The 123,214-nt window shown below is 32.0% G+C and overlaps 10 protein-coding genes and 1 pseudogene across 19 annotated transcripts; 5 read left to right on the forward strand and 6 right to left on the reverse strand.

Annotated features, from left to right (window-relative positions):
- On the reverse strand, nucleotides 13,412–16,411 carry LOC109333688 (coiled-coil domain-containing protein 158). 3 transcript variants are annotated; one of them, XM_019569233.1, is made up of 5 exons: nucleotides 16,100–16,411; nucleotides 15,835–15,946; nucleotides 15,152–15,225; nucleotides 14,443–15,057; nucleotides 13,412–13,799 (listed from the first exon to the last, which is right to left on the reverse strand). In XM_019569233.1, exons 1-5 carry the CDS (start codon nucleotides 16,256–16,258, stop codon nucleotides 13,683–13,685), a joined length of 1,077 nt encoding a protein of 358 aa, XP_019424778.1. In that variant the 5' UTR covers nucleotides 16,259–16,411; the 3' UTR covers nucleotides 13,412–13,682. The 3 variants fall into 3 exon arrangements, with proteins under 3 accessions (XP_019424778.1, XP_019424777.1, XP_019424779.1); XM_019569232.1 differs by having other exon boundaries at nucleotides 16,055–16,411; XM_019569234.1 differs by lacking the exon at nucleotides 13,412–13,799 and having other exon boundaries at nucleotides 14,441–14,506; nucleotides 14,553–15,057; nucleotides 16,055–16,411.
- On the reverse strand, nucleotides 18,023–24,675 carry LOC109333650 (ent-kaurenoic acid oxidase 1-like). The gene is made up of 8 exons (XM_019569182.1): nucleotides 24,263–24,675; nucleotides 20,353–20,830; nucleotides 19,998–20,261; nucleotides 19,738–19,827; nucleotides 19,577–19,655; nucleotides 18,729–18,835; nucleotides 18,496–18,614; nucleotides 18,023–18,366 (listed from the first exon to the last, which is right to left on the reverse strand). Exons 1-8 carry the CDS (start codon nucleotides 24,502–24,504, stop codon nucleotides 18,261–18,263), a joined length of 1,485 nt encoding a protein of 494 aa, XP_019424727.1. The 5' UTR covers nucleotides 24,505–24,675; the 3' UTR covers nucleotides 18,023–18,260.
- LOC109334012 lies at nucleotides 28,280–36,494 on the reverse strand (annotated as a pseudogene).
- Nucleotides 45,681–49,719, reverse strand: LOC109333821 (probable WRKY transcription factor 35). Its single transcript, XM_019569398.1, has 3 exons — nucleotides 48,609–49,719; nucleotides 47,425–47,565; nucleotides 45,681–46,569 (listed from the first exon to the last, which is right to left on the reverse strand). The coding sequence occupies exons 1-3, from the start codon at nucleotides 49,307–49,309 to the stop codon at nucleotides 45,966–45,968; spliced, it is 1,446 nt and encodes a 481-aa protein (XP_019424943.1). The 5' UTR covers nucleotides 49,310–49,719; the 3' UTR covers nucleotides 45,681–45,965.
- LOC109334861 (cell division control protein 2 homolog) lies at nucleotides 61,597–64,857 on the forward strand. Its single transcript, XM_019570847.1, has 8 exons — nucleotides 61,597–61,718; nucleotides 61,813–61,997; nucleotides 62,487–62,607; nucleotides 62,889–63,062; nucleotides 63,245–63,408; nucleotides 63,997–64,084; nucleotides 64,172–64,225; nucleotides 64,498–64,857. The coding sequence occupies exons 1-8, from the start codon at nucleotides 61,710–61,712 to the stop codon at nucleotides 64,585–64,587; spliced, it is 885 nt and encodes a 294-aa protein (XP_019426392.1). The 5' UTR covers nucleotides 61,597–61,709; the 3' UTR covers nucleotides 64,588–64,857.
- On the reverse strand, nucleotides 67,774–73,711 carry LOC109334496. Of its 2 annotated transcripts, XR_002106105.1 has the most exons (6): nucleotides 73,599–73,711; nucleotides 71,607–72,696; nucleotides 71,130–71,279; nucleotides 70,509–70,694; nucleotides 67,955–68,233; nucleotides 67,774–67,890 (listed from the first exon to the last, which is right to left on the reverse strand). XR_002106105.1 is itself a non-coding variant. In XM_019570312.1 (5 exons), exons 2-5 carry the CDS (start codon nucleotides 72,654–72,656, stop codon nucleotides 68,153–68,155), a joined length of 1,467 nt encoding a protein of 488 aa, XP_019425857.1. In that variant the 5' UTR covers nucleotides 72,657–72,696; nucleotides 73,599–73,711; the 3' UTR covers nucleotides 67,774–68,152. The 2 variants fall into 2 exon arrangements, 1 of the variants encoding a protein (XP_019425857.1); XM_019570312.1 differs by having other exon boundaries at nucleotides 67,774–68,233.
- LOC109334918 (UDP-arabinose 4-epimerase 1-like) lies at nucleotides 78,703–82,811 on the forward strand. Of its 2 annotated transcripts, none has more exons than XM_019570922.1 (11): nucleotides 78,703–78,937; nucleotides 79,781–79,929; nucleotides 80,213–80,337; nucleotides 80,431–80,544; nucleotides 80,626–80,733; nucleotides 80,850–80,941; nucleotides 81,120–81,261; nucleotides 81,387–81,481; nucleotides 81,673–81,802; nucleotides 82,159–82,303; nucleotides 82,385–82,811. In XM_019570922.1, exons 2-11 carry the CDS (start codon nucleotides 79,869–79,871, stop codon nucleotides 82,618–82,620), a joined length of 1,248 nt encoding a protein of 415 aa, XP_019426467.1. In that variant the 5' UTR covers nucleotides 78,703–78,937; nucleotides 79,781–79,868; the 3' UTR covers nucleotides 82,621–82,811. The 2 variants fall into 2 exon arrangements, with proteins under 2 accessions (XP_019426467.1, XP_019426468.1); XM_019570923.1 differs by lacking the exon at nucleotides 78,703–78,937 and adding an exon at nucleotides 78,964–79,056.
- LOC109334618 (coatomer subunit epsilon-1-like) lies at nucleotides 84,313–87,835 on the reverse strand. Its single transcript, XM_019570493.1, has 6 exons — nucleotides 87,518–87,835; nucleotides 87,277–87,428; nucleotides 87,049–87,184; nucleotides 86,387–86,542; nucleotides 86,032–86,111; nucleotides 84,313–84,655 (listed from the first exon to the last, which is right to left on the reverse strand). The coding sequence occupies exons 1-6, from the start codon at nucleotides 87,767–87,769 to the stop codon at nucleotides 84,562–84,564; spliced, it is 870 nt and encodes a 289-aa protein (XP_019426038.1). The 5' UTR covers nucleotides 87,770–87,835; the 3' UTR covers nucleotides 84,313–84,561.
- LOC109334317 (DEAD-box ATP-dependent RNA helicase 46-like) lies at nucleotides 93,682–101,533 on the forward strand. 3 transcript variants are annotated; one of them, XM_019570021.1, is made up of 9 exons: nucleotides 93,682–93,773; nucleotides 93,994–95,262; nucleotides 97,046–97,258; nucleotides 97,627–97,695; nucleotides 98,234–98,503; nucleotides 98,630–98,980; nucleotides 99,708–99,985; nucleotides 100,135–101,330; nucleotides 101,383–101,533. In XM_019570021.1, exons 2-8 carry the CDS (start codon nucleotides 94,009–94,011, stop codon nucleotides 101,306–101,308), a joined length of 3,609 nt encoding a protein of 1,202 aa, XP_019425566.1. In that variant the 5' UTR covers nucleotides 93,682–93,773; nucleotides 93,994–94,008; the 3' UTR covers nucleotides 101,309–101,330; nucleotides 101,383–101,533. The 3 variants fall into 3 exon arrangements, with proteins under 3 accessions (XP_019425566.1, XP_019425567.1, XP_019425565.1); XM_019570022.1 differs by having other exon boundaries at nucleotides 93,994–95,263; nucleotides 97,077–97,258; nucleotides 100,135–101,533; XM_019570020.1 differs by having other exon boundaries at nucleotides 100,135–101,533.
- LOC109334318 lies at nucleotides 104,520–108,659 on the forward strand. Of its 2 annotated transcripts, XM_019570023.1 has the most exons (8): nucleotides 104,520–104,737; nucleotides 105,166–105,229; nucleotides 105,386–105,530; nucleotides 105,631–105,704; nucleotides 105,780–106,244; nucleotides 106,553–107,086; nucleotides 107,195–107,407; nucleotides 107,656–108,659. In XM_019570023.1, the coding sequence occupies exons 2-8, from the start codon at nucleotides 105,182–105,184 to the stop codon at nucleotides 108,241–108,243; spliced, it is 2,067 nt and encodes a 688-aa protein (XP_019425568.1). In that variant the 5' UTR covers nucleotides 104,520–104,737; nucleotides 105,166–105,181; the 3' UTR covers nucleotides 108,244–108,659. The 2 variants fall into 2 exon arrangements, with proteins under 2 accessions (XP_019425568.1, XP_019425569.1); XM_019570024.1 differs by lacking the exon at nucleotides 105,166–105,229.
- Nucleotides 113,351–118,765, forward strand: LOC109334709 (probable boron transporter 2). Of its 3 annotated transcripts, none has more exons than XM_019570614.1 (13): nucleotides 113,351–113,865; nucleotides 114,081–114,206; nucleotides 114,352–114,434; nucleotides 114,616–114,808; nucleotides 114,951–115,089; nucleotides 115,246–115,411; nucleotides 116,001–116,167; nucleotides 116,298–116,471; nucleotides 116,662–116,757; nucleotides 116,921–117,058; nucleotides 117,312–117,631; nucleotides 117,726–117,990; nucleotides 118,192–118,765. In XM_019570614.1, exons 2-13 carry the CDS (start codon nucleotides 114,103–114,105, stop codon nucleotides 118,402–118,404), a joined length of 2,058 nt encoding a protein of 685 aa, XP_019426159.1. In that variant the 5' UTR covers nucleotides 113,351–113,865; nucleotides 114,081–114,102; the 3' UTR covers nucleotides 118,405–118,765. The 3 variants fall into 3 exon arrangements, with proteins under 3 accessions (XP_019426159.1, XP_019426158.1, XP_019426160.1); XM_019570613.1 differs by lacking the exon at nucleotides 113,351–113,865 and adding an exon at nucleotides 113,889–114,014 and having other exon boundaries at nucleotides 114,065–114,206; XM_019570615.1 differs by lacking the exons at nucleotides 113,351–113,865; nucleotides 114,352–114,434 and having other exon boundaries at nucleotides 114,101–114,206.

The raw sequence follows: 123,214 nt of genomic DNA on the forward strand, positions 1-123,214 counted from the left end.
TTTGCTTCTAATATCGTAATGTTACTTTTACAATATTAAGATAGTAATAATGAGATGTATAACATAAATAGAATATGTTAGGTATCAATGGCCTAGGCACACCTAGAAGGGGGTTGAATAGGTGTAGCGGTTATCAATCACGCTTCTCGCACCAAAACCCAGTTCTAGAAACAGCCTAGTTAATCGATTAACCAGTGGGCTTAATCGATTAACACACACACAGAACAAAATGATCAAAGTAGCTAATTGCACAGTTATTTATAACCAGATAAGCAGAGATAAAACAAATATTTTTAGGCAATATTAACAAGTATATGGCAGGGTACAATCATGCAAAATATCAGCTTCTAACTCACATTAAAACAACAAGAAATGTAAAGAAGATTAAGAGAAAACAGCGTGCAAAGATGATTTTTTATCCTGGTTCGTTTGCAGTCCACTGCAAACTACATTCAGGCCTCCCCTTCTGATCTTGGAAGATTTTCTTCTTCACTCTATTGAATACAAGTATAATCACATACACCAATTCAATTTACAAAACATAGGATGCTTCTTTCTTGAAATCTAGAACATCTATTCCTTGGTTTGACTCTATCTATCGCCTGAGAAAACCTTTCTCGCAAACTAGCCCCAGCCAAGATTCTCGTTCTCAAATCAAGATCTCATAGTCTTGGTGAAGAATCACTTTCGATCCAACTTACACCCAGCGAAGTCAGAATCAGAGTAACCTACCAAGGATAAAGATGCATCCCTAGGATACCATAATCACATATTTATTGTTCCTTTTAAATATATCATGATACCTTTTAAAACAATATAATGTGATTCTTTTGGCAAAGCTTGAAATCTAGCACACATACAAACGCTAAACATAATATCGGGGCGGCTAGCGGTCAAATACAATAAAGAGCCGATAATCTCACGATATTATGTTACCTCAATACTTTTTCCCTTTTCGTCTTTATCAAGATAACATGCGAGCGTCATAGGTGTGGATACATCTTTACATTGCTCCATATCGAACTTCTTTAGTAATTCATTTCAGTATTTCGATTGATGAATGAAAATGCCACTTTCCATTTGTTTAATTTGAAGCCCAAGGAAGAAAGTCAACTCACCCATCATCGACATCTCAAACTTGTCCTGCATCAACTCAGAAAATTCCTTACGAAGGATGTCATTAGAAGATCCGAAGATAATATCATCAACATATATTTGAACAAGTAAAACATGATTATCTAATCTACAAATAAAGAGAGTGGTGTCGACCAAACCTCTTTCGAACCCTTTTTCTAATAGGAACGAACTCAATCTATCATACCAGGCTCTAGGAGCCTGTTTTTGGCCATGGAGTGTCTTCTTGACTTTATACACATGGTTCAGGTATTTGAAGTTTTCAAACCCTGGTGGTTGGTCTATGTACACCTCCTCTTGAATATAGACATTTAAAAATACGCTCTTAACATCCATTTGGAAGAGCATCCTAATGGCCACAAGTCTGGCTACAGAAGTGTAAGTCTCATCATAATCAATGCCCTCCTCCTAGTTGTAGCCTTTGGCCACTAAGCGAGCCTTATTTCTAATTATCAAGCCATATTCATCTAGCATGTTACGAAAGACCCATGTGGTGCCAATTACAAGATGTTCTTTTGGTTTGGGGACCAAGTCCCACACATTATTGCGCTCACACTGGTTTAGCTATTCTCGCATAGCTATACCCCAGTGTACATCCTCGATGGCTTCATCGATGGTCTTTGGCTCTATTTGAGATACAAATGCAACAAAATTATAGAAATTATGTAAAGAACTATGGGTTACCACCCCCGTAGATATTTCACTTAACACCTTATCGAGTGGATGATCCTTTTAGGTTTTCCATGCAATAGGCATGTCCTGATGTTCTTCTTATACTGTTTTTTCAACATCTTCTTGTTGGATTTGGTTCATGTCCTCTGAATGACTTCTTCTAGTGTACCTGAAGTGTCATCAGAAAATACCTTTCTCTATTCTTTTGGAGAAGATTTGTCAAAGTGAGCATGAATAGATTCTTCTACTTGCATGGTATATTTATTAAACACACGAAAAGCCTTACTATGTAAAGAATAAGCCCTCATCAGCCTTCGAGTCAAATTTTACTAAAGATCTTTCTCCATTAGTTAAAATAAAACATTTGCACCCGAATGCATGAAGATGAGCAATATTCGGTTTTCGACCTTTAAAATTTTCATAAGGTGTTTTCGAAAAAGTAGGTCTAAGTAGTATTCGATTCATTACATAACAGATAGTGTGAACTGCATCAGCCCAGAAATATTTTGGGGCCTTACTCTCATTTAGCATGGTCCTCGCGAGTTCCTCTAGAACTCTATTTTTCCTCTCAACAACTCCATTTTGTTGAGGGGTACATGGAGCTGAGAACTGATGCATGATGTCATGCTTATTACAAAACTTATTAAATTTATGATTTTCAAATTCTCCGCCATGGTCGGATCGTATGTAAATAATTTTAAGGTTAGACTGGTTTTAAATTTGTTTGGCTAGACATTTAAAAGATTTATATGCATCGCTCTTTGATGCTAAAAACAAAGTCCATGTGAATATAGAAAAATCATCAATAATTACTAAAGCGTAATGACTTCCACCAAAACTCATAATTTGCAACGGTCCAAACAATTCCAAATGGAGAAGCTCCAAAGGTCTAGTAATGGATATCGCATTCTTTTTATTAAAGAAATTCTTTACTTGTTTACATTTTTGACACATGTCACAAGAATCCTGAGTTTTAAAATCGAGTTTTGGTAGACCGATAACCAAATTATTTTTAGATAATTTTTCTAGATGCTTCACATGAATGTGAGCGACTCGTCTATGCCAAAGCCAGATGTCATCTTCTTTTGAAATAAAACATTTTGAAAATAAGGAAGTGAAATCTTCTAGATCAACCATGTAAATATTATTTACACGATATCCGACAAACTTTATATTATTAGATAATACGTCACGAATTATACAACAATCAAAATCAAACACACACGATTACCTTTGTCGCATAGTTGGTTGATGCTCAACAAATTATGTTCCAAACCTTCTACATATAGAACATTCTCGGTTATAGCATGGGTTGAGTTGCCAATCTTTAGTAGTATCATTTGTACTACCTGATCCGCAAGCCACATCTGTTATGGTCATTAGGCACAGCTTGACGGTCTCCTCTTCATCCAAGATGTTTGATGTCGTTTCTTCCTCCAGTACATCCCAAACAATGTATGCCTTTTTCAATTTGAAGTCCAGGGGAGTGCTCTTTTCTGAATCAACTTTCTTCAAGGAAGGGGGGCACTGGAATTTCATGTGACTCAGCTTACCACATTCATGGCAAGTGAACCGCTCCTTATTCTTGCCTTTCTTAGTTGATTCTCGCGCCTCTTTCTTTTGAAATCGCTTGAAACCTCCTTTCTTCTTTAGAAATTTCCCAAACTTTCGCAAGAGAAGGTTTAGCATTTCTTCATCAATGTGTGAGTCAGAGTCGTCATTGTCCATCTCTTCATTGGGTTGTGATGTTGTAGCTTTAAGAGATATTCCTTTCTTTTTTCGATCAAACTCATCATGCATGGTCAAACGTCTAAGCTCCATCTCATGCTCTTGAAGCTTTCCGAATAGTGTTGCCAAAGGCATGGAATCTAGATCCTTGGACTCCATGATTTACGTCACTTTGGGTTACCATCTCCTGTCAAGACAACGTAAAACTTTATTAGTGAGTTCTCCTCTGGTAAAATTTTTATCTAGAGCAATAAGATGATTAATAATATGAGTGAATCGCTTTTGCATGTCGCCAATTGATTCACTTGGTAACATACAAAATAATTCGTATTCATGTGTCAGCGCATTCAGCCTGGCGCGCTTGACCTCGCTAGTGCCCTCGTGACTCACTTGTAAAGTGTCCCACATTTCATTGGCACTTTCACATTGAGATACCCAAAAGAATTCATCGTAGGATAGGGTCGATGTAATTATGTTTTTGGCGCGAAGGTTATACTGAACCTTCTTGCGCTCCTCATCGGTCCATAAGCTTTTGGGATTTTCTTTCGGTTCGCCATCCACTAAGTGAAATGGGACGAATGGTCCACTGATCATAGATTCCCAAATGTTCGGATCAATGGCCTCTATAAAAATCTTCATTCGGACTTTCTAGTAGGCGTATCCCTCGCCACTGAATACGGGAGAGCGGTTAATGGATGCGCCATCACCGCCATAGGGGTTGGTGGAACCCATTTAAATTCCCTAAGGATCACACGGATACGGTTGAGCTAGCACGTCGTACTAGCTCTGATACCACTTGTTAGGTATTAGTGGCCTAGGCACACCTAGAAGGGGGGTTGAATAGGTGTAACGGTTATCAATCACCGCTTCTCGCACTAAAACCCAGTATTGGAAATAGCCCAGTTAATTGATTAACCAGTGGGCATAATCGATTAACACACACACATAATAGAATGATCAGAGCAGCTAATTGCACAATTATTTATAACCAGATAAGCAGAGATAAAGCATATATTTTTAGGCAATATTAACAAGTATATGGCAGGGTACAATTATGCAAAATATCAGCTTCTAACTCGCATTAAAACATCAAGAAATGTAAAGAAGATTAAGAAAGAACAACGTGCAAAGATGAATTTTTATTTTGGTTCGTTTGCGGTCCACTCCAAACTACATCCAGACCTCCCCTTATAATCTTGGGAGATTTTATTCTTCACTATATTGAACACAAGTATAATCACATACACCAATTCAATTTAAAAAACAAAGAACGCTTCTTTCTTGAAATCTAGAACATCTAATCCTTGGTTTGACTCTACCTATCGCCTGAGAAAACCTTTCTCACAAACCAGCCCCAGCCAAGATTCTCGTTCTCAAATCAAGATCACCTAGTCTTGGTGAAGAATCACTTATCTCTCTGGTGGTAAGACACCAAGAGAGCAATCCAATACTCGCAAAAACATATTACAAAAGCAAGGTATTATAAGCATAATAATGCTCGAAATATAACAATGAAAGACCTTAAGACTAACTCACTCACAATTCACTCAAGTCATCATATACATGTGAGTTAATAAAAAAAAACAGTAATCACAAGATATCTCTACAAGAATCTTTATCAATAATGCATGAACATGTGAGCAAGATAAGGATAAGACTAAGCATATGAAAAACAGTATGCAAATAACAAAGAATCAATATTCAACATGGCATGTTAGTCTTTCTTCCTCACACATGCAATTCTCTTTGCAAAACAGAATGTAAAACACGAAATATGCTCTCTAAACCAGTCCTATACAATAGAATGCAATGCTACACTTCTCTGGAAATTGTCTAAACTTATACAAAGCAGTTTTGACAGTTCAAACCGTTGCAATCAGTTAAGCATTTAAAACAGAAAACAATTATAACACAAAATAGACCTATTAATCGATTAAGGTACCACGTTAATTGATTAACCAGTGCAACATGATTAAAATAGAAACCAGTTGTAACAGAAAAACTGATATAACAGAAAAATAGTTGAGTTAATCGATTAACATATGAGTATAACATATGAATATATATAAGTATAACATATGAAAATATAAAAAATGAGAATTTTCAAAATATTTAATTACTATCATTATATTATTTAATTAAAAGATAACAATGGTAGATATATTCATGGAAAATATTAGTATTTTAATAAGGAATATTTAAAAATAACAAATCAATTATGAGAACATTATTATTATTTTGATTAAAATTACTAGGAAAAAATATTCTGTCAAATCCTAACTTAATGTGTTTTTCAAATAGATTAGAAATATGATCTCATCCTAATATAGCTCATCAAATCCTTCTCTATAACAAAATTAGATAAAATAATACTATAAAATTAATAATCAAGGATTTAAAACATTATTAGTATATTTCAAACTACAAATTAATACAGGTACACGTAAGATCATTTATAAAATCAAAAATTTGTATATAAATCGAAGACTATAAAATATTATGAGCCACGATACGAAATTAATATAATAATAGTCTTATTTTTATTAAAATTACTGAAAAAATATATCCTTGATTTGATTTTATTATGATTATGTAATTGATTCTTCTACCTCTATTTTATTAAAAGCAATCATAAGATATACAATGTTGTATGTATTACAACACAATTTTTATTTATATTAAGTTTGAATTATTTTTATTCTTTAATTTTATGCAACACTCATTATAGATATATTTTATTTGGGGTTTAGTGTTTGCTTCTAATATTGCAATGTTATTATTACAATATTAAAATAGTAATAATATGAAGTATAACATAAATAGAATATTAAATAGACTATATTAAGAAGATTAAAAACTATAACAACTATTGATTATATATTAGTATAAGAGATGAGAATATAACGAATGAAAATTGGCATAATATTTAATTACTATCATTATATTATTTAATTAAAAGTTAACATGTTAGATATATTAATCGAAAATATAAGTATTTTTATTATGAATATATAAAAATAACAAATCAATTATGATAATCTTCTTTTTATTAGAATTGTTTATCTTTGGTATGTTCAAATACCACCAAAATCAGGGCATCTTGAAATGATATTGATGGACAGCAACGTTCCATTTTTATATTTTATATGATGTCAAATAAAACATTTAATTCATACAATTTATTTTATAATAATATATTTTTTTATGTATTGTAGGGTAGTAAGATACAAATTACTGTTAGGAAAGATGAATTCAATGAATATAGTCATAAATTGCATTTTATAGTAAGATACAAGTTACTATATGATGCAACTTATTGTTGGTACAACACTACGAATATTATTTCAAAACTTTTGCGGACATACTAGCTGAGAATTTTCACATGGATTTATTAGTAGATTAAATCAAAATACTTCTTTATATTTTGTTTGAATTATTTTTTATACTTTAATTATTTTCAACCTTAATAACACTTTTTTTATTGACCCAAATAGATATTATTGGAGTTGTTGATGAACTAATATTCTCTAGACAGAGACAAACTTAAAAATATCATCAATAATATTGCTTTATTTATTTATATAAATGTTTCTAATTTTCCTAACTTAATTTTAAAATTTTAAGCGGCGGTGATGTCATTAGTTGTACTCATTGGAAATATCATGCAACAAAATTTATTAACCACTTCAATAACATATAAATAGATACATCCTTGATTATTATCCTAACACATGCAAGAATTAAAGAACCACAAAATCATAATAATTTTTAAAACTTGCATGTCTTAATAAAATATCCTCTGTTTCCCTTGCCTATCTTGCTTATTTACATTATTATTTTATCCTTTGTTAGATAAATACTCACCATCTCTTTCTAATTCATGGCATGGTTCAAAATTGCTGATAAATGAGTAAATTTGAAACATAAATAAGTTGATAAGTAGATACTATTTATTTACGAACAAATATTTTTAAAATTAGCCAAAATACATAAGTTTCTCATGTTCCATAGTGCATAAGTAGTTTCAGCTATAGCAATTTTCAATAGCTTGCTTCCCGTGGTCTTTCTCTACGTGTATTTCTAAATCCATGTCATCTCATTTTTCCAATCTCCATGCCTATGATTAATATTCATCCACTTGAGCATTGATGTCCATATAGCAGCTGATTTTGGGCACATGAAAAAAAAGGTGGTCTTGTGATTCCAGATTATCTCAAAATACACATTTTCCATTTGTTTCAATACCAAGTTTTTGCAGTCTATCTTTTGTAGGAAATCTGCATTGGAAAACAAGCCATAAAGTAAAGAGAGATCTAGGTCTTACATTATTACCATAGAAAAGTTTCCTCCAACTTACTTGTTGTTTCTTCCCCTGAGGTCTTGGTACATTTTTGTAGTATTAAAATTGCCTGTGAAATTGGCCTCTGCCGAGCTCGAGCTAGCCATAGTTGTTTCTCTGAGTTTGAGTAGAGATTTTAGGAACCAAGAGCATGTGGAGGAAGGATGGTATTCTGTGATACTTTTACCTTTCAGAATATAGGTATGGATCCACTTAACCCAAAGCTTGTCTGATTTGATAGCCAAATTCCACAAGAGTTTAGACATGGTAGCCTAATTTCAATTCGTGAGAGCTAGCCATTTTCACATTTAGGATGGAAGTTAAAATTTGGATTTGAATGCAGTTCCTGTAGGATCCTGTGTAGGTACTCCATGACCAAGACAAAAAGTAGAGGGGATAAGGGATCCCCTTGTCTTATTCCCATATTTGCCTATAGAGTTGTGGAAGGCACACCATTTACTAAGTATTTGTAGGACATGATGGACACACAGATCATAACCCATCTAACAAATTGATCGGGGAATCCCAGTTCTATCATTATGTTTCTCAGAGCATCCTAATCCACCATATCACAAGCCTTCCGGATGTCCATTTGTATCATGCATCTCGGTGAAATCCCCTGTCTACCATAGCCTCTAACCAATTCTTGTGCTAGGATTATGTTATCATGAATTACCTTGCCAGGAACAAAAGCTTATTGGTTTTTATCAACCATATGATTGATAACTTGGCTTAGTCTGTTTGTGAGTATCTTGGATATTAGTTTGTAGATGGTTGTGCAGCAAGATATAGGTCTCATATCCTTCATAGTTGTTGCCTCATTTGTTTTTGGAAGGAGTGTCACCATTGTGCAGTTCACTGCAGGGTACATCTTTTCCTCCTCAAAGAATTCATTGATAGCATTCCAGAACTTCTTGTAGAATGCCAGAACTTCTTGCATTATTGCCTCCTGAGTGAAAACAATGATGTCATCAGCTCTTGCATTATGGTTTTATCTTTGACAATAGCAAGAAAAAAGGAGTTATTTGCATCACCCAACTGAAGCCAATTGATCTTGGATTTCTGTTTGAGCATATCCTCTACAGTCTTGTGCAGGCTTATCAAGTTTTTTGTGCAAGTCTTTACATTATGCAATAAATTGGGGTTGAACTTGTCTACTTGAAGGTGTTTTTATGCCTCATATAAGTTGTGTCTTGCTAATTAGATTTGATCCGAAATAGCAGAGTATGTCTTTCCCAAGATCTTCAGTCTTGTTTTTAATCTCTTTAGCTTCATCCATAAGTAATACATTGGGCTACCTGTCACCCTTACCTCCCAACTATTGTTCACACAGGTTAGGAATTCTGGCTCTTTAGTGAGACAGTTTTAGGAACCTTAATAGGCTAGGTTGTTTGCTTTTTTCCTTGGCCAGATTTCTAACTAGTAGAGGGGCATGGTCTGAAATACCTTCTAGGAGGACCTCCACCACCATATCTTGGTATTGTTGGAACCATGTGACACTGCAAATGGCCCTATCAATTCTAGAGTATATTATATATTCAAGATCTTCATGCTCATGAGGTTGCATCCTAGATCCACTGCTTCTATCCTTAGTACTTAGCACATTAGATTTGAATGCAGTTCCTGTAGGATCCTGTGTAGGTACTCCATGACCAAGACAAAAAGTAGAGGGGATAAGGGATCCCCTTGTCTTATTCCCATATTTGCCTATAGAGTTGTGGAAGGCACACCATTTACTAAGTATTTGTAGGACATGATGGACACACAGATCATAACCCATCTAACAAATTGATCGGGGAATCCCAGTTCTATCATTATGTTTCTCAGAGCATCCTAATCCACCATATCACAAGCCTTCCGGATGTCCATTTGTATCATGCATCTCGGTGAAATCCCCTGTCTACCATAGCCTCTAACCAATTCTTGTGCTAGGATTATGTTATCATGAATTACCTTGCCAGGAACAAAAGCTTATTGGTTTTTATCAACCATATGATTGATAACTTGGCTTAGTCTGTTTGTGAGTATCTTGGATATTAGTTTGTAGATGGTTGTGCAGCAAGATATAGGTCTCATATCCTTCATAGTTGTTGCCTCATTTGTTTTTGGAAGGAGTGTCACCATTGTGCAGTTCACTGCAGGGTACATCTTTTCCTCCTCAAAGAATTCATTGATAGCATTCCAGAACTTCTTGTAGAATGCCAGAACTTCTTGCATTATTGCCTCCTGAGTGAAAACAATGATGTCATCAGCTCTTGCATTATGGTTTTATCTTTGACAATAGCAAGAAAAAAGGAGTTATTTGCATCACCCAACTGAAGCCAATTGATCTTGGATTTCTGTTTGAGCATATCCTCTACAGTCTTGTGCAGGCTTATCAAGTTTTTTGTGCAAGTCTTTACATTATGCAATAAATTGGGGTTGAACTTGTCTACTTGAAGGTGTTTTTATGCCTCATATAAGTTGTGTCTTGCTAATTAGATTTGATCCGAAATAGCAGAGTATGTCTTTCCCAAGATCTTCAGTCTTGTTTTTAATCTCTTTAGCTTCATCCATAAGTAATACATTGGGCTACCTGTCACCCTTACCTCCCAACTATTGTTCACACAGGTTAGGAATTCTGGCTCTTTAGTGAGACAGTTTTAGGAACCTTAATAGGCTAGGTTGTTTGCTTTTTTCCTTGGCCAGATTTCTAACTAGTAGAGGGGCATGGTCTGAAATACCTTCTAGGAGGACCTCCACCACCATATCTTGGTATTGTTGGAACCATGTGACACTGCAAATGGCCCTATCAATTCTAGAGTATATTATATATTCAAGATCTTCATGCTCATGAGGTTGCATCCTAGATCCACTGCTTCTATCCTTAGTACTTAGCACATTATTGAAGTCTCCAATTGTGATCCAAGGGCCAACCAGGCCATGAGAGATTTGAGTGATGTCCTTCCAAAGCTTCTTTCTTTTTTCTAGTTGGTTATGTGCATATATTATATTGTTAACCAGTAGTGAAAGCTCTCATCTAGGCCAAATATACTAAGGTGCATTAGTTGCTCAGTGGATTGGATTAGAGTCACCTTCACCTTCCTCTAATCTCATAGGCCAAATTTACTCTTTATTATTAGCTATAATTAATGTTTTGGTAACTTACAGTATTCTATCAATATTAGGATATTAATTTCATATGTTATTTATTCCTTTGAAAATATGATTCTTATATAAGAAAATTTTAAAATCCCTTTTAAGAATACTTCATTCAAACTATCTAGTGCACAAATTAATTTATTTTTAAGGTACATATATATTAAGTTATTATTGAGTGAAAATAGAAACATGAGATCCTATGTAATTAGAAATATAACTGAAGGAAGTATTGATAACCCAAATTGCCTATTTATATTAATATTTTTTATTTTAGTTTTTAATTTTATAAAAATGTAATTGATGAATGTATAGTATAAATAGATGTTTGAGAGTATTAATAATCATCCACTTATTTTGGGTTATTATTTAGATTAACTAATAATTAATATGAATTTTTTAAAAGGATCGTGTAAAAAATAAACAGAGGTGAATGTTCTTAAAAAAATTGCACTCTTTTTGTAGAAAATGTGTAATTCTATCTTTTATTTCAAAAAAATTTAATCAAAAAACAATCCGGAACAACCCATGCAATTAAACAGATATACAACTAGTTAATTAATAGAATATATTGTTATTATTATATTTTTATTGTTAACGTTTTACTGTTATTATTTATGTTATTTTTATTTATTATTATTACTAACTAAAAAGAAACACCAAATAAGCAAATACATGCAGCAGGTGCGATGTGCTCGTGTCTAGCTGGCACCTGGACGCGACAGCATGTGCAGCACTGGATTGCACGCGTATTGTCCACACGTTGGATATTGAGGGCAGAAGATTATGTCTGATGGCCAAAGAAAAATATATTATATATACTGACACAAATTGTAAGATAACAGATAAACTTCTGTTTGATAACAACATATGTGCTAATTTTTTTTTAGTACCTTTGGGTTTTTGGTGGTATTTTCTTATTAATGTGAGTTTTTGAACTGAGAACGGATGTGTCTATTTATAGCTGGACTGTGAGCCTTTATGATAAGGAATGTGCTTTTTTTTAAGGTTTGTTTTAAAAGAAAATATTGTCCAATTATCCTTTTATCTTCCATGTTTATCTTCATATATTTTTTTTGTTTTCTGTATTATTGTGTTTGATTTCTCTGGGCCATGGGACCTATAGTGACTTTGATGAGTTTTCATTAGCGTATAAAAATTCAGTTCGATTCAGTTTTTGATACATTTTAGTAACCGATAAAAAACATGTGGTTTAGTTATTTGATTTGACATGCTTTTGCAATGCATGATATATGAATATAAGTGTGTGACTAACGGGCGATACATCTAGTAAAGGGTCGCGTATGGGCCCATGATCATGTGGCTGCCAGTGATAGGCATTAGTATTTTTCACATACATTCTAGAAACTATTTAGGTGCTTTTAGGATTATATATTGATTTTGGATATAGGACTATATACATGTGTTTTGTGAACTTATGTGTGCTTTATTCATACTTGAGGCCTTGTGTTATGTTTTGCAATTTTATTCTCTAATAATATATTGATAATCATTCAATACTCATATAGATGTATGTATAATCGATTGAATCGCATTATACTAATTCCTTACTGCGATAAGCATGGATTACTACTGCGATAAGCATGGATTAGCTCCTTATCGATTGAATCACATTATCCTTAAATAAAGTGATTTCTTCTTCTTCTACTTATCATTTACCACTGGTTACTAACACAAATAGTTAGATGTATTTCCATTTTCATACATTTTTATTGTGTATAGAATACCTTCTTACAAATAAATCTTATAATAATATATAAAATGATAAACCACATAGAACCGAGTAACAAACAGTACGAGTTAGCAATCATGCACAAAAAAATAAAGATTAGATAATAAAACAAACAAACACTGATGAATTTCAAACACTTTTCCCAGTACTGATCTCTCAAGTACCGGGGAGGATATCTATTCGTGGCCGAGGCAAAACACACAAATTGATAGGCATGTAGGAGAAAAGTGCATCACAACCCTACACTTTCAGTTTACTGCAATAAGTAGTTAAGCAATTGAATGGGTTCATATTCCATTCATAGTAGTAAAATTAAATAATAAATTAATCACAACCCTACACTTTAAGTGGGAGCGTGGATAGACAAACACACAAATCTTGAATAAAAAAACATATAATAGACTCACCCTATTTGAGAAACATTTTAGACCCTCTTATGTAAAATGAGAAAATACAACAACAAAAGTTAAATCCAAACAATTTTTCACCCAATAAGTCATTATAAAGAAGTTTTATAACAGCATGTATACAATAATATTTTTGATAAAACAACATTAACACTTATAATTTCACGTTTCATATACCTAAATAATACTTTTCCTTAAGTTGAAAAATTATGAAGAGTTGTAGTTTAAGAGCCACATTAAAAAAAAAGAAATGTAGTTTAGACTGAAAATGAAAACTTGATCAGTTTGATATCTCTACAGAAAGCTGATACATAATACATAATTTACCTAAAAATTGGCATCTGAATTCTGATGCAAACTCACTCCAAACATGCTCATTAGAAGAACTATGAACTAATCTATAAACCTATTTCAAACAGATAGCTCATACATAATTTACAAAAGAAATCCTTCATACAAGAACCATATACAACACTATCATCTCCTCATTGGTTAAAGGATGTGTCATTTGTCATCTGATCCTTAAAGAGGACTTCAGTTTTGGGACCTTGAAGCTGGAAGAAAACAGTTTTGGAGTTTCAGAGATAGGAACAGCTGGGCTTTCTTTCCTCTTCAGACCTTTATTTCTCTGAACATAACATTAATGGAAGGGAAACAAAGAAAACAGTAAGGAACATGTTAGTTACCCGATTATTAAATGAAATTCAAATTAGTAATACAGTATATTGAACCTTTATCTAAACTTTCACCCACCTTCGCAGAAGTGACATTAGAATAACCGCCTTGAATACTCGAATATGATAAATTACTAAAGCTATATTTATAGATACCCAATATAATACAGCTCAATAAGCAATATATATATGTGAAATGCATGAGGATGCAGACGTCGCTACTGGATTGCAAATGCTGCACAGCAGAAGACATTACTTGCTGACAATCAGCAAATCATGGATAGTTGTAATCCAGTAGGCATGGCTGACACTAAGTTAAATTTGTCATCCAATGAATTGAAAATGCACTACAACAATCAATTTTTTTAAGAAGATGTCGAGCACATTGTTTTATGTGATTGAGGACTACAATAGCATGTTTTCGTTAAATTTCATCTCAAACATTGTTTGCTCTGGCAGCGGGCAAAAAATAAAGGAGAAACTAGGAGAGAAACGTCGATTAAATGACACTACAAGCAAACAGGCATGACAGATGTGAAGCATAAGTTAAACTGGGCAACATGGCAAGATTAGTAATCAGCAAAGCATGTGCTATACCTTTTCAGACAAATTTGCAGGAACAAGGGCATCAGGAGTTGATATTTCTTTCTTCAAGCTGATACTTCTTCTACTGCCGCTCTTACTGACTCCAGAATCAGAAGTTATAGTTCCTTCTGCGCAACGATTTAAAACAGGTGTACCTCGGTTGTTCCTGGACTTTCTTAAATAATCCAACTCCACAGAGAGTCCTGATATTTCTTCTTTCAATCTTGTTTTCTCAACCTCCATATCAGCCACTTTACTTTCCAACTGTGCAATTGTACTATCCTTTTTGTTATTTTCTGACTGTAGTTGCTCCATGCTAGAAACAAGTATCTTTATCTTTTCAGATGACTTTTCTACCTCAGCTTGTTTAGTCCTTAATTTATTAGTGTAATCATTCTCCATTATATTATATTGATTCCATACAAATTTCTTTTCTGCTAAGACAGCCTGTACCTCGGAACTTTTTTCCAGAGAAATCTTCTCACATTCAGCTCTTAACCTTCTCAACTCATCTTTGATTATCTTGGAACACTTCTCTTCTTCTGCATCACTCCAAGTGGACTTGCTCTCACTACCTGTGATTCCTTTCTTCCTCTTGTCAGAACCCTTAGACACAGTTTCTTGGTCCTGTTATAAAGTGATTTCTCAGCATGATGAAATGCATAAAAAACATCAGAAAACTTAACAACAAAAAAACATGCAACGCTGAGAGCTAACATACTTCTCCATTAGAGGATTTACTAGAGAGACATCCAAAGCAGGCTTTAAAATCCGCTAACTCATCTTCTGCTTGCTCTGTAATTAAAAGATAAATAAGAAAGTCAAGAATTGAGATTAGAATCATTTCATATTTATAGATAGTTTAAACCCTATATAAATTTCAACAATCAACACAACTTTTCAGTTAAGGTACAAAAACTAAGCATAACTTTGTAGTTAAGCTTTGGCAGAAGAATTATACTTGGTGGATATGAGAAATTCACTTCTTAGGCAAAGCCTTCCAGTCACTGGTCACATAAACTTTCTCAAGTTTCAGAAATTATAAGTTCAACTATGCTACAACGCCAATAACCCCGGTCTTCAGTTAGACGACATGCATGTCTACCTTTATGTACTCCCTCACAACTCAAACCACTCAGGGTATAACAAGAGAAAAAGAAACATGCATTCTTCATATTTTAACTGAAGAAACTAACTTTCTACTCTTAAGGACAGAGAACTTTGACGAATAGAACATCAAATTCTGAATCTAACACCAAGAAAAGAAGAGACAAGTAAACAACCATATTCCTTGCTACATCCACCAAAATCCAAACTTGTTATAATTTTCAAGCCCCCAAAAAGAAAAAGGAGCAAAATTTATTCTAAGGAATTAATAAAAACATGAAAGGTAAAAACACATACCCAAAACCCATTTCAGAACAGAAGCCTCTTTGTGTTTGTAACCCATCACCATATCTGACTTTGCAGCCTCAACCAACCGTTTCTTCTCCTCAAACATCAAAAATCCATTCATCTACACGGGAATTACAAATAAAATTAAACAAATAAGAAAGAAAAAGGAACATTTTTATTTAATTTTTAGAGAGAGAAAAACCCTAAAAGAGAAAAATTGACAAATTACCATGGAGATTTGGGCGTTGTGAGAGCGAATATCAGATGCCCAAGCCTCGTGCTGCATTTTGAAGCGATCTTCAAGAAACTTGTGCTGAGTAGCGAGGGATTGAAGCTGATTTTGTTGTTTGCGAACAATCTGAACCAGCAAGTTGAAAACGTTGTCCCAGTTTCGACGCTCCGAAGAAGAAGGTTTCGTTTTTCTTGTGGGCATTGCAATAAAAGAAGAAGAAAGTGAAGATTATAGATTGTTGTTTTTGGTTATTGTATCAGAAAATTCAGAAGAACTGAAGTTGGAGAAGAAATCAGATCGCAACGGTCGATTTTTGCGTAGAGAGAGGAGAGAAAGAGAGAGAGAGTTTTCAATTCAAAAATTGTGTTTTGCAATGACTCAAATAATGGATTGGGTTTGTAAGCCCAAAATGAAGTTTTAAATATTCAACTGATTTAAAAGGCATTGACTTCATATTGGTTAATTGTATAGTGATATAAGACATTGCTAAATCTCATGTAAATTAAAAGGTTAAGAATATAATATATGGGAGTAATATTTGTTGAAAAAAAAATATATATATATATATACCAAAATGTATTAATTTCTTATTTATATGATGATGGAATACTCTTTATTATACCAAAAAATATTTGACTAATTGGTATGGTTATTCTTTTTTTAAGATTATAAATCAACTATAAACTTGAATTTTTTTGGGAAATTGCGTATCTTCACATCTAAAATTTACTTTGTTACCACTAAACAAATAGCATAAAGAAAGAAAAAACAAGCACAAATAAATAGTAGATAAAATGTCAATGTATTCATTGATAATGGACCAATGAGGTTTCAATAAAATATGTGAATTAAGTTGTTAAAATCTGATCTTTGAAGCAATAAGACATTGGTCTAGTGTTGTAAGGTCTCACTAGATCTCCAAGGTCGAGGGTTTGATTCTTGAGAGCGACACTTATTGAGAGACAATCACGAATCTAGAAAATGTAAGAAATATCCTTAATAGTACCCAAAAAAATATCAATCTTTGAATCAAAATTATAATTTTGTACTCTGTTCTTTGAAGTGTGATCCCCACGTTAACTAAATCTAGAACTTTGAGGAATAAATCTTTATGCATTTGGTGACATTCCAATTGGCTGCTAAATGATTCTCTGATGCCTATATTAAGTAAATGTATGTTTACTTTAATTATTTGTGTTTTTAAATGTGTAGATGATCCCTGAGTATTAGAGTCTATCTATGTACCATTTGTAGAAAGTGGATATTTAGATGAATGGGAATATGTTCAAATTTCTTCAAAAACATAGAGTTATGTTCATTTCGATATAAATGTCATTTAAGGTAAAGACAAGGCTGCAATAGAAGTCTCTTTATATTATTAGAAGCGACCTTTGTTAGAATGGATCATATATTCTGAAATGAATTAATTTCTTATACATTTGATAAACTTGTTTGACATCCATTAACAATTGTAAATTTTGTGGACTAATGATAATGATTATTTAGTAAATTTATCTTCATTACCTTAACAATTATAAATTTGGATGGACTAAGGATTGAAACTCCCAAACAATCATTTTCGATCTCTTATGCTTCAAAACTCAGCTCGCACACTATCCTAAATCGTCAATGTTCTATATAAGAGATTCCAATAAATGATTTCTCTCCAATTAGTTCAATGGCAGAATAGAACAATGCCAATCAGGTGTGAATTTATCATCATCTATCAAAACTTTCTTGCATGCTTGGTGTTGTCACAATTTTGTAACATAATTTCAAACTACTAATGTTCACTTCTTTTTTTCTTGTTTCAATATCCCTTTTGTATGCCTTAACTGTTTACATATTGATAACTCTTATTTAATATTTTAATGTTTGATTGGATAGTGTAAATTGTTTGCAACATACAGTAGTTATTTAACATTTCCAACATTAAAAAAATAATAAAAAGTTCAAAATTACTTCTATAAGATTGGGTCAAACCAGATTTTTTGTTTAATATAATTGAACAACAATTACCTTTGTCCATTTTTCAGAACAATTATAGTCACCCAGATATATGCATAATAATCAGTATAAATTAAACTTCCTATTTATTTTTCCTTTGCTATAACAACATAGCTCAAAGTAGATATGGGGTTCTATGTTTATCTTAGAACAAACATGAAAATGGACTCTTAGAGTATAAAAAAGATGAACATTTTTACATTGATGTAGATGAACATTTTTTTACCCTTCCCAAGCAATTGTCTATAGGCCTTGTATGTGGTAAATATCTCACAGGACAATTAGGATTAATCTGTTCAAGTCTGTGACATAAACAAAATACACATAGAACATTGTCAAATACCATTAAATTTTCACTAGAAAAAGCATTATTATACACTAATATTTTTCACTTAACTCACTATAGTAACCATGTATTTAAGGTTACTTACTGGTAATTTAGAAGGAAATGATGAAGAAAAACTGCTATCTCCATCTTCGCGAGATCGTTCCCCGGGCATAATCTAGTTCCTGCTCCAAAGGGAAGGAACTCTCCAGCCTTGTGTTCCTTCTAAAATAGCATGAAGTTATCAAATTGAGAATTATAACATATAGAAGAGTAGAATATATTAAGTAACTTATTCATTCAATTCAAATGAGTTAAAAATGAACCTTCGCAACTTACATCCCATCTATGAGGGTTGAACTCCTTCGGATTAGGATATATTTTAGGATTAAGGTGAACCGATCTGAACCAAACAAGAGCTTTCCAACCTTTCGGAATGGTGTAACCTGTATTATTCATATGCAGTTAATACTTTGCTATGTTTATAAGATATTATACTAATATGCTGCATCTTTATGCCTTCTTCATGCCACATTGTGATCTAAGAATATTTTGTGTGATGAATAAGAACCATATTAGGCCATTAGTAAATCCTTCTGTACCACATGAAACAGAAACTAGATTCTGTCCTTTGCATGAGTAGCCAATGAAACAAAAGTTACTTTCCTTCACTTTTCAGAACATTTGGAGTCACAGTGAAGGATCACTTTGGTAATATGAATAAAAAGTTAAACCGAGGGTAAGTTTGGCGCAATAGTGAGGTTGTCGCTTAGTAATTATGAAGTTACTGGTTTAAATCTAAGAAACAATCTCTCCGGTTGTGGGAGTAAAGTTGCGTACATCTACCCTCCCCAGATCTCACTAAATAGGAGTCTCATGCACTGGACCACCATTTACTTCATACTTCCTCTTTGCATCTACTTCATTGCACATTAGGACGTTCTTAAATCATTTATGTAATGAACAACATTGACAATTTGACACTAGCCATCATTAGTAATTTTACCCCACACTAAATTATGTTCAAAGGGAAATGGAGAAAGGGATGGCTCTATTCATTTCAATTTCATATCTACCAAGCAAGCCAAAAGTGATTACAAAGTTGTGAAGTCTTTATCTTAATGCATCTTGTAAATATAATATTCTGATATTGACACAAGATATAAATAAGCATAACATGGACTAACCATTGATATTGACATCAAATTTTGCCTCCCTAAAAACCACCAATGAAAATGTAATCACACGCATTGTTTCATCAATCACCTATGGAATGTAGAAAAATGAAAACAAATATAACCATAACTTAATCCATCATCAATTGATACAACAATAACTAGAGATTTACCTTATAAAGAAAATCCATTTGTCTAATTTCCTTAAGTGTCAACCCTTTTTGTGTTGAAGGCCTTTTCCTTATTATTTCTTCTTGTTCCTCCTATTCAAGGAATACACAATATTTGGAAGTAGAAGTTAAAACTTTGAGGTTAAGAGGTAAGACATGGAAATATCTTCAAATTAATGTTATAAATGCACTTTTTTTAGTGTCCTTTAGCTATTGTAAATTTATATGGACTAATGATATTTAACTAACTTGATAGTTGATACCTTAGCCTTTTGGTGATATTGTGGATGTTTTTGCAGAAAATAAGTTGCCCACATTGTAATATGCCCTGAAGATTCATGACCTGCATTCAAGTACATCAACATGATATCGATGATTTCCTCATCGTCCAATTTTCTCCCATTTTCATCTTCAACATCGATCAGGGCGTCCATCATATCTTTAGATTTTTTCGGTATATATCCATTCCTCAACTTTTTTCTCTCATCCACAATAGATTGAAAGATATTCACTAGATTTTTCCTAGCCTGAAAAACAACCTCATCAAGGTTTTCATAGGTTACATTATGTTCCTCACTATTATACTAAACAACATTCGCAATAAGATGATATTTTTACCTTAAACGCCTTATGATAAGCGAACCCCGGAACATTAATTCGCATGGCTCGAACTCCGTAATTAAGTGTTGTGTACTCTCTTTCTAGAGCCTCCATGACATGCTCACTTTCCGAGCTAAGGAAAATATGCATGATGATCTTGAAAGTAAGCTTCCTAATATGAGTTAAGAACTCAATTTCTCCCATATTGGACCATTTCTCTAATGAACTTATCACATTTTCTTCAATATATGTCAAGTACAAAGATAATGATTCCATGCCATTGATTGATGAAGATGTTAAACGCCTAAGACGCTTATGTTCTTCATAAGACATTGCAATAAATGACTTTTTTCCAATGAGTTCTATTGTAGAGATAGGCCAACCTGGTGTGAAATTATCATCATCTGTCAAAACTTTCTTGCATGTTTCAGGTGTTGTCACAATTACACTTGGGTTTCCAAACATTAAGGCTTTATATATTCCACTATCTCCATATCTGTATAAGTTTATTGAACCAAAACATTAGCATCATCATTATATATTCAAGTTTGAGAATTTAAATATTTATTGGTACAGCAATAATTGTTATTCACATTAACTATGTAATAGAATGATACACACAATTAACCAAATATATACTTCATTTATTTAAAAATGTGAAAGTAGTGCATAGGAAAATAAATGTAGTGCATAAAAATAAAATAATGTACAAGGATCAGTTTCTATCAAGTATGATTTCAGTTTGTTTTATTTGAACTTTTAGTTGAAGTTGAGATCCTCTCCAACCTGCTATAAAAGATTTGTAATTTTTGCAATTATTTAATTAAAAATAATTAAAATATGTACTCTTAAAATTGTAGAATAAATATTCATTTTAGTCTAAGGATGATAATGGGTTGGACGGGTTTGAGTAGTGCATTATCCGAACTTGCCCCGTTGCTTCATTTTAGACTCAGATCCTTGCTGATATGCATTGGGTATGCTACCCATGAGTCCTTGGGTACCCAACAAATTTGCGCATATCGATAATTTCAAAAACATTAAAAATAATTGCGAATAATTTATGTAATTGTGTGTTTGTTTCTTTAAATCTTATATGTTATTTAGATAATCAACAAGAAAAAAACTATAAAATGTACTTAAAGTTTTAAATACATTTTAAATTGACTATTTCAACATTATGTTGTAAACTTGATTTAATAAGATTTGTTCAATCAATAAAGTATTGGATTATACATATAAATTAACAACATAACATCACATTACTACTTAACAATATAATATCGATGTTTAACGATATAACAATCACATTTATGAATTAACAATATAACATTATTAATTAATATATATATACACATATATTTAGGAAGGAATAGCGGGTCCGAGTACTCATGGGTCTAGGTACCTTATTTCCCGGACTCAGACACATCTAATAGTGGGTCTTAAAAGTTCGGGTCTCAATTACCCGTGGGTCCAAAAATATGGATCCAGACCCGATCCGTTTCGGGAATTTTTGCTTGTACCACGGGTCTGGGTACAATTTACCATCACTATTTTAGTCTCTCATATTTTTTGACCTTATTAATTTGGTCTTTCAAAAATTGAAAAACCCAAAAAATGGTTCCAATTTTTTTAAATATAAATCAAATTAGTCATTTTTTGGTCAAATTATTCTCTATCAGATATTGTAAAACATTATAATAATAAATAATTTGACTCACATTTGAAATTTTGTAAATAATATTGAGTTTTTTAATTTTTGAAAAACCAAAATACTAATATAAAAAAACATTAGCGATTAAATTGCATATTTACTCAAAAATTTATTTATATTACGTGTCAATATCTCTACTTAGCTCTTAATTCTTTGTTATCGTGGGTGTCACATCACTTATTTTTAGGGAAAGAGTTTTTTATTATTGTGATATGATATCTTATAAAATTAAACTAAAAATGACAAAAAAGATTGTCTTGTTGTTAAATGACATTATAAAAGGTACAGCTACTACGGAATCAATTATTTAAATTTGTTAAATGACATAAGTGTCTCCATCTTGTAGTCTTCTACCAACAGGCCAAAAAAGAAAGTGTACTCCTTCCACTCAAATTTTGTTCTTTTAATATTACAATTGAAAAAAGTGTAAATAAAGATCTAAAAGGATCAAAAATTATATTCAGATTTTAAGCTTAGAGTCAAATATGTGATGCAGCCCAAAAAAAGGAGTCAAAATTAAGATGATGTAGATTTGCTAAATCTTTATGAATAGTGTGTGTCACTGTGAGTGAAATGCTCTATTATATTTCGAATATTTCATAGATAAACTCGTTCACTTTATTCCTGTAATATGAGCCAACAATATGCGACAATTTTATGCCATATAAGACACCCTGACCTATGTGTCTAAACTACAAAATTGTTGTTATTAATTCATTGCCTGTTTGGAAATAGGTAAGACCAATTTACTAATTAAACACATAGTATAAATTATATATATTATAATATTAATGTTAAAAAAACATAAAAAATTGATAAATATTTTTGTTATACCGTTAGTTCAAACAAAATATGGGACTTGAAATAGACCATATTTTAAAAGTATAAACATTGATAGTGATAGTATGTTTGATCTCTTACAATATTATTTGTGAAAAAGATGTTGAGCTTTTCGCACTGTTATTGCATTATTTATTATTTATTTTTAATTATTATTGACTCTTAAAAAAAGTAATACAAATAAATAGTGGATGATGCATTGATGGTATATAAATTTTTACGTTGTCAGTGCATAAATATTACACTCATATTATTTTCATAAAAAATTGTAATTTTAAATGAAATCGGTTGACTTGACTCATACGATTTAAATGAAAACTAATCAGTATAACCAATTTTAACCAATATAATATCATAATCGATATAACTACCATACCATATTACTATGAAACTAATCCATCAATTTTTAGTTCAATCAGTTGCTACGGTTTTGTTTACATAACCATGAAAACTAAAAAAGGACAACTTTTTAATGTATAATAATAGTTTGCATGCATTGTACTATATGATTAACTGTTACCTATAAAAAATATTATGGAACAAATAGAAGAAATAATTTATCGCGTACTAAATTTTTTAACAAGGGGTTTTTTTACATGTCAAAAACTTTGTTGTTTACTTTTTAAAAATATTCAATTAATTAAAACTTCAAAAAAATTTGAAATTTGGAGTATCATGTTGTCCACAAATGGTGGCTTCTGCTGTGCCATATCATAGAAGAAAACTTAAGATAGTGTGTGAGAGAGATTGGAGTTAAGTGGCAGTGAAAATGACAAATAAGCACAGCTCTTGTTAAATGAAAATAATATATTTTGATTTATCAAAAAATAACTTTAAATAACCTATAATAGTTATATTATATTACTAATTTTGATAAAATAAAATAATTAATTATACTAAGGTTTAACTCAAAATGAAATGGAAAGCTTATTACCAAAATTTTCAAAAACCAAACCCAATTTATGCAGTCATTAAGAACAAAAAGTTGATAAGCTAATTGAATCTATGAGGAAATGTCAAAACTTAAACTCTAGAAACTACGAAGTTAGCATTATGTTAATTTCACATAGGCCAAGCTTTTATGCTAAACTAGAAATAAAGTAGAAAAGTGGTTTCTTTCCATTTTCATGACCACTAGCAAAAGCAACTTTGGTGAGTGAGAAAAATGTGGGTGTGGTTTCAGGTAAGGATCCTTGGTTGGAACCATTAGGACATGTAGCAAAGGTTTTAAATAAAGATGGTGATTTCGGAAACTCTCAAATCTTTGATGTTTCAAACAATTGATTTATATGTAGTTAATACATCAATAATTGTGGTCATAATATAGTTTCGAAAACATGTATAAAGTTCGTGGACTCGGGTTTAAAACCTTACCTGGAGAAAAAGGATGAGAGGAAAGAATCAGGGTCACTAGACTTGAAAGCTCTAAGGAAGGACCACATGTTACCAATGAAGGGCCATCCCATATCACCTGGTGGCAGAGAATACTGCTTCACACCTAATTTGGATTCATACAACCACCAATTTACATTCTTAAGCAAGTATCTTAGGACCAAAAGAGCACCACCAAGAACCACAAGGACCACCCATATGGAACCCATCACTATTGTTATCATCACTTTAACTTCAAGTGAAAACTACAAAACCAAAGTTACTCAAAATACCAACTCAACTTAGACAAATCTTTCACCCTTTTTCTCTATATTTATAGGGAATACTTAGTATATGGTGTGAGAGAGAGAGGGGAGAATTTATAGGAACATAAGGAAAGGAAATTCATGATAGTAGTGGGTGGCTAAAATGAATTTCTGAAAAGTTAAACATAGAGATAAAGGTGGCAGGTCTTGTTTAGCCAACTTTTTGTTTTGTCCTCACCCTATTTACGAAGACAAGGGATCTATTTACATCCAATTTAAGTTATACTAATTATACTCAATTTCAATTTTAGTCATTTGTTTTCTTAAATCCAACATACCAAATGAGTGAAATTTAAAAGTTATTTAAGATTTCTCTTTTTCTCTCTCATCATTTATTTTACTTACTCATTTGATCAGTTGGATTTAAGAAAACAAATTGACTAAAATTGAGTATAATTAGTGTAACTTAAATTGAATGTAAACGGATCTTTCCTCGTTTAGGAATAGAGGCATACTTGCAAAAAGATATTCTCAAATATTGGAGAAAGAAATTTTTGACTTACTTTGAAAGATAAAAATATTATTTTTATTATAAATAAAAGAATAAAAAAGTCATGATATCTTCCCCTTTGTATTTTATAGGACTTATTGTTAACATTAATTTATGACAAATCCTTTGAGGTGTTGGCGAAAAGTGATGTATTAGTCAGTAATGAGTTATTTAAAGGGGAATCTATAGATTTAATATCTTAAGATTTTCCTAATATCATTTCCAATTATTATGATTCTTCTTTAATTTGACTCATTATTTGGAAATCTCTTAATATTTTGATCTCATCCCCTCCTAATACTCACAATATGAAATTATTGCTTATGAAAATTAATGAAGGGTGTCATGGAGAGTCATCAAGATCTCTGGTTTTATTAGTTGGCACTCGAAGATAATTTTGAACTTAATTATATAGCACTATACGAACTATATTATTTTAAATATTTTATTATTATTGATATTAATTATATATATGAAATAAGAAATTTCTAACATGTTACATATGAAAGACATTCAGTAATTTTATCATTGCCTAAAATTTGAGACCACCATTGGCACTTTTTATCATGGTTATTCACATGTTTCCAAATATTTCAGTTTTGGGTTAGGAATCCAACTTCAAAATTTAGCTCAAAGAAAAACGTGCCAGAAATTATGGTCTAGACATATTAAGAAATTCATCTATCCCATTACTCCAACAATTGTTCTGTGTGGACAAGAAAAGGACATCATTGATAAATATGTATGTAGGTACACTTTATATCTTCTTTGTTGGATTCCTCAATTGCACTACTTGACTCTGTTATAGACATATAATGAAAGTTATTTATCTCTTATAATACCTTAAAAAAATTAAATAATTGATCCATATGATATCAAAGTTTATTCCAATTTGATGTTTTTATCAGATATTCGAATTTGATGTTATCATGCACACTACTCAATTATGTCTTATATTACAAACTGTGCATTTATATTTTTACTTTATTGCTTTTCTAGATTCAGTACATAATAGTGTGGATTATCTTGATGTTTCAGAGAAAGTGGAGAAAGTATTTACCATGATGCTGAGCTCAAAACGAAAACATTGAATTGAGTTCAAATCAGATCAGTAATTTGTTAAAAATATTTGTTATGTTAATAATTAGTGACTGATTTGCAAGAGGGGATTTTTTTTTGTACTACCAAAAATACTCTTTTACCCATTTTGGTTAAGAAAATAATCTCTTTCGAGGACACGTGGTTATCCTCTCAACAAGTATCACTCCAAAAAATGAAATAATTGACATTTTTTATCATTCTAAAATCTAGTAGAGTCTTACATAATAAGACTAACATATCTGTCAAATGTTCATTTCTTTATATACATTTTTAGTAAGAAATTAAGAAAAACTTGAAGTTTTTTTATAATAAAAGTAAATTGAATTATGGGCCTAAAGCATGATCATCACTTGCTTTGTCCTTGGATTATCACTGTGTTAGGCTCATATAACTATATAACCATTATTATTACTGGCATCTTAATATTATTTCATTTTTACCTTCAACCATACACCTTATATAACAATAATACAAAATTTTGTGCAATCCCATTGATGCTAAGTGCTAACAGATTGTGAAGTTGATTTAGGCTCTTAAAACTGACAATTATATATGTTAATTTTTTCATTACCTGATGTCATCTCTTAGGTCAGTGCATGCGTGCTAGAAAATAGAAAGATCTGAAAACTTCACTCTCTTTGATCTATACACTATTCAAAAATCTTAGGATAGGAACATATTGGCAGAATATCAAGGAATAAGTGTTTAATTTATTCTTCAAAATACCAAAATGGAATCTACCAAAAAAGTTCCAAAATATATATATGTTTGGTCATTTGTTAAACTCCAAGTTATTATACTTTAGAGAGCAATATAATGCATCTCATTTGCTCCATCTGTCATTATATTAATATTCAAAAACTATGGTCTTATAAAATATTTGACACCTTAATTCCCCTTTTCACTAATTCAACAATGAATTCTTCAAATTAAACAAATAGTAATATTTGACTACAAAATCGACATTTATATACATAAATATGTACATCAAATCATATATAACACATGCTCATTATTCTCTCACCATAAGAAAGAATTTAGTACATATTCACCGTGATATAAATATATGACTATCTTGTAGACAAAAAATTCAATCCATTGTGTATGAGTATAGAAAATGTTTTAATAGAAACATAACTCATTCCAATATTCTATGTAGCTTAATAAAGACAAAGATTAATCTTTAGCTATTAATCTAAAAACATCCTTAATCTTAAAAATACATGACATCTATACACAGAATAGTTGAACAAAGTAATATAAAGAACAATTTTCTTATAGTAGATAAGTCAAACTTGTTGAATACCCAATAAATGTTGGACACAAGACAAAAATGTTGGCCCTTGCAAGCTGTCTCTTCAGTCACTTAAAATGTTGACCTTCGAAAAAGCAACATTATAGAATGCCCAATAAAAACAGCAATCATACAGAATTTGATATTTCTTTGGAAAATAATACTAAATATTAGATGCAGTGATTAAATTCAGTGGGGTTCATATCCACGTATGAGGCATCAATACACTTTACACATGTGACTCGTCATGGACTTCAAGAAAGAAACATAGAAAAGGCAAATCAGCCATGTAACCTGTTTATTATTTTCAATTTCGTCTTTTTTCTCTTTATAATTTTCTCAATAATCAATTAAATTTCAGTGTTATTAAGTCTAAAATATAAAGATCTACAAAATTAATTTACTACTTTCGCACTTTATCATTAAAAATAGATTTTTAAGCTATTGATTGTTATGTATTTCTGACTTGTCCGTTTCACCGTCTTGGACATTTTGACTCCTACCTTTATACAGAATTACATCCCAAAATTTGTATCATTCTATATATATTATAATTTGTTAGAAAAATAATTAATTATTAAACTTTTAACTTAGATACATTTTTCTTAACTAATCATAACAAATGACACATGAAATAATATACTTTTGGGAAAAAAGGTTTACAAAGCCCTTATTTAATTACATAGAGTTTGTTCCTGAAACGTAACTGAGGCAAGTAGCTTGGAAAAGTGTTGCATGGGTTGCCAATGAGAGTAAATCTGATTAAACTGCAAATACATGAACCATCAAGGGTGATGTTGTAATCTAAGTTAAACTAAATTGTTTCCTAACAATGCAAGAAGAAAAGTCTTGTAATCTTCTGAAGTAACCCTAGCCACAGAATCATCAAGTGTGACATTGTTTCTCTTGAAATAAAGATCCTTGATATCACTTAAATCCTTCTATCCACGAGTGATGATAACACGGCTTAGAGCATGCTCTTCAGTTATCAAATCACCATTCATGGCATGCCGTAATAATAATCAAATCAAGCTATAGAGTAAAACATTATAGAATATAGAATAGTTACTAACATAATTTTGGGTGCACATTCGTTGTGGTTAAAGTGAGTCACTTGGATGAAAAAATATATTTATATTAAAATTTTAATAATATTTTCTAATCAATCTGGCATATGAAATGATACTTGTTGAAATAGAAGATATGCTAGGCATAATTTCGTAGCTTTTGTTACCTTGGCAAAGTATCTTTGGGGATATTTAATGCAACGAATAGCAGTACGTAGTGATCCTAAGTATTCACCATCAATTGGATTGGCTAATAATACCTAAAATCATCAAAGTATACGGATGGTTATATAGCGAGCAAAAGTGTAGAGAGGAAATATATAATGTAAAAGATTTAATTTTATTTTATCAACAAGATACATGACTTATACATCATGGAAAAGAAAACTGATGTAAAAAAATAAATTCCTACATGAATACTATAATGAGTCATATAAGTACTCTAACATTATAGGTGAAATATTCATAACAATCATATTGATTTTTTATTTCCTAATGAATGTTTCTTATTGCCTAATGAATATTCCTCTTTATTGTCTAATGACTAGTCCTCCTTATTGTCTAATGAATAGTCATATTTCTTGCCTAATGAATATTCCTAACAGATTCTGAGTCATATTAATCAACACTTCTCCTTGACTCTGAAGCTGTAAATTTCAAGTGTTTGCCATGTACTTATTCTCAGAACTGTAAAGATTGAACTTGGTTATGTAAGTCCGTTTGACTCCTATACCCTTCTTGTCTTTAGGCATCTCTACCAACTTCCATGTCTCATTTTTTTCAATGACCATGAGCTCCTCCTTTGTTGCATCTATCAATTTTTGGTTACTTCCAGCTTCTTCATATTTTGCAACAGATGGTATACTCATAGGTTCTCCAATATTTGTATGTACCAGTTGCAGCTTCTATGTAGCCTTCCATGTCCTTTTTTGCAGAAAAAGAAGTCTTGTATGCTTTCCATATCGGCAGACAATGCATGTAGGAGACTTGTTTCTATTTGTTCTTTGTGTACTATAACTTTTGCTCATCTTTCATCAAATCCAAGACAAAACTTTTACCTTTCATTTGAACTTTGAACACCTCTCTACCTTTTGAATATGTAATCAGCAGTTTTTGTCTTCAAACAAGACTTTATAGTCTTTCTCCATCAAGTGAGGAACACTTAACAAATTTGATTAATTTCAGGAATATCTAAAACATCATGAACTAATTTCAAGTTTTTATTTTTTAATTGCAATTGTTCCTTTGCCTTTTGTTACAATATAAGTCATGTGGTTTATACAATCACTATCAATGAGCCAACTTTCTGTAGACCTGTTCGTGTCAAAACAAGATACTGCGAACAGTTGCTCTTCTGGTTGATCATCAACAATATTAACATTTGTTTTGTGGATTGATTAGTTTTTTTGCAGTAGGAACAAGGTGGAAAGATTTCATTGTTGCTACTTTGATTATTGTATTTGTTGTTTGTAGAACCTGCAGTTTTGTAGTTGTTATTTTGTCTCTTGTTTTTGTCATTCCAACCATTGTTACTTTGTAATTTGGTTTGGAAAGCACTCTCCACTTATCAGTCATGCCTCATAAGTCTCCTTTGTTCTTGTGTCTGTAATGCATTCAACACTTCTATCAATGTGATGTTTGACATATCCTTAGACATTTCTAGAGATGACATTGTAGCTTCATATTTTTCAGGAAGTGTAACTAGAATCTTTTGAACTATTCTAGAATCAGAAAATTCAGTACCAAGAAGTCTTACATTGTTGGCAATGGCTATAAGTTTATTAGAGTATTCCTTGATTGTTTCTGAATCTCTCATCCTTTACATTTCCAATTCTCGGATCAAATTCATAACTTGTATCCCTTTGACCCTTTCATCTCCCTCATATTCTTGCTTCAAAAAATTCCAGATTTCACAGCATATTTTCAGTGTCATTATTCTCTTAAAAATTCTAGGTGAAACAACTGCATATAGACATGCTCTTGCCTTCGACTTTCTTTGTTTCATCTCCTTCTCATTTTTAATTTGTGCAACAGTTGGATGTGTGGAAGAGTTGGAATGACATAATTTTATTCAATGACATTGATAGAGCTAATAGCAAGTGCATGATTATATTGTCAAGTAATAAAATATCGATCTCACAAGGAGTGAAAAATGCCTTTAATTATAACAATTAATTTATACTTAACTGAAATAAGGAAATAAAATTGAATTTAGAACGATTGAGAAATTAACAAGAATAATTATGAAAGTACTAAAAAGGATTGAAATCTAATTTAATGAGAGTTCCCAGGATAAGGGTTGCCGCCTTTACATTCACAAATCCTTGTTTTGCTCATTTTCATGAACTTGAAGTTGTAAGGGTGAATTGTTCTTCGAGTTGCGACACATGTACTCAATGGAAGTTGCACATACTCTCGTGATACGATTATCAATCAAATCATTTATTTAGATCTTTCTATCCAATCGCTTCGTAGAAACCCAAGGTGAATTCCATAAACCCCCGAGAATCCTAAGACCACTCTCATGAATTAGGATTCTAGTTTGAATAAATCAATGACCAGATAGTTGGGTTCACCTCTTGGTACTTCCCCAATGTATCTAAGAGGTGTAATTTGTTGGTCAAACAACTCTCACGAATAAAACTCAGTTTAATTATTCAAATCACAACACTTAATGAAATAGAAGTAAGAACAAATGTTTATTGAATGTAAAAGAGCATAGCCCCAATCCTAGAAATAAAACAAATTACTCACTCATGATGGAGAAGAGAATATCAAATTCTAAGTTAGAGAATTGCAATGTAAAGTGTTTTCATCCTTGAGAGAGAACCATCATTTATCCTAATTATAAAATATTGGGCTAAGCCCAACAAAACAAATCTAAAAAATAGGAATATAATATAACATCTATGACTTCTTTTGGCTATTCAATTGGTCTCTATATAGCCTCAACGCTGAACTCCATCTTTTTGCATCCAATCTCTACTCTTTTTTGCTTTAATTCACAACATAGCCAAAAACACCCGCTCAACCTGAACAAAGAGAAATAAAAGCTAAAAACAATTCTAAAGTCTTAATTATGTTCTAAAATGTAAGTTAAATGCAATGCAAATGTAGCTTAATTTCACACTCATCAGGCATCCCACAGATCAGTAGCATCTAAGAAAGCTTTCATTCTAACAGCTCATACATGATAATTCTTTCCAATAAACACTGAAGGTGAAAATGCAACAGACACTACTTCTGAACTCATTTTGACAATTTTAGGCAATAGAAGATAATAGAGAAAGTGTTTTGGTTGTGTTTGTACTCACATATCCCTCAAGACATAGTTCTAGATACAAATTTGTTGGTTATGTAGCAAGCAAAAGTGTAGAGAGAAAATATGTGATGTAAAAGGCTTAATCTTATATCATCAACAAGACACGTGATTTATATACCATGGGAAAAAAAACTGATGCAGAAAAATAAATTCCTATATGAATAGCATAATGAGGCACATAAGTGCTCTAACATTATAGGTGAAATATTCCTGACAGTCATATTGGTTTTTTATTTCCTAATTAATGCTCCTTATTGCCTAATGAATACTCTTTGCCTAATGATTAGTCCTCCTTATTGTCTAATGAATAGTTCTTTTTATTGTCTAATGAATATTCCTAACAGAGTCATATTAATCCAAAGATACCAATGCTTTATTTTTATGTAACATTAGTTTGGTGGTGGATATTCACAACTTTAATTATTTCCAAAGTGAAAAAGAATGAAACATTCATATATATCTTTCTCATGGAAGCAGATCTTAAAAGTTGAAACTGTTTTATACATACTTTAGGATCAAAATAATGGAACAAACATGGGGCCAATGATAATTGATAATGACGCTAAACATGATATTTTCACAAACAATATCATGTACTATTTAACTCATTTCCTACAATAAATCTAAAGTCATCTCTCACGTTGGTGACTATATTGAATTTGGGATCCTTATCCATAGGTTACAATCTATATTTTTATTAGTTGTATTGCCACAACAATCTTTAAAAAATGTACTTAACACCACATCTATTTTTAGATCATAACTTCATTAGATTTTATGAACTCACTTGTAATTGGAAAATGTTACAATCACTGTTTAGCACATTAATTTATGATATTACCTTAGTAATTGTTGTGCCATATATGTTTCTAAAGGCATTGAATGTCACATTTAACTGCTTCTTGCTTCTTGTGCTCAAAATTCTAATGATTTCATCATGGCTAAAGACCTTGTTTTCAATTGCTTGGTGAAGAATATTTGCTTCTGAATGAGCCACACCCTCATCAAATTCATCTCCATCATACCTATAGGTACTTATAATTGCAACCAACAACTACAAGAAGAAAAAAAATTACCTGTTTATTATTCTTAATCCTAAACAAATAGAAATACTTAGCCATAAAAAAATGACATAATAGGTTAAGAACCCACATACTTTGCGAAAATCACCATTTGTTTTGGACGCTACATCTTCTTCTGAAGTTCTAGTGCAAGCAATCTCAATAAGTACTTTGTAATCTGGTTTTGCTTTCTTCAATGCATCATTAGCAAAAGTAGCATCTCTTTGAGCTGGATCCATTGTCCAGTAGCATATAACTCTCTGGTTCGTATGGTTGTAATAATCATATTTAATTTGGCAATGAGAATGATATTCATGCAAAAATGTATATACATGCATATATCCATAATACTTTATGAATTAAAGTAATATACTAATTTGTATTGTGAATGTAAAAGTTTTGTATTTACCTTCACTAACATTTTGATGTCAGTTTTCATTGAGGGTGCATAGCAATTAAACTCATGTTTATTGCAATAGAAATTGAAACATCATGTTTTCAAATCCTATTATCCTAGGGACAAGGTTCTGCTCGCATATCCCTGGACCAATCACAATCTTATGGACATACTTAAGAACAACATATTATTGTCCCCTATATTAGTATCTTAGTTGGTAAGGATGAGAGAAATGTAGTGAGAGCCTAACAATACTTTCTATCTAGGTGACTTATTTTGGATGCACTCAAGATTTTGCTAAGTCCCTCAAAATATTGAATATGGATTATGTTTGTCCTGTCTTTGAGATTAATATGATATATATCTGGATGTATCTGGAATGCTATGTTAGTCTCAGCAAAAAACGTACTGTCCATTTGATATTTTCAGGAACTGGATTGATGACAGATCTTTGGGACTAAGTTAAAGGTGGATGAAAATAATATTTTACTCTTTTTTTTTAAATTATTTAAGTTAAATTATCATATGAAGTGGGTTAGCATGGACGGAATATGATTGTGATCACCAACATAGCAATGTTTTTTTTTTATAAAGAAAAATTGTATTAAAGGAGCATAAAGGATGCTCGCCCAATACAAAAAAGGAAACAAATCACAACTTTGTCGCACTTAGTGTTATACAAAGTTTAGGATCCATATATCAATTAGCAAATGACAAAGATTTATGAGGAACAAAAGAGATAAACCAAATTCATTATCTAGTTTGAATCAAATCAAATAAATGCACATAGCTCTGGGTCTTTTCCTAAAAAGTAACTTCATTTCTCATAATCCACACTGACCAAACCACCGCGAACCATAGCATTCTCCACAACTTTACACATCTACCGCTTCTAAAAGTAACGAAGCTTGAAAAAATCCATAATTGTTGAAGGGATTGTGATAGGAACTTGAAGCCAAGTGTAAAAACCTTTCCAAACACTTGTAATAAAGTCATAAGATATAAACAAGTGATCAATAGTTTCAATATGATTATTGCAAAAAGTACAAACCATATCATCCACGCTCACAATAACATTCTTCTTAAGGAGTTTCCAGACAAAACAACAAACATTTGAAGGTAAACAATTATCAAACAATTTTTTAGCGCAATACCTAAAGAAGATTGTTGTTGGTTCATCTGAACCAAGTAAGATGTTTTCACCACATAGTCGCTCGATCCGTCAAGCCTCCATCTCCATGTGTCACTTGAATCCAGCTTACACAAATGGTGATTAATCAGATCATAAAGATTCTTAGCTATAGATATGTCTCTACCAAACAGGTCTCTCTTCCAAGGAATTTCCCAATACTAGACACCATCCTTCCAATAACTATTGTCCCCCACCCAATTGCCATGATTAGAAGCTAGAGTGAATAATCTAGGGAAAAAACACTTTGACACTCTGATTAACAACCCAAATATCATGCCAAAAGAGAGTTTGATGACCATTGTCAATATCTCTCCAAACATTATTCACAAACCATCCCATGAATCCTCAAAAGGAGAGCCCACTTTTCCCAAGTCTTTCCAACACCTCCGGATGAGATTGCTACTCTAGACCATACTTTAAGTTGATTACCTTCACCCAAAAAACTTCCTTATCTTGCAGCCTACGTCATCTCCATTTACTCAACAGAGCAAGATTAAAGCGAGAAAGATCCCTCACACCTAGGCCTCCTTACTTCTTAGATTTACAAACCACGTCCTAAGCCGCCCACGCAATATCTTTGCCACCCTACTTGTTACCCCACAAGAAGCTTTTTTGTAAGTTAACAATTTTATCTAAAACCTTCTTAGGCGCTTTATCTAAAACCTTCTTAGATTTATCTAACATTCCAACAGCGCAATGCTGTGCACAGAATAATGGTATGATTTGTAATAATTTTACCTCAAAGCTTCTTGAAAGTACAGATTTAAGTTGCTCAATAAGATCCTCATGATAAATTTCTTGGTAAGCCTGCCTAACAAGTTTCCTTTTAGCTTCATTTCTATGTGCTAGAATGGATATCATAGCTTTCTCATCTGTCCCCAATCCTGTAGATCATACACACTTGTATCACAACTGTAATGAAATAAAGCACATACTCTAACAAGATAAAAGAAATAAAAACTAAAATAAGATTCATTTCTATTTCTTTTATACTAATAAACATATTGTACAAACACCAAAAAAAAATCAACTTATAAGCTCAAGCTTCTTTGAGGAGGAATACTCCTGCTCAAAGATTGAGCTATATTTAAGATAGAATATCATTACCAGGAACATTTTTTGTAGTAGAACCTTCTTCATATATGGTTATATATATATATATATATATAATAGTTATATGCACTGGCAGATCTTGAACAAAATTTTAGAGGGGGCAATAATATTTAATTACAATTAATTAAATAAATAGAAAAAATTTCAAATTTAAATGGCTAACGATACCAAAAATAAAATATTGTCATTGACATATTAACCTAATCTTATTGCTCATTGAAAGTCACACGATAGAAATTTTGGACAATATATATATATATTTTACCAATGCATACATAATCTTTTTCATCAAGTGTAAAATCATTATGAAGTCATATTATTATGAGCATCCACCAACATCTAAACATGCAAGGGAACTTGATTAAATATATATAATTTTTTGAATGACTACACAAGTTGCACTATATTTATTTATTTAGCCACAAATTAAAGAAATATATGAGCTCTCACTAATATTTCGATAAAGACATCATTTGGGTGTAGGTAAAAAAAAAGTATATCCGCTCCAAAAAGTTTGTATTTCAATGTGTCACATTTTATAATTTGAAAGTTTAATAATGAAATATCTTTTTGGTGAAACGTACTAAGTAACACATGAAATAACACATTATGTAAGACAACAAATATATTTTAATAGAGTAAAAAGTAAAAAAAATATTTTAAGAAAAATAAATAAAAAAAATCCAGGGAGGGCAGTTGCCCCCACCTGTCCCTTCCATGCTCCGCCCCTGGTTATATGTATAGTTATTGTGCAACATAAAAGATATGTAGAAAGGACACAAAATTGCAAAGAGATAACCTTGACATGTTCTTTTGATAGTTTTAGCGTCATCAATTGGAGAAGAATCTCTTCTAGCAATAAAAGTAGCCATTTTGGTTACTCTCTTATTTTTAGTTAAATTTCAATTAAGATTTGTATACTGGTTTTCCATTTTATAGATGAGAAACCTAAAATAACGATTTCATAAATTAAACTGGCATAATTCCTAATATAGCCTATTCTAACAGACATTTTTTCCACCAATATAATCATAAAATATAATAACTGGACCATGTATGTTATTCTATTTTTTAGAATTAATAACTTACTAAGCATTACATATATCAACACAAGACTGCAAGAGTATATTAATATCCACATAAAAGTTCATAATTCCAAATTAAATCATAACGAACCTAATGGAATTGTCCTCATTAATGATGACTCGTTTATTTTATAATTTATCAAATTTGTTCATTCATTTTTTATGTTTGCATTTTTGTTGAATTTTTAGGCTTATATTTTCTCCTATTATCTCCTATATCTTAGCTGTAAGGAAATAACTAGCAAGTTACCCGTGCATCAGCACGAGGCAATACTTCTCTTTGCTGCAAGATTAATAACACATATTACATATACATTTATATGGTTAAGAAACACATGTCATTCGTGCATTCGTATTGTTAAGAACACACATGTGACCCGTACATTCGCATGGCTAAAAACACACATGTTATCTGTACATTCGCATTTAAGAAAACACATGTTACTCATGCGATCACATAGTTAAGACACACATATTACTCATACATTTACATTATTAAGAATACATATCTTACCTATATATTTCCATGTTCAAGCACATAAAGAAAATAAATGACAATTTTTAATTTGAATTTTCTAATGGAAATAGCAAACTGAAAGTCTGAAACACGATACCATATTATTTTTATTAAAATAAATATTTTAAAATTTATAGAAAATGAAATGATTTTTTTAATTTTAAATACAATTTTTTTAATGAAAAAATGGAAATCAAATCGTTATACTATATGAGTTTTTTTATTCTGAATATATTTTAAAAGTTATAAAAAACTTCAATTTGGAATTTGATTTTTTTTTAATTTTAATAGAGAAAATTTAAAATTGAAAGAATTTAAAATATTAAAGTTCAGTGCGAAAAGTGTCACAAAACTTTGATGAGGTGAAAAATACAATTATTCTTAGATTAATGGTAGACATATACATGGATTAATGTAAAGAAATAGTTTGGATGTGAAAAATGATTTCAATCTCATCTAATGTTCAGTATCTATTGCATTTTAACATAACAAAATCCAAACGCTAATTAGTATTAAATTATTAACATATAAAATATATAAAAAGTAAGGATAATGTGAGAAGATCATAGTAATAACATAGAATATTTTAGGAGGTAAAAAATGTGAGAATGAAGTGACATGTGGCATGAAAGGAAAAATGTGAGGAGGAAGTGACATGTGACATGAATGAGTTTTTTTTTATTTTTTAATTAATAACATAGAACATTTCAGGAGGGGAAAATGTAAGGAGGATGTGACATGTGGCATGAAAGAAAAAATGTGAGGAGAATGTGACATGTGGCATGAATGAGTTTTTTTTATTATATTGTTAATAGATGTGTAATATCTCCACCATCAGGGGCGGAGCATGGAAGGGACAGGTGGGGGCAACTGCCCTCCCTGGATTTTATTTATTTATTTTTCTTAAAATATTTTTATTACTTTTTACTCTATTAAAATATATTTGTTGTCCTACATAATGTGTAATTGCATGTGTCACTTAGTACGTTTGACCAAAAAGATATTTCATTATTAAACTTTCAAATTATAAAATGTGACACATTGAAATACAAACTTTTTGGAGCAGATATACTTTTTTTTTTTACCTACACCCAAATGATGTCTTTATCGAGATACCGAGATTATGTATGCATTGATAATATATATATATATTGTCCAAAATTTCTATCGTGTGACTTTCAATGAGCAATAAGATTAGGTTAATATGTCAATGACAATATTTTATTTTTGGTATCGTTAGCCATTTAAATTTGAAATTTTTTCTATTTATTTAATTAATTGTAATTAAATATTATTGCCCCCTCTAAAATTTTGTTCAAGATCCACCACTGTCCACCATGATGTAGCTAGTTTAAAATCTACATATCATGAGTGTAAAGTTGTTTATACTATCAACATATTATTCATCATTAATTTATATTATTTTTGTTTGAAAGTCAATAATGGTTAGCATATGAATGATGGATATATAAATTAAATTCTGGTCTAATTACTTTGATGGTTGTTTATGAATTTTATTCACTAACACTTTAATATAAACTTCTAGTTATAAAACTCAGTTGGACTGATTCAATTGTGAATCGAAGATTTGATTGGTCTGATCCTCTCATCTAATCGAATTTACATTAAAGTTTGATTGATTTAAGCCTAAAATTGGTTATTCGGATGGTTGGACCGCCCAAGTCAATCAAAAAATATTTTTTATAAAAAAACAAAATTGTTTTATTTGTCATTTGTTAACTTATATTATAGCAAAAAATTTGTTGTTTAATTAAATTTTGAATATGTGTGCGTTTTTCTTGCAATTAAAGTATAATACATATATTGTTTGACAATGTTCTCAACTTGTTTATGACATTTTATAGTAGTAAAATACTATTTATTGGTTATTTAATTAGGTATATTAATATTTTTAAATATGAAATTAGAGTTATTAAATAAGTTAGTTAATATTATGTTTTTTTTAGAATTTTTAATGTAAATCGGTCCAACCATTGACCCACTGAGCCAACTAGTGACTCATTAAATCAATGTCCTGATTGAGTCATTGATCGGTCTGAGTTTAATAACATTGTTTACGTTACACATAAATTTACTAGTTTAAATTTTCAAGTCTCAGTCATAGGAAAATGTATATTCCTATTTATGACCAGTTTCAAATTCAACTCTATGTTAAAAAATTGGATAGTAGGGAGATATTTGTGGTTAAAAAATTATATTAACACTCATATGTTGATGAATAACCTCTTGAAATAATAAAGTGTTTGTGTATAAAAATCAATTGAAATTAGAAAATGAAAGTTTAATAAAAATGGACTTAGTGTGCTAGCCCATCTAACTGTGAACTGATGCGAACCTCCAGAGGATGGTTTGCTTTGTTTGTCGATCGTTCTTACTTGAAATAAAATTTGACTCGTGGAATAACACTTTTATATAAATGTCCACGTTTTTTGCATGATTATAGGTGAAATGCGTATGGAATTAGTGTTTGGACTGAATTGGTGTTTATTTTTTGTTTATGAGTTTTTATGTGTTTGTGTTGGATAAAAGAAAATGGAAAAGAATGAAGGGGGAAGGCGTTACAAGCAAAGTAGCTTGATAAGTCAATGAGGTTCGCCACAATGAATGATCATTGATAAGAACAATGTTAACGCGCCACACCAATGGTGATAAGCCTATGAAGGCCACAAAGATGGATCCTTGATAAGTTCTGAGTTAGGAGCAAAACTCAACAAAAAAGGAATTAATCCAAACAAAATTTAACTTGTTATTTCATGAGAAATGACTTATTACATATAGTTTTGTAGCTGGCTATATGGTTCTACGAAAATTGCACAAAATAAACATAATTTAATGGCATAATTAAGACAATAAAAACTAACTAATTGTTGATTGTAATCAACCCCCAACCCCATACAAAATTCCCTTACAAAGTGTTATTATTTTGAATTCAAAAACTACCTATAGAATAAAACAAATAAAATATTCTTAACTACAATCATAATTCTCTTGGATTTGAACTTGAATGGTTTGATGATGAGTCATGCAGTCAAGGATGTCCAAGTTCAATGTATTTCCTAAAAAGGGAAACAAAATCACACTCTTAACTTTATGGTAGTCATGTAAGGAAATTGTTTAACACAACTATAACTTCTTTGGCATATAAAGTAACTTCTAGTGTGCCCCATAATGATGATTGTGCATGTCATAAGTGTTGTGATTCGAATTCAAATGTTTCCCTCCTATAAGGCAACATTTGAACACACATACCAATAAGGAAAATCTTTAATTGGTGAATTAACTTATGATTTTCTATGCATTGGACGTGGGATTACTTGAATGAAATGATGGCATTGTATCTTTGCAAATCTGATTTGAAATGTTGGAGATTCACACACCTACTTGGATGAACCTTGATGACTTGTCTTTCTTGAATGAGTCTTGTCTTGACTACCTTGAATTACATGTCCAACCCTCATATTACATGATTTAAATAAAATACTTAACAATAATTTAAAATACTCCTAAGATTGAAATAAATTCTAAGACTACCCATGAGAATATAAAATCTCAATTTATCGAAAATAATAACTAAACTATCATAATTTCCTTCCAAGAATGTAAACTCTAAGTGGCTTGCCTGCTTGTAAGATTGTCCTCCACAAATTAAAAGTTGCTCCCTTTAGTTTACATCATAAACTTAGACAGTATTCGGCTTAAATTTTAAAAATTCAACTTGTACTTTATATCAGCTTAAGTCCTTAGCAAATGAGTCATTGGTCAGGACCCATTTGAACACTGCTGTTATGAACTAGGAACTCTCAACCATGAATTATGATTGGGCTCAAAATTCATTTCTCAAGTACACTCGATTTTGGGATTGAAAATGTGTACACTCGATTTAAATAATGGAACAAATATTTTAAAATTGTATCTAAAATTACCAGAAAACTGAAAACAAAACCAAAATCTTTATAGACATAACTAATCATTAATTCCCAATCATGGGTCGAATAGAATCCTATACATAAATTAGTCAATAAAAGAATCAAAATTTTTGTTATTGTATCAGTTAAGTTATATAAGAATTTTTTAACCTAATAATTCAGAATGATGAGTTATTGATTACTTAGAATAGAATAACCACTTAGAATAACGAAACAAATTATATTTGTCGAGAAGTACAAAATTGTATGGATACGATCTTCATTGTGTCTCTTGATTATATAAGTTATTATTTTTCTGGAGCTGATCCACTTACTTTCGAAGTAAGTTAAAAAATACATTTCACATTTTAATTATCTATTTTATGAAAATCTAATTGTTCATATTTATTGACTAATTCAAATCATGAGTCATTAGATTTTTATATAATAAACGATAAAGATATAGAGTATGGTGTTTTAACTTATTCTATCTCCTATCATTATTTTTAATCGCGTGGCATTATTATTAGATTCTAATGTGAAATTCGTTTTTATTGTTAATATAGTTAAGGAAGAAAATGTAACAGGTTCATTCAATCAAACCCATTACTTGAAAACTCTCGAATCATTTACAAGACATTCCAACATTATCATTTTTGTAATTAGTTGGAACCTAACTAAGAACTTAAATTGTAGGGGTAAATTTAAAAGCTCTTAAAGTACACATCTAAGGACTTTAGAGTAAATTATGAAGAGTTTCTAGTAATCTAAACATTTTTTACTATATATAGAAACTATAACGTAATTTAACCTCTTTATTTTTTATTTTTCAGATGAATTTCTTCTTATTTTTGTTTGTTTCTGTTTATTTTAGTTCTGAAGTTCTAACAGTATATAGGTTTAAGTTACTTGTATGTACTTTCTTATAATACTCACATGTTTCAACACGCGCCGAAGAAGGAAAAAAAGTGAAGAAAGAGTCTAGTATTTGGAAAATAAATTACTTTTTAACATTTTCTTTTAAAATAATGTATCAAGGAATATTTTAGGTTGAGAAAGAACTAATCAAAGCCTAGAAGCATTTCCTCCCATCAAAGATACAAATCACAGCACAATTATGATTCATGTTTGACGAAATTGCTTTAAAAAAAGTGATGTTATATATGCAAACCATAACATGATTGATTTAGAAAATAAAGTTTATTCATTATTCATTAAGATAAAAGGAATTATGACCCAATAATTTTTCTTAAAAAAGATTGTAGAATTATGGAACTTTACGTGTGTCATGAACTGAGATGAATCCCATATTTTCTTCAAAATCATCAACTACAGTTACACCCACAAGGTCACTTGCATCTTTATTCCTTCAAATACATAAAGACTCTTATCCCCATCAATCAACTTTTTTTATGATAAAAAAGTTTATAAAGGGTAGTCAAGCGCTGATATGTTTACATGAGTTATGATCTTTTTTATAATGGAGAGATAAATGCTTCAAAAATTAAAGGGATAAACAAACATTTATCTCTCTATTAATGGAGAGAATTCTTATTCTGCTTACATATATAATAAAGAAGAGAAAATACACGTTATTTGACTCATACACCAATTAAAAATGAAACATGTCCTTTTTATAAGCAAATAATTAAAAAGTACAAGTAGTGTCAACTCAAACTCAATTACAGGTTATAGGATAGTTTAATACAAGTGATAGGATCAATACATCATTGTGCGAAAGAGTAAGAATTAGAAACAATATTACTTGAGAACCATAACTAAGACCTAATTTGAATCAAATCCATAATATGGATAAAACTATAATTTCCCCCTAAAAATTACATAATTTCTAATATTACGCATAGGCTAAATCACAATAAACTACAACATTCTCCAAATGAAACTGTAAGAGATCAACAATAGAGTTAGGAATAAGAACCTGGATTTCAAGCCATGCATAAAAATCTTGCCAAAGCTGAGAAAGTGCAAGAAAGAAATAAGTGATCAAGATTTTCGTCATTCAACAAACATAAACTACACTTAAGGTCACCATCTCCCGAAATATTTCTTTTGAAAAACTTTGTCTCATCTTATTAGCAACTCTACCTCTAATAACTTTCCAAATGAGACAACATACATTTGACGAAACACACTTAATCCAACTCAAGTAAAGAATATTACCTGTGATTCAGGGAACATGCTTCACTTGAGCAAGATAAGCAGTTCTCACAATATAACAACCAAATTTATTAAGATTCTACTTCCATTTGTCACTGATTCTACCTTTACAGGAATGTTGTTGAATAAGATCATATAGTCTATTAATCGACTCTTTCTCCCAATCAAGTAGAGATCTCCTTCACTAAATATTCGAGATCTGATTCACGTTAGATGACATATCACAATCATCCACATAGAAGCCAAATAGACATACCACAATCCTTACATTAATCTAATCTAATAATAACAACATAAAATAAGATTTTTGTCATCAAATATTATCGAATTAAGAAGCCAAATAGACCATACAATTACTATCAAATTATAAGTCATGTGTAAAACTGATGAGAGTATAAGTTATGGAAAGATTCAACCTTAATAGGATAAACTTTCAACCATTGAAAAATCCTTGTCCAAAAAGTATACTAGTTACAGGACAAGAAATTAATATATGTAAAACTGATTCTTCAATCTCTAAGACAAAGTGAGGCATACCCCATCAATCAACTAGGATGGGAGAAAAAAGCATTAAGCATTTCACCTATATATACTGTTGTTTTATCTACCCATTCATTCATGAAATGACTTCATTTTGTAAGGAGGGGTGAGAATAGATTTCACTAAAGTTTATGGATTTGACAAGACAAAAGCCAATAAACTTAGGTTGAGCAAAATGCAAGTTGTCTCCATTATGAAGGAGATATGTGGCTCGGAGCTGTTGAGGCCAAAACGTCATATCTTCTACATAGAAGATAAGCATACTAAGATGATAAATATCTTATGCTAATTATAACATGCATTTGACATTAACATGCACAAGATTGACCTATTAAATTATTGAAAATTTAAGTGTAAGTTTCTTATGTATTGGTGATGAGGGATTATTAGTTGCCTAATTCGTACAAGAATTTTGATTTTACTATATAAATTGCTCTTTGATTATATGTGTTCTCCTCTAGGGTTTTGATCAAGGTTGTTTGTTTATTGTAAATGCAGTTGTAATAATATTTCAAAAATTATAAAAAAATTCCTTAATAAAATTTTACTTATAAAAAATACAAAGATTATAAAAATTATTAATTATGTTGTGATCTTAATTGCAATATTTTTATAAGTATCAACTATACAGTTACAGTGCAACTATCAACTATACAGTTTTTATAACTTTATGGATATCAGTGACTGTTAAAAAAAATTTATTGATAATCTGTTTTTTCATGGTTACACAAGCAAAATTACACAATATATTAATCAAAACTATATGACAGAAACATAAAGTTAAGGAAGAATAAACACTACAGGCTCTTAGTTGTTATAAAATAAATTTTTTACTAATACTAGGTTTAGGTTATCTCCAACATTTACATCCTTATTCATGTTGTCAATGAGCTCAACCATATTTTTGTTAAATATAAACATTAAAAACAAATATAGCTGTATAATTATTATATACTTGTTTGTTGTCTCGAAACTCATTATTATATTTATTTAAACTGATCGAGGAATATATAAATATAAAGATAGTAACATACTTGCACAAATAGGGAAGCATGCACATGCAAAGTGATTAAATGCCAACCTCGTTTTGCTGGACTTTGTTATCTAAACACCAGAAACTACCATTCATACCAAATAGATATATCACCAAATAATAATCATAAAACAATGGAATTACAATGCAAGAACTAGTATAAGAAAGAAAAAAATAAAAGTAATCATTCAAAACAATGAACACAAGTTGGTGGATAATAATAAAAGAAGAAAAAGAAAACAGAAAGCTGAGGAACCAAAGCATGCATTTCCTTTCCCCTCATCTCACAAATCCCTAGAGATAACTGATATGAAAAGTCAAGCTTTATTTTATGGTATGTATATATAATATAATATAACTTTTGAAGCCCTATATATTCTTTTGTCTTCTTCTTTCATAAAAAATTTCTCTCTCAAGTCTCAAGAAGCAAATCTCCAAACCCATTCTTCCTTTATGGAAATAAACCCCACATGACAATACTTTTTCTACCACTTGAAATGAAAAGATGAAAGAGCTATAGTCCCATCCCTTTTTATCATCAATCTACTCACTAAGCTTTTTTTTAGGCATGTTTCTATAGTGAAATGTACTTGTTTTAATTAACTGTTGCAACCTTCTGTTCCTCAGCTTTCTGTCCCATCCACTAATATTCCCAAATGGAATGTGAAACTCCTTTGTTTTTGTTTCAAATCAAGCAGAACTCACTCCTTTGTTCACTCTTAATAATTTATCTCCCTCACTTTTCTGGTAAATACCAAGATAAAAAATAAAAATGAACAAATCACAACAAACAAATCTTTTCAATAAATATATGATCCAGAATGCATCCTCATGGTTAATTTAAAATCAATAATAAAAATGCATTATGAACCATGTATTTATTATAATTCATGATCAAGAAATAATAGTTTCTCTCCCACTTGGCATACATCCAACCAAACCATGTCATGAGAATTAGCATAGCATGATCTTGAATAATATTGCACCAAGCACCACCAAATAAAAGTTGAATGAAGATTACTATAAAGGGTCTTTGTGAGGGTCTTAAATTTTTCAAAGACTTGTTATAACCCTCTCTTACTATTGGGTTCTTCAAATGAGTTGTTGTGGTTGTTGGTTCCTGCTCCTAACCAATCAAAGAGATGGAATGGATCTAAGGCCTTAGATTCCTTCTGATCATGAAAACCTTGAGTAAACAATAGGTTTAGTGGATCAGTTTCTATTTCACCCAACTCTGCAAAGAAGTCCTCATGAGATTGATTATTATTATTATGGCTAGTAATATTTTCCAACATGCATGGCTTGTAAGAGATTCCATCACTTAATTCTCCATCATCCATCTCAAGTTGTTTCTCTATGTCTTTCATTTCTATCTCTTCCTTCACAGACACATTCCCTTCACTATTGTTGCTCTCTTGTTTCTCTTCTTTTGGCTTTGTTATTGTTATGGCTTTGTGAGAAGTTTCTGAATTCTTTGAAGTTGAAGCATTGTTGGTGTTCTTGGATGGTTGTGATCTTGATGAACCAGCTAAAGCATTTCTTTGAGTTGGCCATGGATGATTGTGCTCTGAAGTGTAAGTAATAACTAACATGTTTGGGTCTGTTCTACTCCTTTCAACTTGTTTCCTTGCAGAACAACCCTTTGAGCTACTGCATCTATAATAGCCCCTGATTGTATAGCAAAAGTGAGGGATAAGAATCACTCTAAATGATAATGGCAAAGAATATCAACACCTTCAATTGCATAATTTACTAAAATTAATTTCTATATAACTTGATCACCATGAAATTCTTCAATTAAAACAAATAGAAAAAGAAAGAATGGTAAAACTTTTAGCTAATATTTTAAATTGTACTCCATAAACTCATTGTGTTCACGATATTGTGATTTTGGAGTATCTGCAACGACATTATGACCAAATCAACTATATTTTCCCACAATTTTTTGCAATTATGGTAACGTAGCATAATCCCAATCCCAAATTAGAATCTTGCTTTTAGCCTAATTGTTTTCTGAAGTATTTGACTGGGTATTTCACTGACATAGCCTTATGATTAATGGCAGAGGGTGATGATTTAGTAAAAGTGTAAAACTAAGCCAAAATGGCAACTCCACAAATGAACCCTAACCTCATAGTCATAGGTATAAATAATCACGTTTTCATCACTAACACTTATCACTTTTACTTGTGTGACAATTAATGATGTGTATGCAAAGTTGCAAACAATCAGTTAATTTAATAATAATCAAATTGTGAAACTGAAAAACTATATACAAATAAATGAGGTCAAGTGTATAAATGTTTAATCCTTCAAGTATGACGTATGAATATTCAATGGTCAAGAAACAGTGAGGAAACACAGTAGTACACTACAAGTTATTGAATATAGTTAAAAGTCAGCAAGGAAGTTATTACAATATATATTATTTTGCAGTGTTACCAATAACTTTATATTCTTAAAAAATATATTATCTCTTACCGAGAATAATAATGTACCTAAAGTATAAACTAACTAACTTACCTTGGATAAGGTGAACCTTTGATGGGTTTCTGACCATATTTTCTCCAAGCCCACAAATCTGAAGGCACCACTTCTCCAGTTTGTCTGCTATTTGCAGCTGCTGGTGCAGGAATACAAACCACCTTTTTTGCCTGATTCTTCCTGCCATTATACCAAAGCTACTTAAATCAACTTAATTTACAATTAGTTTTAACCAGACAAGGCATGATACAAGAAAAAATCTGTTAAAGATTACACTAAGATACTAGTTAAGGAATACAAAAATATGATTGTTTTCAAAAGGAGTGGAATATTATCCATTATCAGTGTAAAGATTTATAAAAAAGTTGTTGCGTTATCTATTATTCATTTGTATTACTTTTATTTTGAAGAGTCGATGATCATTAAATATGAACGGTGGATAATACAGTGACAATGTATAAAACTTTTATACTGTCAATGTATACATTTTTTTCTCTTTCAAAAACTCAGTCCAACAGTTTTTTATATGATCAGTTTATCAATTGCTTTTAATTTCCCAATGCAAAATTACCCTTTTTTTCTTTTTTAAACCAATGTTCAAAATAAGGATATGATAAAGATTGAAGAGATACAGAATGTTTAATAATAACTACTAAATCAGGCTCTTTAGTAATTAACCTATTTGATTGATTTTCATTGAAATAGTGACATTTTTCGGCTATGCACATGAACATGGGTTAATTTCTGTATGATGAGAGACGAATATGACTTTTCATGTGTATATCATATATGGAAGAAAAGTAGTTTATGATAAACTGCTTGAAAGTGAAAGCTAATTCTGTGACTATGATTGTGTGTAGTGAGACACTAACAACTAAGTCTATATAGTTTTTAGGTTGTTGATTAAAGCCTATGAAAAGCCTCAATGAAACAATGTTTAACCTAATAAGTCAAAGGTATTATTACATATTTGGAAATTTAAAGCATAAGAAAATAAAACAAGTACCTAACTCATGCCAAACCCTACTTTTTCTACAGTTTCCACCTCACAAAATTTCAAGTCCCCAAAAAACGTATGACAGTTTATGAGATTCATTTCCTTATTCCTTTTACAAAATTTATGATGAACCACCATGAAATTAATATCAAGAAGCATAACTTTTATTCGCTGCACCTGGCTATGTATTAATTAAATTAATAATATACATATACTTATCTCTTACCTTCTCTTAAGACCCGGATTCCGTGGAGATGAGATCTGAACTCCTGTGTTGCCAACAAGGAAATCATTTGTTGCATTAATCATGTTGCCTGAAACTACAGCAGAAGGTTGAATTGTTCTTGGAGAAGCTCCCATAACAGGAGAAGTAGAATTGTATTTTGTAGCATTGGGAGAGATCTGAATCATGTTTGAGAATATGTTCTTAGTATTATGACTTGATGAACTCATGATGCTGTTATCTTCAAGAATCTTGTGTCCAAAAACAGTAGTAGCAGTAGAAGTATTAGTATTTGAACCAAAACAAGGTGCTGCATCTTCCAAAGCCCCACAAGAAGTTCTTATAATTTCAGCAGAAGATGTTGTCGTTGTTGTTATGGTGTTGTTGAAGTAGGGTGAAGAATTATTCCCTGAACTAGGCATAATATCAAGGTCATATAAGATAGGATCTCTCATGTTTGAGAATGGATCACCAAAGTTAGTGCCTCCTTCCATAAAAGAAGAGAAATAATTAATAGGGTCAGAAAAAAAGTTTTGCTGCCAATAATGATGATGAGAAAAGTGATTATTTGTTGCAGCTTGTGATGATGAAGAAGTTGTGGTGCTGCTTTCCATGTTGCTATATGCTCCACCACTACTAGCACGAACTATATCAGTTAAATCACCTTGATAACTCTCCATGATTTGAACAAAGATGCTGCACATGCTTTTCTTTTCCCTTATAAGTAGTAGTAAGAAGAAGAAGAAGGGTGTATCATGTTTTGCAGCATAGATATATAGATATATATATATAGATAGATATATATATCTTGCTCTCTAATTTGAAAGACAAAGAATGAAAGACGTGGAATACATGCAATTTCTCTTCTAGGAATGAACTTTGTTGATTATAGAATATAAAATTTCTTGTGTGGAGATGGGTTTTATTTTTTGTTCTGATAAGAAGCAAGAAAAAGCAAATTAAGGAACATGTTGATATTGATTGTTTGTTCCTTCTAAATAACAAACAAAAGAGAAAATAATGGGTTTAGATAGAGAGGCTGACTTTTCACACAAAAAAGCTTCATTCCATACGCAACATGAAGAGAGAGGAATGAAGAAAGAAGGGATGAAAGTGGCCAAAAGAGAGAATAAGGTATGAAATTAACAAGATACAATGGTTGAGTTTTTCTCTATTATGTTTTGTTGAAGAAAGAGTATTCGCTCTCTCCAATAATGTCACAAATTATCTCTTATTATAATTATATTATGTCAATTAAAAAGTTAAAAAAAATTTGTTTTATTGTCATTAGTGTGTGAGGAAATTTAGAACATCATTTAGTATATCAAATTTTTGTTTGTGTTGTTTTGTTTACCCTCACATAATTGTGATCCTAATATTTTAATTAGGGATGATAATTAAAACCAAATTTATAGATACTTGCTTGAACCCAACTCGAATTTAACGATAAAAACTCAATAAGATTAGATTTGGGTTCGGGTTTTACCTAAGTTCAAATTTTGGATTTTATACAATTAATACCTACCCTAAACCCGATTAATATATATAAAATTACGTATAAATACATATATAAATTTAATATATATATATATAAATCAACCCGCTTAATTTGAGTTAGAGTTTTGGATTTAGATAAATTTGAGGTTGGCTAAGCACATGTACGCTCACCATCACCCCCAATATCCTTCATATTTTGAATTATACATAATAATTAAATGAAATCATTTTTCACTTTAGAATTTAGAATTTCAACACAAGGTGAGAGATGACAATGTAACGGAATAAATAAGGATATTTGTCCTAAGCTATATCTCAAATTATGTTTTACACTAATGAAAGAAAAAGTAATAATTATTTAATTTATATGACATTTTCATTGTTTTATGACAATATTTGAAACATACTTTAAGACAATATATTATGTTTCCCTATAATATCAAAATCCACTTTTGCTGCTACAAACTATCTTGAAATGAATTTAGTACTTTTTAGGTGTATACACCATTATAGTACTATAAGTTGATAATCAAAAACAAATAATTTTATGCCATGAATATATTTTGTCTTCTCAACAAAATATTTTATATAGAAGAATTGAACTTCTAATGACACCTTATTGTTGGTGAGTTGAATTTTTAGAGTACACAAAATAATATTCTATTTATTTGATTAATGCAATAGATTGTGAAATCATTCATGAATATTGAATATGGACTATAACAACAATGGAATTATATATCATGGGTGATCAAAGTTTTTTCAATCAAATATTTAACACAACTATATTTTCTTAAATTCAAACTCTAGACTTGTTAAAATAGCATGGTTACAATATTAATTAATTATGCCGCTGAATTGAGTATAGTCTTTTTTTTATCAGAAAAATAGTTTAGTAAAGGGTGGGTACCAACGGAACACCTCAATTACAAGAGATACGTGTCTAATATACCACAGTAAGCTATATATACAAAAGATTTGAGTATAGCCTTATGCGGATTTTGCTAGGGTATATATATGATGTCCTACAAATTATACTAATATATATACCACCAGATATGATTGTTCAGAAAAATTATTGACATTTTAATTTAAAAATATTTTTCCAATTAATCATAGGTTGATGATACATACAGTAATATAAATTGTGGAACAACGAATGTGCTTTTATTTTACTTATAAAATAAAGCTTCAGTTTTCCCATTTTATCTCAAATATTTTTTGGCACTACCAATTATTAAGAGTAACATTTTATTCTTGGTTCGTTCCAATAACTAACTATTACTTGTAGAAATCAAATTCTTAATATTTTTAGTTATTATTAAAATCTAGAAGAGTTTTCCCCTAATAGATCAACGAGATGGCGAGGTGGTTTGCTTGGAGATTTATAAAGTGTGCCTAGTGTTCTGTTGATAATTTGTTATTGTTATTACTATCTGTGTGGCAAGTTAAAAAAACAAAGTTGATGGTAGAATGGTCATTTCATTATACAAGACAAGTGACAGGTAAACAAAAGAGGCGGCAAGTAGCCGCATTTTTCGGAGAAACGTTTCGAGCCTTCCAATCTCACTCTCCCGTTTCTTTGCATAAACAAAGAAATAATGTTTTGATTAGCATGGAACCTTTCTATATGTCTAGGGCTTCTTCAAAACAATCACATTTGATACCGTTAAACAAATAATTAATCAAAACTTGTTTGAGAAGAAGAAAAAAAACACCATTGGCATGGCAACACTTTTTTTAACTAAATATTTTTGGATTATGTTTTAATTAGTTTTAAACTTTTAATTAACATTCACCCTTTATCATTTTTGTTATCATTTTCACCAAAATAATATTGTTACCATTATTATCGATCTATCATAAGAGTTGTCATTCTTTTCACCGTCCTCCATCCATCATTAGTAAATGATGATGTTAAGTACTAACATTTGATTTCATTTTCATTTATACCAAATGAGATCAATGTCACTTTTCATCATCTTCTCACGTCATAACTTAAAAATAATGATTGGTTAAATTAGAAATGATCAAACCTCAAAGCATAATTATGATGAGGTTGTGGGATGTAATTAACTAGGAACTAATATAGTTTGTCGGAATAATAAACAACAATATTACAAAATGACAAAAGCCTAATCCAAGTTATATAAATATAAATTAAGCTTAGTATCTTGGTGTAAAGGGTCATATCAACATCTATGCCGTTTGTTTTGTCCCAAAAGTTAAATCTCGGTGATGCGTGTGGTGTTGAGAACCCATTCAAAGATGTTGCTCGAAGAATATTCATTTTGTGTTTATAAAATGATGATAAAAGCATGATAAGGCACTTTTGAAGGCTCTAATAAATTTTTTACTTTGGACAAAATTGTTTTCTAAACGTTTTCTTCCACAGGATGTGGGCATGTGGGGACAAAGGGGTGCCTTAATTTTTTTTGTTTAAAATTTGAAGGGTTCAAGTTTTCAATAGGCCAATGATCATAGAGAGAATTCACCTATCTCTTAAGTTTGATGAGAGATATTGAGATACTATTATCCATAAAAAAAATGTATGCACTAATAATGTAAGTTTTTTTATACATTGTCACTTTATCATCTCCTATTCATTTAGTTATTATTCACTCTTCAAAAATTTATACAAATGAATAATGTAATAATTGTATATAAATATTTACACTAAGAGTGCATATATCAATGTTATATTAGACTCAGGTTCTTTGTTATTATGTGCATCAGATATAACCACTAAGTAGAAACATCTTATGAGCGCTTGGGTCTATAGGTGTGGTAGGAGTTATTATATTTATTCTCTAATAATATATTGGTTATCGCTCAGCACTCTTGGAGATGTAGGCGTGGCCGAAACCACATTACCAAATTATTTTGTTTATTCTCTTCTATTTATTCTATGACTTTATTTGATTGTTTGTGGTCAACGCTGCGTGACGGTCACTTCCGCTGCACCAACAATTTCCTCTCTCTATTCTCACGGGTCTCTTGTCCCTATGAGTTTTTATTTACCTAAAAAAAAAACCATATCAGTCAATATGAGAGCTTAAAAATCATGGACTATCATGAACAAAGTTTTACCATAAAAAAAGAAGAGAACAACAAATTTGCTTATCTATACTATATATCTATACTATATATAAAGCCAAAACTTGAAATAACTTCCTTCATGGTGTAATTTTCATTTCCTATATTGCCCTTAACATTATTTAATTTTTACAAAAAAATTATAAATAATAAACAACTACCACCAATACATTAATTAACCACATATCTCACCTTAAATTAAATATTATCATAAACAAAAAATATATAATATATAAAAATTGAATATATTGTATCACACAATATTCGCTGGCAGGCACGAAGTGCCTGTACACACTAATAATAATAAAGATATAGAGTATTTCCTCTCATAAATAATCTCTCAAATGGAAAAAAGAACTCTTACCAAAATAAATTTTCTCAATGTTCACAAGGGCTGGAAATAATCTCTCAAATCTCACTATTTTTAAGAAAAAACACTCTAGTATCAATATCTCTCATATTTTATTATAATACTTAGTTACAGAATTTTAAAGATGCCCGTTATTCATATGCACGTTATGTACACTATTCATACAAACTTAAATGACATTATAACTAAGGCAGAATAAAATAATGAACTTTAACCCTGAGCACTCAAAGGCTCAAACTAGTACCGCTGAATTAATTAAAATCTTAAACCATGCATCTTACCCATTCACTAAGATATAAAGCATTCATTTCAACATGACACAAAATATTTATTGAAGCTGGCCAATTGTTGCAAAGAACCAATTTTATAGGATACATGAAACCAGGGAGCAATGATATTTATATAGTGGTGCATCCCACAAAACAAGAACTAGCTAACATAATTAGTGGTATCTTGTTAAATCATTATTATGGATTAGAGTTTCAACAAACACTTGCCTCACGTTCTTGCATGACAGGCCAATCACATATCTCACAAAGGAACAAAATTGAATTGGGATCCTTTCCCTATTTATCTTCCCACTAAGAATCATAATCTGTATCCTACCATGTGAAGCAGGCCTCTAATTTAATCATACATTTAAATAAAAAACTATATCATAAAAATTCATGGACAAACAATATATCTAACCGGCAAGGTGTTGGTCTATAGCTGTAAGGTTCTGCTAGATTTTCGGGATGACTAAAATGTTAAAAGATCGATTCTTGGGAATGACACTTGTTGGGAATAGTCATGAACCCTGAAAGAGATTAGTTCTTTAACCATAAGTAAGAAGATATCATTAGTACAAACAAAATAATATAACTAAACAATGACCCATAGGGCACTTAAGATACCAACCCTTCACACTCGCTGATCAATGACACCTCCCAATTAAATTAATGAAATGTTTAAGACCCAAATGCACTAAAATAATTTATTTGGGGATGGTTGTGACAACATTGTTCATGGGCACGCTGGACACTTACAAAAGATTCATATTCTTTCTAGCATTAGAAGAGTTCAGTAGTTGAATATGAATAAAAATGATATTTTGTTAATTTTAAAAATTATTTTAATGAAAAATAATTTAAAATCATACTTGTTAAAAGTTTAATTATGTGAGGTAATAGAATTTTCATTTATTATTAGGCTCTCATGTATCAGATAATTTAGTTTCTTTACAAAGGCAGTGCAGGGTGGAGAAGTCACTCCCATACATATATTGGTGAATATCTTTTATCCCAAAAAGTATATGATTACATGTGTCATTGCTTGTGTTTGGTCAGAAAAATATTTAATTATTAAATTTTTAACTTAAATATATTTTTTCAATGCTCCCATGAATATCATACCCATGGAGGGCTAAGTTCATGCATTCCACTTGTTAGGGGTTTTGAAGTTGTGATTAGCACATTCTAGTGAACCCTTAAACTATATGTTAAAGTACATTGTTTAGTTTGAACATCTATCAACACACCCATCAATTATAATTGAAAATAATCCTTCTCAGCATTATCCTTAAGTAACTCAATTATTTTTCATCTTGTTTATTAATATCAAGAATGTTTCCACATGAAGATTAAACCATTTTGAGGCATAATATAAAAATAAATATAGTAGATTTTACCTTTAATAATAAAGTTTTTTCAATATATATAAAGGAGTGATCTGTTTTTACCCAAATTAAGTTACACTAATTACATTTAATTTTATTTATTTATTTTTTAAAATCTAACGAATGAATTGGTGAGTGAAATAAGTGATGAGAGAGAAAAAGTTACACAATTACCATAATGGGCCACTTGAAGAACGTTTTTTTTGTAAAATCCATGCCACATATAAAATGGTCAAAGCTTGAGGAGTCATGAGTGTATTGAGGTCTCATATGGGATAGGCAGCTATTAAATATAATTCTTATAGGGCATGCACATTTAATAGCCCTTGAGCTAAATTTTCAAATAAAGTTCAACCAAATTATTCTAATACACAAGCAAAAATAATTCTAAGTATCTCACTTGAAGCAAAAATAATTTGCACTTTTTATGTGGATTTTTTTGTATATTTGTAGATAGTTCAAGATATAGATTATAGCTAGGGCCATGTTTGGTTAATCCTAATTTGTACTTTAGAATTAGTCAGCTGCATTTTTAATACTAAGAAACATAGCATTAGGAAGAAGACAAAGTAATTATATCTCTTAGGGTGGGGTTCAATTGCACCCTACAAGTCTACAACCAAGCCACCAACAACTTTGAATAGTACTACTAAAATTATTACATTATCAATGGTCTCAATCATAACATCATCATTAATTTGGAATACACTTATTTAATTTTAAGTTATTAATACATTATCAATTGTGAGAATTTGAATTTTTGTGTATTAACCAAAGATATCTCTTATCTTTTAAGTAAAGAATTTATCATTTTCGAAGTGTGGGAATTTGATTGAGAATATTAATCATTAACCATTAAATCAACATTTTGTGAGAATTTGATTGAGAATATTAATATTAGACTATAATAATTTCTCGAAAGACTTTTAAGCGTAGAGTTTTATATAGGCAATGGAACATCACCACCCACACGTACGTTAATTTCAGCATTAGAAAAATTAACAAGTGTATATAGTACGGTATAGCATAGTTGTACATATCTATAATAATACTTGTGATCACAATTATGTATACATATTTTTATTGTAGAGATATTGCAACCATATTTTTTGTGGAGATATTTCATCATCCAATAGTCACATTCCACAAACTCAGGCTAATTTAAGTCGAGTGGTAAAGTTTTTAAAGGTAAACTCATCTAGACTCTTCCTTTTTATTATTCACAAAACTTGAATTTGATATTTTATACAGAGGAATCTGATGACAACCTTTAGGGGTGTCTTTGTTTTAGGATCGTTTTTAGCTTGAATTTATAAGTTTTAGAAACTGTAATTCGGTTTTGTTCTCAATAGGGATTTTTGGCCAATTTGTGTTTGATTTGTTTGCAGTAAATAGGTTAGGGTTAAGGGGAATTGAGGAAATATGGTCAGGGTCTCGGTTTGGGGTATGTGTTTAGGGTTTTTGGGTGTTGTATGGTGGAAAGGCCTTAGCTTGGTAGGGTAATATAGGGTTTGGGATGTTTGGGTGTAAAGGTATTGACTTTATGTGTGTAGAGTAGGATCAGTGATTTTTTAGTTTGGGGAATGTGTATAGGGTTGGTTTAAGGTTGGGATATATAGTTTAGGGCTTGGTTTGACTCGGTTTGGATGTATAGTTTGAAGGTTGATCTCAATTGGAAGTTTATGGGAAGATTGTGTATGATGATGATGATGAAGAAGGTGGAATAGATATGGGAGGGGAAAATGCCACAAGCAAGACATGTTTGGTAAGTTAGAGTAGTCTGTCACAAGCAAGGATGATTGATAAGAACAAAGGAGTTGGCCATGACCAAGATAGGGTTTAGGAGAATTCTCAACTAAACAAAAACACAAGGTTTTACTCAAATTAAACTTGTTTTTCATTAATGAATAATGGCAAACATAAATAGCAAATTTGGTTGCCTTTGGGCTACCAAGGAAAAGACTAAGTCTAAAATCCTAAATTACAATTAAATTTGAAAAAGAAATCCTAAATACTCATGTAACTTAATTTTGGTTGGGATTTGGGTTGTTGGCTGATTTCACTTGCTTTTAGCCTTGACTTGAACTTGGACTTCAAAACTTCACTTGTTCAAATTAGCCTTGACTTGTGTTGAGGTGATTCAACCATGTGGTCAAATAAATTCATATTTGAATTTGTCAAAAAAATTGAGTTTTTTTGTGGGACAAAGTTGTTGGCTAAATTGGTGATCATATCCCTTCCATGCTATCTTTGATTTGAATTGCCTTGAGTTGAAATTGACCACCTTATCAATTAAATGTTGCTAGAAGTCCACCCTAGCTTCATTCTTATCTTCTCCTTGATTTGTGCCTTGCCTTATCTTGAAGATTTAACAATGTGTTGATTTGAATCCAAACTGATTTGGCAAGGAAAACTAATAAATCTTCATCATTATCTTCAAGGAAAATAGAAATGAAACTCCCTAAATCAAGTCGGTTGATCCTCCTAGTTTGTAGTTGTGTTGTCTCCATGCCACCTCTTGTGTGAATGTCCAATTCCTTACATTTCCTTACATCTTCTAATCTTCATGTCATCTTGTCTTTAAACATGTCATGTCTAAACAAAATACTTGTCCACTATTAGACCATGTTACAAGAAGTTAGTAATTAAATTCACAACCCTCATAATACATGAATTTAATTGAAACTAAATAAAATACTTTAACAAATAATTAAATTCCTAGGACTAAAAATAAATTATAAGACTGCCCATGAGAATTAAATTCTCATTTATTAAACTTAAACAAATATATTAACTAAAAAACTATCATAATTTTCTTTCAAGAATATGGACTCCAAATAGCTTTCTTACTTATAAGCTTATCCTCCACAAATCATAGATTACCTTTATTGGTTTACATTAGAATCAAAGTACTTACCTTACGATGAAAGTCTATCCATATTTTGCTTTATGATACTTTTTGCTTGAATGCATTTGTGGTCCTACAAGTTTTTCATGTGTGAAATCCATCCTCTCCTTTTTTGGGCAATTTTGGTTATATAAAGTTTTTAATTATGTAACTATAACTCACTTGTTATGTCCAAAAGCTAATATAAATTAGATAATAATAAGAGTTATAAAATGATGAGATGGTGAGAGTGGAAGATTTAAAAAAAATGATAAGAAATATTAAATATTTGAGTCTCACTCAATACGATATTTAGTTACAGAAAAAAAAGAAGGTAAAAATGGTTGTCATGTAAGCTATTCCTATTAGTTTTTGGATGAAATTTGATAATGAGACTAAAGTTGTAAAATTAAAAAAATTGAAGACCAAAATCCTCCAGAAAAACAATCATGGGAAAAACTTTGAAATTAAGGATCCAAATTATATTTAAGCCTATTTTTATGACATCTATTTTTTAATTATTACAATTATAATGTAGTCATATAAGTAGAAGATATTATATTATATTTCCTTCACCCGCATCTAATTTCAGATCATACATGAAAGACTAAAGGGGAAAATAAACCAAGCAAATAAGAAAAGACCCGTTTCTACCGGGAAACGTGGGCATGTTCAAGTTATGAAGCTGGTAAGGCTATTCTTAATTCATATAATACTTATATACTAATTACAAACATTGAGAGTTGAAAATAAATATCATATCCACTTGTGGGTAATCCTTCACTTTTTATTATCTAATCTCTTGATCCATGGTTTTAATATTTTAATATGTATTTCCAATTTCAAAATGATTATGTCCCAATTAATCATTTTTTTAAGTAATATAAAATTATTCTTTTGTGTTTTTAGAATTTTTCTTTTTAATTAAGTGATAGGAATAAAATTAATATCATATCCACTAGTGGTCCTTTCCCATGTGATATAAATGGCTTTAGTTCTAATGGCTGGTTCTAACATTTTGAAGGTGGGAGAAAAAATGGATCTCTAATTTAACTATTATGAAGTTAATATTCTAAAATTAAATATACTAAAAGACATAGTGCTGGTTCTAACACTCCATTTTATTACAACAAATAGGCCTACAATTTAAGTATATGAAGCTAATAGAAAGTTTGATTTATAAATACAAAATGTTATAACAAGGACTATTTTTATACAGTGTCCTTTGTATGATTTGGATGAAAATTGTTGGAACAAAGGGAACAATTTGGTGTAAAATGAAAAAACATGTCCCACATTGGGTAGTGGAAGCATTTAAAAAATGTTTATAAGCATTTATTACATTTATGGGTATGTCCAAAATGATACAAGGATTTTGTGGTGGGAGATGACACACAACCTCTACACACATGCATCGGTCGATTTTGCTATCGATCGATTTGGGTTGGGGCTTGGATTTAGGATAAGGAGAGACTCGGTTACAAGTGCACATGGCCCATAAACCATTCGAAGCAATAAAAATACAAAATAGAAAACTGAAATAATGTATCTTGTGGATAAATGTAGTTGATAGTCCACTTATATATTTTCGACAGTATCACAAAATGTCTTAAAAAACGATATAATCATTACTAAGACCGTAATTGATCTTGGATGTCATAATTAATAATTGTTACAAACCTCTTTCCAACAGAAAAAAATGTTCCACTCATAACATTCATCCTTATTGTGGTAGTAAATGTGTAGTCATTGGTAATTGTGTTACTCTTTATATCTCTCACACCAGTGATGCTATTATTCCACTATCATCCGACATTTGATTATCCTTGCACTTAAGAAATTTCTTCGTTTGATTTTGTGATTAAGGATACGAATAAGAGGACATTTTTTGTGAAACATAGGACGAGAGTGGAGATTTTCTTTACTCAATCAACCAACTCGTGAAAGGATTATTCAAGTCTCCAATAGCCAAATTTTGAATTTATTTGTGAAAGTTTTAATTTGGCTTTGGCTACTCAATTACCATTTGTTTCAATTTTATGTCTGGCACTTACAAGTAAAATTTAATACTTGGGAAATATAAAAATTAGGTATTAAAATGCATATAGTCATTTCTAGTATTGGCCTCTCGAACTGAAATATGATAATTGAGTTTAACAATTTTAAAATATTATTTTATTAAAAAATAAATAAAATCTAGACCATTTAAAAATCATTTGTGCCACGTGCAGCCACATATATCTAGTACTATATTCTCAAATATTTGAGAGGATAACTATTTATGTATATCCTATTATATCTCATCATAATTTTACATTTTATACATGTTTTATTAAATGTTATAACACTCATTTTAGACTATTAAAGGTCTTTTCAAAACATCATATCATCTTTATAAAATATGCAACATCATATTGATACATTTGTCATATAGTAAATCATGTAATTACTTTGCTTCAAATGACACATGATTATAAGTTTTGCGTTTGTTTATTTTAAAACAAAATAGTGTTATAAAAAAGAAACAATTTTGTCTCAATATGACAATCGCAAGCGAAATACAACCTATATATTGTCCACAAGCCTTTCTCAAAATAATACATTTACCATCAATAATAAGGGAGTTCCAAAAAAACATTTTATCCCTTGCATAATCAAAATCCTCATTATTCTTGTTTGAGGATTTTTTGCACTCATAGTTCTCCACTACCATCTTGCACACTTGATAAACTTTATCCCAAATCTCTTCCATGTATAATTTTGGGCTACAATGAGAAACCCAAAGGATACAAGTGCTTAAATCTTAATCTTACCTCGAGTAAGGTTGCCATATCCTATAATGTTTTCTTTGATGAACTCATGTTCCCTTACAAGCACATGGCCCATCAACTTAATCTTACTATTTCCATTATACTCATAACCATTAACCTTACTTCACCATTCAACAAGTACAACCCAAGACAAAAGTCTACATACACTTTTATCTCTTCAAGAAATAGAAGTACATCAAAAACAAAAGAAAAAATAAGTTACATTTTTATTTCTTTATATATATATAATACATAATTTATCTCATTTTAATAGATTATAGTTGAAAGTAAAAGCAACAACTTCTTTTTGATTCTTCTGATACATAATCTATCTTCATTGTTAGACCATACTGCAACTGGGGAGCCTCCAACTACAAGTGAAACACCATGTCTTGAACCAAAAACTTTAAGGCATTAGTTCCATGGGTCTTTTCTTCTTATAAACTCTTTCACTCCTCCCGCATATCCAATGTAGGAGATAAACCCAACATCCATATTCCATCCTCTCAATTATATCTTACAACTTGATTTTATACAGTTAGTACATATAATTATCAATGATTATTAAACAACATGAATGATCAATAGATGATACAGATAAAGTGATAATTTATAAAACTTTTACGATGTGTATGCATACTTAGAATAAATATAAAAAAAAATAAGAATGAAAAGTGAAAGGGGTATAAATGAGAAGGGACAAAGAGAAAAGACCATAGTCTTCTTTTTCTCTTATAAAGAAGAAACGTAGTCACTGCACAGTTCACACACTCAGATCTTCAATTCCATGGAACAGGTGAGTAGTGATATATCCATAACTGCTTTTCTTTTCAATTCACTCATTCTATTTGTTTTTTTTCTTTCTGAATTTTGTTCTTTACTCTGTTCAGTACGAAAAGGTTGAGAAAATCGGTGAAGGAACATACGGTGTCGTTTACAAGGCTCGTGATCGCGTTACGAACGAAACCATCGCTCTCAAGAAAATTCGTCTCGATCAGGAAGATGAAGGTGTTCCTAGCACCGCCATTCGTGAGATTTCGCTTTTGAAAGAAATGCACCATAGGAACATTGTTAGGTATTGCAGTTATAGAATTTGTACATTATTTGATGAAAAATGCAATTGCAGTTGTGAACAGTATTTTAAAAGTGTGTTTGATTCGTGTTGTTCATGATTATGGCTTAATCTTTATGTTTTTGTTAGTGGTAATGTTGTAGATTGTTATTGTAGGCGGTGTTTACAAAATGCATCAACAGTTATATGAATGTTTTCATTTTCAAGTCTTTGTTTAGGTGTCACCAATTTCATATATCTAATGTTTGAATGGTTTTATATCTTTCAGCTGTTATGAGAGCTTTACTTAAGACATGATTGTGGAATGTTATGTTTTTTATGCTAAAAAAAGATAGGATCGTATGTGATCATGAAAATCTTGTTGACTCTGACATTCATTGGGTATTTAAATTCCTTTAAACTATGTTGATTCTCTATGCTGCTATTCTAAATCATATTCTGCCTCTTTAGTCTTTAATCATTTCCTTATCTAGTTGATTGTGGATCCCACAGGTTGCAGGATGTAGTGCACTGTGAAAGGCGATTGTATCTGGTTTTTGAGTATCTGGACTTGGATCTTAAGAAGCATATGGATTCGTCTCCGGAGTTTGTGAAAGATCCACGTCAAGTAAAAGTGAGTCACTTAGCAATACAGATGCTGTACTGTACTGTCATGCAGCTATTATTTTCAGCTTCACTTCTTGCTGACCGAGCGAGCTATCTGAGCGTGAATAGTTTTCCCATTTCCTTCCCTTCCTATTGTTTGTAATTTTGGTCATTTTGGTCATGGTTAAATATTTCACCTTACCTTGCATTATTAATACAAAAGCTATTTTGTTGTGGAATCAAAAAGAGATTTTGGTGAAAAGTGCCCGTTAATTTGGAATTTAAATTATTTAATGATCCTTTCTGCAGATGTTCCTTTATCAAATTCTCTGTGGCATTGCTTACTGTCATTCACATAGAGTTCTTCATCGAGACTTGAAACCACAGAATTTGTTGATAGATCGCCGCACTAATTCACTAAAGCTTGCAGATTTTGGATTGGCTAGGGCATTTGGCATTCCTGTCAGGACATTTACTCATGAGGTTTGTGTGCTACCTTATATTTCAATATAAATTTTGGATCAAAACTTGAAATACATGGCCTTTTTTACACGAAAATGAATATATGTACTTTGCTGTATCCTCTGGAACTCCTAACATGGTTGAAAATTTTACTTCCGTGTAGTTCTAAAGCTTGACTTATAGTCGTTATTTATTGCTCGTAGGTGGTGACGCTGTGGTATAGAGCTCCAGAAATATTGCTTGGATCTCGGAATTATTCCACCCCAGTTGATGTTTGGTCAGTGGGGTGTATATTTGCAGAGATGGTAAACCGACGACCTCTATTCCCTGGTGACTCTGAGATTGATGAAATATTTAAAATATTCAGGTTAATGTCTTTATTTCTCTAAGTTACGTTTCTTGGTAAATCATATTAATATCTCTTGACTTAAATGATTGGTTAAAGAAACTGAATAATATATGATAATGGACAGTTTGTCCTCACAATCTCACATACAAAGACTAATGTATACACGCATACACATTCCTGTTTGTATGTCTAGTTTAAATGGTCTTTGATATGTTGAAATTTTGACGGTCGAAGTTCTTTGCAAGTTAGTTTTCAGTTTTAATGTTTAATTGAATTATTGAGCAAATTGTCTACTTGGATTCTTATTCTTGCTTTTGTGTGTCTGATTTCCCTTCTATTTCTCATTCTGGCCTTAAAATGCTGCCCCTGCCTATAGTGAATGAATAATCTATAGACAAATATAAGGAAACATAAGTATATCATGTCTCACTTGGATATTTAGTTTTCCATGACCTCAAGGGAATATTCTTTAAATTTATGCCATATTATGCCCATTTAAAAGATGCCAAAAATAGGTTATAATTTTTTGCTTCCAAACAAACAAGAATAAATAATCAAAGCTGCATAAATATGCTTATATATTTACATTGTGTTCCTTATATGAAGAATCATGGGTACGCCAAATGAAGAAATATGGCCTGGAGTAACTTCATTGCCTGATTTTAAGTCAACCTTTCCCAAGTGGCCAGCCAAGGTAATCAAATGGCTGTTTGTCTTTAACCAGGATTGATTGTTGGGTTCTTCATTATAGTAATTATTAACCTTATCTTGTATTATGCAGGACCTAGCAACTGTGGTTTCAAATCTTGATCCAGCTGGTCTTCATCTTCTTTCAGTAAGTGCAACATCTCAACGTATTCTTTTTCTTTGCCATCATCCTCTACTAGGCTTGTTAGGAAAGGAACCCAAGAGAACTGAGATGTTAGATGTTAGTCTTTATCACAAGGTTTTGCTTGCATGAACCAATATTTGGCACAATAAGGACTGATTGTAGTTCATCAAAATTTCCTTAGTTATTGCTAGTTGTATAACATTTCACTAGTAATAGGATTCTACTATTGAATTATATGTGTTGGTGCTTACTAAAGTATGTTTTTTGTATTCCAGAGTATGCTATGCTTGGATCCCAGCAAAAGAATTACCGCCAGGAGCGCGGTCGAGCATGAATACTTCAAAGACATTAAATTTGTGCCCTGATTAATGGCAAGAGTGTGCATAGCAATATATGTAGAATTTATGTGTATTGTTTCTGTGAGATATGTGTGCTATATTTTGCCTTATGTTTTTTCGATGACTTCAGGACCCTGTCATATCTTTTTTGTGTCCGTACATTTCTGATTCAGCTTCTTGAGTGCGATCGTGTCTAAGTCTCTGATACAAAAAAACATTGTGCTAAGTTACAGGACCTTATTCTCTCTTATTTTCTAAGTCTCTTATACAATGCTTTGTGCAAATTGATCTGTGATATTACTGAACAAACCGGTGCTACTTAATCATTAGGAAATTTCACAATTTTATTATAACATTACGCAAGATTACATTTATTAATTGAAAGATATCACTATCTTATCAGATGGAACAATTCTAGAAGTTCAGTTCGAATTAGCAAAAACGCAGTTTTCAGTGCACAAAAAAAGAGAAAACGTTTGAAAACTGGTAGAGAATATTGCTCAGTTTCTTAAGAATTTAATTTTGCATTGAAGCTATGGAAGAATTATCATCATAAAGAAAATTGGAGGCTTGTGTAGGAAAGTGGTAGCTTTTGAGTTAAAAGATTATTGAAAGTTGGAAAGTTGAGATGTTAAGAGAGAAATGGCAGTGATAACAGAAAGTTATTAATATCATACTAGTTATCAAACTCTCACGATATTAATAGAATGATATAACAATTCAATAGATGGTTCACTAATTAAATCACATACTGGTGAAATTAGATATACATATATAATATATTAATATTAATGTTTAAAAATCAATAAAAAGACCAATATTTTTTTTTTATTTTCATTAAAAATATAATTTTAAATAAAAATCAACCGATATAACTGGTACTGTTCAATTGAAAATCGGCCGATATAATCAGTTTTGACCGATTTTGATTGGTATGATTGCATGACCAGTATAATTGTTGCATCATATCAGTATTAGGAACGGTTTACCGGTTGAACTAGTCGACATGAACCAATTTATATACAACGAGTAGAACAACAATAATCACATGTCCCAAACAATTATTGTGCTCAAGTAATATAAAAAAAATTATTTTCTATTTTTATGATATTTTCTTTTTGATTATATGACCTTTACTTGAATTGGGATATCATTGATACATAAGTTAAAATAGTATACTATTGTATAACTTTTACACTTTCCCCTAAGTTAAAATGTGAATTAATTTTTCACTTCATTTGTGAACTATTATTTGCTCTTAAATAGACTTTACAATATACCTTGTACTTTTATATTTATAATAATTATATAAGAATGCCTCTAGCTCATTGCAAGAACAATTCTTATAGGTTAAGAATAGCTCCAAGCACAATCATTATACTTAGCTCCCATATTTTCTTAATCATAATATCGAAGTTAATCTTTTTCATTTATGAGACTAATATTACTGCTAAAGTCAAAATTACATCTCTACAAAACATCTTTCATTGTATTACGTTATGATATATAATATATCATATATTATGCTAGTATTATAAAAATCGTTTTTGTGTCGGTCAGTTTCACTAGTAAATCGGTGAACCAGTCCTCATACTGGTATGGTATAATAATTATACCAATCATACAATCGTATTGGTCAAAACTGGCCAAAACTGAAAAAATTGGTCAATTGAACTATGTCGGTCATACGGACCAGTTTTTATTTAAAATTAATTTTTTTAATAAAAAAATATTAGTTTATTATTGGTGTTTTAACATCAATGTTAATATTATATATATATATATATATATATATATATATATATTTAATTTCGTCAGTATAGAGTTTATTTAGTGAACCACCAGTTGAACTGTTATATCACTATATCAGTATTTTAACCGGTTTGATAACTTGTACGATATTAATAACATTGTATTATACTATCTAATTCTGAACAAAACTATTGTACTACAAAAAAATAACGATAAAGATCAATTCAATGTTGTGAAACTCGAGTCGGATCGGAAGAGGTCTCATATTAGGTTTAACCATGTTAAACAGTTAAACATTCCGGTCAGACTAGATGATTTCAAATATATTTATCATTTTTATGTATAAATATATAATTGTATGTAAATACAAAATTTTATATAATTAACAATTATATATAATTATATTGAAATAACATATTTCTTTTGTTGGATTGGAGTGAAACAAAACATTAGAGTAGTGTTTTATTTTTTAAAATTGTAAGTGAACCTTCACTTCCGGGTTATTGCAGTTCAACCATGTTCGACATGGTCGGACCGGAATTTCTCCCATTCAAAGCGGCTCAACCCCTCACTCAGTTAAAACTACAAACCAGAGTCGTTTTCAAGTTCAGTCAGTGATCAAACTGGTCAGACTGTTCGATCCAGTTATCACAATACTGGATCAATTAACATTAATATAAAAATAATTATTTTAATCTTATACAATTTTTCCAGTGCATGTTCATAGGAGTTTGTCTTTTTGCTTCACAACGTCTGAAGAGAATATGAAAGCCCACTAGACCATAGTTATCACGAGAAAACTAGTGAACAGGTCACTATATCAATACAGTATGATAATAATACCAAACATGCAGATAAACTAGCCAATAGCAGAAAATACTGGACAAAATTGGTCAAACCATATTGTATTGATAATGAAAAATTAGTCATTGAACTATTTTGATGGTTGAGTTATATGAATAATATTATGTTATCATTCATATAAACTAATGAATAAAAAAGGATATTAGAGGCTAAGAGTGAAGGTAGATCGCAGTTATTTCAGAAAACATACGAAGATGTAAAAGAAATGAAGTTAGAGAATTGACCTTGCTCATTAATTTTTATTTTAAATGATAATGTATACTCATTTTAAATAAAAAATAAATATATGAACCTTACCAATCATACCTAGTACATATACAAATACAAACATTGCACTTATATGCTTATTTGGTGAATGAAAACAAGAATTTGTTTAGAGCTGTCAACTTTTTACAACCTTGTGAAAACTGAAAAGTGGTAAAGAGTATAACTTCTGGACCATATATACAAGCTATTAGGGAAATAAACTTAGGAATTTGCATTAAGAATAAAAGTATTTAAGATATTAAATTTTAAAAATGAATTTTCAATACAAACTCTCTTTATCTTGATTCATTATAAAACAAAAAGGTAGAGTGGAAGAAAAGAGAAGAAGCATTAGTGAAGCAGCACAAACAGATATTACAGTGAGATCCAAGCTTTGGGCCTTGTACTGTTTTACAAAACTCACCACTCTCATAAAAAACATTCACTTTGGTGCTTCAAGGAGTGTTCCTTTGAGTATATTGTAAACTCAATCACAGATAGTAAATATCAATAATGATTTAATGACAAGAACAAGTACCAAACTAAAATGAAAAGTAATTACAAAGTAATGACTGCAATAATAATTGCATGCAAAGATGCTACAAGATAACTATCATTCTGAGTTTATAGCATTTATTTGAAGTTAAAATCAGAATCAAAATGAAAGCAGGTCCTAAAAAGATGGACATTGTGTACCAACCATGTTTAAGCTTGAAAGGCATAGCATGTCTCATTTGTAATGTTGAGATACCTCAGAAACTAGCTTATGCATGAAATGGTATTTCTTGTCAAATCCCCACCCTGGGTTGCTCTGCATCATATTACAAACCAACCATAAATATACTATAATTTGCAGAATAATTGTTCCACATATAGTTTTCTGAATCAGATTCTCATATTTGATTTAAATAAATGAAAGTAAAAAGCAGAAGAATCAAAATGAAGGAATAGTATATGCAATATTGCCAATTCATCATTGCAAGCATATAATTTACTGTCTTGTAGATTTATGTATTTACAGAAAGAATTGCATCATATATAATACATAAGAATCCAAAAACAAGCAAAATCTTGAATGCCACTGTTTAACCATCTGGATTCCAGTGTTGTTCACAAACACTAAAAGAAAAGAAAATCCCATTATCTACCATTAAATTCAATCATTGAGCTAAATTTTAATACTTTTCTACTGTGTGTTTTTTTGTTGGTTGCCACTTTTAAGCTAGCAAATTGTTGATCTATTCCAAAGAAAGTGACACCATAGAAACCTCTGCTACAAAATTTGAAAAAATACCAGCATCATAATAGCATGTTTTGTATGTAGCACACTTGGAAACAAAAATAACAAGAAAACTAAATGAAATTTAAAAACACCTTTTTAAGTGAAGAAACCAGTTAGCAAACTTTATATGCCTGTAATCTCTAAAGATAAAATAGTAGCGAAAATCATGTTTATGCAGTTTCACGAAAGGATTAAAGAGACAGGAGGATTATATGAGTCCGCCTCAGGATGAGCAAATCTTTCATATATACACAATTTTTTTCAGAATTAAGATTTGTAACTATGAATGGAATAATTTCATTAAAAAAACTTCTAAAAACAGTATATAATGATGAAATCACAAGTTTCTCAATATCTCTTTTGATGTACATATTTACTTATTCTGCATGGCAGCAAATTGCTTTAGGTCTAGAACACTACTGTATGTCAAGGAACCTGCAGGGATTTCAATGATGTATTGAGTAGTAATTATGCTATTCTATCACAATCATTTACCTAAAAATCGTAAAGTCTGACAGCTCACGATCTTAATTCGTTTTTCTCAATGTTTGATGACAGATTCTAACAAGTACCAGTTATTTTGCAGCCTGAGGATTGACTGTGCCTTGGGTGATAAATTTTCATCTTAGGTACAACATCAACCTTTTATTGGTTTCAAAAATAGAAGACACTTCATTTCAACTTGTCTGTCTTGATACTTTTTTAGATTTATTTTATCAACAAGCATCTAGATTCTGGCAAATTCGTGGTGAGATCTCAATTAAATATACAACTCGTGTAGCTAGAAAGATTCTTTTATCAGCATCTTACAACATCTGCCATGGCCATGCTCAAAAATAAATTACTAATAACAAACTACAATAATCATACAAAGGAATGGGGTTCCTTTAAAACCAAACTGCATGACCAAGCAAATGAACATCAACAGGACACTATCATGGGATTACTAACTTAAGAGAGAAGTGACTATAGAAATCAAAGAGGTTGTAAAATTATCCACAATCCATCTAAATATAGGAAAATCAAATCCATCCAAATTCATTCATTAAAGTTAATGGATTTAAATAGACATACCAATGGATATCTATTGGGTATAATGGATGGATTTGAATCCATCCATTATAAAAAACAATTCGTCCAAAAAACAAACATTCACAAAAGTTGTTCTTTACTTTTCAATTTCCTTCACTATTTCAACTCTCACTTTCTTGTACATACTTCTCATTCTCGCTCTCACCCTCACTTTGATTTTTTTATTATTATTTAATTTTCGTACTGACCTATATTCTTAGTAACATTTGCTCAAATGATAGTGAGATCAATAGTAGGACATGTGGATGTGGTTAATAGTATAAATATGTTCATAAATACATAGCATATCTAAATAACTGTACAAAAAACTTGTACATGTAGAACCTTAAACGTCACATTCTTGTAAATTGTTGCAAAAAAAAATATTTCTTAAAAAGTGTTTGTTAAAAAAATTAAAAAGCTCTTTTTAAAAGGATGAATTTTTTTCAAAAGTGTTTTTAGTTCTAATTAAAAAATCAAATGAATTTGGATATCCATCCAATCCATTAAAATGGACTCATGGATGGATTGAAATCCATCCATTAAGTTTGCATATGGATGGATTGGATAATTTAAAATAAGATTTAATGGATTTACATATTGGTGGATGGCTTTCCATCCATCCATTAGGATACAAATCCAAATCCATTCGATCCATCCATCTACCACCCATAAAATCAAAGTCGTTCTAACACAACTGTAACCTAACAGTTCAATATTTACAGTTTCAAACCTGGAGAGAGGTAAGAGCACGGTTAGTGAATTGCTTGACAGAAGATGGTGCACTTTGAGGAAGGGTTTTAGCAATTCTTTCTAATTCTACTTGTTGCTTCTTTGCACTTATCCTATCTGGTCCGCTGTAGTGATCAACAATCTTTTGCAACAATGGAACTCGAGCCATTGTATCTTCCATTATTTCCTAGTACGATATTGAATGTTAGAAAAGAAGACATAAAAATAAGAAAATCCCACACACATGACCAGCCATAAAGTAGACAAATACTACAAAACCCTTTCCTACTCTCACCCATAAGGTAGACAGCTAAAGGGACGCACAATATTCGAGGCTCCCACCAATGGGATCTAGAGAGGGTAGATGAACACAGCCTTACTTTCGCAAGCGAAGAAGCTATTTCCAGGATTTGAACTCATGACCTCCAGGTCACAAGGCAAGCAGCCTTACGGTTGCGCTTAGGCTCACCCATAAGGTAGACAACTATTCAAAAAAATGGGGTGATCTTTATCAATGAAGAACAGAAGATAGTAGTGAACTAATGCCCTAAACCTTTGCATGGTTTTATTAGATATTGACCCTTAATCCTCAATCACGGATGAGAGTTGCAATAGAATGTACCTCCCACTCTGCTTGACTTTGGATCCCCTCATATGCCATCAAGAATGGTTTCATCTTCTCAAGTGCATCCCGAAGTGGAATTGGTTCTTTCTCATCAATATCTGGATTCCTTTCAAAGTCACCCATCAAATATTCTGGCTCAAATTCTATCTGCAGTAATCAGCCAAGAAACAGAAAAATGTCAGAAACAAACAAACCTTATAATATACTTAATAAATAGATAACTGAAGGTTGACTAAAAAATCACAAATAAAAATGGTGTCCTTAAATCTTCAGAGTCCACACAGGCAACCCTAATGAGGTTAGAGCAATTCAATTAAGTGAATACCCTTTTTATGTTTTGCCTGAAAAACTGGAAAGTTTTATTTGTACACAGATAAACTACAAATGAAAAAAAAAATTAAAAAAAAAATTATATGTCTACTAATTTTGATCATTTCCAAATAAATACACAGATATCTGAATCAAATCACGTACTGCATAGTTATAGTCAAGTGCTTCCAGGTATTCATCCTCCAATGGTGAGGGTAAAACATTACTAGCTGCCTCCTCAAATCCTTCAGTCAACTGTTTCATTATCTCAGGCCCAACCTTCTTAGCTAACTTCTCACCATCTACATCATCTCCAGTAAAAAGCCCTGCACCATCCTCTGCATCCTGAAACCGACCAGCCCTTTCATCATTGTCCCTCACAAACCCTCCTCTTCCACGACCCCGGCCTCGCCCTCGACCTCGACCAAACCCACCTCTCTCTGTTAGTCCTCTTCCAGTACCACTTCCATCACCCTCAGCTTGTGACAAAATTTTCCGTGCATTAATGATTGCATCTTCCCGGCTTTGTAAAGGCTTTCTATCAGGCACAGCAGTCTCAGATGCAGAGGGAGCAGCTGGAACTCGCCGAGTGCGACGGTGCCTATTCTCTTCCGTGACTTTAGCCTCTGGATCTGCCTGCTTGAGAGGCTTTCCCCTCCCAAGTCCAGAGAGCACACCTATTATGCTCCCTGGAAGGCTATTATCATTCTCATCGTTACTGATTCTAGCTGTCGGGCTAACAACATCTTCACTTTTAGTGAAAATTTGTTTTTTGGGTGGCAAAGAATCCTGTGTGGCTGTTAGAGAGACACCATCCTCTCCTTTACTGGAAACAGATTTTTCAGGTCTTGAAGCTGGTGGTTGTGAATCAAGCTCAGGCTTAGATGCTACTGGACCAGTACCTTGGCCACGGCCAATGGAAGATATAAATGATGAGAAGGAAGGAAGACCTGATGGAGGAAGAATTGGACTGCCACGGCCATGACCACGACCAGAACCAGGAGCAACGGGTGAGTCTGGTGTGCCAGATTTGGAGTCACTGGAATTAGGTTTACCCGGAGCTCTTTCATTGAAGTTGAATGGGCCCGAGCCAGAGGGAGGGCCTCCACGGCCACGACCACCACCAGAGCTTGAAGTAGAGAACGGAACTAGAGTTCTTCTGGTAGCATTGGATATAGCTGTATTTTGGAGCCTTATTCCAATGGTTCCCCTCATTGGCAAGATGGAACAAAATCTTTATTAATAACCAGTGCACCTGTTAACAAATAAAATAACTGTTAACATAATTTTTAATAGTATAAAATAGAATCATCATAAGGTTGTAATAGGGTAATGATTCACATTTAGATTTATCGACAATTAAACATAAATGAATGCCATATGCTTGCAAGTTAAACACTAGTTCACATTCACAATCATATTCTAATTTAACAAATGCCAGCACTTCACCAAAGAAAACATAATAGACTGAATCGTGGTCTGGAACTTGGAAGTACCCAGCACTTCCAGCACCAAAAAAAAGGTGTCTCAGTGCACAAGGCTACCACTTAATGGAGTCTAGAGAGGGTATATGTACGCAGCCTTACCCCGCAAGTGAAGAGACTGTTTTCAGGATTTGAACATGTGACCTCATGGTCACAAAGCAAAGCAACAACCTTATCGTGATGTCAAATTCACCATCTTTTTTCCGGCCCCAATATCATACAAAAATCTTATACACCCTCTACTCATATTCCCACTCTCTTTGATCAACCGAACCAGCACCTTCCACAATAACTAGTATCCATGGATAGATAGGTGATGATAATAATTAAAAATGAAACTAAATTCAAAATCTCGTCCAAATCAAATTGCTAAGCCAGCACAACAATAAACCATATCTACAAATCCTATGAGAATTCAGAGAGCAACTTAGTTATAAAAAAAACAGCTAAACAGAAACAAGTAAATCTAGTAAACATTAGAGGAAGTAAATAAAAACCCTGAACTTGAAAGTTCAAACTATGTTAACAGAAAGTAATGTGGACCCAAAAATACTCCAATCTTATCCAATTTCAAACCCAAAGCTTCTTTTTTTAAAATTTAATCATAAAAAAGGTACCCAGAATTCTAAAACAAAATCGTTGGAAAGAGAGAGCACAGAAGAAATGAAAATACCTACGGTATTGGGTTATCGCCGGAATAGAGTTCGCCGGGGAAAGTAGTGATCTGATAATGAGATTGAGAGATAAAAACCCAATCTGAAAGTGAAACAGATTAGGGTTTTGTGACAAACAGATTTTCGGCCCAAACTGTATAAAACAAGACCCAATTTTGCTGATTTTCATTGGCAGACTTAGGTAGAGCTATGCCCAACATTGCTTTGATCTCAGCCATTGGATCAAGCTACCTGTGGATACCTACATGTAAAACCCATACGCGTGCGAGCCACAAACGGATACCTGCAAGTATTATAAACAGTTTTTTAAAAATACTCGTAATAATACGGTCGGGTAGGAGTATTATGGTACTCGTATGTGCAGGTACTCATTATTTATATGATTAATATATTATATTTAATTAAAATAAAAAGTACATTATTCAAACATTCATTATATTGTGTACATTTTTCTTTTTACTTTGTTTACATATTTTATTGAGTTTAATGGTAAGACACCCTACAAATATTATTATATGTGTAAATATATATTTTTTGTTAAAAAAACGAGAACAAAAAATCACACAAATAGAAACATCACGAATTTAGCATTTTTGCCAAATATTTAATCAAAAGGTACAAAAATAATTAAATTCATATCATTTGATACATAGTAGAAATAAAAAATTCATTTATAAATAGGAAACTCGCTAGTACATGTTATACTCATGGGTACTAAGAAATACTCGCGAATACCTACATACGGTACTCGTACAGGCGGGTATGGATAATGCTATCCTATTTTAAAATAGGTAGCATGTAGCTACTACTCGTTCCCACCCGTACCATCCCTAAAGCTAACGCTCCAATTATGACATGTGGCAAATAAGTTGTCGACGGAGTGAGTTTCGAAGAGAACAAATATGCACCAACAGGGCTAAGAGTTATATCATCTGATGTCCGTTCATATCTTAAATTATTAACTATAAATATAAATAATATTTATGAACAACGGTAAAAAAAAACTTTACATTAATATTAATAGTAAATAAATATTGAATTTATCTACCAACTAAATATGGGACTATCTGACTGGATAAGGATCTGTTGTCCCAAACCCTATCTCAGACTAATTTTATTATGACATGTCAGTTAAAAAAATTAAATATTCATAACTTTATCAATTTTGTTTTATTGTGATTAATCAGGGACGTGGTTGGGGACATGGTTGGGGACAACAGATCCTCATCCCCATGTGACTAACAAGAAACAGGCCAAAAGTTCTCCCACCCATTTTAAAGTAGGCATTATTTGAAGAGAACAATGTATCTCCTTATATAAGGAGATAACTTATCTCCTCTAACCAATAAAAATGTGACATGTGTGCTATTTTGTTCATTTTTAAAAATATTTTTTATAGAAAATGGTGAAACATGACACATGTCATGATTTCGATTTCACTTGCAGGAGAAGATAACTTATCTCCTTATATAAGGAGATACTCCATTCCTTTATCCGAATATGGATAAGATAAGCCCAAATTGTTAATATTAGTATTATCCTTTATATTTTAAAGTTAAAATGAAAATTAAAATTGACCATTGGCTTGATCCAACGGCTCACATCCATGTAATATTATAGAGAAATAGATTTTGCTCCCATCATTTCCTTAAAAATAGTATTTAAAACATAAATAAATAAGAGAGGCCCTATTCTCACTTCAAAAGGTTGAGTTCTTTTTTATGAAGTGGTGCTTAATTTTTAAACTTTGGGTTGAGATGTCTGTATTTTTTCTTCTCATTTCTAAATGTCTACCATAATCTAAAGATGCATCAAACCATACATAAAAGTTAGAAATATTTTTATCTTCAGAGTGAATTTTCATCACTTCTCACTTGTTTCTTTGCTTTTTTTCTTCCTGTTATAAGACTTCTTATTAGCATTCTTCTCCTCATAACCATAATTAAAGGTATTCTTACTAAAAATCAAATTCAGTGGGTAAATAATATTAAATGTGACAAAACGAGTGTAAAGATTTATACATAGTCATTATATCATCCGACGTTTATTTGTATTACTTTTATTTAAGAGTTAATTATGATAAAAAATGAATGGTATATGATATAGTAACAATGTGAAAAACTCTTACACTATTATTACATACATATTTTTCTCATAATATTATATTTAACTTGTCTCATTAAAATTGATAATATTCTTGGTGTGGCCTAATTCGGCCTCTTGCTCAATCGGAATGGACCAAAATACTTTATGCTTATGCTAGGAAAAATACGGTTGCCTAAGCCTTATATTTAGATATTTTTAATTTATCGATCATAGGTTAGTATAGTGACATAAAATTTTATTAGATCTCTAGACATATCAAAAGTTAATTTTCTATAAGCAATATTTGTCGAGAATGTAATCATGCACACGAAAGATATTAATTCACCAATCATATGGTGATGAGATAGTTATATAAAAAATATATCATTTTTAATGTGGTTACCAAGTTCCCAAAACATCTCGACTTACAGGAATCTACATTTTATTGCCTAGACCTATTGTTTATCGTACTTATATTGGGCTAGTTGTTGTGTGAGCTCCTACAATTTAAATATCTTTTAATGGGTCCTTGTTTAGTGCCTTTTGTTATGTAAAGTAAAAGAAAAAAGGTGTATCAAATTTTTACTTAGTTAAAGTGAATCTACATCTTAACCAACTAATATAAATTATCTAATGTGGGAAACATTTACCACCTATTTGATGATTAAGATAGGATAGAGTGGAAGTTAAAAATACCATATGATAAACTCTTATATGGGATAAAAATATAATGTGCTAATATGATAGGGTAGGACAATATCTATATCTCACTCTTTCACCGATCAATAAAATATTATAATAATATTTATCTCTCTTATCCACCAGTTAAGTGATTACTTTCTCAAACTTGTTTTAAATGGTTTACACATTTTAGACATTATTTTCCTTATGAAACTTAACAACAAAATTTTAGGAAAATATATTGTATATATTAGTCATTCATTCTAAGGAAATTCAACAGTTTGAATTAATAAATAAATCTTAAACATTAAATTTCTATACAATAATGTCTAAAATGTGAAGTAAGTGTTGGATTCCACTTAAATTATAAAACTAAAATAAGTCTTTTTTTCCTAGAATTGTTAAAAGACTTGGTATTTGTTACCTAGGTGATGTGATTTTGAGGCTATCTTCCCACCAATTTGGTTCCTTCCTACCCCAATCAATCACTAGCCTAGTCAATGAAGTTAGGCATTGAAAACTCAAACTCCACCTAATTGGCTAATTTCATAATCTATATACATATATAATCTCATTAACCAAAAAAATTATTGATATAGTGATGTAAAGTCAAATTTGATTCACATATAGATCAAAAAATCAAATGTTCGATTCATATAAGTGATATTTATTGAGAGAATCACACAACCCAAAAGAAATTAGTTCATTATCAATATGATGAAGGAATATCATTTGGTTATACAAAAAATAAATCTCATTATAATTACACATTAATTATTTTATTTAAATTAATAGTCATTTGTATATATAACTTATTGCAAGGTTTCTTATTTCTGTTTGTGAGTTCAAATTTTGAAAATAATGTTTTTGATTGTTAAAATAAGACAATGTTTACCTTCTTTAGCGTGAAATGGGTGACATGCATAAGCTCTTTTCCATTATATTTTGGCAAGTTAATTAGGTTTTGAACTTAGATAATGACTTCATTCTAAGGTGGATAAAGGATAATCATGTTCTCATGGGTTGAAACCAGCTTGCAATTATTTATATTTAACTTATTCTATTTTGTAGGGTATGATGCTTTGGGTTCATCACTTTATTTGTCATTATGATATACTGAAACTTAAATAAAATAATCATTATTATGTATAAATATAATATATATATATTGCTTTGTATTATTTTGCTGAACAAATTTAAGTCTTTAATGGGCATCTGATTTGAGCAATTTAATACATTCAAGGATGGAAAGTGGTGCCTATGAAACTATGCGCATAATTATTGTTTTTAATTCAAATATTGGATAAAGTCTTACTCAAATTGTCTCTTAGATTTTATGACTTATTAAATGAAAACAATGTAGTTATAATAAAGATTGGTTCATACCTATATACTTATAAAATTTGTACATAGTTATTATATTATTTATTTTTTTGCCATCAGTCCTTTGAGGAAATGCATTTAAGTTTAAAATATACTTATAAAATATTTTTTTAATCAATCTAAACTCATAATACATTGAGGGGTATTGTTTGTATGATAGAAGATGTGCTATGAAGAAATAGACACTTACTAAATTATAAAAGGTTAACAACATCAATATTTGAGTGTGTTTTCAATGCAATTTTTTTATGTTATATTCACTGGTCATTTTTTGTCATCAATCCGTTTGAGTTAAGTAATAATAACATTTTTTGTAACTATTATGCAATGATAATAAAAATAGGAAAATTAATATGTTCCACAGTAAATGATGATTAAATACCATTCATTTTTTAGATTACTTTTTTAAAAGTGCATAATGATTAAATATAAATGATAGATGATACAATAACATCAATGTTATGAAATCCGAGCCGAATGTCAAACTAGAAGAGATATTGTATTAGGTTAAACACTTAAACCGTTCGGTCTGACCAGATCATTTTATACATGAATTAATACTTTTATCTATAGATATACAATTATATGTAAATATAAATTTTTTTATATAATTAATAATTATGTATAAATATATTGAAGTAACATATCTTCATCTATTTTGGACAAGAGTAATACAAAAATAAAATATTTGAATGATATTCCGTTTTTTTAATTTTTTAATGAACCGTCTGATTTACTTTCCGGATTAATACAGTTAAACTTAGTTTATCATGGAATTTCCCTAATTTAAAGTGGTTCAATCATATTTCGGTTAAGACTGCAAACTAAAATTGTTTTTAAATTTAGTAAGCGGTCAGACCAGTTGCACCATCCGGTCGTGTTTCTTTCTCTAAAAAATAAACATATTATTATTATATGTTGTTGATTATATGTTTCTTTGTTTGCACATAATGCATTGACAACATGGATGCAGAAGTCTTCACTTATTACAATCTGCCACCTTTCTTCTTCTTTCAATCCTTTCTCTCAATTTCCACAACACCAATTCTTCAATTTCTCTTTTTCTCTTTTACCCAATCTCTCCCTTTTTACTTTTTCTTTCTCTTTTAATTTCCTACTAACTTGGGACCATTAAAGTTCTACCTTTTTTCATTCTAAGTTATTATGCTCTTCTGGGCAACTCTATAAGGTCTCCTTTTTACTTTTCTTAATTTCAATAGTTTTTTCATTCTATGTATCTTTCTTAGCTTATGCTTGTTTCTAAAGTTGTTTTCAAGTTGGTGATGCTGCAGAAGCAAAAGGGTTTTTGTATGTTGTTGAATTTGAATTGTTTGTTCAACATTGATGATATTTTTGTTGTTTTTGTTTGCCTGTCATGTGTTTGATATTGAAACTGTGAGGTGTTTTGAATTTTTTTGCTCCAACTTCCAACTATTGGGTAAAGTTCGAAAATTTGAAGGTGTTTTCTCAATCTCGTAGGTTGTCTACATTATTTGATGTCCTTTTTTTGAACACATGTAATGTCAAGGGGTGGAAAGTGATACTTTTTTCCCTTGTGTTTTTCTGCCTGATATACCCTGACACATAATTCATGTGCATGTCTATTACCAATGTTGTGAAATTTGTTGCATAGGGTGTCTTCTTTTTTCTAGCTATTCTGAAATATGTTGCATGTCTTTTGTTTGCTTTCCTTATCACATGATCTTCATCTTTTGGGGTTCTCTGGATCTTGCAATTCTAGATATGTTCTCTTTCATCAGTTTTGTAGTTTTGAATTTATTAGTGAATTGGCACGCTTTTTTGCTAAAGTTTTACTGTATTTAGTAACTGAGTTTTTCAATTCCATTTTTTTTTTACTTTTCAATGTGGCCTATACAATTGGAGTTCTGTATTCCTGGTTTAGTTTTTTCCTTTTTTTTGTTTTTCTTCCAAGTCAAATCCTTTACTATTGATTTTTCATTTTGAACTTATTCAGTGTAGTAATCATTCCAGAGCAGGAAAAATAACTTATTTGGACTGGTTGTGACTGCAGTATATCACTCAAGAGTCAAGTTCCTTCCGGAGAGTGGAGCTTGTTGTGATCACTGATCTCGGGGAATAATACCGTATTGATTTTTCAAATGTTTAATTTTGGTAGGTCCAGAACTCAGCCCAGGGCAACCAGGTCTATGTCAATGGGAGGTAAGGTTATGTTTTCCAAATTCGAACTGAAATGGCAATTTAATCAATTCTCGGTTTATATCACATGAAGCTTGTTTACCTAAAGTACTGTCAATTAACAAATAAGAATTAAAAGCTGTCTTTTGTAGCACTTGAGTTAGATTATAGCTGTATAGGATAGGTTGGATGCAAGTATATGGCATGAAGTGTTTGTAAAATCATTAATTTCAATGTCTGTGATGTATTTCATGTTGCTTTGTTGTTTACTAATTATGTATATCATTATAATTGAATTCTCTTTTAGGGATGGATTACGTTGATCCAAAAAGGAAGGGCAACTTTTTTGTAAAAGTTTTTCTTGCTGCAGTGTTGACAATATTATGCATCTTCTTGATCAAAAGATCTCCATCTTTGAATTCCCCGAGTCCCGTAATCCCTATATCCCATGATTTCTTGTCATTTCTAAATCTGTAGCTCTTTTTACCATTTTGTTGTTTATTTTTTGCTCTTTTTTTTTTTCAGTTTTCCGTCCATGAACCAGGGGTCACTCATGTTTTAGTAACAGGAGGTGCAGGCTATATTGGCTCACATGCTACCCTACGACTTTTGAAGGACTCTTATCGTGTCACCATAGTCGTATGTCTATTCATAATATGAAAATTTTCGTTGGTTAAGTCAAATACACTGTAAGGACAAAACAATTTTTCTTCATGGCAGGATAATTTGTCTCGGGGAAATTTGGGTGCCGTTAGGGTTCTTCAGAACTTATTTCCAGAACCTGGAAGGCTTCAATTTATATATGCTGATTTGGGAGATGCAAAATCTGTATCCTTATAATCTTCCTTGTTACAAGAAATATTTTGAAGTTTTAAATTTAAACTTCCATTGAAGCATACGTTGGAGAAAATGCCAAAAAAATTGTCTACTTAACTGGTTATCAGGTTTATAAAATATTTTCCGAGAATAAATTTGATGCTGTGATGCATTTTGCTGCTGTTGCTTATGTGGGAGAAAGCACACTGGACCCACTTAAGTAAGTACTTTTAGCTTTTATCAGGGACATTCCTAGTTGAACAAGTTGTGGAAAGTAGCATACGTGTTCAGTTTCCGAATTTTACGTTCTACTTATGTAGTAGTATGGATAACAAATTGTCTTTTTAGATACAAAATACATTCTCAATATTATATGAAATATGTTACTTGTTTGTCAGGTATTATCACAATATTACATCAAATACATTGTTGGTATTGGAGTCTATGGCTAAATTTGGTGTGAAGACATTGATATATTCTAGTACATGCGCAACATATGGGGAGCCAGAAAAGATGCCTATTACAGAAGTAACAGAACAGGTGAAAAGTCTAAGAGTACTTGAACTTGTGGAGTTTGGTTAAGAACTATTTTTCTTCATTGCATCCTGCAATGGCTTTGATGCATATGAGAATCTAATGCTAAAGTTGACGATCTTTCGTTTCAGAAACCAATTAATCCATATGGAAAAGCCAAGAAGATGGCAGAGGATATGATACTTGATTTTTCCAAAAATTCTAACATGGCAGTGATGATTCTGAGGTTTGTATTGTATAATTACATTTCTGACTTCTCCCTTATTTAAGTACCTCATAAGATGTGTGACTTTGGACTATTGATACATGGTTTAAGGTCTGACTTCAGATGAAAGATAACTAATCGATAGAACTTGACTTCAATATAGTAGTTCAGAATCAGCTGTAGTGGTAATTAGTTTTTTTGGGAACATACAGATACTTCAATGTGATTGGATCAGATCCTGAGGGCAGATTAGGTGAGGCTCCAAGACCTGAACTGCGAGAGCATGGTCGAATTTCAGGTGCCTGCTTTGATGCAGCTCGTGGCATTACGTCTGGCTTAAAGGTATGCTAATATTGTCATTTATATTTTTGGCTAATCTGTGCCTGCTTTAGTATCCATGTAATGTATCGCCTTGGTCATAACGTTCCTCCGAAAATAAAGCTGATAAAAATTGTATCTTTTATACAGAAAGTATTTGGAAATAAATTTATATTTATTTTCTCTTTTAGAAAATTTGAAATATTTGGCCGTAAGTTTTATACGTACTGTGTTTTAATTTTTAAAGAAGTTTAAGCTATTTAATTTTCCATTACATAGAACACTCGTCTATTTATGATAATTTATTTCACTAGTCAGCATTCTCAAGAGTTTGGAACCATCTGAGACGATTTTTTGTAAACTAATCTACCACCTTGCAGGTTAGAGGAACAGACTATAAGACAGGTGATGGGACATGCATAAGAGATTATATTGATGTAACTGACCTGGTTGATGCTCATGTCAAAGCTCTTGAAAAGGCACAACCGGCTAAAGTCGGAATCTACAATGTTGGCACTGGAAAGGGTAGGTTTTCCACTTTGAATATATGAACAACAATGCTTTGGTTTTCTTGGAAGTTAATTCACATATTTCTTTGTTTATCAGGTAGATCAGTGAAGGAGTTTGTTGATGCTTGTAAAAAGGCTACAGGGGCGAACATCAAAGTCGACTTTCTTCCTCGTCGGCCCGGTGATTACGCTGAGGTGTATAGTGATCCTACTAAGATCAGACTTGAACTGAATTGGACTGCACAACACACTGACCTGGAAAAGAGTTTACAAGTTGCATGGAAATGGCAGAAATCTCATCGAGATGGTTATGGCATTCAATCCACAATATAAAGTTTATAGAGCTTTAGCATAGAAACCATATCAGTTACCCTTCTTTTCTGTTGCACTCATACATGGGATGAAGCTTTTTTTGTTCTTAGGGAGTTAATAGTTCATTTACTATACTTAATTACCTATATGTATTCAACACATGATGATTCAATAATGAAATAATGCCCAAGCTTTGGTATAGCTTTCTTCTATCTTTAGATTCTTCTTTACATTTCCAAGGAATTACCCTGTATAAATTATTTGGTGCCATTCTGTTATAGTCAAGCCAATGCTGCATTGCCATAATTTATATCTTAACACTGACTTATACTATGGCCCAATGATAAGGTTGTTTTCTTATTGACCTGGAGGCCATGAGTTCAAGTCCTGGAAATAACTTATTTGCGAGGGTAAGATTGTATATATTTATCCTCTCCCGATTTCACTAGTTGAGAGGCTCAAACACTAGGCAGCCTTTTTTTGTCTTATGTCCATTGGCCATGAATGACACTTTTTCCACACTTCGGTACATGACATCATAATGATATATCATAAATCATTTATACACCAACTGGGTAACAATTGCAAATCATTGTTAAACATTTAACTATTACTATATCAAACAATTGTAGTTTCTATAGTTTCATTGATAATATGAGACGGATGCAAATGATTTTGAGATAGATAGCAACTCCTTGATGAATCAAATATTGGTCTCAGACTATAGATGCAGGACATTTTCTTCTGTTTTATCACAGTACAAAACATTCAAAGTATATAAAAGACACTAATTAATAGAGACTAGAAAATGAAGAAGAATGTGTAAGATATAGTTTAGGATGTAGAATATTTGGCCTGGTATAAAAGTTGAGGTCTAGAGATGTAAAATTTTGATTCTAATAATATGGTAAGGATTTTAGAAAAAGAAATCGCAATTGAGTTAATGATTTTTTATTTGAGTCATAATTAGGTAATATTTTAATTAAAAGATAACAAAGACTTAAATGGAGCTTTAATTAGTTAATTATTTTACGAATTATGGTGGTTATGTTAAGATGTTAATTATTAATCAAATCTTAATCTTATTAATTTTAATAATGGAAAAGTTGATCATTGAAATGATTTAGAATAAAGATTTTAGTGCCGCAGTTAAATATAAATTAATCAGATTTAAACGAGTTGGTAAAGGATACAGGATAAAATGTGTGAATTAAAAAAAACATGAGTTATCATTAGTAAATTTGACTTACTAATTTTACCTTCAAACCCATACTGAATTTTGGCTTTTTTATCATTCTGTCATTACATGTCCTTGGAGAGATACAGGTCTGATGTGGCATAATAACAACGTCTAAAAAACAATAACAGCCTTAGTGAGATCAACGAATAACAATAACTTGCTTGTTTAAAATTTCAAAATTTTAAATATATGATTATGAGCACAATTAAAAAAACAAAACAAAAACGTGACTTAGTTTAAACATATGTCCATTAGCTTAAAAAGTTAAACATTTACCACACGTTACATGGCACAGTGTGTTCTTCGTTGTTTAGGTGTCAGGGTTAGGTGTTCATCTATGTCATGACTAGATAATTTAAAAAGATATGTCTCGAGCCTTGAAGTTAAGAAGTTGATATATCTAGGATTTGAATATGTAAAATGTTGGTCCATCAAAATTTTAGCTTAAAGTGAAAATATTATGAGGAGCTCCACACAATCGAAATTTTGTTTTACTACATATGATGTAAATGAAATTGCTTAAAAATTAATACAAATTGTAGCTTTAACATCAAGACTCAAGTAAACGAAACATTTGTCATAAAATATAAATCCTATGACATATTACCCAACTGATTATGTTCTAAGATAAGCAACCAATATAGTAGGCACAATTAGCTGTAAAAATTGGATGGGAAGACCTCACACCATTCAACTGCTGAAAGAAACTGAATAATCAATTCTCAAGAAAATGATTGCAGTGCTCTATCAAAGTTTTCTTCAGCTGCTGATACTCGTTTTACCAGTGCATGATTTGGGTGTAAAAGCTTCAGCTGGCTGCATAGACACACAAGTGACTCATTAGAGGAAAATCCTCACACGAAAAAGGGTGGCACAATCTATTTCAAGGATTTGAACCTGTAAACTCATGGACACTAAGCAACAACTTTATCGTTGTGCAAAGCTCACACTCTAAAATCCTCACATAATATGAGCAAATATTTATAGCAGTCACACTAAGTAAGTTTTGTCTCAGTTAATTTATAAATACTGCTAGAAACACTAATGATAGAGAAACAACATTCTTCATACAATAAAAGTTATGTTTGAAAGTACCAAACTCCATGTGTTTTAGACTTGCAAAAAGCAAACAGAAAAGTGTATAAGAATTGTTTATTCTTTTAAGCCTGAGGTCATTATTGGACTAGAGTTTTTCCCCACACAAGCGGAGAAGCAGCTACACAAAGATCACTTTCTGTCTAAAAGAATAATTGAATCATTTAAACTGAGACAAACTACTTTATTCTTTTGTTGCTTGATTTTCCATTAATATTAGGCAGTGTTTGAGTCTCTGGGTCTTTGGGAATAAGTTCTGTACAGTTATTTATACAACTGATGTTATAATAAGAATGTAAGTAGTTCAGCATTAACACGGTATTTGAAAGGTTGACACAAAAAATGAACATAGTTTGGAAACAAAGTAACCCGAGAAGCATGCTTTTGTTTGGTTTCTAGAATATGTGACCCACAAAATATTGTTTGGTTCATTGTTGAGCCTAAACCTAAACCAGCCTTGATCATGAGAACCATCTACTTCAGATCTACTACTTCGAGTCCACCCTAGGGTGTGTAATCAGACAATACCAGTTTGAAGTCTAAACTCAAGAGTTTAATGACCTGAATTTATATAAACTTGACCATTATATTCCTCGGCTTTTAGTGGCATGCTTTAAACAATTATAAAGCTATTACTCCATCTGTGATGATCTAGGTGGGAACTCCCATTCAGTAAAATTCATTAGCAATTACTATCATTTAACATGTAGGGGCTACAAATGCCTCTTAACGCATGTCTAAAGACTAAGGGCCACTAGTTAGGAAAGGCAAATTCCACCTACAATATTCACTCCTTGCGGGCCTTGATTTATAACAACCACATAAAGTTGATTCAGAATTCAATAACAATTTCTTAAGGAACAAAATATTTAACTAGCCTATGTATGATATTGCATCCATGCTAGAAATCTAGAATAATTTCAATCAACATCCATAGTAGATGGAAAATTTTTGGTTGTTATTGTAGTATAATGTCAATTGATGAGCAATAAAATATGACAGGTGAGGGGAGCGGTAAACGGATTCACCAAAATATGGACCTAGTCATTCACAGAGAGGGAGAGAGAAGAAAACATCAATATGTGGCAATAGTTTACCTGAATGATTTAGAAGATGGTTTGCCAAGATGAAGACAGCATACAACTAGATTAGCAAGTGTTTCTGGATCCCTGGCATCCTGAATAAGTCACAAACAAGCTTCTTCACCACATACACAATTTTCAAAACAAAATAAAGAGTTGGAAACTGAGAAGTAAGCTTGAAAGTTTGGAATTGAGAAGTACCACAAAGAGAATAGTGGAAACTATAAATTCAGAAAAAATATTTAACAATTGAAGCAACTAACACGCAAGATGGTGTATTGAAGTGAATATTGTAATAAGAGTAACGACTATGAATGAATAGTTGGATTTGAAGGAGATGTAGTATATTGATGAATCATGTAAAACATGCCTTGTTTAGTGCTTCAACCAGAAGAGTCTCAGCTTCGTCAAAATTGCCCATGTGCATGCAACAAACAGCCTTCCCATTCAAGAGCAAACTGGTGGATTGATACCTCTCAGATAAATCTTGGAAGATGAGATACGCCTCCTGGATCTTTGACCCACCCTGTATCCAACACCATAAAGTTAATCAATCTATCTATCTCTCTTCTTCAACCCCCAAAGCCGCAAAAGCAGCATATCACTTAATAATGACAAAACTACCATTATTAATCCTGACTATAGGAAATTAACATTGTACGAATCAGCCATGTTCGTCCTTGAAACCAGGGACCTAATTGACCAATAAATTAAAATTGTTGGAACTAATATGACCAGTGCTTACAATTTCAGAGACTAAAAAGACAATTTCCTAAAATCAAAAGTCATGTTAGTCCTTAAATCTATGGAGCTGTTTAACCAATGAATCAAACTTTCAATAACTAAAGTGATCCGTGTTTACGATCCTGGAGACTAAAATGATAATTTCCTATAACCAAGAGTCACATAAGTCCTTGAATCAAGGGATCTATTTGACTGGTGAATCACAACTTCAAAAACTAATATGAACAATTTCGCTGGAATCATATAGTGAAATGATGGTTTTATGATTAATAAATAAATGAATGATACCACAGCCAAATCAATCCAAGCATTGGCGAGTTGAGTGAGGGTGTGATCCTCATCAATCTGCTGCATCAACCTCAATTGCCTCTCTGCATAATCTGATCTATGCATCTTAATAAAGATTTGCACATTCAACGCATGCCTGAACACAAATCCAATCGAATGTCATTTAAATAATCGATCACAATAACTTAATCAAAATCAAATCAAATTCATATTCATATTATAACATACAGTTCCATTGTTCCACCAGCATTGGTGTACTTAAGAGCCTCATTGAAATCCTGTTCATGAAGAAAAATAATTCCAGCGATCAACCTCAGAGTAGCGTTGTTCCCGATCGCAGGATCTGAGAGCCATTCCTTCAAACTCGAGATCGTAGATTCCTGAAATCGAAAACAAACAAAAAACGCAAAAAATGAATAATCGGAAAACACAAATTACTGAATCGAATCGAGAGAAAACGAAAAAAAACCTTATCATCAGGAGAAGATAGATAAAGAGCGAGAAGTTTAACAGCTTGAAGAGGAGTAGGAGCGTTGGCATCGATATCGGAGATAACGAAAGCACCGTGACCTTGAGCGATGTGGCAGCGGTTAACGAAGGTGTCACGCTCAACGACGTCGTCTGGTGAGAGATTGGTGACGTCAGCGGCGCTGATAGAAGCTTGATATGCGCCTAAGTAGAAGTTGTTTCTCACGTTGAACAAGTGATCTGGTGTAGCCATTGTCGAATTTTGATGTAGATCTCAAATTTTCTGTAACTCGGATTCACAACAATGGAGATTCAGATTGTATCTTAAATGCGAGTGTGAGAATTGTTGGGCTTGGGCTCGGGCTCAATTACATTGCCTTATAATGTGACTTTCTTTTAGTACTCCGAAAAAGTCATTTTATCTAATCATTTTTGTAAACAACTTTTTTTTTAAACTTCTTATTAAATTACTAATCGTGAGATGGAAGCGTTATTGGAAATCGAGATGGTGGTAGAAGTGAGGATGTGGACGGGTTAAGACTTGTCTTTACTCGGTCTTTAATGTTGGTTGAGTCATATTTTTGAACTTGGATTCGGCTTTAGACCCGAAGTTAATCCGACCTTAAATGTCAATTGGGTTAACCTTTCAACTCGAATTCAACTCTAGATTTGATTAAATATAGTGCATATTCATTCTATATAAAGTTTTTTCAATATTATTGATTATTATGAATATGTAATTTAGGGTCAGACTTCTCTCCATTATGGAGAGAGAAATGCAGTTTTTCCCTTTAGTTTTAAGGGTAAACTTGTTTTATCATAATAAACAGAAGGATATAAATGTATTAGCCTATCATATTTTCTATGTTTTTTAGCATCACTTGCCTCTCGAAGAGGATTCTCATTCTGTAATTTGATATATAAAATGATATATGTATATATTATTAATCATGTATATATGATGAAAATTAGAGAATCGCTAATAGTTTTGACCAAAAATGTATCATTACTTTGTACATATTTGAATAGAGATACATAACATGATAAGTGAGTGACCATGGGTCGGGTCAGGCCGAGTCATGCTTGATCTCTATTTGATATTAAATATTGATCAAGTCTAATTTTTGAACTCGGACTCGCCCTAGACCCATGAGATTCAACCCTATTCGAAACCGATCATGATCGGACCATATTAAGTGAACGAATAGGATCTGATTCTATTCACCCATAGTAGAAGTGGTGCGTGTTATCCAAGTGGTGATATGATTAATAACATCGATTTAAGTGGGGCTTAACTCTCCCAACGGACATTTTTTCCATCTACAAGACTCGAACCCGGGTTCTTGCTTAAAGTGACTCAAACATGTACCACTTGAACCAACACCCATTGGTATAAACATTTACATTGATATAGCATAAATATTATACTATTACATTATTTTTATTTTTAAGATATAATCATTATTGATACATTGTAGATGGCGAGCTAACACTAGAAGAAAAGTACATGTAAATGCATAAATCATTCTCATTAGTCATTAATACTTTTGTTAATAGTTTCTGATTTGATTTGTGTAACTTTCCAAACCGTGATTTTACACTTAAAATAAAATGTTAAAATAAATTACATTAAATTCAAAATTGGGTTTTTCCTTATGGCATTCTATCATGTCTCTTAATATTGTTTTTTGGTTTCTCGCATGTATTCTCGCACTTGAATCAATCCTGTCCGTACCGGGAATATCCACATATTCACAGCAGGTTCGCAGCGGGAATTTTAACGTGGAAAACCTTCCAAAAGTGAGAAGTAAAAACCACGGGCACAAGTCAGTCAATCAAGCTTCAATATAATCAAAATAGGAATACAATAATGTCTCCAAAATACAGCACAAAATGTGTTCAACAATACGGCATACAATAGAGCAACAAACTTGAAAATCAGAACAAGAAAAACCAGCAAAAACCAGAAAAACAGCTGATGTAACAACTCGTTTTCTACCACCTCAGACGTCGTCTCACCGATCCAACTGTTCAGAATGAAGTACTATAAGTTGTGAACCTTCTGTCCAAATTTCAGCCCGATCCAACGGCGAACGAAGACGCAGTCGTGAGTTTTCTACAGCTGTTCAGAGTTCCTGCCAGTTGAGTTTTCTTATCTTCTTCCACACTTTTCAATTGCCTATTTTTGCATAAATTACCTTGACTGTCTTGCCACATCTGACCCCTATCTATTAGAAGATTAAGTGAGACAAGTGAGCTTTGCCCAACTAGGTATTTCTCCATATAGGAAGGGACCCCAAACCCAACACAACTATGTTATTTGTTCAACAAAATTTGATACCATTTGGGACAACAATCAACTTTACTACACACATTTCTTTCTTCAACTTAGAAACATGATTATGTAACCATTCAGTCCAAAAAGGGCCAATAAGCAATAAATTTCCTTCATTATGTCATGAGCTTGATGATCATAAGGTCACATGTTCAAATTTTTGAAACAATCTCTCCACTTATAGAAATAAACTTGCATACATCTACCGTTCCCAAACTCCACTGAAGGAGAGTTTTGTGCACTATGCCACACATATCAAGATAGAGAAAGTTTGGTTTATACATTTAAATTATGATTCAAAGGAAAAAACATACCAATGGTAGGAATAATGGTGACAATCTCTCCCAACTTGACTTTATACAATATAGTGGTTTTACCAGCGGCATCAAGACCCACCATTAGAATACGCATTTATTTCTTAACAAAGACATGAGAGAAAAGCTTCCCAAAAGATAATCCCATTGTGTATCTGTCATTCCATTAACCCAATGTGCAATAAGGCGTCATCAAATGTCAGAGTATTAATCAGCTTATAATCAAAAGCTTCAGATAACCAAACATGCTGTAACTCCAATTGTTTAGTCTATATTTGAAAATTGAGTAACAATAGTAACATAATTTTGAATTAGCGTGAAATTGTTGTGAAAAAAAAAAAGAGATGATGATTTGAAGTGGTTTTAATACACATTAAAGTAGTCATTTATAGAGATGGCAAAACGGGCCGCCCGACCCGTTTAGCCTGCTCTGCAAATGTCTGCAAAAATTTAAGTGGACATGTCCGGATTGGTTAAAGGACAAAATTCAATGTCCTGCCCGTTTTAAAATGGACTAACAGGCTAGCGGGCGGTACGCGGACATTATTGAATAATTAAAAAAATAAAAAAATCATATAATAAATGAAATGAAATTAAATAAAATAAAGTAGTTGAAGATAAAAAATTAACAAAATTTTTGATATTTTATATGAAGTTTAACAAATCACATTACATCATAACTTATTTAAAATTTTCTTACTTGTCCTTAAATTGTTTATGGGCCGCCCGCATGTCTAACGGAAATACCCGCAAACTTGGCGGGCAAAATGGGCAAATAGACAAATTTTGTATACTCTGCCCGCAAAAAAATACAGGCTATGCGGGCAATGCCCGTTTTGCCATCTCTAGTCATTTATGGTGCCTTTGAGTTTGTGAAATGAAAAAACTCACTAGTACCACATTGCTTGGAGGAGGGAAGTTAAAAGACTTTATAAGCCTTAAGTTACAATCTTAGGGTGTGCCCTAAGGAGTACAATGGATTTTGTGAGTAGGTGAGGACTCGCACAAACAAAACTCATCCACATGCGCATGCATTACCACTTCCTCCACTGACCGACTTGGGCCCAATATTCTTTTTAAATAATTTTTTATTTTATTTTCTTTGGGGCCTTTTGGGCTTGCACCGTGTGTTAACCTGATATCTTGCACTGTCAGATGAGGGAGCCATTGAAGGTCTCAGGCTATAAAAAGAGGTATAATTCCCTCATTATAACTCGCACCAAGTTGAAAGCGTTTACCTCTCAACTTTTGTTTCTCCCTAATATTTTTGCCGACGTATTTCCGACAACCTTCTCCCTTTTTTTTCCTAGCACTGGAGAGAATTAGCACATACAACTAAAGTGATAATTTCGAGAACTGGCACTGGTAGTCAGAGTATTGTGGGAAAAGAATTGACAAGAGTAGTCATACTATGAGAATTGACACTGGTAGTCATATTGTGGGTGTAATGGAGAGCGATTCTTAGAGTGCAGTAAAACATTGTGTAACAGATAACTGAGTTGTTTTATCTTGGGGATGACGTGGTTGATAGTCTGCTTGCACAATTTTAACAGTACCACGAAACATCTTAAAAAGAGTGATCTGGTCGTGACTCAACCAGTAAAAATTATCTCGTGTTATTCTGAATTGGCGTGATAATTGAAATTTATCATTGTGAAAATGATATGTGTGAAATAAACATTACAATTAAATTGTGAATGAAATCATGCATACTATGAATGTGATATGAACCAGTTTTTCTAGTAGATGTGATTCTAAAGCAGCATTACCTCAAAACTGCAATGGTCAAAACATAACAAATGAAGGTTACAAATTTACTTTTTATAGACCCACTAACACTAACCTAAGTAATCAGGGAAAACCCAGAAATCCATGATTTTAACATAAGGAATATTGACCATGAATTTAGAAAAATAAACAAACTTGAAAATTCACATTTTTAAAAGGGGAATAAATAAAATTTTGGTTGCAGCTAAGTGACTCATTTCCATATAATCCAAACAAGAAAAAGCAATCGAATGTCTTATTATTAGTTTCTTTATTAATCACAACCAGAAAATAAAAAAATTAAAAAGGAATAAAATCAAATTGGTCATACTTAGATAAAACGATGAAATTTTATACACATTTCCGAATCAAAATACATTTAAAACCATAAGTGAATGAATTGTATGAAACAAACTCAGATGATGGAAAAAGAAAGGAGAATGGACTAATCAAAATAGGAGATTGAAATTAAATGGAAACAATAGCTACTATTGCTCTTTCTCTAGAAAAGGACACCACAATTGAAATTAAATTATTAACTTTAGTACTTTTCTTATTTTAGAAGAAATTAGAATGAGCCATGGATCACATGCCATCTCTATGAAATGAGTACTCACTATTTTTATAAAAAAAAATTGAAGTCCCATTTCAAAATTATTATCAATTTTGTAATAGTGCCCTACCTAAACTTCAATTTTTTTAATTGGGTAATCTAATTTTTAAAATCAAATATAATTAACATTCTCAAGGTATTATTAGTACATAAAGAGATGGCTTGTGATAACACGTTTATCTCTATATAGAAAAAAATGTATGCACTAACAGTGTATGAGTTTTATATACTATTATTGCATCATATATAAATATGAGTTTTTGGACTTTTGTTGTATATGAAGTGATTGCTTGGAGAATAAGTAATTGGAGTATGTTTGTCATTTATGTGTGTTGCCGCTAAAGAATAAGAGAGAAATAGAGGAATTTTTTTTATATCAACGAAGAAGATATTAATTTTTTTGAATACATATCGTGTCGAGATAATTTTTTAAAAAGTAAATAATTTATGAGTCATATATTTTCTTAATACCCTTTCATATCTTTAAATATTTTTGATACCTTTACGACTTTACATACACTCAATCTACATTATGAGTCATTTTAAGAGAGAGAAACAAATAGTTAGTTAAGAGATAAACATATTATTCAATCTACTAAATAAAATTGTAGAAAGAGAAAAGTAAATCACATGTATTGTCATATAAGGAAGAAGAAGGATATTTACATAATGATGATCAATGACCAATAAGATCAATATCATTCATATTTTATGTATAATAAACATTCATTTGTTATGATTCATTTTATATTTATTAATATCTATGAAATGTATTTTTTATTTCGAATTTTAGAAAAATAAATATACATTTAGTTATGTTTTATGAATTTTATACATCTATTTTATATATGTATATCAAACTTATCATGCATTTTTTTTAAGGATATGATGGACATATAAAGTACATATTTTATACTATTAATAATATCCGTGAATCAAATTTTTGATATGTATAAGATGTAGTGAAGTCTTACACTATTAAATCAATCACTTCTTTAGAAGAAGGTGATAGATGAAATGAATCAAGAGCGTCCAGCTAAGATGGGCTATAATCACAACCGTCCATTCAGTTTATATTCTTGATTCCCTTCCTCTCTTGAACCCTAACTACCAATCTCTACCTCTCATAGATGAATTAACAACAAACATGTTCACTCTTTATTCTTCTTTCTATTAACACCAACACTTACAATTCAAACCACCCCTTTTACTTTCTCCCTCGCATAAGGTAAGCTTAGATTTAACCTTCTCTATGTTATTCACTCTTCAATCTATATCTTATTTTTAACAAAGTTCGTTTGGTCTTTTTTATTTCATCGAATCATCAGATTTAATCTTGTTAATTCTATTGTTACTAAGTGTTAATGGGTGTATATGGATTTTTATTTTTGAGTTTTGTGTATGTTATGTAAACAGTGATTTTTTTGCCTTTGTTTTCAATTGTGTAGGTAGATATTAGTAGGATGGCATCAGCAGAAGCAGCTTCTGATGGGGCTGGTCCGAGATATGCACCCGATGATCCTACTCTTCTACAGCCATGGAAGGGTTTGATCGATGGTAGCACCGGTGTGATGTACTACTGGAATCCTGAAACAAATGATACTCAATATGAAAGACCAGCTCCCTTGGCCCCACCTGTGCCTGCGGGACCTGCACCTGGGGCGTCTACGCCGAGCTTGGCGCCCATACCGGGTGCACACATGGTACAATCTGGTGGGGTGGTGGCACAGTATGGGCAAGTGCACTCCTCACAACAACAGCAGGGGAATCACTTCGGCCAACAGTATGGGCAACCGATGCTGCAGCAGCATCCTTCTCAGGCTGGTCAATCTGCACAGCATCAGAATTCTCAGCTGTCACACTCTGCAGCACAGCCGGGATATCAAGCTAGACCACATATGATGCATGCTCAAGGACAGCACGCGATGCAGTCTCAAGGGCAACAAATTATGCATCCTCAAGGACAGCAAATGCATTATCAGATGTCGTCGCCGCATTCCCAGCATCATGGGCAAGGACCACCTCAGGATCATAGCTTGCGTAACATGCAACCACAAGCACATCAATTCACTCCCCAGAACATGCAGTATATGTCATATCAGCAAAACATGATTCAATCCGGCCAGCCGAATTCCCAGTCGGTGCAGCCGAACATGAACACCTCTGGGCAACCTAACTCCCAGCACATTCAGAATCACAGCATGCATGGTCAGCCCCCTTTTGAAAGTCAGCAAGATTATAAAACAGCTTATCCGAAGACAGAGGAAACGGAGTTTAAAAATGGAAGCCAAACTGGAAATTCACCATCCCAGTATCAACAAAGAAGTGGGTTGCCTGTTCAAAACAACCAGAGTGTTCATGCTGATATCAGTTCTGATCAATTGCCAAACGTAGGTTTTAATGCTGGCCAGCCGCAACAGTTCAGGGGTTTATCAGGAAACGTGCATCAGTCTCCATCTGCAATGCAGTCGCCACTGGGTGGTTCTGATTTATTTTACCCACATGGTCCTCGTCCTAACTTTCGAAACCAGATGAGCCCCGGAATGATGCATGGTCATCCATCCAATGTCCATCCTGCTGGACAAAAAATGGGACACGAGGAAAATTTACGCGGTCGATCTGGGAATGAATATCACTATAATTCTAGCAAGGAGATGCCAACAACGGGTCATCATCAGCCAGATATGGCACAAATACCCATTTCAGGAAACCGGAAGGTACTTTCTTTTTTCTGCATGCACAATTTAAATTGTATCTGAACTTTTCCATTTTTTTATTACACGTGTTTGATTGTCAGGCCGATTGTTACAAAAGTTGTTTAAAGTATAATTGAAAGCCATTGACTCTGAGAAGATTCAAATTCCATCCCACTTAGGTGACGTCTGCCTATTGTCAGCATTTAAAGTAACATTTAATGTGGAAACCCTCCCCTGCGACCTAAAGTAAAAGAAAAACATTCCTTATTGAAATTACTGCATTTAACAGAATCTAAAACAGCCCAGAAGATTTTTTATTGACTCTGACAGGCTGTCCATTCCAGCTGACGTATGTGTACCTGTACGTACCGGGTACGGGATGCCTGGATACGCATGAGGGTACATACCCATTATTTGGAAACTAAAAAATGGGTAATTTGTCGGAATGGCACCAGTATGTCTGGGTACGGCCAAATACATAAAATTCTCCTCTTGCACGATGTTGTCTGTGAATGTAAAAATTTGTCTGCCATTTTGTATATAAAATTAGAAAATTATATATAGTGATGTATGCGTACCCTAGAGTCCTAGACTATCCCAATACTGTACCTGTATCAGTGCAACATAGCTAACATTATTCAAACTCCACCTCATTTAGTTGACATTGCCTGCTCATTGTAAGCATTTAAAATAATGGTTTAATATGCGGAGACCCTCTCCTACCCCATAAAGTAAAAGAAAAAACATTCATTAGTGAAATTACTGCATTTAATGGTATCTAAAACTGCCCAGAAGAGTACAATATTAAAGCAAGAAAATGTTGAAACCGATCATTTTCATATATTTGTTTGTATGCACTAAGGGGAACACAAAACAACAATAATCACAGGATAAAGTAGTGTAGTCACAGGTAGAGGTGCTAAAGGGGTTGGGGCCTCTTGGAGTTTGATTTGTTGCCCCTTTTAACGAGACAAACCTTTGGCATGCCTTTCTGCCTCAAGTGTGGCGTGCTTTTAATACCTTATTGTTAATTTTGAAGTCCCAAACCCCCCAAGCTTACTTGCTAACTGTGATGCCAAAGGGGGTAAAATAATGGGCTCAATGAATATTGCCAGTTGTTGGTCTTTGGTACTCCCAAATCCTAAGCAGCAGAGAACTAAAGGTTTTGTTAAATGAACATCTTAATGATATGCCAAATTAATGCAAAGCCGGTCAATTTACGTTTTCTTTTTCCAACGTTGACACCTTTCTTCAGAGAGGCTTGCACTTTTTGGTGCATCTCGCCTCATGGCGTTAAACCCACGAGCACCTTAAAGGTTCCAATTGCTTTGACTACCTCAACGCACATTGTGTTTATAGTGCATATTAGAGTAACTGATGTATTAGATTAATAATTGTAATCAGCTTTGCTACTCAAAGCTTAGTGTATGCAGTTTGCCTTATTAGTCTTTTAACTAAGCATTCTAGTCTGTTAGAATAGAAGCTTCTAGAAGAATGGCAGTTACAATTATGTAACTGCCACATGACTTGTAACTGCTTCTATAAATAGAAGCTGATCATTGTATTCAATAAAACAATTCAGAATAACAATAAAACATAAATCTACTATTCTCTCTATTCTTCTCTTCTCTCTTCTTCGACTTATTCTTCTTACAGTGCATGTATCAAAGTTTCACTCGTCTTCCTCCAGTTTTTGTTTCTATTAATTTTGAGTTCATTTTTCATCATACCCCCTGTAATTCTTGCTCCGTATTCTAACTAAATATATTTTTTCTCTTGATGATTATGCAATGTTTCTTTGCAGGATATGACAATTGGCAACACCCCTTTTCAAAATGTAATGCCTGGGGGAAGTGGAATTTCCAGGAATTCTATGCAAAACACGTTCACTCCTCCAATGGGACCTCCATCTTTTTCAAGTAATGCTCCGATAAGGCCTCCTTATATTGGATCTTCAGATGTCTCGGGTCTCTCACAAGCTGAACTTTACTGCCAGCAACATGAAATTACAGCAACAGTATGTACTATTTTCCTGGCAGTTGGCTAGTATTTGTTTTAAACCCTTATTCTTACAAATAGCATGGGGGTGGATTGACACAATCAAGCTTCTAGAAGCCTGTAACCTTCCTGTTAAAATTAGAATGCTTCAGAAGAGCAAACAAAAACCATATTTATTGATATGGTATGATCTCTTCTTGGCGGATTCTGCTTTTCAGTGTATTAATTTGACATATAGGCAGCATGGTTTGGGGTTTGTCGCAATGTTCTTATTTATTTGTAGGATGATCACCTTCGTTTGAAATGTTTATTTCATATTTCTTCATTTTCTTGTATATCTTTTGATGGGCTGTTTTTTTACATGAATATTTGTATCTTACTAAATAGGGAGACAACATTCCACCCCCTTTTATGTCATTTGATGCTGCTGGGTTTCCGCCAGAGTTATTGAGGGAGGTAAGTTTATTCTTTCCTGTTATATGGTATTGCATGATTTGATTCTTCCTAGGAAAGTAATGCTTTTATTCCTCCCCCCTTTCTTTTAACTTAAACTTTACTTTTAAACTTATATTTTCTCGCTTGTCGCAGGTGCGATATCTGCTCCAGAGCAGGAGCATATGTCGTACGCTGCACTGCTAATCTGCTATTGGCACACTTACACGTACAACTACTATTCCGATTTTTGGAGCCTGCTAAATGGATGTTTGGAACCTTTCTTGAGCATCTTCTATAAGGGTGGATGGCCCTTCATTCAAATTTCACCTCATGTGACGTGGGATTTGTTGATTGATATTGGCTCCGCCTCTTATGTCTTTTTTGCCTTTTTTAATTGCCTCAAGTTGCTTCAGTAAGCAACCAAAACCTGTGTCCTTTAGTTCATTGTCTGCTAAATTATTGACACTGTTGAATGTAGTTTCGTGTTTCCTAAATCAATTGGCATTGGATGTGTTAACTGTTCATTGGCCTGATTGCCTGCCATATGCTCTCATTTCAGATATATTCTGCTGGCTTCTCCAATCCAACGCCAATTCAGGCTCAAACGTGGCCTGTTGCACTACAGGGTAGAGACATAGTGGCAATTGCCAAAACAGGCTCTGGGAAAACATTGGGCTATGTAATTCCTGCCTTCCTTCTTCTTAAACAGCGACATAATAACGCCCTAAATGGCCCTACTGTTTTGGTTTTGGCTCCAACACGTGAACTGGCAACACAGATCCAAGATGAGATCCTTAAATTTTGTCGTTCTTCACGGGTCTCTTGCACGGTTTGTCCTGAGCACTTTTACCTCATTTTTTCTTTGTAGTTTTAGTCTATTAAGTTTTTGGCCATAATTTTTATGCATCTCTAGATTTTTTCCCTTTGTTGCATCTCCTGATTTTTTCCTTTGTAGTGCTTGTATGGTGGAGCACCTAAAGCTCTCCAGCTAAAAGAATTAGATCGGGGAGCAGACATTGTTGTTGCCACACCTGGTCGCCTCAATGATATACTTGAAATGAAGAAAATTGACTTCGGGCAAGTTTCACTCTTTGTGCTTGATGAGGCTGACCGGATGCTTGATATGGGTTTTGAACCTCAAATTCGTAAGATTGTGAATGAGATTCCTCCACGCAGACAAACTCTCATGTATACAGCAACCTGGCCAAAAGAAGTAAGGAAAATTGCCAATGATTTGCTTGTTAGTCCTGTCCAGATTAACATCGGAAGTGTAAATGAGCTTGCTGCGAATAAATCTATCACTCAGGTATCCAATTAGTGTCCACTCAGTTAAAAAATGATTTTTGATACTTTTATGTTGCTTTTACAGTGATTTGACCTCAAAGTTACCAATGTCATTGTTTATTTTCTATTCTTTGACTGTTGATTGCTGTTATCCCACAGTAAAGGAACTGAAGTATCATATATATATATATATATATGACACAGTAATAAATCATATATATATGACACAGTAATAAATCATATATATATATATGACACAGTAATAAATCAGTTTAGTTACTCTGCATGCCCCTGATTTTTTGGGGGAAATTCAAATAGGTCCGTATATAAAAATTTATAATCAGTCTCTTAAACTTGTGAACATTTGTATTTGGTTCTCATGCTTATTTTTGTTAGGGTTCTGCTAAGTGTCCATTAAGTTATGAATTTTCCCAGAAAGTACAGGGACTTATTTGAGTTTTCCCAGAAATTTTAGGGACCTATAAATGCAGGAGTGGAAGATCGCTCAAGGGATCTGTAATAAAAATATGTATGAAGGACTCAGTTATAAATTTTAAAAGTTTAAGGACTTGAATAATTTTTTCATTGTAGGGACCTATTTGAGTTTCCCCAAAAAGTTCTGGAATTAACAATGTAATTATTCCTAAGAATATCTGTCTCAAATGAAAATTGAAGAATAATATCTATTGCCTTTTTTTCTTGGTGACTTAATTCCTTTCCCTGCATAAATGCATTTTGTAAATTGACAGTATGTTGAAGTTGTATCACAAATGGAGAAACAGAGGCGTTTGGAGGAGATCCTCAGTCAGCAAGAACAAGGTTCTAAGATTATAATATTTTGTTCCACAAAGAGGTTATGTGATCAGCTTGCCCGTGGTATTGGCCGTAGTTTTGGGGCTGCTGCAATTCATGGAGACAAGTCTCAAGGTGAGAGAGATTATGTTTTAAATCAATTCCGGTCTGGGAAGTCACCAATTTTGGTTGCCACTGATGTTGCTGCTCGTGGGCTTGACATTAAGGATATAAGGTTAGCCTCTTTTGTATTTAAAGTGCTTATCTATTACTGTGGGGTAGATAACGATGATCCTATTAGTTAGTACATCTCAGCCTTTGTTTTTTCCTTAACTTGTATGATGTTGTATCTTAATTGAATTTTCTGGATTTTCCACATGGCAGGGTGGTGATCAACTATGATTTCCCCACTGGAGTTGAGGACTATGTACACCGTATCGGAAGAACTGGAAGGGCAGGTGCTACTGGAGTGGCATATACCTTTTTCTCTGAGCAGGACTGGAAGCATGCAGGTGATTTAATCAAAGTTTTGGAGGGTGCTAACCAGCCTGTGCTTCCACAGTTGAGAGATATAGCTTTGCGTGGGCCGCCCAACTACGCAAAGGATCGGGGTGGAATGAATCGGTTTGACTCTGGTGGCCGTGTTGGTGGGCGCTGGGAGGCTGGTGGTCGTGGTGGCATGAGAGATGGTGGCTTTGGTGGTCGTGGTGGCATGAGAGATGCTGGCTTTGGTGATCGTGGCGGCAGGAGAGATGGCGGCTTTGGTGGTCGTGGAGGCATGAGAGATGATGGTTTTGGTGGTCGTGGCGGCATGGGTGATGGTGGGGGGTTTGGTGGTCCTCCTGGTGGCATGAAGGACGGTGGGTTTGGTGGTCCTCCTGGTGGCATGAGGGAAGGTGGTCGTGGTGGCATGAGGGATGGAGCTGGTGGGCGAGGTGGGAGAGGCGATTTCTTTTCTGGTAGGGGCAACAGAGGTCGGGGATTTGATGGCCCTCGTGGGGGTCATGTTGGTTGGGGTAGGGGTGAACAGGGTCCGAATGATCGTTACAGCATGGATGGGCGTGGACGAGGGCGTGGACGTGGACGATTTGACAATAGAAGAGACACTGGTTTCAGAAACAGAGGCGGAAGTACTAGTCGTAGTCCTGAAAGAGTTCGAACATGGGATGCTAGCAGCAGAAGCCGCAGTAGAAGTAAGAGCCGGGGTCGCAGCCGAAGCCGCAGCTGGTCTCATGATCGTAGTCGCAGCTACAGCCATAGCATTAGCCCACGTAAGAGCCGTAGCCGCAGCCATGGTCGTAGAAGTTACAGCCGCAGCCATAGCCGTGGCCGTAGAAGTTACAGCCGCAGCCATAGCCGTAGCCGTAGAAGTTACAGCCGCAGCCGCAGCCCGGCTGCCAATGTCAGGCGCAATAGGCCAAGTAAGTTCTCTGATATGGCACCAGAAGTAGGAGCTGCTGATCCTAGAATGGTGGGAGCTGAACATGTGGAGCAGGTACCTGTTGTTGGGAGTACCGGCCCAGATAATCCAGAGGCTGTAGTAGACCTTTCTCATTAATCAGGTTCAGGTGTTTGAAGCTGCTATGCAACTCTTAATTTTTAAAAGAGCATTGACTTTTTGTCCATTGAGTGGTGACTATGTTAACCTCTCACTTTTGTTATGATTGGTTTGACATGGTGATATTGATTATCTTATGACAAAGAGTGTTATTATGATATATTGCAACTTTGTTGAATGAGTTGATGTTTGGTTGTAACAGTGGTGAGACTTGGTTCATTCTATGAATTTGTGGCATTTATTTATTTATGTAGTTGTGTGTTGAATTGGGATAAACAATTTTGTTGAATTGGCTTTGTTTATTATTAATCATTGTTTCACTATATGTATTTTTTAAAAATAAGCTTGAAAACTTCATGATTTTATAATATTTTATTATTGTCTTTTAATAATAAGATAGATGGTGAAACTTGATACACAGGTTATTTGTCATTTTAACCCTGCCGTCATCTATTCAAATGAAGTTGAATTTTTATTTGGTTTTTTTTTGTACTATCAAAGATATATTTTTTTTTTAAAGAACTAATTTTTTTCGGAGTGCATGATGGTACTTTCTAACAAGTGTCGTTATTAGGAATTGAATCATTGATCTTTTAGTCATCCTGTAGATATAGCGGTACATTACACTACTACATTAATGTCTTGTTAATAATTTCTTTATTGTTTGAGAGAATAAAACTTAGATGGGAGAAGAATGAACAGTTTAATCAGTAATAAAAATGTAACAATATTGTTTTAAAGAATGGGGATCCACTTACTCCCCTAACCATAAATTATATGGATATCTAATGTTTTAGATTTACTTTCTAATTCAAGTCATTGGATTCCCTATAATTGATGAATATGATAAGGAGTAAATTTTTTTCACTTACTCTTGAAGTAAGTGGATCTCTCTCATTCTTTAAAAATATAATTAATGAGAAATAACAATAATATAATTACAAAAGTTTATTAAGGTCATTTATGTACTTTCATATGTTTATCTCCAAGAAAACTCTAAATCGGTGGAACCATGAAAAAAATGAGAGAAGTGTTAATATTTTTTGGTACATGCAATTAGCATATTTTAAGCTTATAATAGTATTAATGTCATTGTATCTTTATCATTATAGAGTCTGTTTTTCTTAAGAAGTTAAACTGTTTAATAGTTTCCTTGATATTCACAGATAATTGGAGTGGTCGGAAAGATATTGATGGACTAAGCGAAGCACATACTCTCGAATCCCATTAATGGAGAGATAAAAAAAGTATCCACCTTTTCTTTATTTGCTTCCTTTTCCTTATGCACCTTCCTCGTGAGCTAAGCATTCATTCTCAAAAAGTTTTACCAACACTTATGCATGTACCAATGTTTTTTTCTTAGCTTTTGTGGTCACTTTGTAGTTGCATTTTCTAAAGTTACCCAAGTGATTTTTGATGTGTAAATTATCATTTTCAAAGTGTGGTAAAAAGCATGCACTATCAAAGCTCAATTTACTAAGAGATGAGAAGGGGAAGGTAAAAAGATACGAGCTTCAAAAGTAACCCACCAATGTAATCGTAAAGAATTAATTCCTTTCGGGGTTTGTGTTGCTCATAGGAATTGAACTTTTGACATTTTGGTCATCCTAAAGATCTAACAAAATCTTACACTACTAGACCATTGGTTACTAACAAAAGTATTGGAATTATATTTCTGCTACCTAAATTCCTTTTCTCCTTGGTTTAAAGTAAAACTTGTTTATATCTTATTTGTGGTAAAAAAAAATTGGTAACTACTTTTACAACTCAGAAAGTTGAAAAATGAAATTAAAACGACTAATTATAATAGATTAAACCCTGATACAAATTTTGCCTATTCCCTTCAATAATTTCTAGACACAGCCTGCATACTAGTGAGGTTCATCTGGACTATGGCCATGGTATAAAAAAATACCACAATTCTTTGTAGAGTGTTCTATTGTTTATAATTTTTATGGAAAATGTTAAAAAATATTTTAACAGCCCTCAAAATTTCTATCTCAAGGAGATGATTTCATGTTTCTAGAAGTGTTAGAACTTAATTTCTAATAATGATTTTCGTGGTACAACCTCTTTTTAATTATTTGTTAAGATGCTTGTTGTATATGTACTTTTTTAACATTACTTTTTTGGGGAATTGTCACCTTATTAAGGAACTTATCTTATCCATTATTAAGTATACGTATGTGTATTGTTTATTTAATGCAAAAAATTAATGTAATAATACAAACAAAAACGAACAATTGCTAAGAATATAAACAAATAATTAGAGGAGAATGATTTTGACGACACATTAAATTTTAATTTTAAATAAAGTTTAGTTTAAAATGATAACACTAAAAAATATAAATACTTGTGTCTAAATATGAAGTATTGGATAAGTTTTACATATGTTTTTTTTCCTACTTAGAGCACCCATATTGATGGTTTTAATTTTCTTTTAGAATCATATTCTAGTTGTTATATTTCACAACCTTATTAAGATTAAAAACATAAATAAATCAGTATTGTGATAACCGGACTGTACTATACAGTCCGATCAGTTTGACCGATGACCGAATTTTGAAAACGGCTTTGGTTTACCGTTTTAGCTTAATTAGGGTTAGACCGCTTTGACCAGGAAAATTCCGGTCTGACTGTGTTAAACGCGGTTAAACCTGATTAATGTAATTATAAAAAAATGGAATATTATTCTAATATTTTGTTTTACTTCAGTACTAAGAAAAGATAAAGAGACGTTATTTAAATGTAATTATACATGATTATTAATCATATAAAAGTTTATATATATATATATAATTATATATTTATAGATAAAATTATTTAATTATATATACAATTATCCGGTCAGATCAAACGAATTAACTGTTTAAACTGATTGAACATAATACAAGATCTCTTCTAATTTCACATCCCACTAAGGTTTCACATCATTAAAATATACAACAGAACGTTGGCCAAAGAAGTAAATTTTGACTTATCGATGAAGAAACTCGAAGGGCATTATAGTCAAATGAAAACAGTTACGTAAGCACTGACCGACATGTGACCCCACCATGGCGTGCGCATCAAGCATCCAAAACGACAGTGTTTCCTCATTTCCCCAAAGAGTGGCTTTTTGGTTGTAACTTGTATAAATAGAGGGTATTTTGGGCAATCACTAAGAGTAAAGAAATAACAAAACGCGTCGTATCTTAAATAGTGGGGGAATAGAATCTTCTGCTTTCTCTCTCTCTCTCTCTCTCTCACACCAAAACGGCTCTTTCGTTCGTCGTTTCAATTCGTGACTAGGGTTTCGTAATTTCTCTCGTACTCGCTTCACAATGTTGCAGAATCCTACTATTTTTTCCTCTCTCCTCTTCAATTCCGTCGTGGAACTGCGTTTTCCCCAAACCATGGCTTGATTCGCTTTCTTCCTTTTTTTCTAGTGTAATATTTTCTTCTATCCTTTCTCTCTGAACGTGTTTTTTTATTCCCGTTGTTTCTCTTTGGTACCTGAAGTTGTATTTCTTAAATTTAGCGCTTTATTGTCTTATTATTCATGTATTTTCTGTATGGAGGAATCTATTGATTTTTATTATAGGTTGAGGAAATTGGGATTTTTGTTTAGGTTTTCGTCTGTGAATTTGTTTTTTCTAATTTGTTACGTACTGAGTCATATAAAAGGTTTTGGAGGTTGTGAAGAACTAGTGTTGATTTTGGGTGTTATATAAATGAGGCGTTTGCACTATACTAGGCATTGAGTGTTTCTGCATACTATAGTTTGTTATTTATTGTTCATTAATGTCAATCACTTACCATTTCTGATAATAATTTCTGAGTTTGTTTCTTATACTTCATTCCGTGGCTGTATACAGTGGTGGCAGTTCTGGTATGGAAATGTATGATGTTTCTGAAACTAGAAACCCAGATGCTTACTTGGTAATTTTTTAATGAAATCTTCATCTTCTTTCCTAACTTTGATATATCAGGTGTCCTTCAATGATTTTGTATTCGTGTAAACAGAATATTTGTACTTGTATCATTGTATGTATGGTGTATGAAAGTCAATAATGTGTGCATCAATGTTTGACTTAGATTGAAGCTGCTGATTTGAATTCACACTTCACAAGCCCTAATCTTGGACAAACTGAATTCATGTTGAACGAAGGAGCCCCTGAGTTTGTTGTTGATCAGAACTTGTATTACCCTGCTACCACCAATTATGGGTATTACTATACAGGTAAATTTTCAAGCATTATATTGTCAATGCTTTGGTTTTGTCATTGTGGTGGTATTTCAAATATGCATGATATTGATATTTGATTATTTGTTATGGTTAGGATTTGAATCACCCAGGGAGTGGGAGGATCACCATAGGATTTTTGGTGTAGATGGTCCCGATATTCAGTACACAGTGAGTCTAGCTCCTCTCTCTATATATATTTGTTTATTTGGAATCAGTGGCTCATTTTAATGTTTTTTTTCTCAGGGTGCACAAAATGAAAATATGCAGTATGTATATTGTAACTATGGCTATACACAGTCTCCATACAATCCATATAATCCTTACATTCCTGGTGCCGTGATTGGAGTTGATGGTTCTTTTGGAGGACAGCAGTATTATACCCTCCCCAATTATCAAAATCCCGTTTCTTCATCTGCTTATATTCCCTTTGTTGTTCCACCTGACAACTTCCCTGACAGTTCTGTGGACTCATTGTATGGAACTAGTGCTTCTGTCAGTAGACCTGATGGAAGAGGTTTGAAACACAAGTTCAACCCATCTTCTGGTAACTTTTCTAGGAATTCTTCAAAACCTTCATCAAATCAGACAAGTTCCTTGGCCAGGGTATCTGAAGGGTTGAGAGCTAATAATGAGAGGAAACAGGATTTGATGCATGCAAGTGTTTCTGGGAGTAGTTTTCCCAACTTACCTCCATCTGCTGTTATTCAGGTAGGGAATTTCTCCATTTTAGATTAGATTTAAATTTGACTTTCGTAATTTCTGTTGTTGGTTACGTGAGAATCTATGTTCCATGGGTAACATTAGTTGCTTCTATATAGAAAGATTTTACCTACCTACATCTTATTACTTTTCACAAGGCCAGGTGGGATGGCTAGATTGTCGCCTTCTCTTGGTCTTTATCTGTTGAAAATCCTTTTTGTTCCGAGTTCTGGTAGTTTTGATTCTTGGATATGTATTTTCTTCTTAAAATGTATTTTTTTCTTGCAAACTGGTTGATGGTTGTGTGTTTTTTGTAGGGTAGAAATTCAGGTGCCTCAAACCAACCTGTAGATAGTGTTGCTAATGGGAATACTTTGTTTCATGGTACTCAGTTGACTCATAATAGTGGATATTCTGATTTTGGATCTACTGCTAATGGACTGCCTGCAGCTGCAAAACTTCCGCCCAAGGTTCACATAGGAAAAGTGTCAAGTGACGTAAATGGTGGTTCTGATGTATTAAGTGAGCAAAATCGAGGTCCCAGAATTAGTAGATCTAAACAACAGCTGTCTGTGAACACATATACAACCAATGCAGGAGATGATAATGAACATGGCAACATTATCATTTATCCTGATCAATATAACAAGGAGGATTTCCCTACAGACTATCAAAATGCGAAGTTTTTTGTTATAAAATCATACAGTGAGGATGATGTGCACAAAAGCATTAAATATAATGTGTGGTCATCTACACCTCATGGAAATGAGAAGCTGCATAGTGCATATGTGGATGCAAAGAAAATTGCAGCTGAAAAATCTGGAGTGTGTCCTATCTTCCTATTTTTTTCTGTGAGTTTCCATTATGATGATGTTTCAATGATGTTTTATTCTGGTTCTTCCTTATTTGCACTATGTTTGTTACCTTGACCTGTCTTTTTCATTTCTAATTTAATGTAGGTTAATGCAAGTGGTCAGTTCTGTGGGATTGCAGAGATGGTAGGTCCAGTTGATTATAACAAGGATATGAACTTTTGGCAGCAAGATAAATGGAGTGGGAGCTTCCCTGTGAAGTGGCACTTTATTAAAGACGTTCAAAATTCAAATTTTAGACACATTATACTGGAGAACAATGAGCACAAGCCAGTAACTAATAGTAGAGACACTCAAGAGGTATAAACATTATTATTTCTGCGTAGAAGTTCTTTAGTTGAATAAAGAATCGGTGGTTTATCTGCTAACCTTTAATATTAGTGTCATTAAGTTTATACCTGAGTAGTTTCACTGAATTTGCTTGTTACCTGTGTTTATGGTTTCATCGTGGCTTTGCTTTGACTGATAAATTTTGATTACATTTATTACTTTTCTCCTTTAATACTTGTTCTAACATTAATTATCAAATGTCCCTTGCATATGTGCAGATAATGTATAATAAAGGTTTAGAAATGCTGAAAATTTTCAAAAACCATACTTTGAAGACATCTTTGCTTGACGACTTTATGTACTACGAAAACCGTCAAAAGATCATGCAAGATGAGAAAGCCAAGTTCGTAATCAAGAGTTTTGGAAGTCCATTTATACCAGCTTCAGAAGCTCCTCGAAAGTTGAATTTTGTTGTTGATACACCTCTGGTCAATGCTGAGAAGAATTCAAAGCCCAAGGATGATGTTGATAGCTTAAAGCAGAATTCGAAGCCCAAAGATGACTTTGGTTGCTTAAAGCAGACTTCCATTTCAAGCCCTGTGGATGAGAAAGTTGAAATTGACAAAGATATTTCCTCTATTTTAAAGATTGGTTCAGTCACTATTACCCCAAAGTTGGTTGAGACCAAGCAGTCTGTTGGCATTGGTAATAAAGAACCAAGTGATGTTGTTACAGTTGGGTCAATGCAAGTCAAAGTTAAAGGATTTGCTGAATCTTCTGGTATCTTGAAGGTTGGCAGTATCCCACTTCACACAAGGTCATTACAACCAAAAAAAGGTGCTGTTAAAAATGGATCTCAACGTTAAATTTTGCATCATTTTGGAGGACTGTTTGGTTCTGTCTTATTTTGGTGAAGTTGGATTCATGTCTCTGCCCAATCATACAGTTGGAAATTTGAGTTTCTCTTTGATCTTTTCTCATTTCCCTTTTGGATTTTCTTGAGGCTGGACCAATGCCATGGGTCTTGGAATGTGTTTGTGTTTTCTCATAGAGCTTTCATGAAAGTTTAATCTCTTTTGCATTTTGTTTGTCAGTGCTCAATACACAAAGGGAAGTTCCCTTGGAAATTTCATACAAATCTCTGTTGAGAAAACTGCATAAAGTTCAACTTCAGTTTTTGTTATTCTGCTATATTAACAAGATTTAAGCCTGTTCTATTGTTTAGAATGTGTTTCATTTGGAATTGTTTTGAAGATGAGGAAATGTAACAATGACTGAATTAGAGCTTCGTTTTAAGAACGTAACATATCTTTGTTTGGTTTATTTCCTTGTATTGTGGAATGACTCTGTTTTCCATCTTTATTATTATACTTTTATGACATTGGATGGGATGAAATAGACAGTTGTCTCTCCCTTGTTTGGTTTAGTTTTCACTCAATCATTTGGGAAGTGAACCCACCATAAATGTTACTATAAGTTCTAGTTTAAAATCTATGTATACATCATCCACATTTGATTTGTATTACTTTTGTTTATGAATCAATGATGATTAACAAATCAATAGTTGATGATTTGTTGACAGTGTATACTTCCATACTTCAACATAATTATAAAACTTTTATGTCTATATTGGTTAGGAAAGTAGTAGAAGTTTTGAGTGAAACTCAAATATGAATCAATTTTAAATTTATTATAAACAATGAAATAATGACAAGTAAAAATTATAGATGGTATCAAATATAATGAGATTAACTTAATTTGAAAAATATGATGCTGTGAATTCATATATTCTTTAACATGCTTCTCAAGCTATAGGCTAGCCAAAACCTTATAATATTGATATATTTATTTTCACTCACATGTTATTTAAGTTGCACATTTATATTCAAATATGCAATATCCCAACATAGAACTTGAAACACTGAAAGTGATATCAATATTATTTTGGCTTCTTCCAAGTTTTGAGTTGTCTTTGTCAAAGATGATAACGAGGAAGGTCAAAATCGTCTTAAGATGATTGGCAAAATAAGCTAGGTAAGTTAAGTATACCAATATCCGAAAGATACCTACAATGAGACCTCAAAAATCATTTTTGGTGAAAATGAGTATTAAAAATGGGAGTACACATCTACTGTCCCATACTTAGTGTCACTTCATGTGCCATGACCTTGTGATTGGTCAAAAAATTACTTAAAAATTAAATTTTAAGTTAAATATATTTTCTCAATCAATCACAAGGTTATAACACATAGAGTGACACTAAGTATGAGAGACAACTGATGTACACCCTACAAATGGTGGTCATTTATAATAAATATAAATGATTAAAATATAATTATATATTTAACATGTATATAATAATTATATATATATATATATATATATATTAATTTTATAAAATATATACATAAACTTAAAAACTGGTTGAATACTTATGTATATCCTCTACCTGCATGATTACTCACAATTAAAATTTTAGTCCAGTATACCCAAAAGCATGTGAACATGGAGACTTTCATATATAAATTAACTTATTTTAATATTTTTCAAACAATGGTTTAATATATATATATATATATTGATAATGTGAGTATTTTTTAAGTTGTTGGTAAATCTTCACTACTGATATGTTAATTACCATTATATTTTAATAAAAAATATTATAAATCAATGGTGAATGATATGTTGACAATGTAAAAAACTTTACATATTGTTAGTGCATAAATTTTAAATTCTTCAAACAATGTTTTAATTTTTTTAGATAGATATAATTTTTAAGAAATTAGTATATTATACTTTTTTTTACTTAAGACAATCAGTAGTTAGAGAGTTTTTATATTGACATATTTTACCTTAATTAAGAATTTATATTTCCACATACTAAATAACTAGGTTAGATTTGTAGAAGTTTGATCATAGGCCCCACATACAATTTTGTATATCCCCTCCTACTATGAGTGTTCTTATAGCTAAGATTTATACAAAATATCTCATTTGGAAAGTTAGGTTGAGAATAAAGATATGCTTGATCGCTTAGATAATTATTCTACTATTAGAAAGAATAGAAAAAATATATACATTCATAATATAAGAGTTTTTATATTATTACTATATCATTTACTATTCATTTTCAATCATTATTAATTCTTAAATAAAAGTAATAATACAAATGAATTAGTAGATATTAATCGACTGTATATAAATTTTTATACTATCCCTATATATATTACACTCTAGAAAGAAATGAGATGATAACTAAATATGCACTTGGGTGGTGAGAATATTGTGCGAATCTTTATGTGTCTGACCTTACTTTTCATGCTATATATGATCCTATTTACAATCTAAGTATAATAATTAACAATATGAACATGCATACTTATGATTCTCTCACAAATTTCACCTAACCAAAGTATAATAACTTCGAGTGTTGGAGGTATACCTAACTTATGAATATTAATATGTAAGAGAAGTGAACTAGTAAATGTAGTGGATAACTTATGGCATACTGAATATGACATGCACCAGCTTAAAAAATATGAAGAAAATGCACATAAGTAATACTTGTTTTATTCAGGAAAATTAGGTTATAACTGTAAGACTTTTATAATTAGGTTATAAAGTTGTGAGATAATTTTACTGAAAGTTTATAGTTAGGAGTTAGTTGATTAAACTTGGGTTGTTTTTTTGTTTCCCACATGTATCCGCATACGGGAGGCCATGATGTTTGAGCTGAGAACATCCTCAAGTATATGAGGCTAATTCTCTCAGCGGATATTTTTTCCATTCACAAGACTCAAACCCGAGACCTTGTTTAAGGGGAATAAAATATATACTACTTGAAGCAACACTCATTGATAATTAGGGTTGTTTGATAGTATTAATTATATAATTAGCTGAAAAATTGAAGGAATATATACTCTTATATAACAAAAGTAAGATGTGAATTATTGAAAGGCTATAATCATATCTCATTTTTATATTCACCAAACAGCTGTAGATTTCTTTTTATCAAATCAATAAAATATAATTTACTAAACAAGCTATAAAAATCTACTGCACATCTTAACCATCTATTCTAAGAAAATTCAATAACTTAAATTAGTAAATTAAAAAAACTAGTGTATATTTTAACCATCTATTTTAGGAAAATCCAATAACTTGAATGAATGAATAAATTTAAACTATTATATTTTTATTGAATGAATAACTAATGTATTGAGTAGTTTTGTTAAGGTAGTACTAAAGTAGGTTAATCTCTTCCTCTTTAAAATGTTAAATATGGAATAATAATATCTTATTCTTTGGAGTTTCAAGACAATATATTTTTTTGAAAATGACAGTCTTGCGATAAATATTTATATAATTACTCTTTGAAGTATAAGCATAATTCCAAAAACCTAACGGCTAATGATTCATCGTTTTCTTAAGCAAAATAATTCGTAATGTTTATATCTCGCTATGAATGTGAAAAATAGATTGTATTTTTTTTGTGGTAAATGGCTAATGGGTTGAACCCAAGTTAGAAGTTAGTTTAACAGCAGTTTAATAAGTTATATTTATTATTACAAACTTTCAATTATATTTATAGAGTGATAATAAACCGAACTAACTCGGTATTCGTTCGAAATCAAATTTACAATTTCAAGTTAATTTTGTATAACATTATTATTAGTTGTATAGTGTATACTTTGAAGTCGGAATCAAAACACAATTAAAAAATTATTATGTCATAGAACAATATAAAAGGGGTATGATATTTTAATACTATAAGAAACTTTGTGAATTTTCTTAAACACAACGCTTAAGACCAATGATCACTGCCTGAAAAAAGTGTATATACATAAAAAACTAATACTTTATGATAGCGAAATTAGATTCTCAATACATTTTTAGCCTTTTTAATTGCTTATTTTAAGAGAGTCCTTGCTTTATTTTTATTGTGTTTTATTTTACTAATTTTCCTTTTCTTTTTAAATAAACAAATTGAAATCCAACTTGCCCCGATATGTGGTCTTTGCACTTTGTTCAACACTCTTTTCTTGACATTCTCTCTGAGTCCCAACTCTAGGATATATTTTCTTATCATAGTTTTCCATATTTTAACTTGTAAATTGGAATCCCTCGAGAATGATGATTGATATAAATATGCTAACACTCATCCAGTAAGAAATTTTTACAATGTTAACGCATCATCTATCATTTATATTTTATTATATTTAACTATTAAATAAAAATAATATAAATGAATGATAGATGATACATTAATCATATATAAATTTTTATATTATGAGTGTATAAATATTATACTCATAATATATACATGTCCAACAATAATTATAAAATTCAAAAAAATGTGGGTAGAGAATGTATGAGTGAGAACTTAATGTGAATAAGTGTTGTATTTTATAAATGGAGATTATTTTTTTGGGTACATAACTATATCTATATGGAGATTTTAAATAGGATTTAATATATATCGATAATGTAAGTGTTTTTACACTATCAGTCAATCATCTATCATTTATATCTTAATTATTAGTTGACTCTAAAATAAAAGTACTATAAATCAATTATGAATGATGTACTGAGATTTTATAAAAACCTTTATACATTTTAAATATTAAATAAGATCCAAAAAGTTACCCCGAATCCAATCTGTTCACTAGTTCTCTACGTCTAATGAGATCCACCTTTGCATATATGCTTTCACACTCACCACCTTTTCAACCTAAATTCATTTAGTTTTTGGCGTGCAATAAAGTGATATCACAATACTATAATTGTTGTGATGATGTTACTAAAAAAAATTGTCACCAAAATTATAGTCATTCACATTTAATCATCATTGAGTCTTCAAAAAAATAAACAGTAAACAATATATTGATTAAAAATAAATCTTTATACTTATAAATTTACTGAAGAAAAAAAACCAAGATAGAGTGTGGTTCGAGACAATTGTGTACTTAGGAAGAGGAATGGTTGTAAGAATGTGGTGAGATGTTTGATTCCAAGCCAGCTTGTCATCATAATCTGCCAAAACTATGATCATGTCTCTTTAAATGCTACATTTTCTATTTCATCTAACTAAGATAAAAAGCATACTCACTCATACTTTCTCTTTTTTATCATCTTTCATCTACTACACTTTCTCTTTCTCCTTCTTCATCATTATACATTACATTTTCAGTACAAATCACCACCACTTTTATTTCATTGCTTGCTTTTCTGGGCTTCTTTCCTTTCATATCATTTTTCTCACTCTCACTTTTTTCATCTTTTCATTTTTAGTACTATATTTCTATTTTCTATAAAGTTTTCTTTTTTACTATGACCAAGGACATTTCTTTGCACCCTTTTGAGTTTTGAGTTTGACTCTCATTATCTATCCTTTGCTTTTCATTATCACCTCAACCTTTCTTTGTGTCCTCATGCTTTGAAAAGTCTTATTTTTCTGCTTAATTATCCTACCCTTTTTCATTTTCATGATTTTCTTATGTTACTCCGGCTGAGTTATGAACTTTATGTTATTTCTATAGATTATTAGAAGGGTTTTGTGTTATTTTATAAACTATCTTATAGATCAAAATGATGTGTAATGGCTTGCTGGTTTTACCATATATGTGTGTAGTTATAGTTCTTTAGCACATAAATTGATAACATGGTAGGTTAACTGATTAATCATAGTTCTAATTCTTCTCAACCTTAGTCCTGATTAAGAAACTATGGAAGAGACATTTGTTCCATTTCGTGGAATAAAAAATGATGTTCAAAAGAGATTGATGTATTACAAGCAAGATTGGATTGGTGGTGTCGCAGCAGGTTTCAGGTACATTTGATATTTCTTATGCTACAAAATACAATATTTCTTAGAGTTGGACTAGTGGATTTTGATATCATGACATATACTTCAATGAAAAATAGAAAGTTGATATGATTATTGTGTTGATACTTATTAAACTTCTATTTCTTAGGATATTAGCCCCTACCACATATATATTTTTTGCATCAGCAATTCCAGTTATTTCATTTGGGGAACAATTGGAAAGAGATACAGGTACATTACATAGTCCTATTTAAGTATTTTTTTTACAAATTAAGATCCAATTACTCATAAGTTTCTTACATCATGTCCATGCATGAAATCTTGTTTATGATAAGATAGATGATTATGTAAAAGCTGAGATGTTGATATCTTGTACTTGGGATTTGATGTACTGTGGTCCAATAATTTTCAGATGGAGTACTCACTGCAGTTCAAACATTAGCATCTACGGCGTTGTGCGGAATTATACACTCTATTATAGGAGGCCAGCCTTTGTTGATTCTTGGAGTTGCAGAACCGACTGTGATTATGTATATATTCATGTTCAACTTTGCTAAAAGTAGACCAGAGTTGGGTTCAAAGCTCTTTCTAGCATGGTCCGGATGGTATAGCATATAGCATTTTCGCTTTCAGAATTTGAACGGATATAGTCATTTATGTTCTCGGCTTTAATTTTCATGGCAAATTACTATTGTAAGTTGCCTTAAAGAAGAAACATTTTGCCTCATGAATTTGTTGTATTGGCAGGGTATGCATGTGGACAGCCATTTTGTTGTTCCTACTTGCTATCTTAGGAGCTTGCTCCATCATCAACAGGTTCACTCGCCTAGTCGGGGAACTTTTCGGCCTTCTTATTGCAATGCTGTTCATGCAAGAGGCTATTAAAGTAGGATGCATCTTTCTTTTTTCTCTGTACCATAATATTGACTTAATGATTATGTTGTTCTTGTATGGAGTAATGAAAAAATAAGATAGTTTATGTTATAACCTTGGATAGTGATTAACTCAACTAATAATGATGTTCCCTCGTTGGGTTTAACAGGGACTGGTTAATGAGTTTCATATACCTGAGAGATCAGACCTAACATCAATAGAGTTTCAATCTTCATGGAGATTTGGAAATGGCATGTTTGCTTTGATTCTGTCCTTTGGCCTTCTACTTACAGCATTGAAAAGCCGAAAAGCTAGGTCTTGGCGATATGGTTCAGGTAAGACATGTGAAATAAATCATGTTCATTTGCATAAAAAACGAGTAAGACGGCATGAAGTTTTATTTTGCTTACTCAATTTGTGGACATTGACAAGATGCAACAATGCTATTTATTACTCTTGATGGCCACAATAGGAAGTAGGAACAATGTTGTTGAGGGGTCATGGATTTGATGAGGCATTTCATTAGGAAACTGTTGCTCTCGATGTTACCGACTGGAGTTGGTAATCTGTAAATTGAACACTGCCTGAAGAACATTCCTAAACTTGTCTTTAAGGCATAGAACTTATGCACTTCTTTCTTAACAGTAATTTAGTTGCTACTCTTGAAATTGATTTGGTAAGATTTTGACTTCTCTCTCATGCATGAAGAACACTATAACCTATAATATTTCAGTGTTATGAGTTTCTATAGACCCGAAGAATTACATTGGATATAATCCAGAGGTTAAATCTGATTCTGATCAACACAGACTAAGGATGGTTATGAGACTTCATAACTGAAAATATAGCCATTTGGCTCATCTTTTTACCAAGTTCTTTCATTATGTTTCGGCAGTTCATCGATTTATTTTCCCCTTTTTACAGGATGTTTACGAGGCTTGATAGCAGATTATGGTGTCCCATTGATGATTTTATCATGGACTGCTGTTTCTTATATACCAGCTGGAAATATTCCGAAAGGAATCCCTAGGCGTCTCTTCAGTCCAAATCCATGGTCTCCCGGTGCATACGAAAACTGGGGTGTCATAAAGGCATGATTAGTTAATAGCTCCATATTATTATTGTTAGGATATATATGTTGATTTATGTTCTCTTTCATTTTTCTTATATTCTCAACATTTCCATGCAAAGTACTTATGCAAAATTCAAAATCACTAACAGGACATGCTGAATGTGCCAATCCTCTACATTTTCGGTGCATTTATTCCAGCGACGATGATCGCTGTGCTATATTATTTTGACCATAGTGTGGCATCTCAGCTTGCCCAGCAGAAAGAGTTCAATTTAAGAAAGCCACCTTCTTTCCACTATGACTTACTTCTTTTGGGATTCATGGTACATTAACCTCCTCCATGCTTTGTTTGATCCATTACCTTAAAGAAAACCCATTTGGTTTGTTGCCTTTTTGCATAATGCTCTATTTTCCCCTGCAATTTGAAGCAGTATGGTTTCTTGATCTAGTCGAACTGAATGTGATCCCTAGTTTTGATTTTTGAAAATATTCGAAATGTTGAATGTATGACAGGTTATATTATGTGGTCTAATTGGAATTCCTCCATCAAATGGTGTCATTCCACAATCTCCAATGCACACCAAAAGTTTAGCTACATTGAAGCACCTGGTAGAGTTATTAATTACAAAACAGTTTTGCTTTTCTCTTGTTTTATAAAACTTCACTAATAAATATTGCCAATAAAGTTTCATATTTACAAATACAGGTAGGCCTACAACTTTCATTTCATTCCTTATATGTTGTTTACTCGTGATATCTGGGTGATTTGCAGTTACTTAGAAACCGGCTTGTCGCAACAGCTCGAACTAGTATGAGAAATCATGCGAGCTTGGGACAAGTTTATGGAAACATGCAAGAAGCTTACTGGCAAATGCAAAGCCCTCTAGTTCACCAGGAACCTCCCTCTCGGGTATGTATGACTGTGATCTTTTTATCGATACCCTTATTCTCCCATTCACCTATGTCATGATTACTCTTCAATACCAGACAAATTGAAGTTGATGATAGTTTTATGTCAAACGGTTCCCTATATGGATGCAAAAGAATCTTTCATCATGTCATTGTTTTCATGTTTTAACAAACTGAACTTCATTCTGATATAGTTTAAACAGGAAGTATGATACCATATTTATTGTGCAACCTTGCCTAAACTTGTTTTATAGGGATTAAACGAGTTGAAAGAGTCAACTATTCAATTGGCATCAGGCATGGGGACTATAAATGCTCCAGTTGATGAGTCAATTTTTGATGTTGAGAAGGAAATTGACGACTTATTGCCGGTTGAGGTTAAAGAACAACGACTGAGCAACTTGCTCCAATCTTTGATGGTAGGAGGATGTGTAGCAGCAATGCCTTTCCTGAAAATGATTCCAACTTCTGTACTTTGGGGCTATTTTGCTTTCATGGCCATTGAAAACTTACCAGGCAACCAGTTCTGGGAACGGATTTTATTTATCTTCACTGCTCCAAACAGAAGATACAAGTATTTTCTTAAACACCATTTCCCGTCTTTCTCAGAAATTATGAGTTACATTCACCAAACATGACGATGCTGTTTTTTCTTTTGAAATAATTAGAGTTCTGGAGGAGTGCCATGCAACTTATGTGGAAACCGTACCTTTCAAGACAATTGCAGTATTTACACTCTTTCAAGCTGCTTACTTGCTTGTTTGTTTTGGTATCACCTGGGTTCCAATTGCTGGGGTTCTATTCCCATTAATGATCATGCTTCTGGTTCCAGTAAGACAGTACATTCTTCCCAAGTTTTTCAAAGGAGTACACCTTCAGGATTTAGATGCTGCAGAATATGAAGTACCTGCTTTACCATTCGACCAAACTGCCGTAAAGTCTTCACTTCTATATCTCACCTTTTTAAACTCATTCAACTCCATGACTTCCTATGCAATCTGTAGTTCCTTAATGATATAGGTTGCATAGGAACATGTGTGCAAACTTTTTTCTTCTTGGTTATTGCATACTTTGAGGTCAATCGACTAGATCCGCAACTTAGGCTTTTGCCCTATGCTTGGTGTGTTTATGCAGGAGGGGGAGTTGGGAAAGACAGCTTCCTTTACAGATGAAGAGATTCTAGATGGAATGATTACTAGAAGTCGGGGTGAGGTTAGACGTATTTGCAGTCCGAAGGTGATGAACTCCACTTTAATACCATCCACAGAGCTCACTATTCTTCATAGTCCAAGGATCCCAGATAAAGTACACAGCCCCAGGCTAAGGCCAAGTCAGAGGAAATCATAGCCCTCAAGTTGTTGGGAGAGGATCATTTATCCTGAAGAAGCAAGGTCATCCGATTTAAGAAAAGATGGGTGAACACTGATAAATATATAATACACATTTATGTTTTATTGGTATTTAGGCTTATAATTTACAAGAATTGCCAGCAAAGGTTAACATCTATTATTTAACATCTCATTCTTGACAAAGGCAAGTGCTACAGTATAATTTATTTAGTGCTAGGAAGTTGTGACAAGAGTTCACTCTTTTGCTAATTGTGAGATAAGAATGGTTAACATCAATTTTTTGCTTAGTCTAATGCAATTGTAGAGGTATTGGTTTGTTGCTACCTTATCAACTCCTGAACAAATGTCTCAATAGATCTAATATCATTCCAACCTGAATGAAGCTCAGAAAAATCACTTATGTAACAATACTAAAATCAATATCAGGGGACTGGCATAAAATACAAGTTTTGGAGACCTTGAATAAGTTATTAGGGAAGAGCAAAGTCATTGATTTAAATATCTACCCTCTTTGTGCCAGCCACTATGACACGATTAGCCATGATTCAATATCTTTTGTTATGTTTTCTAAGAATTAAACACTCATTCCCCACAACTAATTTTGTGATTTGACCCATTATTGTGTTTTGGGATTGAATTAGCAGCTTGCCTATATTAATGTTATTTTTATTTTACAATCATATTATTCTTGTACCTGAATTTATGATATAAGAAAAAAATATCTTCGATTTCATTGTGATAATCAATTGATTTGATTTATATTTTGTTTAAATTATTCATGATTTCCTAATTTTAAGCAATGTTCATTATAGAAATAAATTTATAGGATTATAACTAATAAATTTGCGGAATATTACATTCTTCCACTAATATTTCGTGTCATTAATGTTTTACATCATTCTCAATACCTTCGATTCAATATTGGCAAGTTAGATTTTTTTAAACTTTTCTGGCAACCATAAATAAGTGTGAACACATAATTAATTTGTTTATATTTGAAATCGTTACGCTATAAATTGTCTTGATTCATTGAATTCCATAGTGAGTGTGATTTATTGAACATATTACACATTTATTTTAACATTGAAAACTTAATGCATGATTATAATTATATTGTCAAAGAAACAGAATAGTTCTAAAAATATTTTAAAACATTAAATGTAATATTTAGTAACTACAAATTTAAATGTATCTCAAAACATTCACAATTAATATTATGTATGCATAAAAAAGAAAATGGAATTCTATATACCTTCTACATTAAACCATTATCTTATTAAGGAGAAGAAGCCACCTTCTCGGCTTTCACTAACTAGGTGACAACAAAGTCATTCTATCCCAATATTTTATATAACAATATAAAGCTCTTCAATAATTTTTGTAATGAAAATGGAATTAGTGAAGAAAGAAAACAAATAGGAGACGTGGACTCAAGATATTGGTGTATGAAATAACTATTTTAACAGTTTTAAGATCATACAAAGAAGATTTTTTTGGCATAATAAGTTAATAACTTCCATTTGGTTATTGTCAAAAGAATCTTAATGCCTAATACAAAACAAGGTTGTTCACGTAAAATAACTTCTCTCAAATATCTTACCAAATTCTTCGCACTTGCCTCGACAAAGTTAAATGGCCCCACATAAGCCTACTCGCCCACATAAAAAATTACGTAGATGCACATCTTCAAATATAATGATGATGTACATTTGTAGTAAGGTGTGGAATCTAAAATACAACTAATTTGTCATAATGGTTTACAAATCCATGTGATTACATTTATATGTGCAAATTGTTGAACTAACATGTTAGATTTTGTAGTCAGTATATGTTGTTGTCTCAAGTTGTAACAATTATGCTGAAACATATTTTGAACTCGATGATGAAATGAAAGTTTGAATTATTGAGATTTATTATTAACAATATTATGTCATTAAAATTTAATTTCAATTATTGAAAGCTAAGACCATCCAAATGAACGAACATAACACTAGTAACAATTTAAAAGGTGACAAACATCATATTTTAAAAACATTATGACTGAATTCTGGAGCCCTCAATAAGAGGAGCTCCTCCAAAAATAAGCATATGCCACACGGTATTCTTTAGTAAAAGGCGAAAGAATAGTTCACTTTGTGCTTATCACATGGCTCCATATCTCTTTAAATGCCAAGGTCATTACTTTTATATTAGTATCATTTGATTCCTCTCCATGCTTTGGATGGTGTGGGCTTTGCATTGTAGTATTTCTTCACTTTCAGGCTCTTTACTTTTTTCACAATTTATATTTGATGTTACTGTCATATTCTTAATATTTTAGTTTGTTGATCTTGGAATATGGAAATTCAAATAAACATTGAAGCCGAATTAAAGTAGATGTGAAGCTTGCTTCTGCATGGAGTTCGTCTTAGTTAATGAAGGACCCCAAGATGATCTTAATAAAATATTGATTACTAAGCAATGATATCATTGTATAACAACTGTTTTCTGAGACAAAGATGATCACATCAGAAGTAAAATCTTCGCTCATATTTTTTTAGTTCATTCTATCTAACATTATAAGATATTGTGTTTCCTTCATCCATTAAATATATCAACACTTGATAGCGTGTAACAAAATAATGAAGTTATTGTGGTTATTGAAATTTTAAATGAACTTCTACTCATTGTAAATTTAAATGTACTTGTTATCTCATCCCTTATTCAAATGTTCTTCTAAGCCTTTCCCCCAATTCAATTAACCTTTTTTAGCTATTGTAGGCACAAGAACCTGGTGAGTTTTTTATGGGTTGGTTGAACCAGTTGAGTTTTGAACGTGTATATGTTCAGATGACAGTAATAAATTGAAGATATACGATGAGATTATTAAATCCTGCACTTTAGAAAATTAGTGAAATCAATAAAATATGTAGAGATTCATGAGCTGAAATATATAAAGAAGGCAATGAACTCAACCCTATCTCATGAGTGATATCTTTGACTTGTAAGAAAGGTAGCAACTGTGCCACTTTTATATACGAAATATGAATAGCTTTGTTACAACTAACTGTTACTGTTCAAAACAATTAAAACAGTGTTTCAGAGACAGCTGGAGTTCAAAAAGCAACATCATTTCAACTGTCAGATCCGATAAATCTTAATACTGAGAATGATAGGGTGCACCAGCCCATGTAGTAGTGCAACACATGGGCGATACCTGAGAGACCCAATAGCAAGCTATTGTCATGGCCCCTCCCCTTTAAAAAAGTAATTTAATATCGTGTGGGCCAATGACCCACATATCAGATATTAAACTGATAAGAACAGATACTACACTTGATCTTAGCCAAAAGGCCGAGAAAGGTATGAATGATTCTACTGTTGGACTTCATTTTTATAGCTGGTCATCTCTCTCTGCCTATTAACGACATCAATGTGGGACTAAAATAATAATGCATTTAGTTATTTCCTTATTCCTCTATTATCAACGTACACTTGGTACACCCTCCTTGTGTTGCATTGGAGGATGAGGACTATAACATGGAACCATGCGGCAATAGGCAAATAATTGGCAGTAGATGTGCACCATATGAACCGGAAGCTGAGACACAAACTCTTAAGGCAACAGGTCTAATAAGATTGTTCCAACAACATGAGTAGGAGAATGCCAAGTATTCTTGCACATTGTAACTATCTATAGTTATGTAAGAACAAAATGACTCTTTCCCAAAGAACTTAAGATCACTCCGTACAAATACAACTTTTGATTTGTATATATAGTGACAATCACTCAATAATGTAAAGTATAAACTATTCACAAAGTAATTAATTATGAGCCAATACATAGCTAACTCTTTTAATTCCAACTTCGAAAGCTTTGTATAATTATATTGTTTATCTTATCTTATTTTATCTTTTAATCATATTTATTGATATATCCTTTTATGTCAAAACTAGTTCCTACTTGTTTAATATAACTAGATTATTTTATAATTGATGATGAAACTATATACTTGGGAAAACACATTGAGTGATTTAGAAGCGAGTTTGTGTATTTCAATGAAACTTAAATTATAAACTCATCCATTAATCACACAATAAAATAGTAATTTTCTTAAAATATTATAAGTAACATGTATTCCTTCTAAACAAATTAGAAGCAAAGAACTTGAAGATGGATGTTCTTAAAGTTTAAAATTGTTACTATTTTGATTCTCCAAAATGATTCTTCTAAATAAAAGAGGAAAATAAATCAAATATTGTTTAAATCTACATGTCTATAATTTTATATTAAAGTGGTGAATAATAATATATTATTATTAGATAATACACATATCATAATGAAGTTAATAATTTTTTAGGATATTATGAAAAAGAATATCAAATTGAGATCTTTTAAACAATAAGTGAACGGTTTTTTAATTCTTTCTCAAACTGATGTTTGGAATTTTGAAAGTATCAAACATTAATAAACTTGAAAAAACATTCTTTTAAAGTCTCAAAATATACTTTTAACGTCTATTATCTATATAACAAAAAAAACTCTTTATTGACACATGTCACCATCTCCTTAACTTAAGCTCATTGTCATGTCATCATTTACACATGTCTCCATTTTGAACATATTTTGATTCTTACAACTATCTATCCACACTTACTAAAGTTCTAGATCCAATGTTTCAGTGTTGAATCCATTTTCATCATTAGGGATCCTGATAAGCCATTTTGTCATTTTTTGTTATGAGCTTCTTCTATATTATTTGGAACTTCCAAATTGTATAATTGATTGGATTTATATTTTGATTAAATTATTTATGATTCGCTAATTT

The sequence above is a fragment of the Lupinus angustifolius genome, chromosome LG19 (genome assembly GCF_001865875.1).
Source record: "Lupinus angustifolius cultivar Tanjil chromosome LG19, LupAngTanjil_v1.0, whole genome shotgun sequence".
NCBI classification, from domain to species: domain Eukaryota; kingdom Viridiplantae; phylum Streptophyta; class Magnoliopsida; order Fabales; family Fabaceae; genus Lupinus; species Lupinus angustifolius.

What these genes read in the sequence shown, in the direction of transcription:
- LOC109334496 (XM_019570312.1), bottom strand. Translation starts at nt 72,656, where the DNA reads ATGAGGGGAACCATTGGAATAAGGCTCCAAAATACAGCTATATCCAAT. An exon ending in AAAGTCAAGCAGAGTGGGAG is followed by an intron (nt 70,695 to 71,129) that starts GTACATTCTATT and finishes ATATCGTACTAG; the next exon opens with GAAATAATGGAAGATACAAT. An exon ending in GTGCTCTTACCTCTCTCCAG is followed by an intron (nt 68,234 to 70,508) that starts GTTTGAAACTGT and finishes AATATGATGCAG; the next exon opens with AGCAACCCAGGGTGGGGATT.
- LOC109334618 (XM_019570493.1), bottom strand. Translation starts at nt 87,769, where the DNA reads ATGGCTACACCAGATCACTTGTTCAACGTGAGAAACAACTTCTACTTA. An exon ending in CTTGGATTGATTTGGCTGTG is followed by an intron (nt 86,543 to 87,048) that starts GTATCATTCATT and finishes TGTTGGATACAG; the next exon opens with GGTGGGTCAAAGATCCAGGA. An exon ending in TGGTTGAAGCACTAAACAAG is followed by an intron (nt 86,112 to 86,386) that starts GCATGTTTTACA and finishes TGACTTATTCAG; the next exon opens with GATGCCAGGGATCCAGAAAC.
- LOC109334918 (XM_019570922.1), top strand. Translation starts at nt 79,869, where the DNA reads ATGTTTAATTTTGGTAGGTCCAGAACTCAGCCCAGGGCAACCAGGTCT. An exon ending in ATGGCAGTGATGATTCTGAG is followed by an intron (nt 81,482 to 81,672) that starts GTTTGTATTGTA and finishes GGGAACATACAG; the next exon opens with ATACTTCAATGTGATTGGAT. An exon ending in GCATTACGTCTGGCTTAAAG is followed by an intron (nt 81,803 to 82,158) that starts GTATGCTAATAT and finishes ACCACCTTGCAG; the next exon opens with GTTAGAGGAACAGACTATAA.
- LOC109333650 (XM_019569182.1), bottom strand. Translation starts at nt 24,504, where the DNA reads ATGATAACAATAGTGATGGGTTCCATATGGGTGGTCCTTGTGGTTCTT. An exon ending in AAATGGATTTTCTTTATAAG is followed by an intron (nt 19,656 to 19,737) that starts GTAAATCTCTAG and finishes TACATTCCATAG; the next exon opens with GTGATTGATGAAACAATGCG. An exon ending in ATTTGATGTCAATATCAATG is followed by an intron (nt 18,836 to 19,576) that starts GTTAGTCCATGT and finishes TGAATAATACAG; the next exon opens with GTTACACCATTCCGAAAGGT.
- LOC109334709 (XM_019570614.1), top strand. Translation starts at nt 114,103, where the DNA reads ATGGAAGAGACATTTGTTCCATTTCGTGGAATAAAAAATGATGTTCAA. An exon ending in TAGCTACATTGAAGCACCTG is followed by an intron (nt 116,758 to 116,920) that starts GTAGAGTTATTA and finishes GGTGATTTGCAG; the next exon opens with TTACTTAGAAACCGGCTTGT. An exon ending in ACCAGGAACCTCCCTCTCGG is followed by an intron (nt 117,059 to 117,311) that starts GTATGTATGACT and finishes CTTGTTTTATAG; the next exon opens with GGATTAAACGAGTTGAAAGA.
- LOC109333688 (XM_019569232.1), bottom strand. Translation starts at nt 16,258, where the DNA reads ATGCCCACAAGAAAAACGAAACCTTCTTCTTCGGAGCGTCGAAACTGG. An exon ending in ACAACGCCCAAATCTCCATG is followed by an intron (nt 15,947 to 16,054) that starts GTAATTTGTCAA and finishes ATTCCCGTGTAG; the next exon opens with ATGAATGGATTTTTGATGTT. An exon ending in GTAAATCCTCTAATGGAGAA is followed by an intron (nt 15,058 to 15,151) that starts GTATGTTAGCTC and finishes ACTTTATAACAG; the next exon opens with GACCAAGAAACTGTGTCTAA.
- LOC109333821 (XM_019569398.1), bottom strand. Translation starts at nt 49,309, where the DNA reads ATGTGCAGCATCTTTGTTCAAATCATGGAGAGTTATCAAGGTGATTTA. An exon ending in AATCCGGGTCTTAAGAGAAG is followed by an intron (nt 47,566 to 48,608) that starts GTAAGAGATAAG and finishes GTATAATGGCAG; the next exon opens with GAAGAATCAGGCAAAAAAGG. An exon ending in AAAGGTTCACCTTATCCAAG is followed by an intron (nt 46,570 to 47,424) that starts GTAAGTTAGTTA and finishes CTATACAATCAG; the next exon opens with GGGCTATTATAGATGCAGTA.
- LOC109334318 (XM_019570023.1), top strand. Translation starts at nt 105,182, where the DNA reads ATGGAAATGTATGATGTTTCTGAAACTAGAAACCCAGATGCTTACTTG. An exon ending in CTCCATCTGCTGTTATTCAG is followed by an intron (nt 106,245 to 106,552) that starts GTAGGGAATTTC and finishes TGTTTTTTGTAG; the next exon opens with GGTAGAAATTCAGGTGCCTC. An exon ending in ATAGTAGAGACACTCAAGAG is followed by an intron (nt 107,408 to 107,655) that starts GTATAAACATTA and finishes GCATATGTGCAG; the next exon opens with ATAATGTATAATAAAGGTTT.
- LOC109334317 (XM_019570020.1), top strand. Translation starts at nt 94,009, where the DNA reads ATGGCATCAGCAGAAGCAGCTTCTGATGGGGCTGGTCCGAGATATGCA. An exon ending in CGCCAGAGTTATTGAGGGAG is followed by an intron (nt 97,696 to 98,233) that starts GTAAGTTTATTC and finishes CTCTCATTTCAG; the next exon opens with ATATATTCTGCTGGCTTCTC. An exon ending in CTTCACGGGTCTCTTGCACG is followed by an intron (nt 98,504 to 98,629) that starts GTTTGTCCTGAG and finishes TTTCCTTTGTAG; the next exon opens with TGCTTGTATGGTGGAGCACC.
- LOC109334861 (XM_019570847.1), top strand. An exon ending in CACCATAGGAACATTGTTAG is followed by an intron (nt 61,998 to 62,486) that starts GTATTGCAGTTA and finishes TGGATCCCACAG; the next exon opens with GTTGCAGGATGTAGTGCACT. An exon ending in AAGATCCACGTCAAGTAAAA is followed by an intron (nt 62,608 to 62,888) that starts GTGAGTCACTTA and finishes TCCTTTCTGCAG; the next exon opens with ATGTTCCTTTATCAAATTCT.